The sequence below is a fragment of the Nelusetta ayraudi genome, unplaced genomic scaffold (genome assembly GCF_046127955.1).
Source record: "Nelusetta ayraudi isolate G7.1 ecotype Tasmania unplaced genomic scaffold, CSIRO-AGI_Nayr_v1 ptg000011l, whole genome shotgun sequence".
NCBI lineage: Eukaryota > Metazoa > Chordata > Actinopteri > Tetraodontiformes > Monacanthidae > Nelusetta > Nelusetta ayraudi.
The window spans coordinates 6,641,867-6,770,000 of record NW_027466061.1 but is presented as its reverse complement, the minus strand read 5'-3'; the positions used below and the strand labels follow the sequence as shown (position 1 = coordinate 6,770,000).

The window sequence follows — 128,134 nt, the reverse complement described above, 5'->3', positions numbered from 1 at the left end:
GAGGAAACTCTTACGAACTCTCTGTGTCTCTCACCAATGTGATCCAGGGTCATGTGATCCGGTACCAGCTGGAGTCGAAGAGCTTTTGGCAGGAGTGCATTACCACACAGGATACAAGCTCCTTTCTTCTCTGTTGCACTGGCTTCGTCAGGCAGAAATCTATCAAGGCAACACATCAGAAGTATTCTTCCTGCCCACAGCCTTCCAGGAGTTGGAGTAAAAAGTTAGTTCTCATTTTACCGTTCAACAGGGTTAGGGTTAGGGTTCAAGGTCTCACACTCTTTTGTTTGCGTCGGTAAAAACAGTCATCCAGTTGCCTCTCCCTCCTATAACCACATGTTAATTGGAAGGACTTTTGATGAGATTGGATAGAAACTGATCTGCAAACAAGGTCAGTTATAAATGCTTAAAATGGATCATTCCTGCTGTGTGATTTCAAGCTCCAATAATATTTATATTCTGGCATTCAACAAAAATCAGAACGCTCCTATTTCTTCACAGCCACCTGCACACCAGTGTTTCTGTATTATTTCTGTAAAAAGTAAATCAAAAGGAGAGAGGCCACAGCTACACTCTCTAGGGTCTTTATGCCACCTAGAGGAGCACAGGGGTGATTCATTTTATGCTGTTGGTACAATTTTCTTCGTTGCACAGGGTTAGTCCTTTGTGCAAAGTCTCATCTTTTCATTAGTAGATTGGGGAAAAACTCACAATCTCAATGTTTTATTTTTTTGTGTCACAGCTGATATCCCTTCAGATTATGCTTTTTATTCAATCCTGCAAATTCCCCTAGAGAACAAGGCATCTTCAGATTTCTTGATAATCCAATTCCCATTTTTCACCCTTGAATGCAATTTTGAAAAGGCCTAGATAGAAAATTATAGCGTTAAAATTGAATCTGGCTGAAAACTGGAATGGGGCCACTTCAGAGACACAGGAGGTTGCTGCCACTTCTCACCTGGGGCGCCAGACATCAAACCTCAAAGCAATAAATAAATAAATGGGCCACCTTCATCCCTTCACCTGTGTGCTCAGCGGCATGCATTAAATGCAGAGGCTTCACCGCTGTGTGACTCGCATTTAAGTCGGGAAAGGCTCTATTGGGGAGTGAGAAGGTATAGTGTAACTAATATAACAAAATAAGAGGGGAAAAATGAAAATATGAAGTGTCGATGTTTTTTCATAACGAAAGTAAACTGATGGCACAAATGAATAAATCAGCTAAAAAAAGAAAAAGAAATACAAAACACTGGCATATGAAGGCTTACCTGTGAACCTTGAGGGCTCTGACACTTTCTTGGTTCTAAACCTGTGGGTCATTAAACTTTACACAAATCACGTGGAAGGCATCACACTGTGGTACAGTCAAGTCGTGTTGAATGACAGCTCAGTCTGTATTCATGGAGCTCTTTAACTCCCAGTGTGCCCTTTTAAGTTTTCCCTATCAATTTATAATGTAATCCAACTGCAGACACATGTAAACTGATCTATATATATATATATATATATATTTGTTTCTATCTGGAAACACACACACACACACACACACACACACACACACACACACACATATTTATAAAGCGCAGGACCCATTAAAAGAGAAAAGTTGAGGGACGTTGGACAAACTGTCAATCATATTCAAAGGAGACAATTAGAATGAGATAAATTAGATTAGATGACTAAATTAGATTTGGATTTCTGCCACTGCTGATTAAGCCTGTGAGTAACAGCACATAACCACAATTCACCCCTGCATTTAGATCACCTTGCGCAGAGCACAAAGGTCTTCTCTGCCAAGGAATCCTTTGGAGTCATAACATGTTCTTCTCTTTAGGCAACGCTCATCCATATGGATCTCTATAAACGCAATAAAGTCTTGCGGCATTTCCTATTCTGTGGTGTTAAATGTTAAACAGCAGCTTGTATCAGTGGCTTCCAGCTACCGAGATTGACCGTAAACACACCAGACTGGAGCTCGGCAACGTGGACGTGCAGAAGTGAAAGTCTGCAACTGCGTCTTTGGTTTAGCACGACCAGGAAGTGAAGCAGCAGCGTGACCAGTATTGTTACATGACAAGCCTCATTTTTATTGTCTTCCTTGGATGAAAACAGAAACCGTGTGTACAGAATGGTAATCACATGCAATACAAAAATATGAATTTTTACAGTAACATAAAAAACATGTATTGGCCCGTTCTTTAAAAAAATGTACAACTTCTTTTTTTTAGTTATGTTACATGAAAATATATAAATATATATATTTACACATCTGTAATAGCCATAGCAGTACCTCATCAAAAAAAAAGAAAAAAAAAAGACGTATTTTACATAGAAAATGTTTATACAAATAGAATCAGGGGATCATCTGCTGTACATTAAATAATGTGTATTCACAACAAACCATCGGCATCGCAACACAACATTTACTGCAGTCTTTCACAAAAATACACACAACGCTACAATGTTTCCTACAAGGTACACTCACTTGGGTGGACACACACACACGCACGCACACACACACACGCACACACACAGACACACACACACACAGGACAGGTAGACTCGTGGCTTCCAGCACATCGATCGCACACGAGAGGTAATGTTTTCAGGATGATGTAGGACACTTTTGCACCAAGTTCCTGATGCGGAAGTTTTTTGTTTTTCTTTTTTTTTTCTTGATTTTTCCTCTTTTTTTTGCGCCAAGAATGATATTGCTCGGCTTGGTGAAAGGAGGATCTCTCCGGGATTCATTGTCATAAGGTGCACTTTACTCTGTAAAAGTTGGATGTTGTCAACAAAAAATAAAAAGAGCAAAAAAAAAAAAGTTGTATCATACATCGACAGCATCTCCCCACCCCCCCAAACGGATTAAGACTGATGAAAAGGAGCCTTCCACTTCAGTCTCCTTTTCTTCAACTTCCACTTAACACAGGTTACTCTCCTTCTATGCCCCCCCCGCCCTTTTTTTATTGAAACGGGTCCCTTCAGCTGTAAATCAGTGAGTATCCTCAGAGTAAACATATGAGACTGTATCATGCTGTCCAAGTTTCCTGAGGAGGGGGAGAAAAAACAACAAAAAAAACACAGCAAATACGACTGAGTGAACGATCACTTCCTGTTGTCGGAGTGCGCGTTTTGTCTTGACACGGCGCCACCTGCCACCCGCGGGAACATTACAGCGTAACGGAGGGCGGTGGCGGCGGGGAGGCAGCAGCAGCAGCAGCAGCCGCAGCAGCAGCTTGTCAGAACGTGAGTCGACCCCACGGGCCAGGACACAGACAAATGAAGCCCAGCGCTTGATAGCCGGCCGGGGTCCGTTTTTTTTTCCGGTTCAGCGGTGAGGTTGAGAGAAAGTGTGTGCGTGTGTGTGTGTGTGTGTAGCGAAAAAAATAAAGAAAAGAGAAAAATAAAAACACACACAGACCTCACACACAGCAGCAGGCTGAGGAGAGGTCAGCCAGTCAGAGTCGGAACAAAACGCCGCGAGCCGCTAGCTCCGAAAAACACTCTCTGAATCCCGACAAAAACATTTTTTGAAAAATATTTGAAAAAAAAGACAGGAGAAGAGGAAGGCGAGGAGATTGGAGACTGACAGGAAGGGAGGAAGGACATCCTCGCCACCTCCCCCCCGAGGGTCCGCCGTCCTCAGTCAGAGCGAGGGTCAACACAAAAAATAAAAGTAAAAGAGCGGAAGATCAGACGGTGGATTAGTGGAAGCGGCGTCTGTTTCAGGCAATGCTTTGATCGGTCCTGCAAGAGTTAAAAGACACAGGAGCATGCAAAGGCAGACCCAGGCTTTGTGTTTTTGTTTTGCATTGCTTTGCGTTTTCAGAGAGGCTGCTACAACCTAGATTAGGAGAGACAAAGAGGGAAGGAGGGACGGAGGGAGAGAGGGAGGGAGGGAGGAGAGCAGAAAGAAGAGCACAAATGTTAGACACGTTAGTGGCGCAGGAAGCAAACAGCAGACGAGCAGCAGAAGCAGATTTTTTTTTATTTGTTATGCTTGGTGAAAGGTCCTGTTGCATTCACTGTTGATTGTTTGTAAGCCTGGACTCCACTGGAGCAGCTTTCCTCAAAACTGCATATTTAGCCCTGTGTTTACAGCCGCCCGCAGAAAGCGATGCTCTGCCGGGCCTTCAAACGTGTTTGGAATGCGGCACACCTGGCTGGGCGGTCGCTAATCTGTGAGAGCTTTCAGTGCCCTTTGTGACATCACAAACTTTGTTCAGCACTCAGGCAGATTAAATAAAAGATGGACTTTTCTCTTTCCGACTACAGACTGGAAACACTTTACTGCTGGTGTAGGACCTTGAAGAATCCAGGAGGCCTTGTTTGAACTGAAAATACAACTAGCAGTCTAGCTGAGTTACGGAGTGGTTAGAGCGAGAGAGCAGAAAGCCAGGAAGGCAAATTCTACTGATGTGATGTCAGCAGCTGTTAACTGGCAGCAGGAAGCAGAGAAACGGAAGTGAAAGTGATGTCTGACGGTCAGACGCAAAGAGAGAATAAGAATCAGAGAAGACAAACAGCTTGAGAGCACTTCCTGCTACTGAAGCCGTGAGGTCATCTGCCCACATTCCCCGCAGGAACTTGACTTTCACACTTCATGAACTTCTACTGAGGGTGGAGCAGCAAAAAAAACCAAAGCAAATAACAAAAAAACACTCAAAAGATATTCTCGATATCTAGCAGAAACATTTAAAGGCAGAGTCTGGAACATTCAACTAGCATCTAATAGGTAGAAAACATTGCAAATAATGTCAAAATGAATTTCTCCAGCAGCGGTGATGTCAGGGTCAAATGAAGACACCATGAGCAGAGCCACATTCTGGGCTACTGTGGATACACGCTGACCCAGTGTGTCTGCCTGCTTGAAGTGAACCTGCTCTTGAGGTCAATAGAAATGATTATCATGGATAACAAGTGACCTCAACCGAAAGAATGTGTAAACTCAAAACATATTTTGTTTCTTTTCCCTTTAAAAGTCACACAGTGGGCCTTTCAACGAGGACTTTTTAAACGCTGCCTGCGTGACAAGAAAGTGTGTCCAAAAGCAGCATTTATCAGTGTCGTGGACTGAGAGACTTCTTCTAAACAAACAAAATAAAAACAAAAAAATAAAAATAAAACTTTACTTCACATTTTCAAATGTAAACTTTCAGTTCACACTTTTTGGAATTAGTTTGAGCGATGACACACCGTGACGGATGATGTGCAGTGGAAAAATGACATCTTAACGGTGAAAAACAAAGACAAAGCAACCGTGACCCTCGAGCTGAACGTGAAGCCAGGACCAGAACCAGAGCCGCTGCACCTGAGTCAACACAGTGCACACCAGCACTGGCCCGTCTGTTTCTGCCCCGGACCTTCGTGTCTTGGGCCCGTCCTGGATACCTACTCTGCAGACTTCCAGAAGTGTCCCGGGTGGGAGAGCCTGCGGTTCAGCTTGGGCAGCTTCTCCAGCATGTCGGCCAGCTGAGTGAAGGTGGGCCGGTCCCTCAGGTCGTACGACCAGCAGGCCGAGAGGATTTCCTGCGAGCACAGGCAGCAGCAGTGAGCGAACCCTGCGGCCGACCCCGACCCCGACCCCGACCCCGACGCGTTGGCTCTTTATCAGCGGACTCGTCAACTCACAGTGACCTCCTTGCCGAGGCTGATCTCTGCCAGGACCTTCCTGATGCCCTCCCCGCTGCCCACCTGCCAGATAGTGGCCTCCACAGGCTGGTTGGTGATTGGCCAGTCCCTCGCTTGGAGCTCATACCAGATAGTGCTTTAAAAAAAAAGAGAAAAAAAGCGGCTCATTGTTCAACCTGCTTAGTTAAGCGACAAGTTTATTTATTTATTTGATTCGGACAATGCACATCAATTGACATGTCAGCAAAAGCATCAATGTAAATATGTCGGAGTTAGCATAAATGCTCATTTTAACCCGTTGTCCTAAGGCAGATTTTTAGAAACATAGAAACAATACATTATACATACACAATACAAAATGACAAATAGATAAAACATGCAACGATCTTACAAACAGAATTAGTTCCAATTCACATAGAAAAGATAAGAAGATTAGTCGCGAGAGCAGGTCTAATTTATTGTTAACCACTGCTTAAGGCTCTTTTTAAAGGTGGTGTAGTTGCGACAGCTTCTGTTGTTGCAAAGTGAGCTTGCATTTGACAGCACTTCAAGATTCTCTGACGATACACTGATTGTTATAAAAGTCAATGGGGCTGTGATTTTTGCTGGCGTGACGCAGTTATAAAACTTAGTTTTAAGTCTCTCTCTCATTCTACTGTTTCAATAACACCAGACATGTTTAACATCGTCCTCCTCGGTCGAATGGACCCATGAGAAGGTTGACCACAGCCAGTCATTGCACTCTCACGAACACCGCTAACAACAGGAAGCTGAGATATTTACGAACCCTGGGTTCCCTGCCTGATGCGGTGAAACATGTTTATTTTTTCTGCTTTTAATACTGAGTTTAAAAGTTAAGAAGAGAATGACAAGACAGTGTTCACTCACTCTCAGAAAGACACAACTCTAGTTGTGGCCTTCTAAGTGAAACAGCAAGGTCCTGGTTTTATAAAGCATGCAAAGTCTTTGTATTATTATTATTATTATTATTATTAGTAGTAGTAGTAGTAGTAGTAGTAGTAGTAGTAGTAGTAGTAATAATAGTAGTTGAAGTAGTAGAATTATTATTATTATTGTTATTATTATTATTATTCTTATGAGTTGAGATGAGATGAGTTAATGAAGAGTTTTATGAGCACGATCCAGGAAGCAGGGTTGCGAAACTAAAGATCTTTATCACATGTTGTCTCTCAGCAGGAGATGGTGTGTGAGACATCTCACAACAATGAGCCGCAAAGTCAGTTTTCAGTCTCAGACCAAACCCTTGAGAGCGATGCTGTGTTCAATCTGCTAACAACCGTAATACAACAACCCACCCAAATCACCCTGCCCATAATTGCCCATAGAGGGAGCGGCTTCATTACGACGCTAACGACAATATTCGCACTGAAGCCGCTGCCGATTGCCTGTAACTGTGAGTGTGAGGGAGTGGGCGGGGCCTACCCAAAGGCGTAAACGTCGGCCGAGGTGGAGAACGGGAGGTTGTCCTCGTTGTTGCCGGGGCTCATCCTGCGCACGATCTCTGGCGCCAGGTAGCAAATCCAGCCGTGCGGCAGCTTCAATTGGTTCTCCCTCCTGGAAACAAGACAATAAAATAAAAATCCTGTGCACTATAAGCAATCTGACCTCTTTCAGACAGAGGAGAACTAACCCCCCAAAAATGAAAAGTTGTTAAAGGCTGACGTGAGCGGAATGTGCTGGAGCAGCAAGTTTGCACGAGCGCTGCAACGGAAGAGAGGCGGACAAGGACAAGGTGCCTGCAGGCCTGCAGCCAAAGTGCAGCTCGGCCATTATTCCCAATCACGGAGCTCCCAGAGGAAACAGCAGCGCAGCAGCGTGCGTTGCTGAGGTCTCTCCCCGGGTGCCGCTTCCTCACCTGTCCTCCTGAACGACTCCGGAGATCCCGAAGAGGCCGAAGTCTGTGATCACCACTTTATTGGTGTCGTGGAAAACGTTCTTCGACTTCAAGTCCTTGTGCACGATGCCTTTGGCGTGCAGGTATCCCATTCCCTGGAAGACAAACAGCAGCGGTTCACAGAGTGCACGCTGACCAGCGTCGCTCTGTGGCTTTCCTCTGTCGTTGACGCATCGTGCGGCTGCCGGGCACGTTTCAAATTAGAGCGGACCTGCCTTCAAGCTCCGCAGCAAATAAAAATGAAACATATTCCAAAGCCTGTAATAAACCGAGTTATTTCCAACGTCGGAGTTCCTTTTAATAGAAAAAAACTAAACAGCAAAACATTTCCTGCTCGCGGTTGGAACGAGTCACTTTGGGTTTTCAGTGATGAAATTTTGAAAATATATTAAAAATAAATTACCTTGACAATCTCCTGAGCGATTTGTCTGGTCTTATTGATATCCAGTATACTTTTGCTGTCTCTGACAACTGAATACAGTGTTCTCCCTTTGCAGAAACTGCAGAAAGAGCGGAGAAAACGACAACACGCCGGGGTTATTGCTATGATTATCAACAGAAGAATGAGAATAATATTAATACTACATGTTGTACAGGCAAGACAGTTCAAAGTGCTTAAAAATGAGACATGAATCGAACCATCTTTCAATCAGTGAAATCATTTGACTAAATTAAACAAGAATGATAGAATCTGGAAACAAATAGAATTGGATTTAATGAAAGACGACAACAACTTTGATGAATAAAAGTATTTTATCAGCATATTAAGATGGAATGAATTGAGCCTAATTGCTGTATCTGGCATTTAGGGTAAAGACCTTCCTGATATCTATGAGCAGCTTGTTTCATCATTTACGATTTACTGGCAAAAGCCGTCTCACCAAGACTCACTTGGCTGTGACGAGGAGCCTTTAACAAAAAACAAAAAAAACAGCTGCAAATGACCACAGTGTTCTTGAGGCTGAGTGGCTAACAAGGCAGTACAGCTTAGTCATTGCCCATTAAGTCCTGTGCGCGTGTCTGTGTGTGTCCGTGTGTGTGTGTGTGTGTGTGTGTGTGTGTGTGTGTGTGTGTGTGTGTGTGTGTGTGGGGGGGGGGGGGTTAGGGTTAGGGTGGGGGGGGGCGTGCTAAAGGAGGATGTCTTTACTGACAGTGTCACAGTGCTCCAGGAAGCAGAGCCACTCAAACTGGACTGATGTCTTTTCTGCACTTTTCAGCTTTTTAAATACACATAAACTCATATTAGTCATTGATCTTTAGTTGACTTTGAAGTGAAAATTATTTGTGGAAAATGTAAAATGTGTGTGCAGTTATGAAAATTCACAGAAAAATTCAATTCTCCATCTCAATGCATCTGAATGCACTGAAGCTGACAGCAGTGGTCAGCAGGAGGGACTTCAGAAATTCACCAGTCAACATTTAGCGCACATTTCCGGTGCATTCTTAAGCTTCCACGCCGAAGCCGAACGTCGCTGCTCTGCGCTCCCTCACCTGGTGATGATGGCCAGGTGCGGCGGTGCCATGCAGGCTCCCATGAAAAGCACCACATTCTCGTGCCGGGTCTGTCGGTAGTTCATCACCTCCTTCTTGAAGAGCTTCAGGTGGTCCTGGTTGTTGCCGTCGATCTCCAGCAGCCGGATGGCCACCTCGCCGTGCCAGCGGCCCTTGTGCACCCGGCCCCAGCGACCCTGCGTGCACAAAGCGGGTTCAGCCAAGGACGAAGCAACATTTTTTTTTTTTTAGAGCCGTCAGTGTTAACGTGTTAACCGCGATTAGTTGAATGCAATCCATAACGTGTGAATTTTTTTTTTAATGGAATTTCAAACGTGAGGCCGGGTTCACACCGGAAGCTGAAGCGCCGCGGAACGGAGCCCATTTCCTTTCAGCGCCCCTTGTTAACCGATGGTGTCGGTAAGACCAGACAAACGCACACAAACACACATGAAAGAGAGCAACAGAGTGGGCTGGCTACGGCGCCTGCTGTGAACCCGGCGTATGCCTTTTTGTCCCTTTTACTAAGCCGTAGTCGGCCCCTCTGGCCGATCTCTGTTAAGAAATACTTTACATTATGGGGTTAAAACTGCCGCGAAATGCAAAATAACAGAATTTTACAAATGCAATTCAAACTGTGATTAATCGCAGTTAACTATGAAGATTCTGTGATTAATCATGATTAAAAAATTATTCGTTTGACAGCCCTAATTTTTTCTTCTTTGTTTGTTTTTGAAGGGACCTCACCTTTCCGATGAGTTCTCCTAGATCCAGCTGCTCGAAGGGGATGTCCCACTCCTGCAGGTAGACGCTGGTCTGACTGGCCTTGCGCGATATGGGGCCCTTCCACTGGTTTCCCCGGGAGTTGGGCAGGTCGTCCAGCTCGTCGCACTCGCCGTCCGAGCCCACGTTGATCCTGTAGTCGCCCCGGTCGTCATCGTCCTCGTCGTACGGCTCCTCGTCCTCGTTCTCCTCCTCGTCCTCGTCGTTCTCCTCCTCCGCGTCTGGCTCCTCGTCTTCCACCTCCAGCTCCTCCTCCCCTTCCTGATGGGGCACATGGCGGACAGTGAATGGGTGAGGAGGGGACGATGTGTAACATTAAAGAAAGACTTAAAGATGGGGAATCTCACTTTTTTTATTTTTTTAGTACTGTTTAAGTAATGTTTGGTTTTTTGACTTCAGTTCATTTCATCAAAAAAAATATACATATTATTCATCTCGGCCAGCATAAATTGTCAACTACTGATTATCTCACCCCGACAGGCAGCCTGAAGCTGTGGAGTCAATGTAGTAGAACCACAGATTATTGACACTCAGAGTAGTTGGGCCAGTCAAGCAAGTTTTACATCATTATTAATTCTGCACCAAACCATCCATCACCCCGGTGATCTGGGGTCACCATTGGTTGGCCTCATCCTTGCAGCCCCGCCTCCCGCGTCTGTTTGCACTGCTTATTACTCATCGGGCTCCGTACTGACCTCCCAGTCTGCAAGTCTGGCGGCTAATTTTATTGCTTTTGACTTTGACTTCACTGGATGGCAATTTCATCCACAAAAATGGACAGAATGTGGGATCCAAAATGAATTTTAGGCAATAACAAAATAAAAGACAACACAATACAAATTTTTACTGTATTTTGTTTTCTCCCCTCTCACCACGACCACCATCGCCACCACAGTTTGCAATGTTACCTCTTCATCTTCGTCCTCCACCAGATCAGCATGGATGTCGTCCGCGGACGGCTCGATCTCACTGCTGGGACACAGAGGACCGAGATCAGGGAGGGTTGAATGAAATGAAGGCAGCCTGAACAGTTTTTTGCTTCCATTATTTCGACAGTCTTACACAGTGTCTTGGAGGACATCGGGGTGCAAATGAGCAGGACTGGAGACGTCTGAGGAGAAAAAGAAAATAGGTTAGCCAATAATTGGGACCCCCTTGAAAATGAGATGGCGCATCTCAAGAGGCTATCCCATAATAAATTCAAATTCAAATTAATAAAAGATTTATTTTCTTTTATTCTAACTTTCTTATAAATGGGCGCAGAAAACAAAACATTAAAAAATACAATCTAGTTTCAGGCAGAAATTATTCAATTCCAAACCAACCAATGAATGGCAGCTGCAGGTATCCCAGTCACCCATCATGATAAAACAAGAAGCTAGTGTTTACGATGATTAGCAGAAGCCTATGTTTATAAAGATCATTTTGTTGTGAAGTGCATTTTAAAGTAATTTGGTGTCATCTTGTAGAAAAAAAAAAAAAATCAAAGAAAATTTGGATCTATCCCTTTAAATAAGAAACTACTGGGGTCCTTTTCGTTTATCAACTGTTTTGCACCGGCCATGCACTTGCAGCTTCCACCAGCAGATGGAGCCACAAAGCCGAGCAGGCTCGTCACGCTACACGACCCTTGCAGGCACACTGAGGGACAGTCTGACCCAGAGAGCGCGCATGCAGAGGACGGAGGGAGCTGCAGGGGACAAGCGCGTGGAGGGTGAAACGGTGGTGGGAGGATTATGGCGCCGCGGCGCGACGCTCATGAGCCGTCAAACTCACCGGGGAAGATAAACTGCTGTCTGTGCTGAAAGTAACAGGCGGCTTTGTGCAGGCAAGAGAGGAAGAAGAGCGGCGGCCAGCGTGGTAGGGGAGAGAGCATCAGTTAGTGGAAGCTTTGCATTTAAAGAGTTGAAGGGCAAACAAACAGAAGGCATGTAAGCGTTTCAATGTTAATATTAAACAGTAAAAGAGAGGAACGACGACACGGCGCTAATAATTCAGTGAGGTTTAAAGGACGACTCTGCTTGCTGCAGCTCACCGGGGAAGTTGAAGCGGCTGTCCCGGTGGCCTTTGGGCGAAGGGTTGGGTGGTGGGGTGGCGCTGGGCGGGTTGCTCTGCTGGAAGGGCGCTGGAGAGGAAGGTGTGGACGAGGTGGTGGAGGACGGGTTGCTGCTGGAGTCCAGCTGGTTCAGCACCGGAGGGTGATCCTGGCGGAAGAAGGACGCACGCTAGAGTGAGGTGTCTGCTCTGATTGACTTTTAGTTTGCATCACAACGGTTTGACTTGAGTCATAACTGGACTGAGACTAGGTTGGCAATGACAAAGCAGCTAATGTCTTAACCATGCATACAGGACTGATCTGGTAGGGATGTTTTGATCTTACTGGCTATATACAGAATACAGTTTATATACAGAGAGCAGAGCTTCATTTAGGGGCCGTTTACAGAGAGTCAGATTACTAATGTTTTTTTGAAACCGCACATTTTTGAAACCGCACTCGAAAAAAAAAAAACGCGTTTACACGAAGCCGTAATAAAACATTTAAAAAATCCAGTTTACACGGATAAGCTGGAAACAACTGAAGACTATGTAGTACCTATGCCCGGCCTGGTATGGTACCGCCAGTTTACTTTCTGAAGGCGGAACAAGAAGAAGAAGAAGAAGAAGAAGAAGAATACCTGAAGAACGCCGTGTTTAAAGAAGCAGCAGCTCGCTAAAAACAGCGCAACAGAAAGAAAGATCGCTTGTGAAAGGACGGTATGACTAAACGACATAGTTGAACTTCTGCTTCGAGTTATTTTAGAACACAAAGCCTTGAAAAGTCCATGTTAAGATTGACGGGACTCGTGCCAGTAAAAGTTCGATAACTTTTTGTAATTTAGGTTTCCTGCCTCAACATCCCAGTCCGCCAACCCAAAATAAAATCAATAAAAAGTAAAACAGGAGGTTTGCAAATGGCTTTTTTGTGTTTATTTTCACTTTGCACACAATCCACGATGGATCCACGAGCACCGTGTTATTGTTCACTATTGTTTGCGACGTGGTTGTTGTTGTGAGTGGTCTGTACCTCACCGCCACTCAGGTTGCAGGGTGGGGGAGGGGTTTAGAGCTGTGAGCGTTTCCAAAAAATATTGTTTTCGGCGTTCACGCGAATCCGGGCAGGTGGCGTTTAAAGAACAAAAACAACCTGAGGAGCGTTTCGAAAAAGTCCAGTTTCAGTGAAAAAGCCGGCTTCAGTGTAAACGCAAGGCCGAGCCGCAAAAATATTTGTGCGGTTTCAGAGAAACCCGTAGTCGTGTAAACGGCCCCTTAGTTCTGCAGCCATTTGCCATGATCTGTGCAAGGAAGGGAACCCTTGTAGGCACGTGCACTTTTCATTCAGGACATCTCAACCCTTCCCAAACCCCTTTATTTACCTTTTTCGTAATGGCCTTTGGTAGCGTGCCAAACTGCGGCGCTTCAGCCGGCCGGTCAACAGGGTTGTTTATATCGGACGGAACTGATTCCGTCCTCCTGATTTTGGCGACTGGGGAAGAACATTGCGCATGTAAACACAGTGTCCGTGAAGCACGAGTGCATCCGTTAACTCCTCGCTGGCGGCCGAGACTGAGATCTTACTGGGTAGAAAGGAGATCCTGCAGGACGGGGCCTCCTTCGTACACTTGTTGTGGCACTTTAACCTGCACACACAGAGTTGCGTGGAGAGTTACGGGACTTGAACCACTCGATGAGTCTGATTCTGAGGGATCAAAGCTCTCGACTTACCGACAGTGTTTGCACTTCACCCCGAACATCATGTTCTTCTGGCACACTTGGCAAGTCTGGGACAGCCAGGACTTGGTGGAAAACCTTTGACACAGCAGAAAAAATATCAGTCTCTTAATTCATCAAAAGATATTTGCAGCTCTGCAGAAATCACTCCGTGCAGGAGAACGACGACGTACCTGTGCGTGACGGCCAGACCGATGTCCCTCCTCACTGCCTGCGGGGAGCTACGATGCACCGCGATATTATCTGGCCAGGGGAGGCGAGGGAGACGAAAGAAGGGGGAATTATTGTCTTGTTTTAAAGAGAGAACGGTGTAGGAAGCAATATGGACAAAAAACAGGGTCAAAGCAACAGCTGTGATGTCATTCCCTCCAGGCAGAAATGTTTTTTTAAGATGTTACAGAACAACTTGTTCAGTCAACAAACACAGAAAGCAGCGAGTTGTTCAGGGTAAAGTCTCGCTGCCGAGCTTCGCCTGGTCACGTCGGCAGCCTCGTCTTTGCTAGAACTCAGCTGAGTATTTCTCCCCCACTGGGGAGCACTCACTTTTCATGGTGCCGTGCTCCTCCAGGAGGGTGGGCGTGCCCGGCAGGTTGTAGGGCGTGGCCGTAGCGGCAGGGGTCACTCCGGGGGTGCGGGCAGACAGGACGGGGTAGCGGGAGGGCGAGTCCTCGCACCCGTTCCCGTTGACTTGCATATTTAGGAGCATCTTGTTCTTTTTAACACACCTGGAGGGACAGACAAGGGAGGAGAGCGAGTTTGCTGATGCTGCTTTGCAAGGCCGCAGGGTGAAAGTCTGAAAAATCTGCCCGTTAAAAGCCTTTTCAATCGGCCATTTGCTCCACGTGGCCAATGGGTGCGCTTTGAGTAGTGGGGGGAAAGCAGGAAAAGCTCACCGCCCTTTATGACCTCAGAGGAAGATGGTGAGCAGCTGTAAGTGCGGTGAGAGTGGATGTAGCTGCGGCGGCTGTGGTAGTTTTCACATTAAAAGAGGACGCCATGCCACTTCCAGCCGGCCCATAATGGCCATCTAATGTTGCTCCTCATAATAATAATAATAATAATAATAACAAATATACCGAAAATAATGATGAACGGCGACACGGTGGCGCAGTGGTTAGCGCTGCCGCCTCACAGCAAGAAGGTTGTGGGTTTGATTCCGGGGCCTGGACATGGGACCTTTCTGTGTGGAGTTTGCATGTTCTCCCTGTGTCTGCGTGGGTTCTCTCCGGGTTCTCCGGCTTCCTCCCACACTCCAAAAACATGCATGTGAGGTCAATTGAACATTCTAAATTGTCCGTAGGTGTGCATGTGAGTGTGAATGGTTGTTTGTCTCTATGTGGCCCTGTGATGACCTGCTGACTTGTCCAGGGTGTCACCCTGCCTTCCTATGACAGCTGGGAGAGGCTCCAGCAGACCCCCGAATAAGCGGGTATAGAAGATGAATGAATGAATGACAGAAAACCTTTCAGTTAGTACCACCTGGCCGGACCGAAATCTGAATGGCCTGCTGTAACAGAGGACTTGGGACACTTTCCAATGTTTTTGCTTTGTTTTTGTTTTTTTGTCTCCCCTTCAAAACATTTTCCATGTTTTTTTTCTTTTTTTTTCAATCTTCTGGGTTTGTTCGGCGTGCAACCAGACGTGCTTAAAAACAAGGCAAGAAGCTTTTTGCACGTTATTGAAGTGCTGCTTCTGGGACAGAAATAGCAGCGAGACGGGACGACCTGGCTGACGTCTTTCACACCCAGACTACAGTCACAAGAACCAATGCGCACGCACACACGCACATGGCTGCACGTGACATACAGTGAGGGAGGGAAGAGACAAAAAAAATGAAAGAACGTGTTTTATGTTGGCTCGGCAGCTGGAGCAGCGACCTGCTTCCGGTGGCTGCAGTTTGATCGGGTCGTCCGGGTGAGCCGCATCTGTGTCGGACGTATTTACTCATACCACGCCCCCCCTACCCCCCTGAGGTTTTACACAAACAGACAGGATATTATGGATAAACATGTGGCTTGTTTGTGCATGTGCGTCTAATCACAGTGCAGAGGGAGATGGGGAGGGGCTGGGGGGGGGGGGGGGGGGGGGAGAGAGAGAGAGAGAGAGAAAGAGAGAGAGAGAGAGAGAGAGAGAGAGAGAGGGCGGAAAGGAGGAGCGAGTGAAGGGTTTGGTCTCTGTCTGTGTGCGTGTGTGTGTCCTGCCACCTCTGAGCATTAGGCCGAGGAAATACTTCCTGTTTTGACATGAGTCATAATCTCTGGGAATCTGTGCCGGGATTAGCTCCGCTCACACGGGCAAAGCGAAGGGGCAGCAGGAAGCGAGTGAGGGAGGGAGAGAAGAAGAAAGACACTCTGCCTCTGCAGCAGCGGTGGCCTCCTGGCGGCGCTGCTGCGACTGGAGGCCTCATGTCTGTCAAACAACTGCGATCAAACCAGGGTTGTTTTTTTTTTAATTACTTCTTCGCTTGGCGCCAGCGCCCACTGGAGCCCATCCCTGTTCCTCCGCTGTCTGTGGGCATTTGACAGGATGTCTAATTTTAGTCCTTATGGCCATGTTGGCTTTGGGATCACTCAGCCACTAAAAGTTGCTGACTTCACACCAGTGGTTGCTTGTTGTTCCATGTCGAACATCTTGATAGTTGTGTGGTTAACTAGCGATGATATTTTTTAAAAGATCCTCATTTTCATTACTGACCCCAGAGGAGCAGCCGAAAAATATTCTTTCTGAAGACAACAAATAAACAGAAAGCAGCAGGTTTAGCCCTCTGTTTACAGCCTCCTGCTTAGACATTCAGTTTACCTCAATAAAACCGATGCTTTAGAAGGGCATAAAAACAAGGCTGCTGTGAGGCGACCTCAGAGGAACTAGGTGTTATCACTTAGCTTTTGGAGAGAGCAGTGCCCTTTGTGACATCACAAAGAGTTGATTTCCTTAACTGTGTCTGGCAGCTTGAACTTCCTGAGGCAGACCAAGTGGCAGAGGCCAGACTTTCATCTATTTCTGGAAGGATCTCAAGTGAATCCTGCATTATGTGGGAGCAGTTTGTTCCACTCAGAAGTGCATTTTAAAGTCATCGGATTCTTGGAATGAGATTCTTGGAGATCTGCTGAACACAACAAGGCCGAGGAGAAGAAGAGCGGATTTATCTTAAGACCCTCTGAGGGAGACGCGCATAGACCAGATTCGTCGAAACACGCATCCGCTAAAGAGCCGAGGCGACGCCTGCACGGCATCTTTTTATCTTGAATCTGTTTGTATAATAGGGTAAGAAAGAGAGGTGGGAGAGAGAGAGGGAGAGAGAGAGAGAGAGAGAGAGAGAGAGAGAGAGAGAGAGAGAGGGAGAGAGAGAGAGAGAGAAGGAGAATCAGGTGGCAGCCAACCAAAATATCACCACGGCTCTCCTCTCACGCCGCCCTCCCCCGCACTCCCCCGACGCCTCCCGACCAGCGCTGGGATCTCTTACGACCGCAAAGCAATCTGAGGATTTCCATTTAGTTCTCATCCGTCCCACTTGCAGTGTGACAGAGCGACAGACAGAACGGAACGCCGCTCACCTCTCCTCAAAGGGAAAAAGAAAAGAGAAGAGAGCTGCGAGGTTCCTACTTGTTGGTGGGCGGCTCCTCGATGCGGTTGCCCAGCTGGGACTCGTGGCTCTTGCTGCGCGTCAGGGTGATGTTGGGCAGCAGGTGCAGCACCTTGCGGGACGGCGGCGGAGGCGTGCACGGCGGCTTCAGCCGGTGGCGCCGCTTGGAGGGCGGCGTGACGGGAGGCGTGGAGGTGCGGCCGTGCAGTCGGGCGGCCCGCGACAGCGGCGGCGGGAAGGGGTCGGCCAGGGGGCTCTCGCCGTGCACGAAGGACGCCAGGGCCTCGGGCGTGGGTGCCGCCGACACGGAGCCCGAGCGCGGGTGGGGGAAGGTGGCGCAGGGGGTGGAGGGCATGGAGTGGACGGCGGCGGGGCGGGCCAGCGGCGAGGGGCTGTGCGGCCGCAGGGGCGTGGCCAGGCCGGCCAGCTGGTCGGCCGTCGGCAGAGAGCCGCTGTCCCGCCTGGAGGGAGGCTCGGACAGCCAGGAGCCGTCGTCCCTCAGCTCACCACCTGGGGGCAGAGGAGTGGAGGAGAGTAGAGGACAGGACAGGAGAATAAAATTGAAATAGAAATAGAAATAGAAACAGAAATTGAAATAGAAATAGAAATAGAAATAGAGTAGGATGACTTTATTAATCCCACATTGGGGAAATTTGTATAATTACAGCTATGGTATAGTACATAGAGAAGGAAAATTATATTAATTAAAAAGACATAGAACAAAAAATATTTATAGAGAAAGAAAGTAAAAAAACGACATTTACATATTGAACACTTGGATTAGAAGGAAAAAAGAAAAAAAACAGGACAAATGTGATTTCAAAAGGCCCCAATTCTACTCCTTAAGGCATAGGTGTCAAACTCTGGCCCAAATGCAAGGTAGCTTTGACTGTATTTGGCGCGTCAATGAGCACAGGACCCATTAACATGCTCTCCTCTGTTGTCAATAGTAAAGTAAGCAACCTCATGCGACCACCAGCACCGTGCTACCCATCCCGAAAAAGTCGAAAAGAAAGGCAGAAAACAGGAGGTTTTAGACAGGCGGGAGGCAGAATATCTGTAAAAAAAAAAAAACATTTGTAAAAGACAGACCTGTTTGTCTTGTACGTGGAGCCAACGTGGCTCTAACCAAAGAGTACAACATTCGACAACACTATGAAACCAAACACCACGACAAGCACAAGGACCTGAGCATGACTCACAGGCAAGAGAAAGTAGAGGAGATGAAAAGAAGTTTGGTTTCACAACGTTTTCTTTATGTACTTTCTCTTGCTACTGCGTCTAGTGCCCATGGAAAAAAAGATACTGTTGAAATTCAAATCAGATGGCTGCAAATAATAAGAGGCATATGACTTTTTATTTACAATATATCTTTGATGTATTCTTTGATGTATATTTTGATGTGTTTTTTTATTTGAATTTGAATTTAGCACGTGTGTGATATTAAGTTATTTATTGTGTAGTATGGCCCGAAATCTAGTCCATGGTTTAAATTTTGGCCTCGCTGTGTGTTTGAGTTTGACACCCCTGACCTTCAGGCAGTGTTTCTCAAAGTGGGTGGCGCGCCCCCCAGGGGAACTTATATTTGACGTCAGAACATTTTTCACGGTGGAACAATTGACAAAAAGTGTTCCGCCAGTGTGTAGCTAATAAAAAATGACAAAGCCTGTGTTGCTCTTGGGTTCACAGTGAATGTGGCAGGAGATGGGGAGCGACCTGTGTGTATGTAATGTCTGAAAACTCTGGCAGCTGACAGTATGAGACCCAACCAATTCAAAAGAGACTTGGGGTCAGATCCACAGAGCGACTGCCCGGCTTTTGCTGCAGAAAATCCAAGCAAACAGGACAAAAACAGTGCGTCCTACCCACAGAACGCACGCAAAGGTGAAAAGCAGCAGAAAATGCGCCGGGACACAGGTAGCGGCAGGGCTGCGCCACTCATTTGAATATATTTAAATGGGTCATTTCGCACAATACGACACCCCCTTCTATGCAAATATGTTTCATTCAAAACACTTGATCCACAAAGACTTTGCCCTCACGTCCGCATGTACTTTGACAGACGTAAACAGCGGCAGCCAAAACCAGGCGCAGTTTTCGTCTCTTAGTGTTTCTGGCATCAGAACTACTCTCTCTGAGAGCTGATGATGAGGTGCATCTATATATAAAAAATATTATTTACACACACACACACACACACACACACACACACACACACACACACACACACACACTTGACCATATATAAAATAAGATCAAATTTATTAAGGCCGATGTGTTAAGAACGCGAAACATTGATAAGTTAGAAGCTCACTTACACTTGAAACCTGAATTTACTCAATCAGATCCGCCACTAAACAGCTACAACTCGCACGCAGGTGGTGGTGACTGTAAAATATACATTATAATAAACGCTATATATTTCTAAATATACTGACACACCTTGACTGCTTTCCATCTGGCCCTTGGAGACATCACAATCCAGCCACGTTAACAATCCACTCGAGTTTTTCCAGAGAAAACTCGCCAAATACCGCCAGCAGGAATATAGCTTTGTAAAAGCTTCATCAGTGAACAGCAAAACACTTTAGGCATGATACAAAGTCACATACAGAACTGCACAGTGCAAGAAACCAAACACGACAGCGGAGGAGCTCACACTCCCTTCAGAAAAGCACAGAAAAATTGAAGGCAGTCCCTCTCTCCAATGACACAGTTGCAAGAAAAATATCTGACATTTCAAATGACCTTGAAATACAACTTATTCGGAAAAAATGAAAGACAAAGTAAAAAAAAAAACTATTAAGTCAGGATTGGGGGAGAGGGCATGACAGAGAAAGTTTGAGAACCACTGCCTGAAGGTGAGCGTTGACGTACCGGATTCAGCTGCGTTTTTCAGACAGGAGAGGGCAGCGATGAGCCGGGCGCACTCCTCCGAGCTGGAGCCGAGTCGTCGCATGGTGTCTCTCACCTGAGCACCGGTCATCTGCAGCAAGGCATCCAGAGACAACTTGGCTTGCAGCGCCTGCACATGGTGGGAGGGGGAGTGAGGGTGGGGGGAGGGGAGACAGACAGTCAGAGGTTTAACAGCTGCGCAACAATCACAAACTTCAACAATCGTGACGGGAAGCGCTGAAAGGGGAAACAAACCAAACAACAACAACAACAACAGCAGCAGCAGTCAGCCGGTACGGCGGCAAAGAGAAAATCCATTGCAGAGTCTTTCTGGTGGGAACGTTGTCTTGTTTGGGAACAAGACGTGAATTTGTTGCGTCCTGCATGTAAAGCGGCACAAGCGGGCCTGTTAAAAAGGCTGCTGCGCTTTAAAAAGAAGGAAACAGAAAGGAGCTCTGTTGTACTATTTTTAAAATCAAGAAATGATGGAGGCGGAGAGGCGGCGTTTAAAGGGCAGCACGGGTGGCTGTTAAATGGGTCACGTAACCTCTGACTCTCCCTGTTCCTGGAAATCAGTTTAATCCTGTTTGTTTGGGACATTTCACATACCACTTCTGCCGTCCGTGCGGGAGATGAGAGCAGATTACACAGTCGTACGGACACGGTTTTATTGCGTGGAGCTGCCACGGGTGGTCAAAAGAGAAACAAAGAGGAACAACCCTCAGGACAGGGCCCAGGGCCAGGCCGCATGAAAGCCATCAAAAGGCCACTTCTGGTCGAGGAGGAGACTCTTAACATCAGGTTATAAAATCAGCCCAGGCATTAGCTCTGCTCCTGAAACGCACTCGGGAACTTCTAATCACAGCGTAAGAGCATAAAAACATAAAAGGCGGATTAAAGAATAACAGGCATTTGGACAGCTGCTGCTGGAGGTGTAGGATGCAGTCTGGGTAGGACGCAACGCAGCGGTGCGCAGGCTGAGTGGGCGGCAGACCGGCTCACACTGGTGGGCTACAGACGGCCGGAAAGAAAAGAAACACCGGGCGGCTGCCATCAAACGCTGCCTGCTAGTGTGCAAAAGTGCAAGTGCACCCGTTTTAATCGGGTAACAGCCCAGATAGGATCCAACATGATTAGAGAGCACAGGGCAGTGCGTCTCCACACTGGGCTCGCTTGACAGTCCCATGCGCTCGGACCTGCTGCGATCGTGACGATATCCACCCACAGATAGAAGAATGGATTTCACTTTTCTGCCCATTTCCATCACAGACTGGTTAGTCAAGCAACTTTAAATGTCTCAACCACTTCTACACGGAGTCGGGTCCCGAGACCTGCGCTGAGAAAGAGAGGCAGAGAGAAGGACAGTGCTCCGTTTGAACTAGATGTTATCATCTGGTCTAAATCAGCTGAATTTACACTAATGTTGCCTTTTAAGGAAGGAATGCTTCTCCAGCCCAGGGCCTGTTCACTGTCCACGTGGGCATTATCATCGCTACTCAATTTGTCCTAGACAAAAACAGTTTTTCCCGCAATATTTTCCGACAACAGATGATCCCTTTCATTACGACACAAAGCCGTCCTCTAATTGATGGAACAAATCCAAGCTTTAGTGAAGCGCAGACATATCAGTCATTACTTCACTGTGTGAACTGTGTTTCTACACAACTAAAGTACATAACAATTGCGCAACACGTACGTACAACATATAGAACGACCCCCTCTGGGAATTCTTTCACAGAATGACGGGAAACAGAGAGCTAAATATTAACCAAAGCTCTGTGTGCTCGCACAGCTGCAATATATTTATTGTTTTCATTTACATCCAGCACAAATACATGGATCACAGAAAGGAAACTGGAGAAAGTCCAGCAGTTTTTTTTTCTCTCTTCTTTTCCACCCTCAGGATGTTTTTTTTTTGGCAGGGGAAGTACGCGGTGGCTTATCAGTCAGGTTAAAAACCTTGCTCCGAGAAAGCAAACACTGATCAGAGAAACTGGGGCAGCGTCCGGCATTGATGTGCACTGCGTAAGCAAACAGACAAGTGCGCTGACTCGGGCACAGGGTCGAGCGACGTGACATCCACGCTGCCGCGCCTCCGCCATGACGACGCCAGAATTTCTGCAGAGCTCGCACACACGACTGTGTAGCTGCACTCAGAGCTGCGGGTCGGCTGCCGGTTGATAGCATTTTATTTTCAAATGATAAAAAAAATATTATCATCATTCATGGGGGACACGGTGATGCAGTGGTTAGCACTGTCGCCTCACAGCAAGAAGGCTGCAGGTTTGATTCCGGGCCTGGGACCTTTCGGTGTGGAGTTTGCATGTTCTCTCTGTGTGTGTGTGTGGGTTCTCTCCGGGGTCACAGGCCTCCTCCCACACTCCAAAACCATGCATGTGAGGTCAATTAGGAACCGTAGGCCTGTGTGAGAGCCAATGGTTGTTTGTCTTTTTTTTATGTGGCCCTGTGATAAATATAAATGAGTTGCAGCTATAGATTACTTTTCTAATGGATTAATCTATCGATTCATTTCTTTATTTGATTAAACAACTATTTGAACATGCAAATATGTACTGTAAAAATGCATACATACAATGCCTTGTCCTTCTTTATTATTATTATTATTATTATCATTATTATTATTATTATTATTATGATCATGATAATAATAATGATCATGATAACAATATGTTGCAAGTATTATTATTATTTAGAGATATTTCAGTTAGAATTGTGTAATATTGGGCAACAACAACCTTTGAATTCTTTCAAACGTTTTCACAGTTGCCGAGTTTAAGAATTAAAATTCCATTTGATGGAAATGCTTCTTCCACTTGTGCCGTGCAGTACCCAGTTAGCATTAAACTCGATCAACTCATTATGTCCGTACGCTTTTAGTTTGCCTGTGCCACACACACAACAACTACTGGGTGTGAAGTAATAATATAATATTGTGTACACATCCCGTGGCTGGACGGGAGCGAATGCCTCACTAAGTGTTACCAAACACACAGGGACAAACTTGGAGGTGAATAAGTGTGCAAAGATCCAGCGTGTGCCTGCTGAACCTGCCGCCGCGCTCACGTTGCGGCAGCACGAGCCGCCCTGGCAGCCTCTGGCAAGGTGCGCTGCGGCTTAATTGAGACAAAGCCACTCGAAGGAGCAGCGGACAAGATTAATTGGTTTACAGGGCGGGCAGCGTGGTTGGCGACGTGCTAATACGCAGTTACGTAGTCTGCTACGGGACGTCTGGGGTGAGGAGACAGAGCAGGGCGCACAGGCAGTTCGGACAGCAGAGCGCTGCTGCTCAACGTGGCTGTGATGTTTTAAGGGACGGCCCGTTACATAACCAGAGGCCTCGCAGGCCTCGCTGAGGAGCTGCGCTGTAGGTCCGACGTCACATGGTTCCACGTCGTGTTGTTTTGGGGGAGGAAAAATGTTCCTTTGTTTGTTGCTTTGTTGGACGTCATCGAGGCCCCTCTCTATCAGAGGGGAAGCAGACGACTGAAAATGTTAACGCAAGACAAATAATCTGATGTGATCGCACGGAAAGCACATATTAAAGCATCCATAATATGGGACCTTTAAGAATAACAAGTGGCGAAGGGGGCGAAATGAGCAAATCCCACCACAATGAGACAAACACACAGCAGCCAAGAGGGGTAGGAAGAGTTTCCAGCAGCACGGGGAAGGAAGCTGGCTGACGGAGAGGAAATTACACAACTGTGTAGAGGAAGAAAGAAATCATGGGAATCAAGGAAACGAACGCGTCTGATTCAACTGTGTCAGGTGTGGACAAGCAGTCGGATGTTGGCTTCTGGTTTGGTGCATTAACTTGACTTTGCCGTTGCTTTTGGCGAGCAAGAAAACTTTCTTTTTGAAACATTATTTAAGCCACTAGAAAAGTTAGTTTACTGCAAGTATTATCTCAGCTCCCTGTCTTTATGAGGAACGGCCGGATCATTTGTGTTGTGTCCGGCAGGGTTTCTGCAGGTTGCAACAAGTCAAAGTCTTGAGGTCCCTCGTGCACGGCAGTCATCACCTGCTGCTGCGTGCTCGTACCAGAAATGAAGAAAAAGGCTGCAGGAGTCCAGTTGTAATCTAAACAATGTCCGACTCAAAATGCAAGAAAAAGAATCTGTAGAACCTTTATCGCTCTTTTAAGTTGCCCTATTTATTCTATTTTAAAAACACAAGGTCTACCAAAGCTCGTACTCGGGGTTGGGTAATTGTCGTGAAATTCTGCATGGCTGTGTTCAGCATCTGTCTCTGTCACACTGTAACACACATTCCGATGTCATTGAAACAAAAATTGTGTGACATGGGATGATGAGTGAGCCGAAACACATCGGCAAAGCTTTCCTCCATGGGGGAAGATTGAATATTAAATATAATGAAATTGTTAATACCAGTGCCTGAGTGAAATCTTGTAATGAGTTCTTTGTACTTGTACAAGGACTGCATGACAGCAAGATAAATAAACCTTACTTATTACTTTTAGTACTTTTAAGATTTTTTTTTGCAATAAGCCCTCATGTTGTCTTGTTTCGACAGCAGACAACAACATGATGGTGTTCTTGACCAGAACGCTTGAATTTCTTTTTCGAGAACAAATAAAGGTTGCCATCAATTTTATTCTATTTGTTTTGTTTGATTTGTTTGCATACAATGTAAAACTATTGTTTTCACTTTTATTTGCACTAGAGAGGGCCTGGCTCAAGAACCACAAAAAATGCTAAACACAATTTTTGTACAATCTTACCTCTTATTTTATGTCTAATTTTTTATTTTTTGCATAATTCAATAGTTTTTTTATCTGTTGGATCAGAAGATATTTGGCCTTAATCTCCATGACAGAAATGAACGTTACAGAAAAACATGCAGTTAAATTTCTGTGTGTGTGTGAGAGAGAGAGAGAAAGAAGGAGAGAGAGAGAGAGAAAGAGAGAGAGAGAAAGGGCGAGAGAAAGAGAGAGAGCTGCCTGCAAATGGTAATGTAGGAAGACTGTAAATGAAAAACGAGAATGCACACAAAAATGGGAGCAAAAATAACTCGGAGTTCTCACAGTGTTATATAAAAAGGCTCTCTCCACTTTGACAAACTTGGCCCAGGGAGCAAACAGAAGTAGGCTGGGAACCACATTTTTAGACCACCAGGAGGAATTTGTCTACTGAAGAGCACTTTATTTTTGCCAGAGTAATGGAGCAGAGTGACTTTCCTCACTAAATGAGTCTGCTGAAGCTCCACTGGTCCGAGGTCCTTGACATTACGACGGTGAAAAAAAACTCTTTGCCACCGTTTGCTTCGAAACCAGCGGCTCCTGTTCAAAACATTTTCTCAGCTTAAAGCTCGCCATCACCAGACGGAGCCACCCAAACGGAGGGGCGGGGGTCGGTCGAGGATTTGTCGTGCAGACGAGACAGAGGTCTGCGGGTGACGTGGCGGCGAGCACGGAGGCCTACCTGGATGAGCTCCGGCCGCAGGTTGATGGTGCGAAGCCAGTCCCGGAGGTGTGGGTAGCTGTCCAGGGCCTCGGGCCGCTCCGTCTCGGGCACTTTCTGCTTGCACTGCAGCTGCTTACAGATGTATTTCATCAGCTTTACCTGCAGGGAGCAACAGAGGCAAAGAGGCAAAGCTGAGAGGCAGGAGAGGAGACCCGCAACACGACACGACACGACACGACACAACAAACGACACAACACGACTGCAGCTTGTTACCACATCGACAAATACACACGCTCAGTTCATCCTGAGCAGTGGAAAACAGCTGCTTCTACACAAGTGAACTCAAAAGGTCCTAGATAGATAGATAGATAGATAGATAGATAGATAGATAGATACTGAAAAGAACTAGATAGATATAGGATAGACAGACAGCTATGTATATACAATAGAACGATAAGTACAACAGAGATAGCCAATAGATATAGAAAAGAGACAGATAGACAGCAACATAACATTAACAAAAACGCATCTACGTCGAGATCAAGGCCCTGCGTGCAATGACTAACCAGCTGTTGTGAACGTGCATGTCGCCGCATTTCCATTTACACAACAAAATGACGCAGTCAACAGAAAAAGACCCACATCCTTTAATGTGGCACGAGGTGTTTTTTTTCCCACCCTCCGTTCTGTGTACCTGAAGTAACCGCTCTTGCCTTGTTTGTTTGACCCGATTTTCTCGGTATCCGCAGTGCACAAGACGGTTAATTAAGTAGGAAGGGCTGTTATCATAGTGAGGGACAACGAGCTGGTCATCTGCTGAGAGCATCTGTGGTGTCACCGCGGCAAACAAGTGTGTTTGGAGCGAGTGGGCAGCCTGGTGACACAGAACAGTGCCATATGAGCAGAGAGTTCAGAGGCGCCGCTCTCTGCTCCTCGCCGTCACTCAGAGATGATGGCAATGTACCGTTTCCCAGGTCAGCAACAGCCAACTGATCCAAATCTCATCAAACTGGTTTCCAACTGTGAAATTCTTGAGATGACAAAGCACGAGAATTTAATTCTGTCTCTGTAGCTGCAATGCTCATGTACGTCATGTGTGGACCAGTGGACTGCAAAGAACATTTCCACACTGGCGCAGGGAAGTAAATCCAAATGCAGAATTTGTTTCTTGCTCTGTCTGGCGGCAAAATATAAATTAGAGTTGCAGCTATCGATTCTTTTCATAATGGATTAATCTATCGATCAATTTCTTTGATTTGACATATGCAGGGAATATGCACTCTAAAAAGGCAAAAATAAAACGCCTTGTCCGTCTTTCCAGAACCAGCTTGAACAGCAACTGCAAATAGTGAAAGGATGTGTAAAAAATCTCTATACTAGTGTCATGTCACAATAAGCGTCCGTGGAACACATGTTGAGAGGCAGTGAACTTGGCGAAAGGAAGCCTTGATCCAGGAAAATTTTAATCAAATAAAAGTTTTAATCGATTTGAGTCAATGAATCGTTTCAGCTCTAACAAAACCTTCTCAATCTTTTTGTAATCATTCCAACCATATCAGTTTCAAAAGTGACTTACTTGTGAGTTAGACTAATGAGCTGGCGTTACAAGAAAATTTAGACCTTCATTTCACAAATCCGACATGAAAACCGTCCAAGATACATGAAGTTGGTTGGGGTCTGTGATGGTTGGGGTGAAGTCCAACTGGAAGTACTGGCAGTACACAAGTGAATACTTTGGTGTTAGTTTGCAGCTCATCAGGGCCCGTCTAGTGTGTCTCCTTATCTCGCCGTCGATCTGCGAGAGTCCATTACAGCGAGGCGGCGCCTTCAGATGAGTCGCGCGACACCAGCGAGCACTCGACCTGCCCCGCAACCTCTCAAGTGCCTGAGCCACAAAAGGAGCCGGCGTCTTTCTCCGCTCATTCAGCCTTCCTCCCTAACACATGCACTGGCGCTACGCAGACAGTGAAGAGAGAGAGCGCGCTGCTCTCAGAAAAGTGTGGCCTTGGGACGGTAAAAAGGCAGCTGAACAAAAGCCTCGTCGCTGTGGGCCGCCGAGATGAAAGAGGAGCGAGTGGAGAGGCTGCCGTGGAATTAAATGCTCTCCGTGTCGACTCCAGCTGCTGCTCTTTACTTGTCAGTTATCCGCGGCACAAGGAGCATTGTGGACTTTTGTCAGGTGCCGCATTTCAAAACTTCCAGCTACCACGACACGAGCCTGGTGTCTGAGTGAGCCGCCGTACGAGTCCAGGAAGTGTGAGGGATCCCCGTCAGTTAACGGTTAGTTATGTAGGTAACAACAATGTCTGGGAAGCTTCTCAGTCAATGACAAAAGTAATTGTAACGCTTGAAGATTCATTTGAGGCAACTAGACTGCTTTTGCTATCTTGGAGATGTTTTGCCTCTCATTCGAAAGTTTTCTTCAGTTCGAGTACAAAAAAAACGAAAACTGGTTGGGGAGTCCCAGGTGTTTGACTTGGATGAGGGCCTGAAGGCTGCTGGCCCACCGAGTCAACAAACGTGTTTTATTATCCTAATAGGGTGACATTCAATTTCAAAAGTGCTTGATGAGATCATCGAGAAAATAAGAAGAACAGGACATCCAGTAACAATGCATGATGTTACTACTGCAAGATACCAAAATGAAATCATGAAATGATGCATTTTAGAACACTAATAACAAACTGATGACAACAAATACATCAAGACTTAAATTGTTCTTAAAGTGGGTCGATCTGACACAGGTATAAAACTCAGAGTCTAAATTTGGTTCAGGTAAAACTCATCAACACCCACTTGAGCTTTGACACTCAAAACCTCAAGGACCCCTTCAGGTCCACTTTTAGAAGAACCTCCTCCCACTCCGTAGTTGATTGCATCCAGCTCATCGTGGTTGATGCAATCGACCTTGTTTACTTCAGCATACAGAGATGCCGCACACAAAAAAACAACATGGCAGCAGATGAGCATGTATATTAACTAGAACAAACTGAGCAATGCGTGGCTGCGGCTAATCGATGACGAGCCGTAGCTGAGAGCAGCCGAGCTTCACAGAACGTTCGCTGTTCTTCACAGAGTGTGTGTGTGTGTGTGTGTGTGTGTGTGTGTGTGTGTGTGTGTGTGTGTGAGTGTGTGTGTGTGTGCACGCGCGCGCGACTTGTGTTGCTCGGGAGCCCGAGCGCTAGCATGGCCTTTCGCTCAGTGTGGCTAATGAGCTAGCTGCTTCAGCTCCCTGCACAGACAGCAGAGCGGCGCAGTGCCGTGACGTCAGGTTGCCCGGCAACGCCGCTTGTGAGTCGTCGGCAACATTTCAGTGGGATTTTCCCATACATGTGAAACACGGGGCCACGCATGCAAAAAGAAAGCAGAAAAAAAAACATCCCAAATGTCACCATGACCTCCAAAGGCCACACTCGGTGTCCTTTGGAAAAGCCAACTTTTTTGATATATTTATATTTTTCCAGTCTATTTCAGCAACGTGACAACGTTGGCTCTTGCCGTGATCGCCGTCACCCTTCTGGGCAAACAAGGCAGGTGAGAAATCACACGAGCGAGCAAGTGTGCCAGAGTCCCCAAATCCCTCCACTGATATCCGTGTGTTATGTGTGCGCTCGTCTGCCGGGGTGCAAGCAGGCTCACGTCAACAAAGCGGCAGATAATGACAGGGAGACGCACGCACGCGTTATTTTGGGCACGACGCAGAGCGAGGGAGAGGGGAGGGGGGAGACAGAGGGGGGGGGGGAGAGAGAGAGAGAGTGAGAGAGAGAGGGGGGAGAGAGAGAGGGGGGGAGAGGGAGAGAGAGAGGGGAGAGAGAGAGTGAGAGAGAGAGGGGAGAGAGCGGAGAGGGAGAGAGAGGGGAGAGACATAGAGAGAGGGGGGGGGAGAGGAGAGAGAGAGAGAGAGAGGGGAGAGACAAAGAGAGAGAGAGAGAGAGGGGGGGTGAGAGAGAGATAGAGAGAGAGAGAGGGGGGAGAGGGAGAGAGAGAGAGGGGGAGAGACAGAGAGAGAGAGGGGAGAGGGAGAGCAGTGTTTGATGTGCGGTGGGAGGGGGGAGGGGGGAGGGGGGGCGTGGCGTCAGAGCCCACCTGTCAGCAGGGCTAAACGACGCCATGGCAACGGCCTAATGCCGTGAGTGACAGGAGGCGCGGTGCAGTGAGGGGAGGAGGTGGGGGAGGGTGAGGAAGGTGAGGAGGGAGGGGGGGGGGGGGGGGGAGTCTCAGCAGCGTGCGCCTGCCTGACACAGCAGACGCAGGCTCCGCTCCTTTCCTGCAGCGTCTCGCTGACACAGGAGCTCCGCTGCACCTGCGAGGGAGCGCTGCAGCCCTGCAGCCCTGCAGCCCTGCAGCCCGGGTGGCTCCATCCTTCCAACACCCCCCCCCCATCGTTCTCACAGGCGGCCCAGTTTGCGTCCTCAAGTCCCGGAGACGGTGAAACGCCGGCCGCGGTGTCCACTGTGTCAAAGCGAGCGGAGATTGAAATGTTGTCCCCCCCCCCCCCGGGGCCAATGCAAACTCTGAATCCCATTTTAATGATGCAGGTGCAAACAGAATGTGCTGTTTGGTGCACAGCACCACAGCAAGGACACAATGAAAAGAAGTGTCCCACAACAACAACAACAATAACAAGAAGAACCAGAGCAAAGGCCCAGTGGCCAGCGGAGGAGGCTCCTCCTTCATCAGCTATCAGGGCAGCCAGGCAGGGTTAACCTGGGCCAAGAACCTTGGCCTAGTCAAGGCTTAGCTGCCTGCCCTTTCACTGAACCAGTTAGCCATTTGCAATCACCCCCCCCCCGCCCACCCACCCCCCCAAGCCCAGCCTTTCTTTCTAAAATAAGAAGCTAAAACAGACCAAGAAATGACAGAAGGTATCGCAACTCATCCCGAATCAGCTCAAGAAGAGCTCCAGGCTGCCTACGCCTGTTTCCACAGGCCGCTGTGACTGACTGCAGCGAGAGGGGGTGGGGGGTGGTGGGGTGAAGGGGTGGGGGGGGGAGGAAACAGATACAGGGTCAGCATTGCTTCAGTCGCTAAACTTGTGTTTCCTCTCCACACACTGGCGAGCAACGTTTTCTATTGTCTTCTCCTTGGGCCTCACACACACACACACACACACACACACACACACACACACACACACACACACACACACACACACACACACACACACACACAGTCGTTGTGGTGTCACCAGGAGCAGCGCCGCTGATTGGCTCCCCCCGCCCTCCCCCGCCTCACGCAGTCTCTCTGCGCGTCATTTGATTTTCTTATTTAACAACCAACCCTGAAAATGCGTAGGAAGAAAGGCGGCTAAATATAGACGCAGTCACAACAGCTCGCAACCACGAGTGCACGGCAAACTCTGCCCTCCACCCCCACCGCCACCGCCGCCGCCCGCGACACAATGAGGAGACAAAACAGAGCGACGCTCGGCCTTGTTTGCTGATCGTTACTGGGAGCAGCGATTAGGAAAGATAGATAGAGGCAGCGGACGGCTCGTTGGGTGTAAAAAAAAAAAAGACTCAAATGATATCTCGCAACACTTGGCACTTCTTCGGGTGTTACGTAAAGGAAGGTGCGTGGCCGCAAGCAAACACACTCTGTTTTTTTTTAAACGCTCGCAGGGTTGATTTCTGAACCTTTGCGGTTTTATTCACGATCAAATGAAAAAGAAAGAAAGGAAAGTGGAAAAGTGGACGACAAAAGCTAACAATTCATGGAGAGCGGCGCGGAGGCCGAGTTGAGAGGGATTAACACAACCAAAAGTGAAGTGGCAGTTAGCGCTGCGTCTGAGAGGCGAGTATCATTATCCTATCACTAGCAAGGCGGGAGGAAGTGCACGGTTCAAGTGGAATAATAAAGCTCTCTCGACGAGCACGCAACGCCGGCTCAAGCCTCTCTGGATGGCACTTCAGCGTGACACATGCGGAGGCCGCAGCCGTTTAGGCCACGAGTTGAACCTGATTTATGGCTCCGCGTCTGAACCTGCGAGTCGATGGAGCGGATGCTGCGAAGCGCGGCGGGGCCTTGGAGGCGCCGCAGCTGGAAACGCAGCTCTGACTTGTAGCTAGCTGGCTAGTTAGCTAGCTAGCAGGAGCCTGAGGGCCGAAGAAGAAGCTCTGCTTCCGTTGGTCTGAGTTGTAGCGATACACCATTTATTTTTGTACATGTACATGTTAATATTTATATACTATATTTTTCAAGATTTGAATTCTATATTTACATCTATCTATATCTATATTATTAGAGCTCTCTATGTAATTGGTTGTTCACCCTGCAACGCACTCTGGCCTGTCTGCCACTCTGACTTTTTCTGTCTCGGTCTCTCTCTCTGCATTTTCTGTATTTCCTTTTCGCCCACACCGGAAGCAGATATCTACCCTCTGGACTCCAGATCTGCTCTTAGGGGAGCTTTTCCTGGCCATTGCTGCACCTTGCTTGATCTGGGTGCGTTCATTTGGTTTTCTTCTGATTGTACAAAGTGCTTTGAGACGCCTTTGGATGTTATTTAGCGCTGTACAAATAAAAGTTCATTGATTGATTGATTGATTTGAATTGGGTAAAACAACTGCCCTCGTCAACGAGTAGTGTACACGAAATTTACAGGTGTTACTGCGACTTGCATGGAGCTTCACCTGGAGCCTTCATGAGTCTTGATCAGGAGTTAATTTGACCCCAGATGGCTTCAGTTGTTCTCAAACCTGGAGCTCCGGTAGCCCGGACACACCAACCCAGGAAGCTTGCCAATGTGCACGCCAGAACTGCGAGACTGTCTAACGCCCTCGCATGGAGTCAGGGGTCAAGTATCAGACAACACAGAGGCGTTCGGAGGCGGCGTTCAGGGACACGCCAGGTCTGCAGTGTCTGACACGGCCGGCTGAAATCCGCTCCGATCGCTTAGCAAAACACCGCAACAACCGATGTTCGCAGACAGCGGGGATTCGTTCGGAGGCCTGCGAGCGGGTGAAACCTCAACACGAGGCCAAAAGCGAGAAGTGAAAGTGCGCGCTTGCGGCAAGGTGTTGTTTCAAAACAGCGTGCCAGTAAAAACAAAGGAAGTCAGACTGCTGATGGAGACACTATCCCTCGGTGCATGCCAGCTTTATTTTGAAGAGTGGAGGAACTCTAACAGCAGGCCTCAGCCCTGTGGCGGCTGCTATTTGTTTGGTCCTCCGAAGATCGAGGCCCGAGACACTGGTAGTCTGGCAACTACTGATCAATTTCATGACCCAACATCTACACGTGCTGTCACTAAAAATACACAGAAATAAAAAATCGACACAATATCCACAATTTAAAAGTGAAATATTTACAAGAATTCTTCTGCCCAAGCAACTTTCAGACCAGAGATTCTATCTATTCAGATAAATGGCAGTAAACATCGTGGCAAATTCAGCTGCGCTTTTATATTTTTCTGTCTGAAAATGTGTCATTTTTGGCAGTGACATTCTGAATTGATCTGAAACCATCGGCGGACGTCCCGTTTTATTAAGCTAGCCGAGTAAAATCTGAAGGACGACGTTTGTACTTGAAGTCTGTCACATTGTTTGGGTTATAAACGGCCCCAACCCACTGCAGTCCCATTGTTGCCAGTTCATCGTGGATAAGGGTTGCATTTCAGCTGCCGTCTCTCTTATCTGTAGGAGGTAGCTGAAACTTTTGCTTCGAGGAGGGAAATTGTTTCTTCCGCGAGTTTGCTTGATGACTGCATGAAGGAAATAGCGAGGGGAACCATCTCCACTGTATGAATGCCGCACAGGAAAAGTAAAGAAAGATAAGTACGACTGAAGCTGCACAACGGTGCTGGAGGCACCAGAACTCATTCAAAAAAATAAGGAGACGCAGCTACAACGGAAAAGAGCAGTTCAGAGTCCCGCTGGAGGAACTACTGGCAACTCACCAGTTTAAAGGTACTTTACAATCATCGGTATTATCGTATTGCATTTTATGTACAAACGGTAAATACTGAAACTTAGATAAAAATCAAACAAAACAAAAAAATCAAACAAACTTTTTGTTTGCATTTCTTGACCTTTACAATGGCCTCTAAACTCAGGGAGGTTTGCAATAGCCTTTAAGAAACACGTGAGGCCAGCCCGGCCTTCACATTGTCGTGAAGAACAATGCCAGAGACGACGTACCTCAGGAAGTACTCTGCCAGATCGCATCCTGTTCCGCAAAGCGCCAGGGTTAGCATGACAGCGGATGAAGACGCCTTCTCGCTGCATTTGGACAAGAGTGTCTGAAAGCCGCCTCACCCAAGTCACATATATATATATATACATATATATATATATATATATATATATATACATACATATACACATATACACATACTGGATTGTGCAGTGAAATTGAAATGGGATAAGGAGCAAGTTCATAACACTGCCCTGCTGTCTAGTTTGTACTCTAAGGTGCACCTTCATTCCAAAAACAGCATAGTTGAGCAGAGGATATGGCTTCACCGAGACAAACAGTCTGACGGTAACAAGACTGCCTTAAGGAGCTACTTCTTCCTTTCTTTTTTCATCGGCCACAACTCTTGACCACTCTGAAGGTCACTTGCGAACCAGTTCGTCGGGGCTACGGCGTCTCCCTCCGCCTGGCTGAAACTGAATGCCTGGAGCTTTCTGGAACGCCGCTTTATCAGAGCGACAGCGCAATTGTTGTACGGAAATAAAACAGACATGGATAATTGATAGGCTCAAACCAATTAGGACTGAGTATTCCTTTTATCCAAGGTACACCGCCTAAATAAACAATGAGCCAGGAGGCAAAAAAAACACAACATTTATCATCTATCATATCCTCAGTGTTGTGCGTCTGTCCTTTTGCAACGATACACAATCTGCCACTATGTGGCGTTGTTTGTTGCGGTTTAATACTGTTGTCGGACTTTGCACGTGTCTGGAAAGAGGCATAAACAGGGCAGCAGTGAGAAGGACTGAGAGGATGGGCCCATGACCAGGCTGGGGGGGGTGGCCAGTTAACCGAAAGACACAATGTTGTGGGCCCTCTGTGACATCATAAAGAACAGCTTATATCTTGACTGGGGAACTTCCCTGGAATTCTAATGACCGGTCAGTGGATTTTGCAAAAATACTGAAAAAAACAAACAAAACAAACACAAAGCCTCCAATGAGTTGCAGGTCCTGCTGTCCCTTTATGGCATTTAACACAAGAAACAAGATGGTCTTTCCTAGGTGAATTTTCCTGTCAGATTTCCTCATCTAGATCTGAACACATAGGAATCCCATCTAAATACATTACAAGAACAAAATGTGCCTTGGTTGGGGACGGTTGAGAAAGGGGTTAATATAAAAATGAGAAGTACATTTTGAAAATGAAAAAAAATCAGGGGTGGGAGAGGGGGGGGGGTCTTCTGCTGATTATGCTTTATGTAGTTCCGTAAAAAAAATAAAATAAAAAAAAAAAAGGGGCATTCGAGGCCCCGCATTCTTCCACAGCATCGATTAATTGAAAGAATGCAAGGCGATCAACACTGGGTGCATCCTCCGCTGCATGCTACCAGCCATGCCTACTACACAGCCAGGACACGCCGAGGCCCGACAAGCCGCGGCTGCGGCTGCTGCTGCTGCTGCTGCTGCTGCTTTTTCCCCCTCCTTTCTTTTCATTGCGCAAAGCAATGTCAAGTGATTGCCAGCACAGCCGAGCTGAATCTCAATCCAGATGCAGATTTGGGGAGAAAAGAAGCGCATCAACGAGAATAAAATAATCAACGGGCCGACGAGTGAATTTAGCAAAAACAATATGCTTGTGTATGCGGGCACACAAGGCATAGTGCATTCGCTGCACCGACATAGACAGGGTCGTGCGCGCACCGAGCGAAGGCAAATAAGGAGCAGCATGTAGATGATAGAATGTGTGCCATTAGGCCAGGCTGCATTCAGCAGCGCTGCACGGTGCTTGTGATAAACATCCACCTCGAGAAGGAGGTCATGCACACAGTGGGATGGGGGAGCGCTCGTCTTTCCACCATCATCGTGGAAGAATAACTCAGGTCCCCGCGAAAATTACACACATATATATATATATATATATATATATATATATATATATATATATATATATATATATATATATATATATATATATATAAAATAAAAGCCACCTCCATCTCGATCCATCCACCCAGAAGTGAAGCTCACGGGCGACAAAACGCGTCGCTTGATATCCGCGAACAGGGCGACGTTCGAGGCTGACATGGGGGGGCTTCATGACTCCGCATTTTGACTCGTCTGCTTTCGGCCAGCGGGACGAGGCTGGGGGCACGTTTGACGAAGCGACGGACAACAAAGTGGTGTGCTTGTGTGTATGTGTATGTGTGTGTATGGGGGGGGGGGGTCTCTTCTTACCTCCAAAGTGCGTATCTCCTGCTGCGTGAGGTCGTTCGACGCGGCGCATTTGGTCCGTAGTCCCTGTAAACTCGAGATGGAGATTTCAATCATGTTCTGGATGAGTTCGCACTGATGTAGTGCGGCCATCGCTGCGCCACCGCCACCGCCGCCGCCACTACTACTACTGTCCCTCTTCGGCTGCTCATCGCTCTCGACCATCTTCCCACCGTTAGCAGACACACTATCCATTCCTCAGCATCGGGCACGGCTGGAAAGGGCTGGAGTCAAACGCCTGAGCTCGAATAGAACATATGCAGCGGTCCACCGCGACGCAGCGACCTGATGTGGAAGTTGGCTAACTGGAAATGTCACCAGGTCCCGCTCTAGTTCGTATGTAGATTTTTTTTTCCTTCTTTTTTTTTTTAAAGAAAGAAAGAAAAGGAAAGAAAAGAAAAAAAAAAGTCGAGGTGCAAAGCAATTTTTCGATCAAAACAAAGATGCTCGACGACAACGCAGGAGGGGAAGCGGCTGCGCGTCCGGTGAGCGGCTTGGTTTAGACGGCGTAGCCTCCAGACGAGAGGCTATACTCTCTTTACCCCGGCAGAGCGAAAGCTTTCGCCGTCTGTCAGCTGTTGGGAATATCACGGGGCGCGGTGCAATGTGGGAAATGAAGTCACGCGGTTTACGGCTCCGCTTCTCCACGCTACACATCCCTCCCCTCATCTCATCCCCACCCTGTTTTCCGCATGCACACACGCATTACGAGCAAACGCAGCGACACGAAGCAGTGACAGCAGAGCGCTTGGAATGACTTTGTTACTGTAAAGGTGGGTGGTGGGGGGTTGGAATAATCGCCGTAAAGAAAAGAAAGAGTGTGTTATACAGTGTCGGTATACACACGTATCGGTGACAGGTGCAGAGACACATGTCGGTAGTAGTACACAAAATCATACACGAAAATAAATCATACACGAAATACATTTATGGGGCAGAGTATAATTGAATTTAGATTAAAGCAGGAATGACTATAATTGTGAATCTTATTTGGTAAATTATCTCTTTTTTTTATTTGTTTGTATAGTATTCTATCACATGGAAAGGAATCAGGTTAAAAGGCAAGCTGGCTATTTTTTCAATTGTCTGGAGTCAGTCGCAGCCAATACAAAAAAAAATGGTTGGACGTAATGTTCACGTTTGATCAAATTTTGAGATGAAAATTCACAAATAAACACTGAAATAATGTAGAAAGTGTGTAAGGAGTTTGTCAGTGCTGAATGCAGAGTCTGAGAGGGACACTTCCACCTCACAGCAGGAAAGGTGTAAATCTTCAATATGTCAGTGGATGTCAAATCAGGGCCCGTCAACACTGAACAGCCCAATGTGGTGCTACCAAAATGTTTCAACATTTTCTCTTGTCTTCCTGTTGCAGCTTGCCCAACGTCTCGCTTTGTACAGGGCCAATATACAATCCATTTACTGTGAAGTACACACAACATAAAGACCACACAGTCAATACCATTTATGCTTGCATTACATGCGCTATTTAAGCGACTCAGCAACAGTATACGGCACCGCTGCACAGAAGCAAGGGGAGGCTGATCCGGTAACAAGGAATGATGAGCCTCAAGTATAATCACCACCTTTCACCCCGACTCGGCATCATGCGCCGTGTCTGTGCACACTGTTTTAGGGGGGCGGGGGCAAAACAAATGCACCGTGTGGCCTATCATGAAGTCGTTTTAGGGACGAGATTATAAAGTCCCGGCTCCTGAATCGGTTCATCCACTCATGCCACCGGTCCTCACAGCCAACGTTCTTCTTCCATTCAAAAGCAGACCGTGCACTTTCCACAATAATGGGATGTTTGCTGTGAAAAAGGGTGCTGTGTGACCACAGTGCCACGCCTTAAACAGTTTAGGCCGAGGCTGGTTATTTACTAACCATGGTCTTGAAAAGTTCTGTTCGAGAAGACTAAGACCAAACCAATAACCTTCCTGAGTCCACATTCAGTATCAAAAGAAAAAGCGTGAAGAACTAAGATCTTTCTCTTAATCTTTGACAGCAGTGGCACACCCTACATCTCACATTAGTTTAGTACATTCCTTATGGACGGTGGTGCGAAGAGATTGCAGGTTTCCATCACCACGAGGCAACAGTCCACATGGCTCATTGCTGCAACGAGGGTGTGATGTTCCTTCCTTTAATATACCCTGATTATACAATAAAACGTGACTCACGTCTCATGGAACCTTGCGTCCCTGCTCTCCATCTGCCCATCTGTCTCTTCTCATATTTGAATTTCTGGAGGACTCGTGCTGTATCCTACAGCGGATGGACGAGCTCTGGGTCAAACGGCAGCACCGGGCATCAGAGTAAACAAACACAACTAAAACCACGCTTGAAACGGTGACGTGACCTTGAATATGAAATCCTTTGCGATGCAGTTTTAGCAGTGATTTAACGTGGAACTGTGACCTGAAGTAACAGATCAGCAGAGAAACCAAACAGACGTGAGGGCGACTTTGAATTACAATCCATTTATCGCACTGGTGGAGTACTTCTGTTCGGATGCATTAGCAGCACAGATTTGACGTTGGCGAGCCAGCAGGACGGCACTGGCGCTATGAAAGTAGCTCTCAGAATCAAGTTGCAACAGTGTGGTGTTAGATTAAAACCGCCATGTACTCTAGTGGCAGGGGCTCTCCTTTCAAACAGCACATCACAGCATAATCCATGCACATGCATTATATACATATATGTGTATATATATGTGTGTGTATATATGCATATTTGGATATATATGTACATATATACACTTACATATATGTTAATATATGTTATACAGTATGTACATACTTCTATATGACATTCAGCGGGAGGTATGTCTGTTTTTCCTTGAAAGTCTCTCACCTCTGTTTCCTTTTCCTCTTCCTTAGAGTTAAATTTCCTCTTCAAAGATGTTCAAAAAATTGCCCTCTTCCAAACTGGCTCTGGTAATGATTTTTGAAAAATAAATAAACAAACAAGCAAACAAAAATTGCACAGGCACTTGACAACTGTTTTGACACCGACCGCTCGGCTGAGGGTGACAGCATCCCTTTCACCGGTCCGGCGCTCCCTCTAAGCCCTTTAAAACTTTCGCACTATTGGATGGCAGAGGCGCTGCAGCGTGCGCACACGTACATTGGCTTCAGATTAAATCAGATTGTGGACGGTCTGATTCCACCGTCTTTGCTGGACGGGATTTTCAGGAGCAAACCTCTTAAAGTCTGCAGTGGTTAAGCCCGGGACAGGATGATCTAACCTTTGCACCGCGGTGCAGGTGACTGGATGTCACGTCACGTGAAACGCCTGTCGTCTTTCAGATTTGATCCGTTTAACTTCTGATTCTTCTGTGAAAAACGTGGCAAGAGGGAAACATATGTGACACTGAAGGCCATGCAGGGACAGACAGCAGTGTTTCAGTGTTTGGGAGGACACCGCCCCCCCGCTCTGCAGTGAATTAAAGGATGCTGCCAGTGTTTTCCTGCGCAGGGTAAACTCACTGGCCGCCTCGGTCTGGATTAGAGGACTAAAACGGGAACGATGGCGTCTTTTAAACCTAAGCTCCACGTGGAAACATAGCGAGTTGTAAGTGACTCAGACACTGCAGGATTGTGGGACCTGCTCCAGTAAATCGCTGATAACCGTGCTGCTTCGCCCTGAGCGGCGACTCGTGTGAAGTTTTCTCCAGAGTCTGTTCCTGTCATTTTCAAGAAAGGACAATAAAACATTTTTATGTATTTTTTTTTTTATTGTTTTTTTTTAAGGATCGAACTGCAGTTGCGCTCAATGTTAGTTACTTTGGCTCGACCGGAAGCACAGCTTTCATCCGAGCAGAAATCTCGCTCTGACATCTGTTGGGGGTGTGACTTGTTGCTGTTGGAAGATGATTGTAGAGATGTGAGAGAAAGATCGAGGGGTGGAGGAAGCACTTTGCAGCCTATTTTGTTTCCGAAGGCATGGCTGAAGATGTAGCTGATTCCAAGCGGCGAAATGAGCCCCGAACACAAGAGCTCTCCAGAACAACTACTGACCTTCTTCTAAGAACTAGCGGTGTTTCTTTTAGAGTCTCATAATGTGTTTTCATAAAAGCTTGGCGAGCGCGTGTGACGACACACTGGTTTCTTTCTAAAGTCTCATGGTGTATAAATAATGACACACCCTACTAGATAAACATGTGACACAGGAAGACACCAGAATTCCCCTTCGAGTGCTGCGCCAAGGAGCCGTTCAAGTGGCTCTTGTCATGTGTTGGCCAAAGAACAATCACACCTGTGTCACAGCATTATTGGTGCCACAGAATATCTGTTTTGCTTGTTACCACACACCGCGCTGCCTCTAAGGTCACCTCGTCAATCAAACACAAACACGGCGAGTCCAAGATGCCGCATGGAGTCGGATGTCAGATTTACGCTAAATGCTGTCCATTGTTTGTTTGAGATTATTCAACAGGAAGTAGTGCGGAGCAGGCGTCCTGTGAACGCCAGTTGAACTCTCCAGCCCGCAGAGCAGAGCGGCTGTGAGACGGGTCCGTCCCCCAACCTGTTAGGCAGAGGCAGTCGTGGTCGGAGGGGAGCTGAGCAGCCTGCAGTCAGCATTCAAAGTGACACTGTCGAGATCCTCTGCCTTTGAAAGATGCTTTCAAAATCCTGAAAAAAAAAAAACAGACATCATCGGGATCTCAAGCGAGCTTCTCGTGATCTCTTCGCTTATTCCCCCTCCAAATGTATCTGGCTGATGGTGGAGACACTTCATCAATGGCCTATCTTCTGAAAGAATAGCAAGGCCAAGAAATCATCTCTGTAATGTTTCTATTATGCAAAACGCTCCCCTTAACCGTTTCATTATTTCATGAAAACATCCTGTAGTGATTCTGTTGCGATTGAATAAAGGGATCGTTCCAATCAGGGGATACGTTTTGACGCGATGAGGAAGAAAGAGAACGCGACGCGTGCTCTTGACACCCAACAGTAAAATATCCATCAACAGCACCATCTGCTGGACAACTCTGGCGCCAAAATGTTAAATTGCATTAACCTCGACGACAAAAAACGACAAATTCGCCACAGATCTCCAACTAAAAGTATTTAGCCCGCTGTTTCTAACATCCATGTAAAAACTTCCGGTTTTAGCTTTTGGTCAATTTGATGCATTGCAAAAACATCTTCTCAATTTCAACTCAACACAAGGCTGTAACATGTCAAATGTATTTTGCAGGCTCAGACATTTTCTAATAGTGATAAAAAAAAAAAAAAAAGAGAGACTCCTTTTCAAATCTGTTTTTTCCGACCATAGTCAACCCTCGTGCACTACTTGATCCTGTGGTCTGCTTGGAAGTTGTGCTTGAATTCAGTTTGGCCTATTAAAGCAAAATGTCAATCCATCCAGTTGACCACCACAGATCTACAGAGTGTGGGAGAAGCTGGCTTGGCAAAAATCAACACAACAGAATGACAAAACACATTTAGATTATGCCATAAATTCTGCATTTTGGGGTGATAGAATGATACCTCAATACAATAAAAAAAACAACCTTCTTCTTCTACTACTTTAAGCTGGATTCTTCACAGGGTCTGCAGAGGTCAAGGCTCTGCAAGGAGCACTCCTTTGCCGGTACCGCTTAAGAAATGATGTTGCAGTTGGTGAAACTGACGTTTTCGGGAGCAAGGTTGAAAGCTGAGCATTAATCACTTGTGAGCTGGAAGTGCACCTGTGGTATAATGTCAACGTTGGTACTGCAGAGAAGGCGGGACGGAGCCGCTGATTGAGCCACTGAGGAAGTGAAGCTGAGCAGATCGAAGATGACTGGCCAAACCAGCACCAGTGCAACACAGTCAGGACTTGGGCAAGAAAGAGACAGAGGACAGCAAAGAGCACCTGGAGGCCCACCGCTGAGGAAGAATGACAAGGACCCAACCTCAGAATGTGGAACATAACTTAATACATTAAGCACGTTGGATAGTTTTCTTTTATTTAGACAACCCAAATAAAAGGCACATAACGTTGCGCATGTTTATGTAATAATTTGACAAACATACATTTAAAAAAAATGTAGGAATGTTTGACCTTTCTGCTAATCAGAAAGCCTAGCCTCTCATATATACAAAATTACCATTGTTAATGATCTAATACAAAAGATTTATAAAAAAAGGTTATCTTATCTTTCACATCTATTGTAACTACCATATCCTTGGAACTAAAATAGTTTTGTACAAAGATATACATTCAACTGCTTTCACAAGGGTACTGGAATTTCCAATTATCAGTTTTCCTTAAAAATAAGAGATGTTCAATTCCACAAATGAAATGTTCAATTTTAACACATTGCTGTATCAAATTTGGCAAACAGGCTATCATAGAGTATCTACGTAAATGCATAAGAACAAAAATAAAGCTACACTAAGTTTCTTTTGAACAAAAAAAAAGGGGAAAAAAAACATGCATTCTGCGCTTTTTCTTTTTTTTTTAAACGTAGAAACCGAAATGAGTTTAAGAGCTGCAACACTGTTGAGATCACATGGCATTCATTTAAAAAATAGTTAATGTTCAGGGAGTACAGTGTTCAGGCGGGGGGAGGTCATGCAACATCAACTTTTTTCCCATTATTTTAATGGACACAAACTTGCATTTTATCAAACATATCCAGATCTCAGCGTCACACCTCTGCAGCCGGAGCTGAACTCAAAAGGCAATGTAGGGAAAAAATAAAATCAGGAAACTTAAAAAAAGAAAAAGAAAAAAAAGAAAAGAAAAGAAAAGGTACAGCATGTATGCCATTGCACAGTAAACAATTATTTTTAATGGACGGTTAGGGTTAAAAATTTATTCCTACTCAAACAGTTTTTTTTTCTTTCTCTATTTTGTAGCAACGCAACGCTTAAGGAAATCTAAAAAGAAAGTTCATGGAGTTTAAGAATCAAGATACTTGACATTACCAATTTTAAAAGGAACCAAATTCATGAGTATGTGTGTTCCCTGAGAAAGGGGTTCTTAGTGTCATCTTGGGGCTATGACAGAATTCCATAAAAAAATAATAATTAAAAAATATATATTTAAAAAAAAAATGAACAGTGTACAGAAGAGTCAGGCAAAACTAATTTGTCACCATTAAGATGGCAATAAGCCTGAAGAACGCGTCACTACAAGGCCGGGCCTTCCCATGGTTGGCCACTAGATGGCCCTTAAGTGCAGGCTGGTTTACCAAAAACACTTAAGACTCGGAAAAAAAATGAAAATAAAAGAAATTTGATCTTTGATAATACTGCTGTTCACCTGTACGTAGGATATGCTTTCAGTGCAAGACTCGTTCCATTCTGACATCATGAAAAAAAAAAAAAAAAAAAAGAACAATAGGCAACGAAAGACAAAAACCTTTGTGTTTCCATACAAACAGAAAACAAAAGTACAAATGGTAACTCGTCAAGGGGACGATGCCGAGACGGTCCGCTCGAGCGAATAAAGCAAAAACAAGTAAAATGCTGACATGAAAAATACATTACTATGTCAACTGTACAAGTTAGTCACTGTACCTCGAGAGCATACCTACAATCTGAGGGGAGGAAAACAAAAAAGCTATAGCACTGTGAAAAAATATTCTTCCATGCGAGTGGAAGCTGCTGTCCCTTTTACTAGACTCATTTCCTATAACATTAAATAGATAGTGATTAGCAGGCTATAGTTAAAAAAAACAAAAAACAAAACTACATACAATGAAACACCCAGAGGCTTCGGGGAGAGATTTCGTAAAAACATTGAAAAACAGCAATTTGTGGTTATTGCTTCAGTCCGTTTCTCATCTCCCTTTTACAAGAGCACAGGTGTGTGTGTGTGTGTGTGTGTGTGTGTGTGTGTGTGTGTGTGAGAGAGAGTGAGTGAGTGAGTGAGTGCGTGTGTATGTGTGCGCATGTGTGTTTTTCTTCCTACAGGGCTCCTCAACAAGGTGCTTGAGGGATATCCTCTCCTCTCACTCTGTCGTCTCACAAATCACAGTTTCATCTTTCTAACCGACTACGCTAAGTCTTACAGTTGTCCTGCTTTTTTTTTTCTTTGCTTTTTTTTTTTTTAATTTTTAAAGATCGATCCTACTTGTTATCTAATCGTGTCGCCAGCCGCTCGGCTCGGCGACTCTGGGACCTCCTACCGGCTCGCGCAACGGTTTTCAAGTCAGGCCTTGAAGAAGAGGGTTAAGGGACGTGGTTGGGTAGGTTTGGGGCGGGGGAGGGGCTTTGGGGGCGGGTTGCCAGACTGATAGGATAGTACCGGCGGGCAGGAGTCTCTTGGTTTACTTCATTTTCCCTTTCTTTCTGGCCAGTCCCCAGCTTTCTCTCCCTCCTCACTGCTGTTCCTCTGCTCTGCTCTGCTCTACCACGGCGGGGAGGAGGGCAGGACTTGGGACAGGAAGGACATGCTGTCCACCGGCCTCATGGCGATGTTGAGCGGGCCCGCCATGTTCATCGGCATGGGGGTCGTGAGGGCCACCGGGTGGGCGATATTCATGGGCCCCGAGGAGGGGATGTTGACCGAGGCGATGTTGACGGGTCCGGTGATGGTGACCGGGTGCTGCAGGCTCACCGGAGACGTGATGTTGACCGTGTTGGTGCTAATGTTCATTTGCGCCGCGATGGTGACCGGGTGGTTGTTGATGCCCCGGTTCATCGTCGTGGTGATGGGAGCGGATATGCTCACGGGCGTGGCTGCGGCCGAGTTGCACACGCCGTTGCCGTCTGGTGGGGGGGGGGAAAGAAACGCGGGTCAGGTGGCAAATGACAAAACGCGTGTGCGTGGAATTATTGCAATTACTGGCAGGGAGAGAACACACAATACCACGTGTTTAGGTCACAGCATAATATCTCAATACTGCGCTATGGTAATCCTGCTAATGACAGTTCATTGAATTAGCCCCCAAATGTAGATACTAGCAGTCACTGCCCTGCTAGGCCAACACTGCACCACTGGCACTGCAAAGTGACTATTGGACATTATTAATGTCATAAAAAGGAACAGCAAAAATCACTTGTGAAATATGCATCCAACACATCATCAATGCAATCAATCAATAATGCACTGAAGGTTATTGCACTGCCCTGCAATATTGGTCAGTGTTAAAACAAAAGAAGAGGGTGCCCACTTAATGCACACATCCTGCCTGGTGAGTTGGAAAACTATAAGAGAAGCAAAATAAATAAAATAAAATTGGAAAACGTCGTAAAAACAAATGAGGGCATTAAAAGTGTGTTAGTGTGAAACACTATAAGACATCTAGTAGAAGTGAATCAAATCATACTGTCCAACGTACTGTCATACATGTGCACGTTTGTGTGAACGTCCTTCACAAATATAAAACGTCTCATTGATTATTCAGGTAATTTCTTTTTTTTTTTTTTTTTTACAGTGACACCAGGCCACAGTATCAGTCCACCTGAAGTGAATATGTATCATTTTGCCCCAACATCACAAATTTCATGAGAAAAATGTGAAATCACGCGGGGTGTGAACCTTCGTCAAAGACATGGTGGATGGATGAAGGCGAGGGCAACATGGGGCCCTACAAATCTTGCTAGCATGGGATGTGGCTAAACGGCCAGCAGTGGGACTACGATACAATGTGCGGATCACAGTCGGTGACCTCAGATCTCTTTGGGACGTTCGGAGGCGGCAGGAGAAGCCGCTACCGAGGTGGGACTGGCGGTACCTTTGTTACAGGAGTTGAAGTTGGTCTGGCCGTGAGTCTTCAGGTGGCTGGTGATGTAGGCGGCGCTCAGCATCTTCCCACAGATGCTGCAGGTCACTTTGCCTTCGTGTCTGATCATGTGTGAACGGAGTCTGTCTTTGGTGGCAAAAGCAGAGGTGCAGGCCTGCGGGGGAGGAGGGGGAGAGTGGGAAAAAAGAAAAAGGGAAAAGGATGAGAACGCTGAGGAGGAAATGCAGCGCAGAGGAATGCAGCGAGGGGGAGAGAAGAGTTTCAGGCCTCACCGTGACTTGACATTTAAACGGTCTTTCTGAGGAGTGGACATGCTTCACATGACAGCTCAGGTGATCTGGCCTGAGGAGGAGAGACAGAGCAGAGCAGCAGCGGTCAGGTCAACACTCTGAGAATCAAACGTCTCCTCTATACCTTGCCTGTGCAGGGACGTGGAGGCATATGGATGTGCTCTGTTTGCTCTGATAATGAGGGGGAGCGAGGGGAGAGGGTAGGGGGTGGGCGGAGGGGGGTGGGGGGTGGGGCTCCAAGTCTCAGTCAATGGCAGTTAATTCTTCGTGATCAATCGGGCATGAATTAGTTTGACCTAGTTTCGCGTCACACTCAGACGGTAAATTAGTTTGTTTTCCACTTGTTTTTTTTCCGGGGTTGTGATGACGGTTTGATTTTAAAGAGGCGGTTGTAAGAAAAGAAAAAAAAGAAAAAAGAGACGGAGACAAAACAAGCTCCCTTCAGACAGACAGAGATTTTCAGATGTTCCGACTGAGTTTTATGTCAGTGAAGATTATTTTATAGGCTGTATTTGTGTGCTTATATCAACTACTGTGTTTTTAATCAACTTTCAAGGTTTTATGTAAATCCCTTTTGATTTAATTACCACAGTGCCATTACAGCTTATTACACCGCTCGCCTGTTTTGATATAAATCTGAGAAATCATCTCGACAAACGAGGTCCAACATGAAATTTACGTTGCAATTCTCAAAGACAATTAAAAAACACATTCACGCATTATTATTTCGCATCAAACTTTTCTTCTTTCACCTTAAACTTAAACTCGAGTCGCCAAACACAGAAAAAAAGAGCAGGGGACAGGAACGGCTTGAGTCACACAGCGATCGATACGGGACCCAATGGTGATGTGACACACACACAAGCCAACAGTTCTTTGCAATCGTCCCTCCAGTGGCTGCTGGTGTAGGTACAAAATCTGTCCTGTCTAGGAGATCTGTCCGGGGTCCATGATTTCAATGACGTGGCAAACTGTCATTGGCTAGGTGGCGTCTGTCAGGCTACCGGATCTGTCCGGGGGTCCAGCGACTGCCCACCACGTCACATACGGCAAGTCTATTACGACAAACAATAGACAGATTATATCCATCTATAATATATATAATATCTATCCATCTATCTATCCATTCATCCATCCATCTATGATGCAGTTTGTCCTAATAGAGTTGCCGTCAGGCCCCGGACAGATTGTGTACCTACACCGGGAGCTTCACCTCTCAGCCTGTAGGAGAGCAGCAGCGATGTCACGAGGCTCCGGCAGCTGCTTCCAAAAGCTTAACTTTCATGCTGCACCCCCCCCCCCCAACCCCCCAACCTCCTTTTTTTTTGGGGTTCTTTCTAATACAAACAATAGGAAGTCAAACAGAGTTCTCCAAGTGGTGCCTTGAACCGGAATCAAGTTTTTTCCCCCCACTCTCCTCTCCTCTCCTGGCTGGCTGGCTGGCTGGGGGGAGCAGAGACAGCGGCTGCCTACATATCCGACAGAGTGGCTGTGACTCAGTGGCCTGTTATTCAGATCCCATTCTCACTTTCCAGTATGCAGATGAATCCCGGCCGTGGCGTCACAGCGTTTGGAGGCCTGCCTGAAACTGCTCCCCCCCCCCCCAGCAACCCCTGCTGATATTGCAGCCTCGGCTGAGAAGCTGCTTGGCTGATGCGCCTGATAAAGTTGTGCGTCTCTCGGGAGCTCCTCCAGATGCTGCTGCGGGTGAACGTCACCCCCGCGCCGAGCCATCGCAATACTTATCGGCGGCGTGGTAGACGTGTTGACCCGAGCGCGGACGCACGGTTCACTGGATTCCCAGGGGGCCAAGACACTCTGTGACACGCTGGCGGGAACTGCAAAGTGACAAGCGACGCCCCCCCCCCCTCCCCTTCCCAAACCACTGCTGCTCTCCCATGTGCGACTGTTTAAACATGTGGTTACGACGACGGCAGGCAGGGGAGAGGGAGTGGGGGGGGGGTCAGCGGAGGCACAAGTCTTAACTTCAGCCAGACTATAAATACAGGGAAAACAGCCATGGCGACAGTGAGGGGGTCACAGAATCAGGCCTGGCGAGGGAGCTGAATCATTCACATTCATGTCATGCAATGAGCAAGAGGGTCGCCATTCACTGATCTGGTGGAGGGAGAAGGGGGTGGGGGGGTAATCTGGTAATTGCATTCCTTGTCCAGTTGTATCTTCTCCCTGCACTCACGCTCAAGACTCGTTTCTGTCAACAATTGCAAGCATCAAAGCCGAGGGAAAGAGTGCACACACACACACACACACACACACACACGCACACACACGCACACACGCACGCACGCACGCCCCCGGAAGTTTTCTTTCATTTTTTTTTTTTTTGCCGTGACTATTTTTTCCCAAACCGCACGCAGGCAAGTCGAGACTTTGCTCGGCGATGCCGGAACGCCACAATTAGAGAGTGAAATGATTTCCTGGCGCGGCAGCGAGCGGCGCAGGGAGATTACGGGAGCTCGCTGCTGTTGACAGCGGCCTTGTAAACCCGTTGATACTTGTTGATCGAGAGCTTTATGCATAAACAGGAGCGGTTGGGGAATCCTGCCGAATCTGTCCGCGCTTTCTCACCGCTGCCGCGCTCGCCCGGCTCTGTGATGTGGCTGCGCACCAGGTGCAGAAAAAACAAAAACACAAGTACAGTACAAGGACAACACTGTCTCGGCACAGACAGAAAAAGTCCACTTAAACTTTAAAGATGCCGTATAAATCTGTTTTTAGTCTGGTTGTCTAGCAGCAGTGGTGAAGAACAGCCTCGTGATTGATCAATAAACTTCCCTTGATCTGAACCAGAAAAAATAAACTTCCCCTGACCACTGAGAAACAACTTGTTTAGCCCCGTGTTTACGCCCTCCTGCTAAAATGCCTTTCTTTCTGTGCCTCACACAGGTTTGGTAGGTGACAAAAACAAGGGCGGCTGGGTGAACCACACCCTGCCAGGAGGGGGCGCCGTCACTAACCTGACTGAGGTATCAATGCCCCTTGTGACATCACAAATGGCCCATTCCCACATCAGAGAGGGACTTTTCTCATTTCCGGGGAGTTGAGCGACAGACAAACGCTGGTGTTCTTGCTAGAAAACACAAAAGGTCCAGTACATGTACATGGGACCAACCCAAACCCACCTCAGGCTGCTGCTACTCTGGCTGGACATAAACCACGCTCGCCCCGCGCTGAGTGACGTGCTGAGTTATTTTTATGGGAGTCCCAGGCTGCTCGGGACTAAAAGGCAGGTTTCATGCACTAAGTGAGTATCTGCTGTAAATGATTCCTAAAATAGATCCCGCAGGATGTGCCCGGCGACGGGGGAATTTATGGGATTCCACGTTTTCACCTCGGGAGAGCCGACGGTGAAGTGACTGATCCTGCTTTGTATGATGAAATCTGTGGGCAAGCAGAAAACCATAAAACACACACACACACAAAAAAAAGGCAAAGTGCTCACGAGCCTTTGGGAAGGCCGAGTCTGATTTTACAGCCACTTCACTTGTCGGTTAGCGCATGAAGGATGACGTGCGTTTTTCCGCCATTATGCTATTCTAGTCGGGAACATGACTTATTTCTACACCTCGCCGGCTATAAAAAGAATGCAGAAAGACATTTGAAACGGGTAATATTACACTCCCATGAAATCCGCTGCCGGCTCCCAGCAGCCAATCATAGCTGTGTGTCTTTGCCAGTCTGGCTTCATCCTGACAGACGTAACCGTCTGGCACCGCCAAGGAAACGTCTCAGCTAGATAAACAAAGGGGTCAAAATGCCTTTGGCCCTTTTCCGCACTTTTTGGGAAGTGTTTTGCAGATGCAATCAAGCTAGATGATGACTAAGCCAGGGCTCCAGACTAACTTTTTTTTTTTTTTTTATCTCCACTAGGAGCACATTGGCACATAACTTAGAATTTAAGGGCCGCAAGGAGAAATGCAGAAAATCCAGGGGCTGATAAATACTTTGACAACATATACAGAAACAACGCTGTTTTAAATTAGCAAACTTCTGATCTGCAAACAGATTAGAAGCTTGTCAGCAACATTCCAGTGATAAACATATAAATATATATTTTGGGGGGACAAATCTACAGGGCACACATGCACAGGGAGATAGAAAATGTACTTCTAATAAGAGTTGCAGCCTCTGAGCGACCTTTCGGGACATTTGAATCCACACGTTTACTTTTCTTATCTCTGAGGTGTGTAATACATAGATAAAAAAAGCAGTCAGGGGCGATTACCTGGAAAATCCTTTCCCGCACACAGAACACACGTAGGGCTTGTGCACTCCGCCGTCGTGGGAGCGGACGTGGTAAGTCATGCGGTCCTTCCGCTTGAAGCGCTGCTGGCAGATGGGGCACTCGAAGGGCTTCTCGTCCGAGTGGGAGAGCTTGTGGCGGTTCAGGTGGTAGACATCGCGGAAGGCCTTTCCGCACATCTCGCAGCCATGGTTCTTCTTGACGGGCTTGGGCGGCTTCTTGGGGATGTTCTGCTGCGGCAAGTTGCCCATGGCCGACGACGTCATGATGCTGGAGGAGACGGAGGTGGTGGCCGTGGAGAGGATGCCCGCCACCGTGGAGATGTAGGAGGGGTTGCCGTTGTTCTCCCGCTGCATGGAGGAGATCATGGGCACCATGGTGGGCGCCGACTGCGCCGTCTTCTTGGGCCGCGACACCATCTTGATGCCGGTGTGGCTGGACTCGTGGCGCCGCAGGTGGTAGCTGTCACGGAAGGCCTTGTTGCAGTAGCCGCACACGAAGGGCGTCTTGCCCTTGTGCTCCTTCTTGATGACGGGCATCGGCGGCCGCCCGCCACCCCCGCTGCCCATATTGTCCTTGAGCAGGTCGGCGGCGCTGGTCGGGGGCTTCTGGTCTAACTGGATGGGCAGGATGGGCTTCTGGTCGATGGGTTCGGCCCCAGCGTTGAGGAGTGGCAGCAGGCTGTTCTGGGCCACTTGGTGCTGGTGGTGCAGGGCTTCATTCGCCTGCTGTGGAATCAACACACACACACAAAAAAAACAACAACAATCAGGCCGAGCTGAGCGGTAACTTCAAATGTGTGGAGTCGGGTGCGAGGTACGTGGCGATACTGCTGGGTTGAAAAGCCCATTTTGGGTTTTCAGAACAAATGGCTTTACTGTCTTTCTCCAGCAGCAGTCCCTGTTATCATGAAGCGGGGGGGATGCAATGCAGCTGTCATTACGAATGGTGACACAGCACGGCCCCGGTCCAAAAGTACCCAGACACTGCACGCTAAATGGCAAATGATCATATTGCCACGGTGCTGAGTCAAGGAGCCAGAGAAGAAAAAACAGGAGGCCTGCAGACTGCGGTGCCGCAGACTGTCAGCTCCAACACACGACGTAGACCCACAATCCAACACTTCCTACAGCAAAGCTGACACAAAGTAACGACTCCGCTGCAAACACGCATATGGCTTTCATTGTGGGAGCGCTGCGAGCCATTTGGAGGTGTCTGGGTTCTGCAGAGACCTTGGAATGTCACCAAAAGCTGCATTTTGACCGTCGCACGGTTCAGAAGTCGGTGAAACAAATTAGTTTCTAAGCCGATGAGATGCCTTGCGTTCCCCAAACCGATGTGATTCTTTGCCGACACCAGCATTAAGAATTTAATTAAGGCAAGACAGAATAGCAAAATTTACAAAAAAAATGCACATCAACATGCAAATAGTTCCATTTGTGTTTTAAACGGGAAAGAAAAAAATCGGTTGCTGCTGTTGTTTGGGCAAACGGACGCAGTCAAGACAACTGTGTAGTCGGCTACGGGCAAGAAAAGGGAAAGGTGAAATGCTTGACCTTTCCCTTTGAGGTTCAATCATCCATCGACGCAGGCCGGCCCAGAAAGGAGTGGCAACAGAGGAGGCGGCTCGGAGAAAAGAAAAATGAGCCGCACAATGTCCTCCTTATGTCATCCAGCCCATTGTGGGAGACACAAATCTGAGCAGTGATGCCTCAGCGGGGGATCTTTGTATGCTCATCTTCATTGATTTGGCTCATCTATTCATGAGACGGGGACATTGTTTACCGACACACCACTCCACCAAACTAGCCGTCCTTCTCCTCGTACGCAGGAGGAGGAGAAGAAGGGGCAAAAAAACCCTGCGACCTGGGAACTGGCGGCAAACGCCAGCGAAAAAACCCACACGTCCGTTTGTCTCAGCACCTGCTCACACTTGCCACCTTCCTCCAGGATTAGTCATCGTCGTGCCAGTCCACTGGCACGGGGGGGGGGGGGGGGGGGGGGGGTGTTGGTGGTGGGGCTTTATGTTTGGGTGGATGAACCCTCTTTGTGAAGCTGGCGGGCGGCAGACACAGCCGCCGCAGACGGCCTGCCGCTCCACAGAGGTGCAGGGCCTGTAAGCTGCTGTGCCTTCATGCAGCTCTGACCATTTTGACACAAATGCGCTCTGACAACTGGGGCTGCTCCCTCATAAATAACATCAAAATGGAGGGAGTGTCCTGATGGCTCCACGGGCCACTGTAGACTCGAGCTGAGCTCATGGTCTGAGTCAGATTATGCGCTGTCTCTCTCAAATCTTTTGTTGCTCACTCTACAGCTGCTTGCCGTGATCTCAGCTTAAAAAAGAGCCCAACTAATACTACAATACAGACACAGATTTTTTGGGGGGAATTTGGGAAAAACATGACAACTCTTCACCAACACACACATGCACAGACCAAGCACTTGCTTTATTAATTTACTTTATACTACTACTCTATATACAACTTTTGTTTTGGTTGATCTTTTCCACAGTGTGATATTTCTGGGACAGGACCTTTACAGATGCCACAAGTTAAAAAAAAAAAAAAAAGAAAAAAAGAAAAACACTACTTACAGTTTGGAAACTTTGGATTTTTCCAACTTGGGCTCGTTTGTAAGAAAAACTTGCAAGCAGGGAAGAAACGGACAGCTTTATAATACCTAAGTGGCACCCTAGAGGGTCTGGCATCAGGCCTTTTGTCTTGACTTGATATCTGGATTTTGTGACTAAAACCAGGATGCATCCATCCAAAATGGCCAATTGTTGCAGCGCTGTGTTTTTTTGGGACTGAATAAAACCCTGAAGCCAAAGGCTACTGGCCTGATATGGACACTGGCACTTTCTCTGCAATTTAAAATTGCTTCAAAGTTGCAAAAAAATCAAAACAGAGCAGATTTCTGCAGCAATCAACGGAACCATTTTGACCGGACAAAATTCAAAACAGAGTTACATAAAGTAATAATGACGCCAATTATATTGTCATGACTACAGCTGCTATGAACACTACACCACTTCACAATACATTTGTCTTGTCTACCCCACAAAGGGCACAGGTGTAGTTACAAACATTGAAAAGAGCAGCATTCCATTTATGTGAGCCATCTTCAGGTCTCCGTAATTTCACATGTGGCCTCAACTGGGAGGCTTTTCTGACCGACGCTGAAACACGGCACTTTGTCGTCCGTTAAAAACCTGCTGAGGTTGAAGGAAGACAAAGGGTTTGAGGCTGGGCATAAAGGTTGTATGCCTAGCCTGAAACTTCCACTGAAGTCTCAAATCGCCCTTCTTCTGCTTCGGAAAACTAATCTTTGCAAAAATGTATTGGAAAAAATGCATAAGCCAGCACAGGAATGTCAGAGATGTCCCCTTTTCAGCCTATTAAGCTGCAGTATGTGAAGCCCTTTGAACATTTAAAGGCATAATGTCTGCCACGATGTGACTGGCTTGCAAACAAGTGCAATGAGCGATGCCCGAAATAAGAGGTGATCTATAGAAAAGAAACTATGGAGGGAAACTTCAGATACAGGGTCACAGGTGGGGGCAGGTTCATTCATGAAAGTTGTTCAGCGGCGCATGAAGCCAAAACCAGTTGACTTTCTTGTATAAAATTACCTGACCCCTCCACAATGTGGAGCTACTGGAGCATGTGCCCACCGATTCAGACTGCTTGAGTGGCTTTTCATTTAGAATGAGCAACGTGCGCTGCTCAACCAACCTCTGACAAACACCCAGGTACGAGTACAAGTAGGCTGAAGTGGATTTTTGGAAAACTATTGAGGGACGTTAAACCAAAGCAAGGTCACAAATCATTATGTGTGTGTGCGCTGCTGTGAAAGCCTCAGGAGGGGAGTGCAAGCAGTTATGAAACATTTTACTAGTCAAAAACCACTTTCTGCAGGAGTATAACCACAATGCCAAAGACATGTCAGGCAGACAGCTACATGTTCCCTCAGCATTTAGCTACTGGTTGCCATGTAAAAGGTTTAATGAGTGCCTTTCTGTCCACATTGCCCATATCAATTCCAGCCATTTGTTTATTGTAAACAAAAAAGCATTTTGACTGCACAACAAATCAATAACAGCTTCTTTTCTTCTTCTTTTTTTTAACTTTTAAAAGCTAAAAAGGTATCTAAATTATATATTGTGCTTTACTTAAGAAATCTATTGAAGAGCAAAGACTTTATTTGGTGAAATTGACAGAATAACTTAAACTGGGTCAAAAAGATCAGGGGGACTCTGATAACCTAATCAATCAAAAACTTTCTCTAGCCTTACAATTGCAGAGGAAGCTGAAGTTGAGTTTAAGTTATAAAGAAAAACAAAACATCAGGACTTCTAAAAAATAAAATAAAAAAGATCCTTCTTCTAACTTATCTCCATATATTGTATAGAACTGCGAGCCAAAGTCTGTGCATCGTGACCCACAAAGATCTAAACATGAATCACAAGAGATCTTCACTGTAGCCTTAAGGATGTTGGATTATTAATATGTTGCACATTAATCAACAAAGGCATAGAAAGAAATGTACTTATGGTAATTCTCAAGCTCATTTACACAACAATGTGGATAATGTATAAAGGGGCTGACAAAGTGTCCAAACAAGTATATGACAATCATCTTTTAATATGGCTTTGTTTAAAAAAAGAGAAAAAAAAGAAAAAAAACTTTTCTATGTAAAAAAAGTAGTGCTGTAAAGGACTAAAGCACTAAAAATAATTGACGGCTGGGCAGCTGAATGAATTATTGCTACACTTGCGCCCTGCTCCTGAATGCTAACCGTGCTCAGATTTACATGAGACTGACACAGTAACAGCACAAGGTACATAATACATGCAGAGCTTCTGGCGAGACGCCAGATACAGCCGCACCATCCAGCTGCCTTCTTCCACCCCAAAGAAAGTGCTTAAAGAGATGTGATGATATGATAAATCTTAAGGCAGTTAAAGCACACGCTCCAAAGGAAGGGGGGGGGGGGGGGGTTGGTGCAACCCAAGAACTGTGAGAAACAAAATACAAAATAAACTTCACTGCACGACCATAAATTGTACAGTGCATTTTCATAGTTATTGTTTGCAACACTAGGCGAGGAAATGTAGTCTTTTGTACCAACTTGTTCTTTTTGAGAACAGAGCATCTGCTCCCTGACTAAAGGGCGGCATGCGAGTGCAACTTTCCTAGATGTCACACATGACCTACTCCAGTCAGACATCAGCCCCACGCCTCGTTTGACACAACCGTGCAGTAATTGCCTCACTTCTTATCACACTAGTCGGCAATACATGCAGTTTCATAAAACAGACTAAAAGTAGAACTAATGGCCAACACAGGAATTTATTTTACACCGGCTATCAGTTTTTTTTTTTTTTTTTTTTTTTTAATAACTAGGACTTAATACATCAAGAATGTCTGATACGAAACCGATGACTATGCGGATCTGACACACTTTCCCCAACTTCTGTTCTTCCCAAATATTAAAGGGATGAACTGATTAGGAAAGCGAGTGAAAGCGAAGTTCTAAGCGGTCTTCTACACACACTTAAACCATACACCGGATCATCGTGCACGATAATAATAATAAAAAATAAATTAAATTAAATAAAACAACGCTAGTGGATGTAGTACATGAACAGGACTACAAATCACGACGGGGTTTCAGGCAAACACACGTCCAAATTGAGCTAAACCGCGTCGGAATAAAACAAAAGATTTCGCGCCAAACATTTAATCTTTTGAATGGTGCCCTCTCCTCAAAAACTTGAGCTCTTACATTTCCATGCGCGCACCGGGCTCGTTTCTTTGATGCTAACTAAGGCCACGGGAATAAAACATTTCATTCATTTCATTGAACAATAGACGTCCATCTTAGTACACGGCGAAAAGCACTAAACCGTGGCACCTAGCACTCAACAGTCGCACACGCTCGGCCACGGCGACGGAAAAAAAAAATGGATTTACAAATTGCGTAATGTTGTTGCTAATTTCAAATGCGCCTTTTCGTTGCTAGTGTTAGCTTCGCATAGTTTAAATTCCTTCCCACCGCGTCTGCGACAATAAATAGCTGGTTAATAAACAGAGGCATGTAAAGATACGGCGCTGGTTGCGTGAACGTGTTAACGTCTGTTTTGCGACCTTGCTACGACAAGCCTCGCCCAAATTAGGCTGAATTAGCCAGGAGTTTGGAGAGGGCAGCCTAAACATCGGTAGCTAACTTGGCTAGTTACGGCTAAACCGGCTGAGGCAAGCGGAAAGTTCACCGCGGACTTGCAAATATATGTCCGAAGACTAAATCTCAGTAGCTGAAAGTCCATCGTTGAACTTATCCAACCATGCCGATCTTGTGAGGTTTCACATTATTTTAAAAATGCCATTTTACTTTATGCTGATAAAACATATTGTTCAAAATCTCATTAAACACACGGCGTCCGATCACAGTCGTCAACCGGAGGAAAAAAAACAGCTCTGTCTCGATTGTAACGGTGCAGTGGCGTCTCCAGCCTTTACTTCAAATGATCCCACATGTTTTGCTGGCTTCGACATGGGAAACAAACTTTAAAGGATCGCGAATGCTGTCGAGCGGATGGACGTTCGCCACCTAAGCACACGCACAAAGGGACGATGGAGCACATTTTTCGAACACTCGAGTGGGAGAAGTGATTTTTTGTTCTAGCGTCATTCCCAAGCCTCACAGCTGGAAGCCTGGATTCATATACCATTGTTTTGCTCGGTTACTTCAGCTTGGTATTACTTGCTCAAAAACTGTGTTTGCCGCCAAAATATCCCGTGCGCGCATTTTTAAGTCGTCGCTCTACGAAATACGCCAGTTTTCTTCCACGAGAGTGAACTTACTTGAAAAAGAAACGTACTCCAGCTCGGCTCCATTTCCACACTCACTAATTCTGTAGGAAACCAAGTAGAAGCCTACAACAAAGCAACCAAACATGGCAGCTGAAACAACTTCCGGTAACCTCGAGGGCTGAACCACTTTTTAGGGGGTGGTGTTAAATTTAGTCCGTTGAAAATTAAGAAATGTACTACTTTACGTCATCAATTCGAGAGAGTCAATGTCATAGGGAACGTTTTTATTCGTTCTATAAAGAAATAAAGTCGACACGAATTCATTACGGTGTGTTTCCTCAACAAAGGACCTATTTTATGAAGTTGATGTTCTAAAACACCCCTAGAAATGGTTTTCCGCTGATTTTGCGAGGGGCATTGGTTGTAATCGAGCACTGTCGCATGTGGCTGAGATTGAATTTCAGCAACCATCCGTTTCTTGAAAAAAAAAAAAAAAAAAAAAAGAGAGAGAAGGAAATGTTAAATTTTGTTAATATTTTATTTTTGCACAACGCGAGAAACGGCGGTAATAGCAAGTGTTTCGGTTCAAACGCAGAGAGAAACCCATCCGCTCATTTTGCTGTTGATGTTCATTCACCGCGTGGGGATGAATGAAAATCTCCGAAACCGAGAAACATTCATTCAGCCTCCTTCATGAGGGTGAATGTAGGGCAAATGTGGAAGGTGTATGAGTAACCTGAAAATAAAAACAATCAAAAGCTTTACCGAGCCACTGTTTTTACGGACAAAAGAGGAAAGTTTATGACTGGAAGTCGCACTATTGGCATGCAAAAATGTAAATGTCTAAATTTAACATGTGCATCCGGTCATTTTTTCTTCTTCTTCTTTAACCCTTTGAGTTAAGCAGTTAACAATCTCATGACATTTCATCGCATTGAAGAACAGGCGATATGTCAATAAATCATTATCTAAAACCTGGTGCAGCCCTATGTTTACATCAGCAAATATCTAAATGGTTATGGACTAATGAGATGAAAAGTGTACTATGAACGGTCAAATCCGTTCTGTGAGTGGTGTTTTAATTATCACAAGGCATCATGATTGTTTTAGATGCAAGCAAGACACGTAAATGTTTTGGTTTTATCTGTACACATATTTATTTACACATTTTACATATAAAACAAATATTTTGGACATCTGGTTTCACGAGTGTAAAACGATGCAAGGTAACAACAACAGTGGAACAGCTACAGCATATGCTCAGATATGGTGAATTAATACATAATTTCCCTATGTTGTATAATACAGCTCAGCATGTACACTGCCTGACCTGAGGTCTGTATTTCCCCCATATAATATTTCAATAACTATATATATATATATATATATATATATATATATATATATATATATATATATATATATATATATATATATATATATATATATATATATATATATATATACATTAAAAAAAAAAGGCTTATTTCAATATTGGCTATTGTTTGTTTTTCTCTTGCAAAAGGAGAAAAACAAACAAACAAAACATTTGTTACATAAACCAACACAAATAACAGGTGGAAAATTGCATGTGCATTGTTACATTGTTACATATGACAGTCTGAGTTAAGTTAATATTGTCTTTCCAGTCAAAAAAAATCAAGAGCAACCAACATCTCAAATAATGAAGGAAAGGTTGATGAAATGATTTTTTTCTATTAACAGTGAATTGGAAATCCCTCACTATACTGACACCCAATAATATCATAGACCAAAGAAAAAGACAGAATTGCATCCTTTTGGAAAAAAACAGACTTGTGTTTCAGCTCTGAAATTAAAGTGGACACAGATCCATGCTGGAATCAGTATTGTCCACACTCTTTCCAGTATGTTCTTTGAACTCTGCTCGCCCATGAATGGCTGTTCAGTAAAGGTGCCCCCATTGTACTTTTCAATCTTTGTCCCACTGTATATTGAAAGCCTTTATTCACATACAGTGCAATGAACGTTTCAGTTAGAGTTGGGGAATATGTGTGGTCAGCCCATTCTCCCCCCATCCAGCTCAAAAGACACGATAACATCCCGCAACGGGCTCCACTTGAAAATACAGTTATGCAGATTGCTTCCTCTGATACATTTCCAGCTGTGAATAAGGAAGGCTCTCCAAAGGTAAGCACCTTCAGGAGACAAAAACACCAGGAAAATCATTGAGTCAGATGACTTTTGATCTACCCGCACCATTTTGTCATATGACGCGGATTGTTATCATATGAAAAATGATTTTATGTATTGAATGTATTGCAATGCTACCATCACTCATTGTCGTAAAAAAACTAAAAAAAGTTTTTGGGGTATTTTTGTTGTTGGTGTTTTGGTATCTTTGATATTTGCTTCGAAGCTTCATTCATTGCAACATCTTCTCCTTAAGAGAAGATGTTGGAGATATTTGAACAACCTTTTGGTTGAGTTACTTAAAAACATATTTATCAATCTAACTTTGGAACCATTGTATTTTTTACAGAAATGGGAGACTGGTCCATTCTTGGCCGCTTCCTAACGGAGGTTCAGAACCATTCCACCGTCATCGGCAAGATATGGCTGACGATGCTCCTCATCTTCCGCATCCTGTTGGTGGCCTTGGTGGGGGATGCCGTGTACAGCGACGAGCAGTCAAAGTTTACCTGCAACACCCTGCAGCCTGGATGTAATAACGTCTGCTACGACACCTTTGCTCCGGTCTCACACTTGCGCTTCTGGGTCTTCCAGATTGTGCTCGTCTCAACGCCCTCCATCTTCTACATTGTCTACGTCCTGCAGAAAATCACAAAGAATGAAAACTTGGACGTCAAGAAGGTTGTTGTCGTGCCCAGGGCTGCCACTTCACTTGAGAGGGAGAAACGCGTGGGAGGAGATAAGGAAGCGACGCTTGAATCTGGTGGACCTTACAACAGAGTGTATACCAACGAGGAGTGGAGCTCCCAGGAGGATGAGTGTGAGGAGAGGAGCCAGCTGGACGAGGAAATGAGAGAGGTGGGGAAGGACCCAACGCAGCTCTCCAGCCAGGTGCTGCTCATCTACATCATCCACGTTCTGCTGCGCTCCATCATGGAGATAATCTTTCTCATTGGCCAGTATTACCTGTTTGGATTTGAAGTCCCCCACCTTTTCCGCTGTGAGACCTACCCCTGCCCAACCAAAACGGACTGCTTCGTGTCTCGCGCTACGGAGAAAACCATTTTCCTCAACTTCATGTTCAGTGTCAGTCTCGGCTGCTTCATCTTGAACATTGTGGAGCTGCACTATCTCGGCTGGATTTATATTTTCAGGGTGTTGTTCTCAGCGTGCTGCACGTGCTGTAGGTCGGATCAAGACCCTGTGCGTCAGGTGGAACTATATTCGGACAGCAATCCGCTGCTGCTCGAGCTCAAACACTCCTTACGTGGCAGGGTTGTTCTGCAGGCCACCTCTGCAATGTCCCGGGACAAGAGCAGCACTGTCCCCAGTCAGGCACCGGCCATCTCCTTCGAGACAGACTCTACACTGGAGTGCACTTCCAAGAGAAATCCAGACGAGAAGGAACGCACTAAGACAAGACTGCATAACATGGCCAAAATGGGACGAGGCAAAAAGTCATGGCTATAGATGATTTGGACCTTTTCTCTACTGGGTTGGTTTTCATTTTTTTCAAGGATGGATGAGTTGAGGAAAACTGTTAAAGTTAGTGATTGTGGAAATGATGCACAGGATTTCACAGTATTTGATGTACTTGGTGTATTTGATTTAAAGGTGCCATATTATGCCAAATTCAAACTTTTTAACAGTTCTATACATCTCTAGCCTGTCAATGAACATCCCTCAAGACACATCACTAACACCTTCCCCAGGTAATGACAACACTCACAGTCAACTGTCTGCCCTACGCTCTGCCTCTCATGCAAAACATGTGAGAGGTTAAACAATCATCAGTTTTAGGAGGAAGCTATAACTGGAAAATTTGGCAGGAGGCTGTAAACAGGTGGCTGAAGACACTGCTTTTTGGAGATCTGTGTTTTTTTGCAGGATAATTGATCATCCCCACTGGAATCTGGGATAAAGAATAGAAAAAGATCTGACAATGGATATAATGTGGGACCTTTAAATCTCACAAATGAATGCAAGCTTTCTTATCATTAGGATACGCACATTTTATGAAATTATTTGATTTTGCATCCAGTGAAATTTTACATTTGCTCAGTGTATTGTGAAGCGGAATTGCTAATATTAATGTAGCACAGCATTTTATGAAAATGTCTGTGTAAATACACTCAAATCAACGTGTTTGCTGTGATTATTTGAACACCTATTTACTTGTGAAGTTACAATACTAAAACAATGTCACTGTAAACATGTAACATGTATACATGTTTCGTCATACTGAAAGTCTTTCACTGATGTGTTTTCAAATTTTGTGTAATTTGTAAGACTGTCAAAGCGTGTAAAATGACTGAATTATGGCAGTACATAGATTTACATAAACATTGATGTAATACGCTGCTTTAAGTTCTTTAAAGACTATGTCACATCTCTAAATAAAGGCACGGTGTGTGTTGCTGAGCTCTTTAAAAAATAAACAGGCAGCAGTACTTATTAACTGTGTTATATTCTGTCATGTACCTGCACATTTAACGTCTCAGGAAGCTGTCGTACCAGGAGGGGTCACTGCTGTCCAGGTTACAATAATGCTACCTTCGAGGACTGTAGGAATTAATACTTGCGGCAATAGCAAAGCGTCGCTAACGTCCTGTGGACGCATCGGACAGGTCAAATATATCTTCAAGAGCTTTAAAGACTATCACACATGATGTTCAAGATGCGTGAACATAAAAACAAAAAAAAGAAAGAAAAAGTTTATGATATGCCTATAAACAGGTTTATCTATTGCAAAATTAGATTAAAATGACTTAACAGAGATAAAGACTTGTGATATACTAAAGCAGTCAAATACCAATTCTTTACCATTTCTAAGATTGAAACAAATTAGAAATAACAACGCGTGCATCATCTGCGTAGTTTCTAAAGTCGGACTTTACCGGTGAGCATTTGAAGGCAACACAAGTAATACCTCGCACCTAGTGTCAATACCAGGGAAGGAAATGATGAAAACTTGGCAAAAGACGACGACGCTGCAAACGCAGGTAAGTTATTGTCATGTCTAACTCGCATCAATCCAGCACAGGGTTTCATATCAGTGACGTGTTTACAATTTACCAAAAGTGTCTCCAAAGGCCGTCGGTTCTAAAGAATGAGGGCAAAGCAGCTTAAAGGGGATATTGCGGCCGATCTCTGGTCCACCCGTCGAGCAAACATAGCTGCACCATGCGTGCGTCCCAGATAACGTACGATTGTTTTCTTCTGATTTATTAAAAGACAATTTCCAAACGTGCTGTATTCAAAATTGACTGACAATGACAGCTTATAAGCCACCAAGCCTCTGACCTCTGATTTGTTAAAAAAAAAAACAAAAAAAAAAAACAAAACCCAAAAAACAAACATCATGGGCTAATAACCTTTTTTCTCGTGTCGAAACTAATTCACGCGTAAAACATATGACTTTGACAGAGACTGGCAATGCCACAGCTGTCTAAGTGTCTGTAAATGGGACAACTTAACTCAGGCTCAGATGAACACTCATAGAAAAGAGAAGTTAAATACTTAATCTATTTTATATTAGGGTGAAATATTTAGTGTCATTTTTATAGCTTTACGTTGACAACAGAGAAAGATGACATGCAATATATAATTACTTCTGTGTGTTTTATTTGTGTAATTTAGTTGGATGAATATGGCATTGTTTTTGCCACATGACATCTCAGACAGGCCTTTTTAAACCAGTATAAACCCACATTATAAAACAGCTGACAGTAAATTCATTTGGTTTGAATTTCAAAAAGAGGGCCAAATATGGATTAGGGTGGATCTTGAAGGATTTACTGTATCTGTTGTGTTTTTGGCACATCTGTCATCATCCTGCAAGTGCAAATCTGCATAGTGCCACTCAAGTGGTTAAAAAAAGGCCTTTGAACCAAGTTAAGTCAATAAATCTTTATTTTCCAATGACCTGCAACTTTGTTGTAATGAACAGAGGTATATAAAAACACAAAGACCAAACACTCCATACTGACAAATGTTATATAAACAGTAAAGTCAGTGAACAAATTACAGTAATCAGTTATTGTTGATACATTCTTTGATTAATAATGGTGAATGTCATAAGTCATTTGCCATTGACTATAGCAGCAGGGACAAATTAATTCTTCAATCTGTTTGTCCAGCATTTTGTGCATTTTATTATTAATTTATAACCTTTGGCTTAATTGAAGCAGCGAAAACCACCTAAACAATGAATGGTTTGACTATTAAAATAGTTTTAGCTTTTTTCAAAGATCCTCTTTGTTTGTCAGTAACAATGACCATACTGGCAAACTACAGAAAGGGAAATTTTTGCATTTTTTGCAGCTTTCATCAACATGGAATTCAAAGATGAAACAACCACACATGCTTGGAAAGTGAGCAAAAATGTTGCCAATTGTTCTTTTTTCTTCACATCTTTTACAGGTTGTGTGATCGCGGCACATGTAGAATAGATGCTCTCACCAGGAGTTCCTCTCACCATCCTTTTCTCTAAAAGTTGGCAAAAGGCCTCTGAAAAGCTCAAGCATGTTCCACCTCATGAAGAAAGATAAGGAGAAGGAAAAGGAAAAGGAATTAGGCAAGAAGGAAAAGAAAGACAAGAAGGAAAAGAAAGAGCGAATGTCGCAGGCTGAGCTCAAGAGCTTGGAGGAGATGAGCATCCGCAGGGGCTTCTTCCATCTCAACCGAGGAAGCTCCAAGAGAGATCCCAGGTGCAGGCTGGAGATCTCCAGTCCAATCCCAATCAAGGTGGCCAGCAACACGGAACTCAACCTTACAGATCTGGACGCTGAGCGCCTTTCCAACACCCTCGAGCATGACAATGACCAAGGCGATGGTGGCACCTCTGGTGAAAACCTAAGAGGATCTGAGGTAGGGCTTCATCGCAGCTCCGTAAAAGAGAGAGCGGCTAAGTTTGGGGAGCTGGCTAAGGTCAGTTCGGGGGTGTCCTTTTCGCTCAAGATCAAAGAAGAAGATGGTCCAGCCACTTACGATCTTCCTGGACGCATCCGCACCACGTCCTCTGTCAAGGACCACCTAAGCCTGAAAGGAACGGACGTGGCCCACGTTCCTGAGATGGTGGAGAAGACCTTCCCAGGTGCTGATTTACAGCTACCGCTAGTTGTTCCTCCCCCAATACCAGATCCAAGAGAGCTTGATCTCCAACGCCGCCCCACTGGGGATTTTGGCTTCTCTCTGCGACGGACCACCATGCTGGACAGGCAGCCCGACGGGGAGGTGTGCCGCCGGGTCGTGCACTTTGCGGAACCAGGTGCCGGGGCGAAGGACCGGGTGGCCGGTTTGGTCCCTGGGGACAGGTTGGTGGAAATCAACGGCGTCAACGTGGAGAACAAGAGCAGGGACGAGATCGTGGAGATGATCCGTCAGTCGGGGGAGATGGTCCGGCTGAAGGTGCAAACAATTTTGGAGCTGAGCGAGCTGAACCGCAGCTGGCTGAGGGCTGCAGAAGGCCAGCGCAGAAGCACTTCACACGTAAGTCCTGCCCTGTTGTTACTGCAAGCAACCCCCGGCACGCACAGGGCTCGAAAGGCTTCAGTTGCCAGAGCTACAGAGCTGTTTACGAAAACATCTATTCATCTCTTTCAAAGAGAAGAGGAAATCTTAAGACCACTCAGGCACTCAAGTTGTTTTAAAAAGCGGTCCAATATTTGATTCATTTTCAAATTTTTATTTTTCGTCCAAACCTTCACTGAAGTTGCCCTGCATGATGGATAATTAAAAAAACTCACACAAAAAGAACATATCTAGAATGAGTAATTAAAAGCTCCATCAAAATGCCCAGTTAATGTACAGCTGGTCAAGATTGTGTTGAATTCAAATCTTAAGGTCAATGGTCACACGACTACAGGTTATCATGCTTCTTGTAATAAGCTGTTGAACCAAAAGTTACAGTCATCTGGCAGACCTCAATTGAAACGTTAACTGCAGCACTTTTTTCTTTTTAACCATATTGAACAACTATTGTCACTACTAACTTTTTGTCAGTATTAAACAACAACAACAACAACAACAACAACAACAACAACAACAACAACAACACACGTATTTGCACTGAACAGAAATATTTTATCTAAAACAAAATACGCTTTGGGTCAAGGTTGACATCTCCACCAGTGCCAGCGTCTTTTTTTACGTCTCACTCTGGCACTTGTCTCATCTGAATGTGAGATCTGGCGCCCACGTAAAGTGGATTAAAAACATCTTGATGGTGGGTGGAACGGCAATGATACTGGTGATGTGCTATTGTGCTCGGGGGAGTCTGTTGGTGTGTGTTTTGAGAGCGCGAATGTGTTCTGGTGTACATATAATCCCCCTTTCCCTCCCCCCCGGCTCCTTTGACACCAAACAATGGGACGCTGACGGAAACAACGGCCCCAAACACACCACCGCAGACCATGGCCATATGGTCTTGGAAGACTTGGCCAGCAGCCCATTCAGGTTTTTCCTACAGATAATCATGTGCAACACGTAGAGAGGCATCAAGTTAAACTACTTATTCGCCAGAATTTGGTCTGTTGTAAGGGTTTTAGTCTAACGAGGTTTGAGCTTTGGACTGGAAGTGTGCAATGCCACGTCTTGTTTAACTGCTGGATGGGGGACAAATCAGATGTGGGAGGAGGTTTTTTACGCTAACCCTCATTCCAATTTTCTTTGGGTGGGCGCAGTGCGTTTGTATGATTCTGCCTGTCCACAGTGAATTTACTACACTGCAAAGAAACACATGCATGAAAATAAAATCAATAGAAACAGTTGTCCTGGTGGGTCTATATAGTACATCTGCAATACCGTGCCTCAATTGTAATACATTTTAATACATTAATTCAAATCATATTCAAGCTTTCAATATTGTGGGTTGAAAGGTTGTATATTATGCACAATTCACTTAACCAATGTCTTCTAGCAATAATAGATGTTTCTTGTGTCTCTATGGAATCTGCACAAAGGCTAAAGCACATCTCACGTTCTTCTAAGTGCCCCCTTTTTGATGTCACTAAAGAGAAGTGACACCACACTGATAGCCCTAGTGAGAAAGCTCCCATCTAGGTTTTTGTTAGGTCCTATGAGACTACCTTGTTTCTGTCTATGTAACAGTTTCAGCAGGAATCTAAACACCAAGCTGTCGACAGAGGGCTAGTCTGTCTTTGAAGGTTTTTTTGTTTGACTAATGTTGCAGGCCCCTCCTCGGGAGTCTGGGATGAAAAATAAAGACACGGTAATGGTTAAAACGTGGGACTTTTAAGTCAGTAACATCATTTTCCTCTGTAAACCCTGACACTGGCCTGGTTGTGAGACACAGATCTATTTCGCAAAGCGGCGCATGAACGGTGACCTGATAAGTCATTAACAGGCTGGGCAGCTAATTAAGTAGCTGAGAATCCTTTCTTTTAAAGCACGTGGGGGCGGGGTTGGGGGGTTGTGACCGGGGTCAAGGCAGACATAGGATGCAAAATGTGTTCTGCACAGGGGGGCTGTTTTACAACCGGAGAGTGGAGACTATAGACAGCAGAGACTTAAGGCAGTGGCAGTTAGAATGATAATGATGCCAATGTTACAAGTGTGATTCTGTGGGGCTGACTTCTTGTTAGAAACATATGTCTCCTCTGACCTAAAAACACCACTGAAACAGGCCCACCAATGATTTGACAATACATCGGACATTGTCCACATCACTTTGATTTTAAAGTGTGCCCATAAATTGGAAACAGAGACCCGTTTCTTTACTTTGTCCTACATTCTGCTCCTGATCGTCACAAGACAGGCCACTTTGGTTAAAAAAGAAAAAGAGAGAAAATGTGCATGTGAGCGTGACCTAAAACCAACTGGACTATTTATAGGTGGTTTATAATAAGAGATCTACACTCTGGATCTAGACCTCAGCAACACAGTTTGATTTGTAGCGTGGTGTATCTAAGCCACATGCATGTTGTCTGAATTTTGAGGGTGATCTAAAATACTTTGACGAGTTGGTGATTTAAATCACTCCTATGTATATTGTGCGCGAGACTCTAAGCTTAATTCTACTACTACTACTACTGCTACTACTATGACTAACAGTAATTATAATGATTACTATTATTATTAGAATGACTATTATATTACTATTAGCATGATTCCATCTTTCTTTTTGCACGTTTTATTGTAATACCTATTGGTGGTCAGAGGGTTAGAGGGATTTTTGTTTTGTATTACTGTTTGGGAGGGTGAAATTCTCAGAGCTTAACTAACTACTGGCAGGATTTTTCTCAGAAACAAGCAATTGGCTGTGTAAGTGGAGCACTGCAGTGTGAATAAAGGGTCTGTTACTGCCGAAAAATACATACACTGTAATCTTCCCCTGCCTCTGCGACTGTCCGCCCTCCTGTGCCAAATAGTTTCCAATCGCGAGACAAAACAGGCAAATTACTATCCGTTGAAACCCCTCGCCAAGTCCAGTTCTCCAAGTAAATATTATCCTGGGAATTCAACTTTCAGGAAAACTGAATATTATTAATTAAGAGTGACAAAAAGCATCAATTGCATGTTCAGAGGAATAACAGGTGAGCAGATGAAGAGTTTGTCCATTGGGTGGCAGTCATTGCCCACATTTCCCAAGAACAGTACGCCACTATAACCAGACACCCCACTGTCCTGCTATTATGCAACTCTTATTTGTTGTTAAAGTTCTGCTGCAGTTGATTGATTTTTGTGGAGTTTGTATTCATACATTTTCATATTATTTCAGTCACAGTCTAATCTAATCTACTTGACACATCCATCTTTCATTCATGTGCTTCCTTCCTTCCTATTGCAGTCCAGACTCATTTTCTCATTAGGAAATTAGCGAATGGTTTAATCTTCTCCCCGGGTTGCCTGATAAAATCACGTCACTGCCTTTTCAGCTTGGGTGACTTGACAGTTGCAGACAGTATTAGCGAGGGCGTGGATTAGGAAGAGGCAGGACTAGTGCAGATACGGTTCACTAAAGGGGCACGACTTAAAGTGCCATTCCCTGTTTTTATTTTTGTAACATTTTTATATTTTAGAATTTCTGATCTTCATCACAAATTTGACTACAAGTCACATTCTGAATCAAAATGATTTATTGATCCTGTTAAGGATGAAAGCACAGGTAAGGGCTACCTGACGCACCTGAGACGTTGCCAGTGGGGTAGTTGCAAGGTCATCAGCTGGGAGCCACCCTTCATTGATGTTTTGCTCCATTATTCCCGGAACATCTCACGGTGGTGGAGCAACAGCAGGGACGTCTCCCTGCCGTCCCCTGCAGCTATCCCCTTATTTTCCCCTCGACATGTCCTTCCTTCTCAGCCAGAAACTGACTCTTTCCGCCTCCTCTGCCAAGTCCTTGGATGCCTTCTTCAACTTTGGCCCGGTCACTCCTATGTTCCTCAGGAGGCGCTGGATAGACGTACCAATAAACTGCCTACCTCCACAGTGCAGAAAACTATTGACCACCCTGCCTCTCGACACACAGCTGCCTGCTTGGCGTATTTCTCCTTCTTCTTTTCAAAAGCTGCCTCCACTCCTCCCTCCTAAGGGACTGTGAGCTCTGCCAGGATCATTGCTTTGAGGGGGACCTCAGGATGCTGTCTGGTCTCAGAGAGGTCGTGGTTATCTCTGGAGGGAACTTGAGCTGCCAATCAAGACCCACTCTTGAGTTCCAGTCACCTTCAGGTGTTGATCTTCTCTCCCTCTGGGTGAAGTTCTGAGCCTGTGCGTCTTGTCCAACAAAATGGATCAGCTTCTGTGCTGTTGAAGGATGGTCTTTGGCCGCTTCCAGCCTTCGTGCCTCAAGGACTTCTGCCAGCTTCAGCAGGACCTGGTCGTGCTGCCACCTGTACCAACCCTGAGCCAAAGCTGTCTTGCAACTGGACAGGATGTGCTGTAGACTTGGGTTTGAAGCGTTGTACAGATGACAAATTTCCTCAGAGCCGGACCACCGACTCATATTGCTGGGGGTGAGAAGGGTGTCGTAGGTGGCCCGAATGAGGAAACTTAACCTTGCTTGAGGCATGTCCGACCACTTGATGGTCCTGTTGACCACTCCCTCCCAGGTTGTCCAACATCCTTGCTGCCGCTGGCTGAGCGTTCTGTCCTTGTACTGCTCCTACCCACTCCTGACCACCCCTTCAATCACCCGGTCTCCCTGATTGTGTCCTGCCAACAATTTCTGTGTGCATCAGCCTGCTGATGGCCTGGTCGACAGCCTCTTCGGCCCTCCACTTGCGTCCCGTTTGAACCAGTGCCTCATTGTTTTTTTTTACAAAAGGGTCAGTTGAGTCTCTAAGTTCTAACGAGGGCCTCACCTGCTGTGGCTGGACTTCACAGCATTATGTTGTTTTTATTTCAAACCAAACGGTGGTGATTTGCTCCTAGTTAAGCAATGAACTGTTATTTTATTATATGATCCAACCACAGCGGACTCCCCTGAGCTCCTGCTCGGTGCAGGAAGTGCAGTCATGTTATGAGTGATGTCTTCAAGTCAGATTTTCCCAGAATTTCTCCAAAGGCTACAATTAACTGTGGTTATGGTGTAGAGCCCTTTGTCTTTGTTCTGCAATGGCCAAATATAGGCCGACAGCCAGCACAATGTTCTGTCCTAGTAAGTTTCTCACGGGATTCAAAAAGCGTGGCTCTTTTTGAATCTGAGTGATAATATGTGAAATATGTTTTATTTAACATTAAGCTAAACTAAATTACTTAGTATGAGTGCATATTTTTTTCTTGCACTGCAGTAACTAATCGTCACCCTATTAAAATAAAAATAATTTTTTTGACGAAAATGAGTTTTCTTATCTCTATCTCTTTATTATCTCTTGGTAATGCTGCCCATCTCTTTTTGTGTTTTCCCAAAAACTTGAAAAAAAAATGACTTAGGCCATTGTTTTAATCGGGTGATGTAATGTGAGTGTATTTTAGAATAAGAAAAGACTCACTGCATCACTGTATCAAATACTAAAGTCTAGATGTCTCAACATTAGTTTGTTGTTTCAATTAATTCTCTGTGTGGCACTTTCTGTCTTCAAATTACGCTATGAATGTTTTTTTTTTTTTAATCAATATTTAATTTGATGTTAAATACTGGACAGTGCACTCTCTCAGACCACGTGCGTTAAGAAATGCAAGTACAGCTAGTTCCTTCCAATTTTATTGACCTTGTTTATCAATGAACAAACGAGAACATTAAATGTAGGTCAGAGGTGCGCTTTAGTCGATCATTGATTAATGGCTCCCTCTTGTGGCGTAGCGGGTGCAATGACACATGGGCCGAAAAACACCGCTAAGATTCATGGAGTCATGGAGCGGCAGAGCCTCAACAAACTGTTCAAAAAATAAGTTGGTAACCTGCCATGACGTCCTAATGTCATCTTTGAATATTTTTTTTAATAGTGGAGCTGCAGTATAATTTACCTTCAATGAAAACGAGACATCATGTGAAATTAAAGCCATCTGAAATCAAAGGCCACCATAGTCAATTAATTATGGCTTAGCTTCTGGGTGTAATGGATCAGTTCACAGTCCCACTGCTACCAGCCCCTTAAACCTCTTTTTCCCAGTGTAACGTTGTTTAATTAACAGGTCTGACTACAACATGTCTGACCCGCTGCATCCTTTGGGCTGTGTGTACAACACAGCCATATTTAGAATTTGCTTAGAAATAAATGAAGTGAAGTGCTTGTGCTTACTGTAGCAATAATATGATAATAGTAATATTGCCATTGAATGCAGGATGTGGTCAGTTCGACATTAACTAGAAGTTACTGCAATCTTGGACATCATAATTTCTTCATGAAAAGAAGAAGACAGAGTTCTCAGTGCTACGCCTGAGTGGCTCCGGCAAGAGTTCAGGTACATCCTGCCGACACCTCCTGGCACACTGTCGCATGCTGGGGTGACTGCTAGTTAGTTGCTCAACAGCCGATGAAAAAAAGACATTTGTAAGCTCTGTGGTGGAAAGAAAGTTGTTCTGATGCTATTCTTGTTTTGAAAAGGCCGCTGCTCTCTCTCTAAATGTGATTCTCTTCACATACGGATCGGTGAAACAGACCCAACACATTTGGGATCTGTTTTCCACATTTCAAACCCAGCTTGTAGTGCGGAGACCAATGGGCAGCCCAGGCTATTAGATGGTGATAGATGAAATTGCTTTCTTAGGTTTCTGGATCTCTTAATTGCATAGTTGGCCTTCGAGGCCCTCTGCAAGGTGCAAAGGTTAGGTTTAAAGTGTTTTGCGCGCCGCCGGGTTACAGACTCCCTGTCTGGAGCAGACCTGGGCTGGGGGTTGGGGTTGGGGTGGGCGGAGTGTGCGACTCAACTGACGTGGTTGCGCAGCTTCTATTTAAAGGCTGCCAGTGTCCCCAGCAGCTGTCCCCCTTCGATCTCCCTGCCCGCCTCCTCTCACATTCCCCACTCTCCACTCCCTGGGCTGCGGAGAGTGGCCCCCCGAAGCAGCGCCCAACTGACTTGTGACCCCGCCCACCGGGGGTGTCCTCCCGCTCGCCCAGTAGGGTTGAGTAGTGTGCTCCTCGCAGACCCCTGGTTCTCACCCTGCCTCCACCCAGGCCGCACTGCTCCAGCAACCAAAGCTAAATACTGGAAGTTTAACCAAGCTTAGAGAGAAGGTAAATGGGCTTTGAGTGTATGTGTGTGTGTTTGGTGGGCAGTGTGATCTGTTGGGGGTACTCACATGCCAAGTGCAGCAGTTCCAGCTGGGATCTCATGGCGCCTGAGAATGGCCTCTTTTTCCTGCTGAAACTATTTATAGTAGTTGACTGATGAAAGCGGCGATGGCGAAACATGTTGCTGCGCAGCAGTTTGAATGCAGCTCCTCAGGAAGAACCACGTTCACGTTTCAAAAACAGCCATAAAGAGTTATACAAGCCGTGTCTGCCTGTTCATGAAGGGAGCCGATGCATGACTATTACACTTTGGATCATTTTGATCATAGGCATCGCTGGCTTTAATAGTTTGAATGTTTCTTGCTGGCAAGATGCTTGGTTTACTTTGTGTTGTTTTGTTGTTTGTCTGTGCGACCATTTCAGTGTACTGCCTGAAAATAAGGCCCTCATGTTTCAAAGCTTTATTCTAACTCCCACTGTGTTGGTCCTGCAATGTCTACATATAAGAAGATTTGTATTTTTTTATGACCTGGACTCCAGTATTAAATAATGGACAACACAGCCATATAATAGAAAACTCTATTAATGCCTATAAAATAGCATATTTAGCCCACTGTTTGCAGCCTCCTGCCAAAATGCAGGGGTTTAGACTCCTGCTTTGTAGCGCCGTCGTCCATATTTGGAATGGGACAAAAACACGGGATGTTGTCAGAAGGGGGAACAATAACCTGGATGGGGGTGTTTGTCACTAAGCTGAGAGAGGTATTCCATGCTCTTTGTGATGTCACAAAGGGCGCTGATTTCCAGATCTATGTGTTTTTAGCACAGGCTTTCATATAGTTAGTGCAAAGAAAAGACCTAGAAGATGGACTTTCCTGATTAGTGGGAAGTTCAATAACAATATAGGGACTCCTTTCATGCTTTCCACTGTGTGCACCATTTCATGATGTCTTTCATGTGTCCTGTCTGTCCTCAGTGCTGCATGGTCTCACTGCCCTGTCGCGTGCAGAACAGCTCAAGTTCCCACTGCTTCTCCCATCACACTTTGCAGAACGCCGCTGCTTTTACTCTCATTCCCTCATTATTCCCAACACTTGTACTCGGCACCCGCCAGCTCGTCCCATGACTCCTGGCCCTTCACCATGGCGTACAAATCTCGCTTTTCATTCTGGGAGCAAAAGGGAAGTCTCTTCCTTTTCACAGTTTTTCTTTTGTTTTTTTTGCTCCCTCTTCATACCTGCATGATCTTATTAAACATTTTTTAGTCAAATTTATATAGTGTTTCCTCGTTAGGATGGTAAAACTTTGGCACTGAATGCTTTGGTTTGATTCCTCTGTGTTGTTGCTCTCTCTTTTATAGGTTAACGTTAAGAATAAGCCAGATGTAAGTTTCATCTTATGCTTGTCTGCTTTTGGGGAGCTAATTAAACTAACCAGCTGGTGTGTTGTGAGACTGGACAAGATCTGGACTTCCAACCAGGCTACTAATCATGCCGACAATGTTTTACAAGCTAAAGGCTGAAGATGTTTAGACCAGAGAGCATGGACATGAGGAAAATAATCATTTCTATCCTCCAAGCAAACTTACAAGCACTACAATGAGTGGCCCTGTTTTGCAGTTTGTTGATGATGGAACCTTGCTTAAGGTGGTAAGATAATGCCTGTAGTGATTTTTATCATCTTCTAGATTAAACAGCATAACAGGACTGCAATCACCTGATTGTAAACACTTAGCATCATCTGTCTCACCATTTATGGCCTATAAATCATGTTTAATTATAAACATGATGAAGTACTCCTCATTTCCACGCCAGGGAGTTGTAAACCTACATTTATAGTGATGTTAAACAAGCTCCATTCTTGGAGCTGAAGAAAGACATTGAATGATCAGGTCTGATTGAATGCACCATAGTGAGTTTTCAAGACTTGAAATTCTCCCATTTCTATCAATCTATTCTTTGAACGGAGGACCTGCTGTGGCGTTCTTTGCCTGTCTATTCACACACGGTGTTGTTTGTATCCAGCCTGATGTAGATACCAGCTCAGCTCAGGCAGTTGCTAATCCCAGTGTGGAAACTGCAGTCGTTGCCCAGTCGTCTGCATCATCAGCAGCTGAGGAGCTCGACAGCAACGGCGACATGCTCAATCCGGACTCATCCAGGGAGGAGCAGGTTTCTGGCGGTAAGAAGGTGGTGAGGGTCGTGAGGAGGGTCGTTCGGCGAGTGATCCCCGCAGGGACGGAACCACCGAGCCAGCCTGTTGTCCCAGAGGCCACGAAAGCCGCAGAGTCCGGGATGAAGGCAGCCAGACCTGGAAACGTGGACAAGGACGACATCTCCGTGGGCCTGACCAGCCTGATGGGCAGAGGTCGAACCAAAGAGCACAGGCCTCGCACCAGAACCCAAGACCGCAAGGAGGAGGTGAAAGAAGAGGCAAAGCAGGAGGAGGCTGAGAAAGTAGAGGAGGAAGAGGAGGAAGAGGAGGACGAGGCAAAAAAATCCACTGAGGTCACATCAGCCAACCTTCCACCAGCAAAGTCAAACCCCATCGCACCTTCAGCACCCAAACCAGATCCTCTGGCCCCACCTGCTGGATTCATACCTGCACCCAAGCAGAGTCTGTTGACTCCTCCGCCAGGTTTCATCCCCAGGAGATCCAGCCCGGTGAATCCACTAGCGAGACCTCCGGGATTCATTCCTGTCACCAAGACAGACCCTCTGGCTCCCCCAGCAGGGTTCATCCCCAAGCCTCGTCCAGTCGCCGTGAAGAAACCAGAGGTACTGCCGAGTGTGAAAAGTTTATGCTTGCCCCTAAAACTCTAATTGGAGCATGTTGACAAACAGAGTGCAAGGTTAACCTAAAGGAACTCTTCTGAGATATACTTCCTGACACAACTGCAGGCCTCAAATGGACTTTTACTCCCTTTCAGAAAATAATAAGTCAAACTCTTGGCTCCTGAACAAAAAACTGGCCCTGAAATAATGAAGGCCGTCCGAATGAGTGGAGCAGGGAAGGGTGCACGGACCAGCTCATGATCACACCTCATCAGTGTGTGTGAGAGTGCACTCGCTGCCTGCACCCTGCGAGCCTGCTCGGATTGAGTTGCCCATGAGCACTGAGCCGTCCCCTCATTACTGTCACTTTGTGCAGGTCCGCCTGCTGCAGATACCGAGATGGACATTGGCACTGGAGAGCATTTCCAGGGAAAAAGTCTTGGTGTTGAATTCATAATTCAGTGGACCAAAGTAGTGATTTGTTCATGATTTCCCCTTAAAAGAAAACCAGAAGTAGAGTGAACGAGAGAGGCAAGGTGATCTTTTACAAATAGCATAACAGAGTGATTAAATGTATAATTTGATTTAGCACAGGCTAATATGTGCTGAAAAGATCAACCTTTCAATGCTGCTGGATTCCCTCATTATTAATTCAGAGACATTGTGCCTTCATGTTGTCAGCCCCCTGGTGGAAGCCAGCTATAATATCCAACATCTAATAATTAGCTTCCTTTTTGACAAAACCAGAAGGTGACTGTTGCTCGCTGACCTTCGATGTTTAGTGTTACTGGCATTTGGAATGTCAAAACACGATTCGCTGTTGTCTGCAGTTTGCCGGTCAGTTGGGTGTTCGGCAAAAGACTGGAACATCTTTCTCTTGGAGACACACTTGTTTTGTTGATTGCTGTAAAGAGAGATTTAGCGCTCCAAAGCTGAATGCTGCAATTTCACATTTCTATTTTAATTGGAGAGTCAAATAAACAAAATAAAGAGGTAAACAATTTCTTGGTGTGAGACGTTAGCCATTCTGAGATACAATCAGGCTATCTCCTAACTATATTTTGAAAAATAGTTTCTACACACAGCCGATACTACGACTATAATTTAGATTCCAACTGCAGCAGATATGAAGCTGGCGAATATCGATCCTGTGTGCGATGCCTGCATACAAATAGGAAGCAAAAAGTGACAGAGTCTGATGATTACATTTCAGATGCTGCTCCCACTCTGCCTGAATGCAGCTGTGTTCTGAATTCAGCTGGGGCGAGGCTCAATGATTTCATTACTTGCAGCAGATTGTTGCTTAAGAAACCAGTGACAAACAGCAGCCTTGAACCATTATTCTTCTGCCACGGTGCTTAATGATCTGTTTTCTCTTATGGTTGTTTTCTCCTTACTCATTTCCTGGTTGAATTAATTGGAAAATTGGATTGGACGGCAGGAATCCCCCTGCGAAGTTGTGTCGCATGTGTGCACCCAGAGTTAAAAGGAAAATACATTGAGACGGAACCTCAGTCTCATTGGCTTTGTTGTTTCTGTTTATGTGCTTGAAAGCCTGTACTAAAATGTTTCTATACATATAATGTTAAGGTGAAGGAGAACCCCTGCCCCCCTGCTGCCCCTAGTGGTAAGCCGTCCCTTGTTGCACAGTCCCAGGCCCAACCTGCAGCAAATCAAGAGGTGTGTGGCATTAAAACAGGCATGATTGGATTGTGTGAGTGTGTGCGACCTGCATAGTTGACAGTTTTTTCAGCGTTTTTGGCAAATAACTCTGGATCCTTGAGATTGTTTTTGGCAACTTATAACCCACTGTCCATCATGCAATCCAAAAATAGGCAGCCAAACTGATCCCGAGCGAGGAAGACCACAAGCGTGTGATGAGGATCTTCACCATTGATGGCAAAGATGTAACTCAACCCCGCTACTGTCACCCCTCCGTGCGATTCTGTTTCGTTTGCACATGTCAGGTGTAGCCAAAGCTATGGCATTACAGCTGGCAGCTCTTATTTCAAACACAAAACAACGACAAAAAAGCAATAACATGACAGGTCACCGGAGAAAACAGCAGCAGCAGAGTAGCATGCTAATCTATCACATCAGCGTCAATGAGCAGTGTCAGTAGTTAGTAGGCTATTTGGCAGGTTAATCAATATCACGTCACTTGAATCAATGTTGTCAGCCTCAGTGACTATTTATTACTTTGTGGAAGTTGTGAGTTGACAGTACAATATTTGTTTGATGGTGGGATTATCTGAGCTAGCAGCTACTAGCTTAAATAAATTTTGTATTACTTTCTTCTCTCTCTCTCTCTCTCTCTCTCTCCCTCTCTCTCTCTCTCTCTCTCTCTCTCTCTCTCTCTTACTTTGGTTTAATTGTCAACCGCACAAACCTGAATGTCTCTGACGCTAATACACTGATATAGTGGGGCCACCCTCAAAGTGGATTGACATAAAGAAATTGGTGAAATGAAATGCTAGCGTCCACCCTAACAACGCCATTGGAGGCACTTCTTTCAATGCTGTTGTCATGCTTGGTTCCCATGTGTCTCATGCCTCTACTTCTGCCCCTCTGCGGGTCGCTGGATGCTAACTCGCTGCTGCCCTGTTTGCTGTTTTTGCTGCCAGAGCGCCAGGGCCCACAAATCCTCTCAGGTACACAGCCTTCCTTTGCCCACCTGCTGCGTTCCCTCGCCTGCGGCGTGTTGGTTGGTTTGATCCCCTCTACTGACCTTGAGCCTGCAGTGCTTTGCTTTGTCTTCCCACTTTGTCCCCCTCCGTCTGTTCTCAGCGGTTCATTGTGGGTTCGCGCGCCTGGAATGATAATGCAAAGTGACATACACCAGCAGTCCCTAAAGTTGGGTCAGGGATTCTTGAGCAGGCACAGGGAGATTTCATAATAGCTTCACTGTGGCACTGCATGCAGTGTTGAGGTCCTTTTCTTGTTTGTCTTTGATTCTTGTGCTGTATGATTTGTAAGAGGCATTTCTCATGGACAGGACAATGTTTTGCATTTTTATTATTATATAAAACACAATATGGTTGTAATCTTGTCTTATGGCTCGCTGCATTGCACCCTGCATTTATGCCTCCGCTTGTAATCGTATTCTTGCTGTGTGAAGCGAAAAACTACATTAAGAAGTTCTTGCAGCTTTGTGCATTAATATTGCCACTTCTAAACTGACTGTCATTACGACTTGTTTTGTGAGGATTTTTCTTTTGCATTGTTATGCTGCTGTTTAAAACAAATCTTGTGAACTGTTGCAACTCAAATGAACTTTTCCTCCTGACCAACTCTCTGATATGCAACAGAATTTTCAAGACACAATCAAGTTTGAATCAACACTGTTTAAAGGACCCATTGCTTCTCAACTAAAATAACTGCTGCTTGGCTCACTGTTGTGTGTTTATTTGTGACCTGCATGGTGAACTTCAGACCCACAGTTGGACGTTGAATTATTCACTTTACGTCATTAAAAACACTGATGCCTATGTTGACTTGTGCTCCTCTCTGATATGATTCCAGCCAGTTGAAGACCCTGTGGCCATCCTTCAGGCAGCGCACAAGGCTGCGGCTAAGGTCTGACCGCAGTCTGATTGTAGCTCTGGTTGCCTCCCCGCTGCCCATCAGAGTGACGTGTGTCTGTGTTTTTTGCTGTGTGATGAGCTAGTAAAAGTGGTGCTGGGCAGTGGTTGAGTAGCTAGAGAGCCACATGCACCCACCCACAGGTTCTGTATACCTTGTAGCCATAGGTGTTGTGGTGTGACTTACAGTAGACCCATGCCTTTGACTTCCTGTGGCCCCTGACGTTTGGATGAGATGAATCCAAACAGACCTTTGTAAATTCACTGATGCTCAGCACTGCTGCACTCACAATGACTGACTAGCGGCCAACTGGCACTGGTGCACGTTGACTCGGGACACAGATAATCGGTGGGTATACAGTATGTATCACGTGGGACATGGCCGCCACCTGATTCATACATGAAATAAGACCAGCAGTTGTGATTCAGCTCTGTTTGAAAAAAACTGTTTAAACAGAAGCTGCCACCAATGCAGAATATTTAGTTGTCAGCAATCACAGATCAGACTGAAAGACAATTGTGATTGTTGCCGTTGACAACCTCGTTAGACAGCAGCATGTTCTGCAATATGTTCGGAAACACTGAACAGGTAAATATGCACTCAAAATCTTAGGGAAGGTCAAATTAAAGATGATCATAAAGGAATGGAACGCATTTCAGGTGCGCTTTTCAGAGTTTTGTCAAACATCTTTGAGGTGTTTCTCCATGTTTATCTCCCTTAAATCAATAACATAGCGTGGATATGCCTGTAAAATATATTTTCTTAAAATATAATCATTAATAAAGCAGATTCTTTGTGGCCTCCAAAAGTGGCGTTAAAGTAGATCTCTAACTTTATTCTAAGACTCGTTGTTCCCTGGTCAATAATTATATTACTCCTGTTGTGCCTTAGTGTGTCTCATTGCTCTGAACTTCATAACAACCTTTTCTTGTGGTCGTGTCATTTACATGGGATCCTTGCAGAAGACAGACAGTGGGACAACTTGAATTTGTGACTGCGCGTTTTTCTCTTCCAGGGCAAGACCGAGGAGCAGATAAAAGCCGAGAAAGCCTGGTATCACACGGAGAAAGTATGGCTTGTGCACAAGGATGGATTCTCCATGGGTGAGAACAAACCTATGCTCTTAAATCTCAGCATCAAAGCCTTGTGCCTGCACATCTGTGAAGTCAACTCAACTGCCTGCGCTGCCAGCGCTGCTCTGTTTGTTTCTGGGAAGCGCTTTTCAGATTCTTAAAGCGCGGCAGGGCCCCAAGGAGAGGGCGGCTAAAAAGAACTGCTTTGGATTCCAGGCAGCACCTGACTAGACTGCCTAACGCATCCGGGAGACTGATTCCGATGCTGCTTGTTTAGTTTTTATTGAAGCTTATTACTCGCGGTACAACCGCCGCTCATTATCATGCGCGCAAGATAAGAAAAGCGTTTGCTCCCAGGATCGAGATCACGTGTCGTGATAAATTAACTCCGCGCACTCGGTGTGTTTGTGATGCAGCGACCCTCCTGAAGACGGAGCCAGGCGGCATGCCAGATGGGAAGGTGAAAATCCGCCTGGAGAGTGACGGATCTTTATTGGATGTGGACGAGGATGATGTGGAGAAGGTATTTAATCATCAGATCAGCTCCGGTGCCTCATCAATTACGGATGAGGCAGACGTGTGTGTGTGTGTGTGTGTGTGTGTATGCGTGCGCGTGTGTGTGTGTGTGAGTGAGTGAGTGACCGCTCCTGACTTCCCAACTCCAGGCAAACCCGCCCGCCTTCGACCGCGTGGAGGACCTGGCCTCGCTGCAGTATCTCAACGAGTCGAGCGTGATGCACTCCCTGAGGCAGCGCTATGGCGGTAACCTGGTGCACACCCACGCCGGGCCCAACATGGTGGTCATTAACCCCATTAGCGCCCCCTCCATGTACTCTGAAAAGGTATCGTGGCAGCCTGGGCATGCAAATCACCCAGTCCGAGTCAATTCAGGGAGCGAGAACGCCTGTTTAACCTCCTCCTCCTGATTCCGCTCCCCTCGCCTCTTGAAATTCCCCTCAGGTGATGCAGATGTTCAAAGGATGCAGAAGGGAGGACACGGCCCCTCACATTTACAGCATGGCCCAGGCCGCCTACAGGAACCTTCTGACCACTCGTCAAGACCAGTCCATCGTCCTGCTGGGCAAAAGCGGAAGCGGCAAGACCACCAACTGCCAGCACATCATCCAGTACCTGCTGACCGTCGCTGGCAGCGCCAACAAAACCTTCTCAGGTATGTTTTGAAGCAGGCCCAGGATACGAGGTGAAAGGCTCTCAGGGGCGTTTTCTTTCTAGCTTGACGCTCTCCATGTTGTGTGCAGTGGAGAAATGGCAGGCAGTCTACACCATTCTGGAGGCTTTTGGGAACTCCTCCACCTGCATGAACGGCAATGCCAGTCGCTTCTCCCATGTTGTTTCTTTGGACTTTGACCAGACTGGGATGGTGACCTCAGCTTCCATCCAGGTAAACACAAGGCTTTTTTGTATTAATACCATTGGTGCGAGACTCCCAAAGCCATACGTGAGGTTGATTATGTTTTTCAAGGCCCCTTATCATACACACTTTCAGATTGTTTTTTTTTTTAACCCCTCCAAAAGCTTGTTATAAAAAAAAACAACTAAATCAGCAGAAAAAAGATTTAGCCCCCCGTTTAATTGCTAGGTTTTAGCTTCCTGCTAAAACTGCTTTGTTGTACCTTCCGCAAGTTTGGAAGGAAACAAAAACAATGCAGGCATGAGTGAGTTACAGAGGGTGGACCATCGGACACCTAGCAGAGTGTTGTCGCTACCAGGGGAAAGGTAACATGCCCTTTGTGACATCACAAAGAGCAGATTTCCAGACTGGTGCATTTCACTTCTCAGAAAGTGCGTGAAGTAAGCAACAGAAATGGTAGGATAATATACACACACACCATAGATTGAAATCATTGGTAAATGGTCTTTGTGCATTAATGTGGGACCGTTAGTAAAAATACTGGCTGTGCTGGAAATACATGTAAATCCTGCTAACATCCTGCTCTGCTGTGGCCTGGCAGACAATGCTCCTGGAGAAAATGAGGGTGAGCAGAAGGCCGGAGGGAGAGACCACCTTCAATGTCTTTTACTACCTGGTAGCAGGAGTGGAAAGTTCCCTCAGGTTTGGAACACATCACTATTGTCACTAACACTGAGTACCAGCGAATTGAAAAAAAGAAAAGAAAAAAAAAGAAAGATGATTTGTTGTAATGAAACATCACTGCTTCCCTGCACATTTGATTTGACAGCCTGTAGTGGACATGACAGTTGTTTTGTCCTCCGCATCCTCGACTCTCTTTCAGGAATGAGCTGCACCTGAACCACTTTGCTGAAAACAACGCATTCAGAATTGCACCTCAGACAAAGGCAGGTCCCTGTTTGTTTGTGTCCTGTTTTTGCGCCACCACAATGGAGAAAAACAAGCAAGGTTGTTTGCATTTTAATGCAGATGTAGATGCTGTTATTGCCAGAGCACATGCTGGAATAATGGAGCAGTAGCAACAGCAATTCCAGATCTCGCGCTGAAATAATTTATCCCACATTCAATTTACACAACACAATAAAGGCCAACTGACATTTATAACTGCTCAGCTCATTTAACTTTGTACTGCGCGCTCAACATATTCTAATTATTGGCATCTTTGTTGCCTCCACCCATTTGCCAAATTAACATTTTAACAGATATGTCATTAAATCAGACTAATGTTTGGTTCCTAGCAAGCACTTAAAGGCCCAGCGTGTAACATTTAAAGGGTTCTATTGGGATGAAAATGGAAATGAACAGAACGGAAGAAAGGAAAATGGGAGACAACAGGGATTAGCATTACAATTCCTTGCATTACAATTTCTGCACACTAGATGATGGTAAATTTCACTCATTTGGCCTTTAAATTGCTATTAGAACACGAGTATTAAAAGGTGGCGGAACCTCTTTTGCCACTCAACATAATGAACGGTGCAAATCAGACAAGGTCAGCGATGGTGACTGTGAGTGTTTGTGCCACCTGCCAGCCGGAGGACAAGCAGCGGGCCACTCAGCAGTTCTCCAAGCTGCAGGCAGCCATGAAGGTCCTGGGGATCAGCGGCGACGAGCAGAGGGCCCTCTGGCTTGTCCTCGGGGCCATCTACCATCTTGGAGCTGCGGGAGCCACCAAAGGTAAGCTTGAAAAAATAACAACAAACAGTTATTTTTTCCTGTTGAACAGATTCCTGAGTTCTTAACATTTGCCTGTGATATAACCATGAGAAAGGGTGCGTTGGATCGGCCCTCACCCGCGCAACGCGGCGGCAAGAGCGATTGCAGCTGTTGCAGCCAGAATCGTTCCGACATCAACTGATGCTATCTGCAACATATCAGGCATGCAATAATCGCGCCAGAGCATTGTCGGGGTGATGCAAGACGGCTGTAATCCAGTATCTGAATTATTCATTTACACCTTTAATGGCTGCTGCTGCTCCACTGTGATGATTTACAGCTGATATTTATTTAAAATAAAGATATTGGATATGTGTAGTGGAGGTCAGTTGGGAACAGTTTTTTAGAACTGAGTGGATGCTCACGAGGCCTACACTCATTTAAGATGACTTCCACTGATTCAACGTCGCAATGCAGGCTGCTCTGAACGCTCATACGGATATTAGACAAACTGATCTTGGCCCCTCGCTTTCTTTGTCATGATGATGTATCTTTTTTACCACCAGCAGCTCACCTAACAAACGTGGTCTTTAAGTGCTATTTATGGGTTGACACTTAATAAGGGGCCTTTGTGAAACTCAGTCTTTCGCCCTTGTAATTACAATTTTTTTTTTTAATTAATGATAATTCTTTGTTGTTTATATTGTTGTATGATTGGCTTGAAAAAAAAATACACTTAAAGTGTATGGATGGATTCCGCTGTGGTTGAGCAATCAGTGAGTGTTGGGTGACTAAAGACGGATAAACAGTAGCGGATCCAATCCTTGAGAGGCAAGGCTCCAATTGTACACCATTATACATATATATCTATAAATATATATATATATATATATACATATATGTATATGTTTTTTTAATACTGCCAAGACTTGCGCAGATTCTGAAATGAATAAAACAACGATGCGTTGTTTGCTCACAGGACAAAGTGTCAGTTCACGGCGCAACACAAGAGGGCAGCACTGATCCCTAGTTTAGGAAGAGGAAGTTTAAATTATGCCAGGAAATAGACAGGGATGTGTCTGTGTAATGTCATGTCAATAGTTCTATGAAACAGCATATGCAGTAATGATAATCTGCAGGCATTTGCTCCATGATTTTACATATGTGTATGAATCTCCGGGAGTCCATACTGGCAAATTAAGTGGTCCCCATTTCCTGTGTTTATTTAAATAATTGCAGCGGCAAATATGCATTGAACGTAGACGGAGCCAGTAGCCAGTATTTGAATTAGTTTTCTTCCCCTTTCATCCGTGCTGCCGAGACACACGAGACACCAAGCTGGGGTCTCTGCTGATCTGATCAAACAGATAGAGCCCTGTTACTGTTTGCCATTCCCCAGTTTCTCCCCCAGGTCTTGGAAGATAGCTCTTCATGGTGGATTAAAACTCATGTTGATCTCAGATCAGAATATTTCAGTCAGAAAACAGCTTCTCAACCACTGATCTGATGGGAAACATAGTTTCCTCTTCCTTTCTCGTCACTGACCTCTTCAAAATGATGACTGGAAGTTAATGCTTTATTCAGATTAAGATTTGTTGCTTAAAGGTCCCGTGTCATGCAGAATTTACAGATGTTTTCCGACATTATCGTGTTTTCGACTGCTTGATGAACCTCCCACAGAAATTGGAAAGGCTTTACTTCTTCTCCCACCTCCACTTCTCTGAAAATGTTGACTGTGAAAATCTTCCCCTTGTGATGTCACAGAGGGCAATGATACCTCTCCGTCAGGTTAGCGAGACATCATTCCAGTCTCTCCCTTTAAAACTATTTCAGGGCTGCCTTGTTTTTTGTTTGTTTGTTTTTCCTTCCAAACATGGCTTATCCAACAAAGTGTCACTTTTACAAGGAAGCTCCATAAAAGTAGCTATTTCAGCCAATTCCTGAATAAAAGAAAAAAATCTGTAATCGTGGCACCTTTAAGGTAGGACATGTGCTCTTATTCGTACACCTCCAACATTTTGAAACCCTTTCAGCGTTTTTCGACATGCTTTCAGTCGACTGCTCCCTCCAGCACCATCGCCTGGACTCCAGCCTGTCAGAGACACAACGTCCACCTGGCTGGCTCCGTGCCTGGGCTGAGCTTTGGGGAAGTCACAAGGGCTAATGGCGTTTTTTTTTTGTTTTTTTTCATGCATGCGTCTCAGCTGGCAGAAAACAATTTGCACGCCACGAGTGGGCCCAGAAGGCGGCCTACCTGCTGGGCTGCACCCTGGAGGAGCTCTCCTCCTGCATCTTTAAGCACCAGGCCAAGGGCACGCTGCCCAGAGCCAGCTCGGTCCGCCAGGCGCCTGACGAGAACGGCACAGCCGACGCAGGTATTCCAAACATTACCCTTGTGCCGCACTCGCCTCTGGTCCCTCACACACACACACACACACACACACACACACACACACGCACGCACACACACACACACACACACACACACACACACACACACACACACACACACGTACATGCACACACAAGCGTCTGCTCATCACCTAAGGGAAATTGCATGCTGCGGAAGAAGTAAAGCTTATCTTCGCAGTGAATAGCGCAGCTTTACACAATGGCTGTTGACAGATAAGTACACGCGCACCAGTCTGGGACAAACAACTTTGGATCCACTTTTCATTCAATGTCCTTGAAATCATAATTGCCTCGCATCGATTTTTCTCCCCTCCCCGGCACTCACACACACACCCTACACGTGTGCTGGTCTCTCCTGACTTTGGTCCGGCCTGCTACTCAATTTGAAGGTCATGAGGATACGGCTAAAGAAAAGTCCCTCGCAGTAGGAAGGTCGACACTGATGCACGGTCAGACATGAGAGCGGGATGTTTGATCCCAATACTTCAGAATCATAAATGACAAAGGCTTCAATACCGTATTTCATTCTGCAGGAAAATGATTCTGACCAGAGCTTTTACGCTGCCATCCACCTGCATATTATTGCTGGAAATCATGATTGTCTGATTTATTGTTTGTATTTGCTCACTCTCTGCAGCAGGATCCAAAGCCACAGCCATGGAGTGTTTAGAGGCCATGGCTTCGGCCCTCTACTCTGAGCTCTTCACCACCCTTGTTTCTTTTATAAACCGGTGAGTGTTTGCGATCAGGCCCTGAACCTGGGTCGCGTTGAATTGAGGAGGTTATGGCTTGCTGAAATGCTCAGGAGAGTAGTCTGTGTTTAATGCAGCTCGATGCGTGTAAAACTGATTGTCATGTTTTCTCTCTGGCCTCAAGGGTGCACTCCTTGGGTGTCCTCCCAGTGCTGGTCCCAAGGCTCGGATAAATTCAAATGTTGTGTGAGGAGGGGCCATTGCAGTAAAAACCTGTTTGCTTTGGCAACCCCTGAGGGGAGCAGTCAGTATAGATTTACTTATATAATCTTTATTAAAAAACATACATTACAGCATCATACTGAAAAAACCCTTTGGATTTGTCATGCATCAGAGCCCATAGGAAGCTTTTGGTTAGGGCAAGCTTAAGCTACTGGTGCTCACAGTGACATTAGCAGCACCACACGCTAACAGTGATGTTTAATTTTTTCGTACCCTGTCATGAGTAAGGTGATGAATCACTTTAGTGCCTTTCTGTCTTTTTCTAATAATATGAAAACACCATCCAATGACAGAACTACTGCAACGGAAGCGAATGGCTTGGCTCGCCGTCACTTCCCATGTTTCTGCTTCACCATCTACTGTGAAAAAATTCCCTAAAAGAAAATTTGACTAAAAGGACACTATTTGGTTATAAAAATTCAGCGCAAGCAGGACAGGACCATCGCAAAGTCTTGTCTCTTCGAGGTTGAGCTTATATTTCACAGCTGGAATCTGTGCGATCCAGCTGCTGCTCGAGGTCATGCCAGAGAGGTAAGAGTGCGTGTCATGGTTGCAACCTAAAGTGGCAAGATTCAGTTTCAGAAAGAGCCGAGTGCTGGCATTTAATGTTAGGGGGTGAGGAGCAGCACGGAGCTGAGGTTAAGGCTAATGTTTTCTCGCTGCGAATGCAATCGATGGAATCTTGCCTGGAGTGCCGCGGTGCCAGTGTGTTTTGTGTGCTCCGCTCTTACACGTTTGGCCTGGTGTGGCTGCAGGGCCTTGAAATCCAGCCAACATCCCCTGTGCTCCCTGCTCATCGTGGACACCCCGGGCTTCCAGAACCCTCGGCTGGCGAAACGCGAGTGCGGCGCAACCTTTGAGGACCTATGCCACAACTACACGCAGGAGCGCCTGCACAGCCTCTTCTACCAGCGGACCTTCGTGCAGGAGTTGGAGAGATACAAAGAGGTCCCCTTTTTTTTTTCTCCCTGCCTCCCACCTCTTTTCCAATCTCTCTCCCTCCCCCCCAACATTATTTTACCCGCCGCACTCTCTCAGATGTATCGGCCCCCATTGCGCTTGCTCATCAGTCTCGCTGTCCCGCCCACCTGTCATCAGCCGCGACAAGCCGGGTTCAAGCGTCCGGCCCGCTCATTAGCGATGCCAGTCTTCACCTCTTCCATCCAGATCAAAGTAGAGTTACTCACCACCGACGGCCACTGGGAGCAACGCACCCAGCTGCACCGCCGGCTGCGTTGCTCCCAGAAAGAAGGAGCTATTTTTCTTCTGCCCACTTTTTAATTTCTCTCTGGCAGTGCTGGAACGCACCCCTCAAGCGCTCACCCTGACCAATATTTAAAGTTTGAGGGGGACGGCTTCTGTAAATACTCTGCAAAGAACCCCTAGGAAGCCTTTTGAAAAAGGGAGCACCAAGTTGCAAGGTGATTGGGCCAACCTCTTTATTGCTTTCAAATGGGACAATATTTAGTTTTTTACTGCTAGCTAAGCTAAGGTTGCTACAGCTGGAGGTGTCCAACCAGTGTTAGGGCTGACATTAGCCACATTTTTATCACCTTAAGCAAGCTGCCATAGTGTTTTGGTGATTTACTGAACTCTTCAATACTCTCATATCTAGCTGGGAACAATGTCACGTGTGCTTTTGTAAAGAAGTAAGAATGCCATTACGTTCTAGTTAAACGGCGACTATTTACAATTCACTGCACCTAACAGTAGCGTCAGCTGCACTCGCTTTCTGTTTATCTTCAACTGCTGTTGCTGTTAAAGGCAGCTAGCAGGAAGTTCTTCCATCTTTTGCCAGAACTGAAAGGAACTGAATCTGCTGATATTTTTCAAAATAGATGAGCGAGACTGCTGAATCAAAATCTTTGCCATCCTACTAGAGTGCCAAGTTATACCACGCACTTGTCGTGTGCTGCTGTACCTGTATTTAAAAGTTTGCTGAATGCACACCAAAGTTAAACAGAAAAATTTCCTCATATTACTTTTAAGACCGAGCAGAAGAACCTTGGGATTTCTCACCCACGGTCCCGCCCACACCTCCTGCCTGGAACAAAGGAGAACTGTAGCGGTGTGAAGCACTGCATAAATTTCTATAGTGTAATTCTTGCCGGTGCAGCTTGGAAGTAAACTTGTGAAGAGCTGTCGTTGAAAACTTGGTCGCTCTCGTTTGAGCAGGAATGTAATGTCAACGGTGGAGAGCCACAGAAAGGGCACGAGCTTTCAATCTTCGAATTAAGCACTTCCAGTGCTGAAAGGATGTGCAACACTTTTGTGTTTACCCCTGTACACCGACTCGTCATGGCAGACAAAAAAGAAAAAAAACTTGCTCCGGATGATTCAAATCCACAGCTGTCTTAAGCACTGGCTCCCGTCACGGCTGCACCATTAGCACCACCTCCTTTCCCGCCTTTACGTTTGCACGCCTGTTTTGCTCGAGTGATTGTAATTGACCGTCTACAATTCCGCTCAGAAATGCCATTCCCTGCTACGGTAATGAAACCTTTTCGGGTTTCCATTTACTTGGAGGAAAAACAGTCTTGGTAAATGCCAGGGTCTTGTTATCATTTTAGATGTGTTGTTTTTTCATCGAATACGTCTTTGACTTCCTGAATAGAAGATTTCAGATTTAGAAAGCAGTTGACTGTCGGTAATAATTACAGATACTGGAGGACCGAGTGCCTAGAGCGTCACATGTTGCTTTTGCTTTAATTGCTTGAATGTTCTAAAAGCTCGATTTCATAGTCGGGACTGTAAAACATTAATGTTAAAATGGAAATGAATGCTGTCATACACAAATCAGTGCGCAACATTAGCGTTAGTTGAACTGATAACGTAGTGACGTAGAAGACTTACCCACTGGATCAGATTGTAGGCCCATCCTGTGTTCGAATATCCCAACTCAGTTAATTCATCGGTCAATACCTGTTTGTTAAAGTTTCATTGAGGGTTCAGCCTCGAGACCTTTCGATAAGCCCCTTGAGCCTCTTACGTTTCCTTTTTTTGCTTTACTTCTACAGTAAAATCCCCTATTTTTTCAAAAACATAGAGGGAACAACCTGAAGCGCCTCGGCTGCTCAAACCACAGACTGGACTAGTTCTAAAAGTCACTCTGAAATTTAACCCAAGCACATTTATTTTTCCACTCCACCTCAAACACAATTTCCAAGTAGAAACTGAGCTCTGTGCGTCACCACGGGGCCTTAAAGAGCCTGTCGATTTGCCCTTCTTCCCACAGGAGAACATCGAGCTGGCTTTAGATGACACCGAGCCCAGCTCCTCTCGGTCTGTTGACATGGTGGATCAAGCCTCCAGTCAAGCGCTGGTAAGTCTGCCGCCGTCATTCCAGACTTGGTCCCATGGATGTTTTCCATGCAAACGTCTGGAGCCGCTACGACTCCTTGCTTCCTTGTGCCTCCCAGATCACCAGTGGAACGGCAAGCTCTTTTATGGTCTATTTTCCGATGGTCTCCAGCCGCAACAACGATTATTATCTCAAGGCATCAGAAGGATCTGGATTTTAATATTAAAGAGGTTGTTTGTTGGAGGCCGACAGGGGGGTGGGGGTGGGGGGGCGGTGGAGGAAAGGTTAGAGAATTGACTTGAAGAAAGAAAATCGATGCTTGGCCTTTGCAGCCTGTGATGTGCACCATGGAAACAGAGGCTGGCAGAGCTTAACGAGTCATAGATCACATTGTGATAATTCGAGTGCGTTTGGTCTGAGCGCCGCACTTTGTAATGGGCCCACGCTCTAATGGGAATGTCATCGGAGGCATCGGACTGGAGTCGACAAAATCCGAAGGGGGAATAAAAAAAAACCCTGCTCCGCCTCATCCAAGCAGTTTTCTTTTTTCCCTCCATGGAGCGGAGCGACGGGAAACTTCTCGAGCACCGTTCCTTCGGGGGCGGCGCACAGATTTCTTTCCTCACGTTCACCCGTTATCGCAGACAGTGTTAGCAGCCGTCGTTCTCGCTCATCTCCACTGCGCTGATACTCGTCTCTGTGCTGCTTTTGAAGTCGGTGCCATGTGCTCTGCTGATAAGGACGTCTCCAGCGTTGTCGCCGCAAAGCTGCTGGGACATGTTTTGCTAACACGAGCGCTCCTCACGGAGGTGGCTACCTCATGGGCGGATCTCACTGTTATCCTATAAACAATAGCGGCTCACTCTCATTGTCCTCAGACAGAATACTAATCTTTCAAACTTGCAAGAGCAGTGTGCAAAAGCAAATCTCTTTGAAGTCACAATCACCTGTTCGCAACCATCACAGAATTTAAAGGGTTATATATTATTTTGTGGTTGTGGTAATTGTAATAAGAATGAAATTTTTAATCCCTTGCTAGCCTTTGTTTTCCCATAAGCCTCTGTTCTTGAAATTCCAATTAATTGAAAATGCTAACTTGATCCCCAAAACTGCTGGATAACAAAGCAACAGGAAATGTTTCTTGTTTATACTTTCAATGTGAAAATAATACGAGCAATAAGAGCATGCTAGCACTAAAGTTGTGTCAATTTGCCAACTATCCCAATTCCCTGCCAACTCAGAAGGTAACTATGAGCATCCACATAATTTTTTTTTTATTTAATTCACATGAAATATCCTTATTCACAATGCAGCTTGTGTGCTCACATTAGCAGCTTCAGCCTTTTTTAAAAACAGATTTGCTGACTTAACTTTGATGTAGCAAACCCTGAGCTCAGAATCAGAATCAGAATAGCTCATGTGACCTGTCGGGGGTTGTTTACCCCTGCTTCTTTCTTGTTTGCGGTGTCTCTTACTAAGCTTTACGAAGTCTCGTTAATTCGCTTGAATATTTTCATCTTGTAAGCCAATTTTTTAAAAGCTTAAACTATAAATTCACTGAGCGTCGTATGCAACGCACCAAATGACACGGACAAGGACTTGGAGTCAAACAGAGCCTGGTTTGCCCCGAGAGCTTGTGACATGATTGCCTTTGTGCGCACAGGTGCGGACGGGGCGGACGGACGAGGCGCGGGGCTTGCTGTGGCTGATGGAGGAGGAGGCGCTGCAGCCAGCGGGATGTGAGGAGACTCTGCTGGGACGTCTGTTCAGCTACTACGGACCCGCTGAAGGCGAGAGCAAAGGCAAGGCGAGGGCGTGCATACTAAAAAGACACGTAGCTCGCGTCTTTGTTTTAGCTCGCAAAGACTTGGATTACATGAAAGAGCTCCACAAAGTCACAGGTCCGGACCGTCAACCTCAAAGTGGTCTACCCGAATGTTATCTGGTAGTCATGCAGCAAATCCTTTCATTTAAGACCTCTAGCTGAAAAAAAACCCACAACAAGTTTTAGCTTTCTGCTGAAACCGATGCTCTGCTCTGTTGCTTGAGGGAGAACAAAAACAAGCAGGCCCAAGAAGGCAGAATGTACACCGAGCTGGGGAGGTTGTCCCTAACCTGGTAAAGGGAATGGTGCCCTTTGTGATGTCACAAATGGTTCTTTTGGAAAACTGCACATCTTAGGAGCAAATAAATTCAGTGAAGGACAGACTTTTTCTCGTTTCTTGAGCGGCTCACTGACCACACACACACAGGAAGTCTGTCCTTCACGCTTGTTTCTCTTTGTCTTTTTCAATCTCCTCTGCAACAACATCCATATTCAACGCTCTGCAATCCGTTGGAAGTCCTTCGACTGAGTTCCTATTAAGTATGATGTGTTTGTTGTTGTGCCAAGTGACCAAGCCTTTAACCATCCATCCATACTGTATATTATATTAGTCAGGGGAGATGTGATGAAAAAATGAAAAAGAAACTGCGACCTCACTGTTTCGCAGGCGCACAAACCTTGAGGCGCTAATTACACTTCGGATAAAAGACCTTCAATGAGCTACATCTGACAAACACAATGCAGATGAGTCATGATGCGCATTCTGTTTACGCAGTGGTGAAACTCATCTAATGTTGTGTGGCAAAGTTACCACTTACCCTGAACATTTTAAACACCCCGCGCTGCCTGGTGGGGATGTGATGGTATCAACGTCCCAGTGCACACAGCACAACAGCATATCAGGAGCAAGTTTATGTTATGACACATGATTGCAGTGTTAAAAAAGGGAAATAAAGTCTTGGGGAAAGGGCAGTAGTTGGTGTTTGTGAAACATTCAATTTACCTTGGAATGCTACACCACCAGTATAAAGTGCTGTTGGTGCTTAATGACACCAAAATGATTCCAAACATCAAATTTAAAACTTGGTGCACTGATACGCCCCACCAAAAATAAAAGTCACTTTGCGCACTGTTTTCTGGGCGTGATTAAGTAGTGCAAAGTATGATGGAAAACCACGGGGCTGCTCTGCTTTGCTGAAGGTGAAAGAAAAAGAAAAACAAGGGGTCGTATCTAACCACCACATGTCTATCAAAATGTTGATGATGCCGTCACGTCCCAACAGCCGAGTCGACATTTCATCCTCACATTTGCTGTGCACCAAGGCCGATCCACAGCACCTCATGCATCCTACTCAATTTATACCAGGTCACACTTTCCTCCTGAAGAGCGAAAAGCCTGACCATTTCCTGCTGGGCCACAGTCACGGCACAGACTGGGTGGAGTACAACACCAGCGGCTGGCTTAACTACGCCAGGCAGAACCCCGCCTCCGTCAACGCCGTGAGCCTCCTGCAGGACTCTCAAAAGTTAGTACCGGCGCAGGACATGACTTTTTGGCATGTTCGATTCATGTTTTCTGCAGCGCTGCTGCGTCTCTTTCAGGAAAATCATCAGCTCCCTCTTCATGAACCGACCCGGCGGAGCCGCGGTCCTGGCCAGTTCCATCGCTGGCCTGGAGGGCGTTTCTCAGCTGTCCCTGCGACGAGCTACCAGCATGAGGAAGACCTTCACCACGGGCGTGGCGGCCATCAAGAAGAAATCCCTGTGCATCCAGATAAAGCTTCAAGTGGTGAGAGGACGGGGGAGGGGGGGGGGGGGGGGGGGGGGGGGGGCTCGGTGCAGATCGCACTGCTTTGAGCCGACGTCCTTGTTTGCACCTTCAGTTGCTTCCTGTTTAATTTGCTCAGTGGCTTCCAGGGAAACGCAGCAGGTTTATACAACAGACACATCACTGCAACCTGCCGCGAATCTGTAATGCAGTGCAATTTGCACCTCAGCGCGGCCTCTAAACTGTTTAATTTAGCTTTAAAGAAATTGGATGCGTGGAAAGGGCAGTAATTGGCTAACCCCAGACACAGATCTGAGCCGCGGCGGTCGTGTCTGGGAAGCCGCTACGCAGCTGTTGTTTTGCAACAACTCTTATCACACGAAAGAAGGGCTTTTATCACTGAATTAGCCTGCAAACCAGCCGGTTATCACAGGTGGCTTTCATAATGTGCACATTTGCAATCTCGAGGACGTTCATTGTGGGTTCTGCACTTAAATATCTATTCCTAAACGTTCCACTTCCCTCTCAAGCCTCCACTTTGAGAGCGTCTTTTCTTTACAAACTTGGAGGCGATGTCATCCGCAATACTGACACGAAAAGGTGAAAGATAAATAGATTTAAAAAAACAAACTTGATTCGCAATTTCAAAGAGCGACATACAGGTCTTGAAACACACTTTCTTAGTGGGCCTGAGACTGGGAGTTTGTGGGTTTGATACCTGGCTGGGTCATACCAAATACTATAAAAATCGTTTGCATTGACTCCTTGCTTGGCAGTCAGTATTTTTGTTTGGCCATTGGGGGGTTAGATCACCCAATGATCCCCGAGCGCTGCCCACTGCTCCTTCAGGGGATGTGTATGACAAATTTCACATCCTTTGGGATCAGTGGGGCTTTAACCTTAACCAATAATTTAAAAAAAATCACTCAGCAATGAATGAATAGAGTTGAAAATTCTAAAAAGAAATGGTGGCTGAAAGTTCCCAAATTTGCCCAATGTTCCTCTTAAATGTTGTATTTTGTGTGTAGTTTGTGTGCTTGCAGCTCAAGAGGTTAAGCCACTAATTGCTTGATGCCGCCAGTGTCGGCCCTCACCCTGCGCCCTCTCTCTTCCAGGATGCTCTCCTTGATATGTTGCGGAGGTCCAGGATTCACTTTGTTCACTGCGTGTTGCCCAAGGCGGACGCCCTCAAGGCTCTGAGCGGATCCCTGTTCAAAGGCGGGGAAGGCGAGGCGCAAGGGGAGCCTGGAGATTTGGGCCTGATGCAGCTGGATGCAGCTTTGCTCCGCGCTCAGCTGCGGGGCTCCAAGCTGCTCAACGCGCTGCGGATCTATAGGCAAGGTGAGTGAGCTGCTCAAATCCCACGCTGAGGACGGGGCTAGAATGGCAAAATATAACAGAAAATGTACTCATTTTGGAAATCATGCTTCCCAAACGCGTAGGTTACCCCGATCACATGGTGTTCTCTGAGTTCCGGCGGCGGTTCGACGTGCTGGCGCCGCACCTCACCAAGAAGCACGGCAGGAACTACATTGTGAAGGACGAGAAGCGAGTAAGTCAATCACACAGAGAGGAGTCAACCTGCCGAGCCGAGACTGACGTGGCGGAGGAGGAGGAGGAGGAGGCGGCTTCATTACGCCTGCTGCTGATCTGTCAGCAGCCAAACTGACAGAGAAATAAAGCCTCATTCATCAGAGCCGTTGCGATGATCTCATCCACTCAACCTGATCAGCATTGCGCCTGGTAAAAAGGCAATGCTGCGTTTTGGCTTTGAAACTTTCCCCTTCCCACCGCCTCCAACCTTAAGTTAACAGTACGAGCAGGTGTACTTGTGGATGTCAAGGTTATTCCCAGGGTCTTTTATAATAAGCATGTGTTTGTTTTTTTGTATATTTTAGATTGTTTTAAATGTTGCCCTGTGGCAAATTGGCGTTTTATCCAGGTCAGGATCCCGTCTTTGCCCTTAGATAGCTGAAAGAAAAAGACCTGATTGCAGGATAAGCAGTGACAGAAGATGGATGGATGGATGGAAACTCAATGGTATAAATATTCTCAAGAGGGAAACATGAAAAATACTGCCTTAACACACTGATGTGTGATGGAACACAAAAGTGTGAAAGCTTTTGCTGCAAAGATCCAAATTACTCAGTGACGCAAGCAAGAAACACAAAATAGCCAAGGTATTGTCCTCAACATACTCTGGGTCCATCCACTCCTTCAAGGCATTCATCAGATAATATAGTTTAGATAACATATCCCTCTTTTGCACTTATTTTCACACAAGTGTTCTATTTAGCAAATTGGCAATAAATAAGAAGAAAAAAGTACATTACAACCAATAAAAATAAAGATATAAAAAGTAAAAAGTATAACAGTGTATATCTACCAGTTATAATGTGTAGTGGAAGTGGAGTATTGTCCATGTAATGGAGTTGTATTGCACATATCAGAATCAGAATCAGAATGAGAAACACATTTATTGCCAGGTAGGTTTATAAACGTGTTTCTGATTCTGATTCTGATTCTGATATGTGCAATACAACTCCATTACATGGACAATACTCCACTTCCACTACACATTATATATGTTGTTGTTGGTCTACTGGGAGCAGACGTGATTGTGAAGCCTGACAGCAGAGGGGACGAAGGACTGGCGGTACCTCTCTGTACCTCTCTGCATAAACATTGTCCGTGACCACAGGATGAGGACTTCAGCTATGAGACTTCAGCCACAGGACAGACAGGGCTCTCTTCACCAGTTTGTTGAGTCTCTTCCTCTCTTCTGCTCCAGCTGACCAAATCAGAAAAAAATACCAAAAAATGATAAGAAAGTTTCCCCCCCATGTAAATCTAAGCCATTTTCCAGGTTGTCTGAGGCAAACCTGATTGATGGTTAGTTCCTCGTGTAAAAGTTCGACCAAAAAAAAAAAATTCTTCATCCTGAAAAATGAAAATGCTTTCTTTTTGGCAGTGTGCAAGGGCAAAAAAGATATTTTCTCCCAATCAGCAATCCCCAAGGAAAAAAATGCATCCAGTGTGTAAAAAGCCATAAGAGTTATTGATCAGCCAGGATGCAACCACACACTGTAGGTAAAGAGAAAAAATACAAAATGTTTTTTTTGTGCAGAGAAATTAGAGATGGGGAGAAATAAAAGAATGGAGTCAAGAAAAAGAAAAGCTCTTTTCCCATGTGCCGGCGCTGAGTTTCTGTGGAAACGCTGGCAAAACAAAAGCCCCTCAGTGCTTGTGGCAAATCTGTCCTGGGGAAACTTAGACGTGAGGTCTTTCAGGCAGGAATCTCAAGTGGAGAGAAGAGAGGGCGAGGCAACAATACGACTACAGTGCAGGCAGAGGAGCTCCAGCTCGGTCTGTGGAACGTTTCTAGACAGGCTTCCAAAGCTGCACCAGGGCCGGCGCGATTAAGCAGGTGGATTCTTAGTGAAGTGTTGTAATTGGTTCGTGGTTGGTTTGGGAGGGTGGGGATGGGGTGGTGGTGGTGTCGGGGAGTTTAGAGAAGCCCTTTTTGTTTTTCTTTTCCTCACATACTGGCTGACTCACTTTGAAATCAGAAATTCAGCTGGGACTGGATTGTGACAGAGAGAAGGAAGGCTGCACTGTGCCATTAGTTCACAAGTGTGAGGCTGTCAGTTCAAGTTCCCACCAGAACCAGAAGTTGTTTAAAGATTCTCTCTCTCTCTCTCTCTCTCTCTCTCTGTCTCTCTCTCACACTCTGTGTACGTGCACCCTAGGCCGTGGAGGAGCTCCTGGAGTCGCTGGATTTGGAGAAGAGCAGCTACCACATGGGTCTGAGCAGGGTGAGTAAAATAAAACAAGGTCGTATTAGGCAAATGTCTATCCCCTCCTGGGAAGTTATTCCCACTTCCCAGGAAGAGAGTATGTTATTCCAAAGGTTGAGTTCGTTTGACAAAGTAAAGCGCTCCTCGTCAAAAGAGGAGAGTGTTTTGCGTCAGTTCACACCTGTAAAGAGTTGATTAAAGAGGGACTTTCACAGAATAATATAAGAGCTGACGGCGTAACACAAGTTCTTGGCAGTCTGAGGCGAATGTTATTGGTTGATGGGGTAATTCTCAGTGTGAAATTTTGACAAATTGACTGCACTTATATAGCACTTTTCAGCAACTTCGTGGTACCCCAAAGCGCTTTACAAAGCCTCTCAGTTCACCCATTCACACACACACTCACACACCACCGAGTAGCTGCTGCCATGCGAGGCGCTGCCAGGCCCATTGGGAGCAATTTAGGGTTCAGGGTCTTGCCAAAGGACGCTTTGACATGTGGACAGTTGCAGCCATTGTAGCCAACTCTTCGCCAACCACTCTACCAACCAACTGAGCCACAGCCACCCAGTAGAAATGAGAAATCCAAAAGATGAAGAGTGTGACAGTAAAATGAACATGACTCTCACCCAGTCAGCAGTCTAGCAGTTTATAAAACAACAAACAGTCATCCAGTGAGCAAAAGGTTGTGAGAGTTATCAGTCAGAGTTCAGAGAGCATGTTCCAAAGAACTGTTTTGTTCCCACAATCCTGTTGTGACATCACAAAGGGCACCTCTCCATGGTAACTAATGTGTTCCTCTCATCAGCTGAGACCACCTCGGGCCTGTATCTCTGTCGATTCCATGCTGCTATGTGGAAATCACAATGAAGCAACAGCTTCAGCAGGATGCTAAAGGCAAACATTTTGCTGAAGGCTGTAAACAGATGGCTAAATGGGCTGTTTTCTAGAGATAAAGAGGGCGTTTTTTTATTACATGGTTGCTGTAGTGTCTTGGATTCAATATGAAGATCTGCTATATGATAAATAAATAAATAAATCAGGGACCTCAAAAAAAATCTGCAGCTAGATTTATTCCTTTTGAAAGTCAGAACACGTCTTTGGGGCAAGACACTCGCTGCGGGGGGGCGGGGGGGAGTGTCAGTCATTAAGTCCCCTTGCTCATCGTTGTGTGCTTCACTTTCCTTTTGGAGAGATGCCCAACCAACACCCCCCCCCCCCCCACGCCAACGCAACCTCCCCTCACTCCCCAGCTCTCTTTTTCAGCTCTTTAGAGCAAATTCTCACAAGCGCTCGTCTTATTTGCTTTTCGCCACGACCGTTGCGGAGGCATCGTGGGAAACAATGCCTGGCGCTGGGGTCTAATCTTGTCAGCTGGAAAAGTGGCCATCGGCCCAAGGAGGAAATCAGCGGGAACTGAAATGTACAAAATGGAGGCACTTGTGCTCCCACATATGCTGCACTCGCTGCACTCGGCTCACCTCGCTTTTTTAAAAAGAGGCAAAAAAGGAGAGCGAAGAAATAGACAGGAGTGGGCCTGGGTGAGCGGCGGCACACGGCGTCACACTTTGGAGTGTGAAATGGACTCAGTTGCGCAGTCGGCCTTTCACAAAGCATTCTTCCCCGCGGCTCCCTAGCAACCTCCGCCACTCGCATGCCAATTACACCGACCCCGAATAACCCCTCAGTGCAGCGGACGTGGCAGAACTCACCCGAGGGTGCAAGTCTGCCACCGGTGACGGCCACCTGCGATAAAACCTGCCGCACGCATGAGAGCGGCACGTGGCGCTTTTGGTGAGGCAGAAACCACCTCCGGTGAAAGCGCGATAAGAAACGCGACTGATGTCATTGTCCCGACTTCTTTGCATCACTCCGCCCCGAAGGTACGACGCTCTGCGGCTACTGCTTAGTTATCTGGCCGCACGTCTGTCGTCTGTACGCGAACGCAGAGTTCGAATCCGCCAATCACATGACAGCAAGTGAAAGGGTTCAGCCAGCGTCAGGATGGCGAAGGAAGGGGATTAAAGTGACCGTGAACCTGCGTCATGGTTGTTGTTGCCAGTCGGGCTGCGGGTCTGAGTGTCTCACGGGTTTACAGACAATACCACAAAGCGCAAATAACATCCAATGGGCTGCATTTGTGTGGAGGAAAGTGCCTTGTTTACGTCAGGGGTCAGAGGTCTATATAGGCATGCTGGTGGGAGACCATGAAACACAAAAAAACCCGCAATTGTTACAACCGAGTTCTGTAGAAAACCTGTTCGGAACGTCTTGTCCCACTGTAGCTGAGGAAGACCACTGTGGCTGCACTTCCTGTCTGGCAAGAACACGTAATTTCAGCTTCCTTTTTCGCCCGCTAACCTAATTTTTTGGCCCTGATCAGATGCAGCCAAGACAAATTGTCCCAGATAAAAACTGAAACAAGTTTCTGACTACTGTTCACAGATTACATTGCATCGCTTTGCTAATGGAAGGATTTTTTTTCCTCCACCCACTAAAAAATATTGTAATAATAATAATAATAATAATAATAATAATAATGATAATAATGATAATAATAATAATAATAATAATAATAATTATAATAATAATAATAATAATAATATTTATAATGATACATTTAAGATTTTTTAAGATTTAATTAAAACATGTTTTTGAAGCATCCCCCTATGCAAGGATCAGAAGACCAATAAAGTCATCCAAACATCGTGACAATGTTTGAATTGGCCCTTCACTCACATAGATTGACTGATCTCACCACTGAAAGAACAACAAGCTTTGACACTGCTGCCTGTTTCTCAAGCAGGTCAGCGTGTTGCATGTAACAGGATTACAAACAGGTAAGAAGCTAAATAGGATTAGCCAATAAAATATGTCCTGTCATGAAGGATGGGAGGTTTTCCCACAGCAACTACATATTTGCAATTTATGAAGTGTGGGTTTGCTCTCTCAGCTGGGATTATTGTTCTGTTTGTTATTTCCCAAATTAGGGTAATGCAATCTAAAACAAAGCCCGAGAGTGAAAGTCAATGTGTCAGGGAAGATTTGCTTCTAACAGTTTCTCAAAAAACGCATAAAAAAAAACGATATAACAGTGGTCATTTTATGTGCTATGTTGATGTTTTCATGTTCAATTTCAAGTGCGAGTTATCAATCATTTATAGAACATAAAAAAATGAACTGATGCAGACTTTCATCTCAGATGAATCACATCTGTCCTAAAGCAGTTCCAATATAGATGCTGCCATTTGGAAATTGTTATTATATATATAAAAAATAGTGCCTTGAAGTTGTAGTAAGTCACAAAGCAAATGTGTGTGTGTGTGTGTGTGTGTTTGTGTTGAACTGCAGCTGTTTTTCCGGGCCGGCACCTTGGCTAAGCTGGAGGAGCAGAGGGATGATCAGACCAGGAAGAATCTAACCATGTTCCAGGCTTCCTGCCGGGGCTACGTGGCTCGGCAGGCCTTCAAGAAGAGGAAGGTGAGCAACACGCCACGAGGGAGAGATAAATCGATTCTCGCCCTGAAGAACACAAGGACAAACACCTCGTTTCCACCACAACATCCGTAATTCTTCTGAACTTTGAAGGAGTGGACCCGGTCGACACGGTTCGTCGCGAGAAACAAACCGATAATGCAACGCAAATCACACACCGGTCGCAAAGGCAAATCATTAATATTCATGGCTCTGATTGGGCCTCCCTGCTTTGAGCTTGTGTTGTTGCTTGTGATATAAATATTAACTAGCTGTGCGGTAAATCTCCTCCTCATTATAAAGGCGTTTCTCAAATCCTCCTCCAGACGAGATCCTGCGCTGGGACGTGTGACATCGACTCGTCCATGCACATGTGCAGCCTTTTTATTGATCCTCCCCCACCCCCCAACCCTTCTCCCCTCCGGCCACACACACTCGGCTTCACCCCGATGTGCCGCTGACTCACACTTCCCTTTTACTCCGCCCGCCTTCCGTTTTTCTCCCAGCGAGTGAGGGCTACATCTCTGTCCACCTCAGAGGCCCCCCGCCCCCACCTCCGCCCCCACCTCCTGGTGATGTATGGAGCGCTGCGCTACCTCTCTGCGATTACTGTTTAAGTGAATGTGCCGTTGCGGGCCGGTCGACCGGCCCGGCCGGCGGTGACAAAGAATCACGCGTGCTCGGCAGCAGCACTATGCTATGCTCCCAGTGAGTAAATACCTCTTCCGCTGGGACGCTGGGCTGTGCGGAGGAACTATTAAATTGTCATTGCTGAAATAAGGGGAATCGATACGGCCGTTGATGTCGCGGGGCTTCCGTCCCTCATCCCTTATTAGCATTTTACAGACGGACTAATGGGCCTTGGGGATATGAAACTGGGGTTGGGGGGGAGGGGGGGGGGCATTTTATTCCCTTATTAGGTCCAAAGGGCATCACTCACGCAGCACAGTTCCTGCAGCCTGCTGCTTGCACTGCCCAAACCTGAAAGTACATCAGGAACTGGGAAACCATTCAGCTTTGCCATAGCAACCGTGCAATTAGGAAATCCATTAGCAATGAGACCCCCCCCCCCCCCTCCCCCCATAAGCCTCAAGCAGTCCCGATCTCATGCAAATGCATCTCCTACAGAACGATAAGAATTTATTTTTGTCATGCGACTTTATTGCTCTTAAGCTCAGCTTAGGCTGGAATTGAAACACAATTACAAACGTAACAGGTGTCACCGGAGATTCTATTGTTTGGTGGGTGATGTCGTGAGTAACAATAAAATGACTTCAAGTCACGTGCGTCCGTCCACGGCAGGGTAGAATGAATGCAGCGAATCAGAAACTCACCTCAGGAAGAGATGTGTTTCCAAAATCTGAAAAAGAGCCTGTAAAAACCATTATGGGGCCTAATGGAAAGAAAATCTTTTGAAGAACTGGATGACGCTTGTGTTTGTTGTGTTTAAAATGGACCAATCAAATTTTGAAGAAATTTGATTTTTTTTTTTGTCAGCGGTCTCAGCAGACATTGATATTGTTTTTAGTTTTTCAGCTTCTTCCACTCGCACATTGTTTAATGGTATGTGGCTTCATAGCCTCTGCAACAAGACTGCTCATCTTAAATGATGCTTCAGTGGTTTCTAACTGACCGCCTTTTTGAAATACACTCGCTGTTTATTCAGTTTGGCACATTTCCATTAGAAAAAAAAAATCTTTTTGTTTGCCAACGTGTTCTTTGTGTTGGTTTGGTTCTAATTTAAAGGTCACTGAATGACTGTTGAGGACCAGCTAAAATGTTGAGCCTCAGTCGGGAGCTTGGCAAGGTGAACGTGCGAAATTTCAGCGTTCACATGTGACAAATCCCGGCTGCCTGCCCAGGTTGGGGATGACTGAACCGAGGCCAACAGAGCGGATAAAGTCCATAAAAAAAAAGAGTATGCAAAAGTTTGCACATCAGCAAAATCAGGTCTTGGAATCAATTCATCACGGTTTAATTAAAAAAAGTAAAGATAACATCAGCGAGTGAGGTTGCTGATAAGATAGTAGATTTAAAAAAAAAAAAGGACATTTTTGTTGGAAACGCACAGTAAACAAGACTTCCCTACGCTGTCAAACGCCACATTTTTTCCATTAAAGCATGACAATGATTTGACAGGCTGTGACCTTCAATTATCAAGAGCATGTCAATAATAAGAATACAACAGTATTTGCAAGTTAAGTTATGACTGAAGCTGAATTTCCTCTCTGGCGGAATCCTTTCAGTGTTCCACCTGAGATAATTATTGATGGGAGGAGGCGGTGGAATGATTTTCATCTCCCCACGTGCGGATTGTCGAGTGCGTCGTCGGCTCAGTCTTCCAATAATCATTGTGCGATAGCATCCAATTGGGTCCTCGCTGCTCTCCTGTCATCCCTCCAGTGGAAATTGATTGAGCTCCAGTGTCTCTTGGCCTGCGTGAAGTATCCACTCCACGCAGCCACAGTGGCTGATAATTTGCCAGTGGAAGAGCGCCGGATGAGCGCCGCCGCCGCTGCAGGCGTCTCCTGGACACTTGCAGGAATGTATGCGGCTTTTGACAGAAAGTCACAAGTTGCCTGGATTGATATTTCCTGGCGCGTTACCCTTGTGGAGCTTTAGCCCGAGTCGAGTGTGTGACATTAAATCAAAAGCAGACTTTCTCTTGCGCGCCTCCCTCTTCCCTCACTCCTCCCTCAGCTGTCTCCTCAAAGGGACAGCCTGACATTTAGAAAAAAAGTCTGTTATTTTGCCTCAGCAGACACTCACCACTTTGGGAGTTTTGTCCTTGAGGTCCCCAGTGAATGTTGCTTTCTTTTATTATTTCAAACGAAAAGGAGAAGTTATTTGCACTGAAATCATTTTAAAGGAGCGCATGTAAAGATAGCAACGCCCCGGATCCGTTTGAACATTTTTCCTTTGGTTGCAGCAGCGCGCTCCCAATGTGGAGACAGAGGGATTCCGCATATTTCATCCTTAAAAACATTCTCTCCTGAAGTTTCACCTCAGAAACAAACCTACAGTGGCGTAGCAGTGGACTGGCCTCTACATCTCTTAGTAATTCTCCAGTACAAGCGCAGCTGATTTTAAAACTGTGATTGACAACTTGGGAGGCATGTAAATGACCACACAGTAAGATAACTATCTAGAGCTAACTGCAGTCACTGAAGTTATTTATTTATTTTAGATATTTTCTATAAGTCTGTTGTTGTAGTTTAAACATAGTGAACAAAAATTTGAACACTAAACTGAGGACAGATTTATTCGGATATTCAGACTGTGACTAACATCTTAAGACTGGGCCTCACATCGCACACTGTGTATTGACAAGGAGTGTATTAGTATAAATTGATTACCATCATTAATTACTGCCTGGCTGGGAGCAGGATCAGGCTGATTTGGTCACAGGTTGTTTTTTTTTCTTACTTTCTTTTTTAATCGGGTATTGCTTCATGCTATTTGTTATTTTAAAAAAACAGATCTAGCCACCAAGAGACCACAATTTTAGAATTATATGTTTTTAGTGACTACGTTATTCTTAAATATACTGGTGATGTTTTCAAAAAGCCTGAGTAGCACATTTCATTCACCGTTTTCAAGAGATCATTTCTTTTCACATTTCTGCACACTGGCATCTTGAAAATGTGTCTTTTTCTAATTTTACAATAATATGAAAAGGTTTCTCTATTTACTCGCGGCGATGGCTTGCGAGCTTGAACCCCGTCTCTTCACATCTCACAGCTCTGATAGCTGTCACAACCTTCCACTGTGTCACCGGTGCCAAAAGGCTCATCCACGGTGCACACTGAATATAATCTTCTCTTTGTTTTTCTATTTCTTTTAGACGCGGCTTGACAAGCGAAACCTGCCTAAACATTCTGCCACATATTTACCACATTTTGTTCCACGTTGTGGATTCCCCTGCGTGACGAATTGTAATTGGTCATAGCGACTACCTTGCGGGCAAAGTGAACCTGATGCTGAGAATTGTGTTGCTCTAATTGGGTTTCGCACTGTAATCTGCCTCCGCGGCCCTGAGAGCCTCATGCATAAGCAGCATGGAAAAATGCGTAATACTTGAAATTAGCTGCCGACGTGTTTGATTTAATTAATCCTACAAAAAAAAGAAAAAAAAAAGAGCTCCCAGCCTTTGGAAAGCGCTCTGCAGAAACAGTCTCCAGTCCTGGGAAGCTGCTAGCGCATCCAGATGCAATAAAAGACAAGAATGAGGAGATAAATGCTTTTCAAATATTGTTTGTCGGCAGCGAGGACGACCAGCAGAAGAGAAGTTCTGTTTTTTAATTTTTACTGTAATGGGTTTGTGCTCTCTGAGACATTTGCTGCCGCATCATTTCTCTGCTTCTTAACCATTTGTACTGTAATATGGTTGGAATCTCCCAACATTTCAAGGATCATAATTGCCTTTGCTCTTTTTTGAAGGCCCGATGGCAAACATTTGCAGGCATCTATTGGCAGAATGCAACTAGAAAGCTTCTGTGATTGTAAGTAGGTAGATAAATTGTTGTGGATTCAATTTCTGATAACATGCATTTAAATTCACATACAAATTTAATCTGCAAAGAAGTGAGGCTGCCAAATTGTGCCTCTAAGTTGCAAAGCTGGAGTGGTAGAAGTGAGTTTAGAAAACCAGAGCATTAACACAGCACTTCACTTACCACTGCCACTAGGCACCACTCGATCGTCCACACTGGGCCTTTAATGCATCGATTTGTGCCATGTCGTCCTGTTTGACGACTGCCGTCTTTCATGTGTGCCTTTAGATTCAAGATCTGGCGATCCGCTGCATCCAGAAGAACATCAACAAGAACCGCGGCGTGAAGGACTGGCCATGGTGGAAGCTCTTCACTACGGTGCAGCCACTCATAAAGGTCCAGCTCAGCGAGGAGCAGATGAAGAGCAAAGACGTGAGGAAACTTTTCTTTGTCATGTGTCAAAGTACAGTGGTTACTTTTGGTTTTTTTTTCCATACCAACTCCTAGGAGTGGCTCTGGAACTTCATTGCAATAGTATTTTACCTGTAACATCCCATGAAGTAGCTACATGCTGTGTTCTAGGAGGAGATCCAGCAGCACAAGCTGAAGCTGGAGAGGATGGAGAAGGAGCGGAACGAGTTCAGACTCACCACCGATCGACTGGAGAGCAGGGTGGGTCGCCACTCTCCTCTTGCCGTAGAGTTGATTTTTTTTTTCCAGTTTGGCCAAGATGCTCCGTGCCAGCCCCCTTCCTTCCATCACGACGCCTGTCGTTTTGTCCAGATTGCAGACTTGTTGGCAGAACTGGCCGACGAGAGAAGCACCAGTGAGTCAGCTTCGCAGCTGCTGGAGACGGAGACGTCGGAGAGACTCCGCCTGGAGAAGGACCTCAAAGACCTGCAGGCACGCACGCGCACGCACGCCAAAGTCAAAAAAGCTTGTCGTTTAAAAGAAACCGTTTGAAGTGACAAACATCTCCTTCTGACTGATTCGGGTGCAGGCGAAGTTTGACGGCGCGAAGAAGCAGCTGGAGTCGCAGGAGATGGAGGTGATGGAGGCGCGACTCATGAAAACGTCCGAGCTCAACGGAGAACTGGACGACGACGATGATGACGCCGGTCAGTACGAGTGGGTGGGAATATAAAAACAAAGGAGTAACAAACAAGCAAAGCATTATATTTGCAGTCCTCTGCGCTGTCATACTGTATGAATGAAAATACAAAAACAAGTTGGGGTTGTTGTGGACCACTACAACAAGCTCAAACCTTTTTAGAGCAAAGTTGTGAGATTTAAGGGGTGGGAAGAGGTGATGAAAGGAATCGCAATTCACATCGCAATACTCACGGTGACACTTTGACGAGCTTGAAACTGCAGGCTCACTTTAATTAACTCCACAGACACATCAAAAGCAGATGCAGAAATGGAGAAAAATGTCTGGTTTCTCATGTGAGACGCAAAATCTATCTTGTGTCTGGTTGAATTCCGCATCACAACAGTCATTTTTTAAAATAATCTAGTGAGGCCTCCAGTCCCTGGAGGCTGTCACACAATATCACAATATCAGCCTGCAAACATAGGCTAGAAAACTCCGCGTTTCAACAACAGGGGCCGCTGATTTGACCACAACTGTAAATATTTGTCTTCAAATCCCCCATAAACGGTCGACTTTGCAACTCGCTTAATGGGGTGTCAGCTCAGGTCAAAAGCATTGTTTTCAACAACATTACGAGCACAGTTTGAGAAAAACCCCTCAGACTAATTGTAGCAGCGGGAATGTTGCGTGCGGTTATAGTTCCACGGCTCCGGCGGGAGACTCCTTCAGTAAATGCCATTAGTACACGCGCACCCTCAAACTTTGGGCGTTTGCCGCTGAGGGATTAAGATGCTCCCCTCCCGGGCAGCAGCTAATGCCTGTTGCTGATTGGTCTCCACCTGCTGGGTTAGAGAGTTCCCACTGAGAGCGTCTTGCCTCTCCTCCTCCTCATCCTCCCCCACCTTCTCCTCTGCAGACAAGCCATTACGGCGCATATCAGAATTCTTAGATGAATGGGAAAATAATCGGCCAGATCGGCGCCGGTGGCCCTGCGACTTGTCATTATGCTATATATATGCTAATGAGCGGCGCTGATGGAGGGGGCCGCTTGTTGCTGAGCCGAGCGAGGGAGGAGCGGATGATAAGGCCTGGAAATGAACCCCAACCTGAAGGTCTGGCCGGCTGCTGTGATCCCTCCGAGAGCCCCTGACAGCTCCAGAATTAGGGGTCGGCTGAGAGCCACTCAGACGTGTCCCCCTCTAACGACCGTTGCGCCGCGTTCTGAATTCTACCCTTCAGGTTGATCCAAGATTAGAGCTGTGACACAAGCAGCCGCTTTGTGTTTTTTTTCTCCCCTCCCCCGGCGCGGCTGCCTTCAGTTTCAGAATCTTCCGACAGTATCTGTGCGAACCCTCGTGAAGGAGCCTGAATCCCTGAGCGTCCTGGCGGCAGCATTTTCACGAGCTGAAACACTTTTGTCCTCATCGCCCCCCCCCCCCCAGGAGGCGAGTGGCGGATAAAGTACAACCGAGCCGTCCGCGAGACGGACTTCGTCAAAAAGAAGCTGCAGCAGGAGTTTGACGACAAGCTGGAGACGGAGCAGCAGGCCAAGAGGCACCTGGAGAGGAGGGTAGGGACGCACAAACACGGCCTCCGACGCTGCTCCTCCATCCAGCGGCGTCGATATGAAAGTGAAAGTGGGTGGAACTGACACGTGTGTGTGTGTGTGTTTGTGTGTATGTGTGCCGCAGTTGGCCGAGCTGCAGGCCGACGGCGAGGACGTGCAGCGCTCAGTGCAGCAGCTGAAGAAGAAGTGCCAGAAGATGACGGCCGAGCTGCAGGACACCAAGCTGCACCTGGAGGGTCTGCAGAACCGCAACCATGAGCTGGAGAAGAAGCAGAGGAAGTCAGTCCCAGTCTCAAGTCCCCCTCCCCTCCCCTTCCCCTACCCTACCATTGCATCATCACACATTTTTGCACTGCACACCCCTCCCCTCCCACCGCCTCTCTCTCTTGCCGGCGCAGACACTCGGACCCACTCAGCAGAACGCTAATGTTTTCCTTTCATCTGAACGGCGACTCAAATGTTCCTGTAATCTGCCGAATTGCATTAGAGGGAAAATGAGTCGGACTCGGAGCACTCGAGAGGCCACCGCCGCGGCGGAATGCGATCTCTCCCTCGTGGCTAATTGAAGACGCTCCATGGGTGAAATTATTTTTGGGAGCGAGAGAGAGAGAGAGAGAGAGAGAGAGAGGGAATTGCAACGAGCTGATGGCACGAAACACTGGGCTGTTAAGTTCACCAACCCTGAGTGTTTTCTGCGAGAGACAATTGAAGAGAACATTCCGCCGCGTTATTGCGAGCCAATTGACTGCAAATGGGCGGTTGGGGTGGGGTGGCTGTGGGGGTGGTGGTAGGAGGGGGGAAGGGGGGGGGGGTCGTTGATATACAGAGCAACCCCTCCGCCTCCCTCCCAGTGTGCTCAGCTCTGCCTGTGCAGCACGAGCTCCGAAGCGTCTTTGTTAGTGTGTGCGATGGGTTTGTTGTGCCGCCGTCTGCATCACCTCATTAAACCCTGAGGACTGACACTGATGATCAGCGAAAACCGCCTCGCGAATCAACGACACCAGGACGGCAAAATGTTTTCAATGTGAAATCATCTCTAATGGCTGAAGCCCAAATTTGAGACAGTAGGAAACAATTTTACGCGACGCTCCAGAGACCGAGGAGGTGAAGCTGCACCAGGTTTGGTTTTGGAGGCATTTCGGCATCTCGGCGGGACAATCTGAGGCACTTTCACAGACGTCATCTCCTCCTCTCAGAAGGCAGAGCAGCAGCTGCTTTACTAACTGACCACTACCTATTTTGTGAAGTGAAATGTTGTAACCTCTTGTTAACACACATTGCTGCCAACGTACAAAGCATCAGGGGGAGGATGTAAGTGACTTTGAACATGGCACAACATGGTTTTTGGTTGCCAGACAGGTCTGATTTGACTGCTGATCTACTGGGATGTTCACACTGGCACAACCACGTCTAGGAGTTACAAAGAATGGAAAAGAAAAGAGAAAATAACATCTAGTGAGCGGCAGTTGTGTGGATTAAAATCAAAATACAAAGTTACAACCAGGGTCGGCACAATAACATCATTGAAGACACAGGACCTCCTGCCTTGAAGTGATGTACACATATACTCTCACCAGACACTTGATTAGGTACCTGGACTAGCGCAGTGAACCTAATAAAGAGGCCGATGAGTGTAAGGCGCAGAGCATCAGCTTGACAGCATCATTAGAGGCCGACGTGATTCCTCCGTGTGCAACGCGTTTGTTCGCGGTGCAGAAAGAAAAGCTGCTACCTGAAAAACGTAAAGGGTTGCTTCAGGACAGTGTGATACTCGCAGCCGTTTGCCCCGGCAAAAAAAAAGAAGAAAAAAAGCCTCATCTGGTGCGTAAAGGTTTTAATACTTAAATACATCTTTAACCTTTGACCTTTAAAAGAGGCTTAACGGCGTTCCCTTAATTACACAATCATTTTGAAGCGGCAGTGATCGGGTGGTTAGTGAGACCATCGCCGTGCGAGGCCTCTCAGTGTGCACTCTGTGTGTCGGCGCTGAAGGTTCGACATGGAGCAGAACCAGGCTCAAGCCGAGGTCCAGCGAGAGAGGAGCCAGAGGGAGAAGCTGGCCCGCGAGAAAGACATGTTCGCCGGCGAGCTCTTCAACCTCCGCCAGCAGCTGCAGGTGAGAGCCCCTCTGCTCCGTCGCAGCGGGAACCCCCCCGCCCTCCTCCCGCAGTCCAGATGTGCACTCTCAGCTGTGCTTCTCCCCCCTGCAGGACAAGGACATGGAAGTTAGCACGGCGAACCTGAAGCTGCAGCAGCTGGAGGCCGAGGTGCAGGACCTCTCGTCCCAGGAGTCCAAGGACGAGGCCTCGCTGGCCAAGGTTAAGAAGCAGCTCCGCGACCTGGAGGCCAAGGTCAAAGACCAGGAGGAGGAGCTGGACGAACAGGCTGGAAGCATCCAGATGCTGGAGCAGGTGCTGCCGTCTTATAGCGCAACAGAGAAGCATCCCCCCCCACCGCCCCGCGAAGCTGCTTACACTCTGAATTTTTTTGTGTATCATTCATGTGTCGACCATCTGCAAAGTCATTTTGACAGATTGTTCATATCTAATTTTAAACCAAAAGATCCTTGTTGGATACGGCCCCGTATGCTGAGTGCCTCTGCGTGTGGGTGTGTGCGTGTGTGTGCTTGTGCGCGTGCCATCGTGCACTCAGGCGAAGCTGCGGCTGGAGATGGAGATGGAAAGGCAGCGGCAGAGCCACTCCAAGGAGATTGAGAGCAAGGATGAGGAGGTCGACGAGATCAGGCACTCCTGCAGTAAGAAGGTAGGCGTTGCCCGTTTCCGCTCTCAAATCCGCGGAAAGGTTCTCTGAACACACATGGCCGCGCAGCCAAGACGTGCGTTCATGGTGTGTGCTGAGGGTGAAGATGTGCCAGTTTGTTAGAGACGGCTTCACATCCCGATTGCTTTCGCTCTTGTCCGTTTTCGGTATTTGTTTGTCGCGCTACGCAATGGAAAAAAAAAAAAAAACAGTTGTGAATTGCGAGTTGACGAGGAACCGCGAGCGGGCGAGGTGATTCACTGCAGCCCTGACCTGGTTCCTCCTCGTCTCATCGCTTTGCCGTTGGTGTCGTGCAGCTGAAGCAGATGGAGGTGCAGCTGGAGGAGGAGTACGAAGACAAGCAGAAGGTGCTGCGTGACAAAAGAGAGCTGGAGTGCAAATTGCTCAATGCCCAGGAACAGGTACCCACCTCCACGCCCCCCACACACACACCCACACACTCACACACACACACCCACACACTCACACACACACAACCACTCACTCACTCACTCACTCACACACACACACACACACACACACACACTCACACTCACACACACACACACACACACACACACACTCTCACACACACTCACACACACACACACACACACACACACACACACACACACACACCGGCCTTTTGATCCAGGGGCGCCTTCTGACTTCAGAGAGGTGCGACGGGCTTTGAAGGAGATGCGGCAACGGCTGCTCTTTGTCGCTCAGGTGGGCCAGAGGGACGTGGAGACAGAGAGGAGGCTGAGGAAAGATCTGAAGAGAACCAAGGTCCTCCTGGCAGATGCACAGATTATGCTTGACCACCTGAAGAGCAACGCCCCCAGCAAGAGGGAGATCGCCCAGCTCAAAAATCAAGTAAGTCGCCCAATTAAATATAATGGTGTGATGCCTGGAGGTTGACACGTGGCCAAATAAACACGTTTTCCCCTACAAACCCTCAGAGGAGTCCAAAATCTGATCCATTTCCTGAAGCATTTGTCCTACTTCTCCCTGTTTCTGTTTTTGTTCCAGCTCGAGGAGTCGGAGTTCACCTGCGGTGCCGCAGTGAAGGCCCGAAAAAGCATGGAGATTGAAATAGAGGACCTGCACATTCAAATGGAGGACGTGGTCAAGAACAAGTTGTCGGTGAGTTCCGACTCAGACGTCGTTGTGCGACGTCTTCTTTCAATTCAGTGGAATGAAAAAGAGTGGGGGAAAAATGTTGCCTTTTGTCTCAAGCTGAGGTTGTGTTAACGTCATTGGAATCAGTTGATCTACGTTCTACAAACTGTGTTCTCTTTTGATGAGGATGATGATGATGATGATGATGATGAGGATGAGGATGTACCGTGTGATGAGGATGATATAGTTTTTGAAACAAAATTGAATTGTGAGCCCAAGAATGGGAATCAAATTGAATCGTGAGTCAGCCAGAGATTCACATCACCAGTAAGTAGAATTAAAATGCGGGACCCCGTGTCAGGAGCAGCAAAAAGTCCCAAGTGATGTCCCTCTGTCTCTGCTTTTAATGTGAAAAACCCCTGCTACTGTTGGAGGCGCCATGCTAGTCTGATGAGCAGCAGCTCGGTGTCGTCCTCTGCGCATGTGTTAGTTTCCTCTCCTAAACAGAGAGCTGCTGCCAATGCAGCTTCCTGATTTCATCACAACGCCAAGGACACTAATTGTTTACTCAATAGTAAGATCGATTGAACGTGCTTTGGACTGGAACACGGTGAGACACACGTCTCAGCCGAGGCACAGGGTGAAGTTCCATGAAGTTCTGGACATGTGTGAAATGCAATATAATTTTCGTGTTCCACTGCATTTTGCATTTTGTGTGTTCAAATTGCGTTTTAATGCTGGTATGGAAAAATGTTTTCTTTTCAAACCCACCTCTCCTGCGAACAAAAAAAAATAAACAAGTTTAATTAATGCAGTCCATTTGCAAAATGGCACTCTTCGAAGTGCAGCGGAGCTCTACAAATTAACATGCACACATTGCAAGTCATGGAGAGATATTAAAATAATAAATGCCCTTTGGCATATATCTGATTTCAACATTTTGCTCTAATGGATGAGTACGCTTTGTCGGATGCCCCCCCCACAACCAGTCACCTCGTTAATGGGCCTCTCATGAGAGCGCTGTCTGCGTTTCAGGCTCGCAGCCCAGGATGTTTGTGTCTTTTGGGGATTGCACACAGGCAGTGTCGCGCGCCTCCGCCCGTTAATTGCCTCAGCTATGGCAGGGGAAGTTCTCGTGAATGTCGCAGATTAGAGAGCGCGCAAACACGCAGGACGAACTCTAAATAGGACCCCGCCGGTGCGCCGCACTGGCCCGCGCAGTTTCCCACTCAAATGAGTCAATTGATTATCTGCAATTGGTCTCATCCTGCAGCCAGAACCTCCATCTGGGTTGTGCTCCGGCGCTGTTAGACTAGATTCCAGAACTACGGCAACCTAGCTCGCTAATGGCCATTTATCATATTCAATAGCTCATGAATAAATCCTGCTGAAGCTTGCATGCCCTTGTGTGTGTGTGTGTGTGTGTGTGTGTGTGTGTGTGTGTGTGTGTGCGTGCGTGCGTGTGTGCATGTCTGTGTGTGTGTGTGTGTGTGTGTGTGTGTGTGCGTGTCTTTCTCCTGATGCTCCAGCTGGAGGAGCAGGTCAGCCGTCTGCAGAGGGAGAAGAATGACCTGCAGTCTCGTATGGAGGAGGACCAGGAGGACATGAATGAGCTGATGAAGAAACATAAAGCTGCAGTTGCCCAGGTAACACAACCTGTCGAAAAACCTCACTGAGCTGTTCCAAAGCCCTGGAAATACTCCTGGCTGAATCCTCAAGTAAATCGATGCTCAGGCCTACACTACGCTGGTGAAACAGTGGACCAGCATCATAAAGGAGCATGGTGCTCCTGTCTTGCCGTTAAATCAGCTGTTACTTCCAGTTATAGTGTATTGGAGGCAAATGATGTTCAAATAATTGGTATTTATGTTTAAAATACAGATACTACATGGTACTACACAACAATAATTTTGATTCATTTTTAAGCATATATATATATATATTAGGAAATACGATAACTGTCTAATCCTATAAACCCAATTAGTTTAAGTAAGTTAGGGTTAGATAAGTTTGAACAAGTCTAGAATGACTTATAACTGAAGGTCTAATGTGATTGTGCTCACCAGTCTGCACGGGACCTGAACCAAATCAGTGACCTGCAGGCTCAGCTGGAAGATGCCACCAAGGAGAAACAGGAGATCCAAGAAAAGGTATAGAACTGTACATGTTGAACCACCTGCTGCAAACTTTCCACACTTCATCCTGATTAGACCCTCTGATTGTTGCTGCTTATCTCCCAGCATGGCAATACAATTTGCATTAGAAACAGCAGGAATCAGATGACAACTGAAAGCCGAGCAGCGAAAAATCGTTCACTGGCGTGTTTAAAGGATGGTAATACGTGAGGCTATCAACTTGCCTTTTGTACCGGCCCTAAACATGGTCACCTATCACAGGGATCTATCCTAACTGTGGTCTTGGTTGCCGTTCCCATGTCTGCAACTTTCTTTTATTTGGACGTTTTTCAGTCAGATCCAAGTGTGAGAATAGAGCCAGATGACAGGCTCTGCACACTGGACCATTTAGCTGTTCTGTGCTAAAATGTGGTAATTACACATATTAGCATAACCTTGCTACGCTACATTGTTATGCGTGACTAATATGATTATGAGCAACTGCAAAAAAACAACAACAAAAACTGTTATTTTGGTCACGGACATGAAAAGGCGCCTCAGAACAAACACTCACAGCTGAATCACAAGCCAAATGTCAAACTAGTTTGGTCCTTGAGATGCACTATTGTAATAACCCAGGGCTCATTGTTATTGCAGTGCAGACGTTTTAGCCCCTGCATGACCCTCAACTTTTTTTTTTTATCTGAAATGCAAATTTTAAGAATAGATCACTAAAAAACAAAGATGATCAGAATTTGAAAGCACTGTAAAAATGTGTGTTAGACAGCAATCCGCTCCACTGTTTGAGAGATCACAACAGCAGGTAGTTGGAAGGCACCGCTACACCAACTTTACCATCGTTATTTTGCATCATGGATTGCAGCGACGTAGCTTCACAAGATTAATTAACCCCCCAAAAAACTTGATGTCTCTCCAGAAAACAGCACATTCAGCCCTCCTGCAAAAAAGAGTGTAGCTCTTTGTTATGGCACAAAGGGCCAATTTCTAAAATGTTGGTCAGCACAGCCAAAAGACTTAAGTGAGTGGGAAAAAGAGTTGAAAAATTGAGTTTTCTCATTTGTGGAGAGTTCACTGACTCCTTAGAAGCATGTTGTTGTTAAAGAAAACAGTTAGATATAGTTAAGATTGAACAAAGATGAGTTACTGAAACATCTGCACTCAGGGTCACGAGGTTCTGCTGGAGCCTATTCCAGCTGTCATAGTGCAAAGGCAGTGTACAGCTGTCCCAGTTTACAGTTCATGGCAGGGCCACACAGAAAGACAAACAACCATTCGCTCTAACACACACCCCTACGGTCAATTCAAAATTCCCAATTCACCTCACATGCATGTTTTTGGACTGTGGGAGGAAGCCAGAGAACCTGAAGAGAACCCACGCAGACACAGGGATCGGAATCGAACCCACAACCTTCTTGCTGTGAAGCGGCAGCGCTAACCACTAACCACTGTGCCACTGTGTCGCCCTGTTACTGAAACATTCTTCATTGAAAGCAAATACCAGTGACTTTGTTTTAACATGTCTGGTGCTGATCAAAGTGTCGAGAAAACTTCCACTGGCTGGACTGCCATGGCTGGAACAATCATGTTACGCTTTCCTCAGAATACAAAACTTTAAATTGCTCTGATGTGAGTCTGTACTGTAAGTAACCCTTCAGAAAAAATACCTTTCTCAAATCTAAGTGTTAGCGATTCAATCATGAGCCCGTTGACATGAGCGCGCTGCACAGCGTTTTAATTAATCTGACAGCCGCACAGCTACACCTACACGCTGTAATTTATCCCGCTTGTGCGCTGATCAGCTCAGGTTTTGCACTAAGTGCTTGAGCTGTCAAGCAAAATGATTGAGGCTGAGCGCTGATGCGGTACGAAGGTCAAAGCGTTAAAATTAGCGCCCCATGCCGTCGGGGCTTTTAGAATAATGGTGTTTTTCTGTTTAAAGCGCGACCTCTGATGTGTCAGGTGTGACTTTTTATTTACAAATGCACACCCATTTAAATTGTTGTGTTGGCTGCGTTGCTCAATCTGCACACAACACAGACTCGGGCTTATGTAACCAGACCACCTTTTTTCAGGGACAACACAAAGAAAGAGTGAAAGGAAAACCATCTGCTCTGAGCGGAATTAGACTCAAATATGATTTCACCAAAGGACACGATTGAGTCCTAGCCGCCCTCCAGCAGCGCATCCTGTTTCCCATTAAATAAAGCTACATTTGTGCTAAGCCATCGATAGGCCCGACACAGGCGCGGCCGGCCCCACTGGAGTATTTTGGGCTCGGCTTAGAGATGCGCAGCAGGCAGCGAGGCATTGTTAAAGTCTGCCAGAGAATCGTGGGCGATAGCCATCAAAAGCGTCTGACCTTGAAGTGGTTATCTCATCTCCCAGTAGGAGGGCGAGGCTGCCTGCTTCTAGTCCCATCAAAGGAGGCCTCCAAATCCTCCTTGTCTCAGATGCAAAGTCCCTCATTAGGTGCCACGTTACCCTTCGGGCCACTTTTTCTTTGTCACGTTTCTTTTTTCCCCTCCCTTTCTTTCTTTTTTTCCCCATTTCCTCCTCCTTTTATCGCCCATGAGAAAAACGAGTCGGACGGCACACCAACGTGCTCCGCATGGAGCTTGGCTCTCCCCCAGAGCCTGTGAAGCTACGCCGGCGAGGCGCAGCCCCACCCCCGTCCTCCTCTGACCCCGGGTGGTAGACTGACTGGGCTCTTATCTCCAGCTTATTATTCTCTCTGGATGCAACATGTTTACAAGTTTGTGCCTAATAATAAAAAAACTACAACAAACAGCTTTAAGGCAATGCTGTAGTTTCAACAAGCACACGATTGCAGCAAGTTTATGTGCTTTGTGTATGTGTGTGTGCGCGTGCGCGGCAGCTCCATTCGCTGCAGAGCCAGCTGGACTTCCAGGAGCAGTCCATGGTGGAGAAGTCTCTCGTGTGCCGACAGGAGGCCAAGATCCGCGAGCTGGAGACCAAGCTGGAGTACGAGAGGACGCAGATCAAACGGCTGGAGGTGAGAAAGAGCAGCCGACGCTCTCGCTAGCAGGGGGGCGGGGGAGCAGGGGTGTCCCTGGGGCCGAGGCTGCTGTCGGTCTCCAGTGGAGAAAAAAATGATCCGCTGGGGAGTTTGAGTCGTTTGAGTTAAAATTAGCGTCGGGTCCCAAAAATAAAATCCTTCTATTTTTTGTTTGTTTGGTTTGTTGGCAAAGGTTTTGCCTTTGAGAGGCGCCACATGGAGAAGGTAAAAAGAATCCGACAGCTGCCGGCTTTGGCCTGGATTTATGGCAGAGTGGAGCTCTTTCAGATTCTAAATACGCTAGTCGCAAACCGTAAAGGGCTTATACGACTTTCTGTCAGGTGAAATTTCTGGAAAAGGATCCAGTGATCATGACAGCAGGGCACACGGAGGCAACTTCTTTATCTGCAACAACTGCATGGAAAGACAGCTAACAACAGCGGTGGGTAGAGCGAGTCACTTGTCTCGCCGTGTGACCTTCGTCAGATGTCATGTTGGTCTCATGATGCCAGAAGGATGAGTCTTATGTGCCATAGGCAACGAAACAGTCGGATGTTTTCGTTCAGATGTTTCGAGAAGGTCAAATTCAGTGAAAAAGGATGGCGGTGCATTTTTAGCTCCGAGAGCCACCGAGCAGTTTCCCCTCTGGGAGTTAAAATGCCGACTCCCCTGCCGTCCTCAGGCTCTGGTCGGCCGCCTCAAGGAGAACCTGGAGAAGATGACCGAGGAGAGGAACCAGCGCGTGGCGGCGGAGAACCGGGAGAAGGAGCAGAGCAAGCGCATGCAGCGGCAGATGAGGGACATGAAGGAGGAGATGGGCGAGCTGTCCAAGAAGGAGGGCGAGGCCAGCCGCAAGAAGCACGAGCTGGTGAGTGTTTCCAACGAGGGCCCCGGGGGTCGGCGTTGGATTGGCTGGCTTCGTGATCTGTGAACTGTGAACCGCTGCCACTTCACCAGGAAATGGACATCGAGAGCCTGGAGGCGGCCAATCAGAGCCTGCAAGTGGACCTGAAGCTGGCCTTCAAAAGGATTGGCGACCTGCAGGCGGCCATCGAGGACGAGATGGAGAGCGACGACAACGACGACTTAATCAACAGGTACGCCGGCGTTTTTCTTCCTTTTCTTTTCTTTTTCCTCCAGAGCCCATTTGTTTTACCCTGCCAGACTTGCTCGTCCAAATTCACTCACTCGTTTTAATTTGACTCTACGCTTGTAATGTTTTTTTTCCCATCCCCCGGTGGGGTAACGGCAGCACTGAGTTCAGCAAGGTAAACACACGGCAGACCTCCGTGGCGGCGAACAGCTCGCGCTTTAAAGAACGAAGAGGACGGTTTACTTGCTTCTCAAAAAAATAGATCTTTTTTGCTGTCATACATCATTTTCCCTTCCGAATCGCCCTTGTTTCTGAGTCTCTCGTTATTTGTGTGCAAATGTTTTCTTTCTCTCTCTCTCCTTCTCTTCCTGGTCTCTTCCACACCTCTGGCAGTTTGCAAGACATGGTGACAAAGTATCAGAAACGGAAGAACAAAACGTGAGAACGTATAAAATCTTCTGCATCCTTCGTCTCCCCTCGCTGTGCTCGCTCTCGTTTTTCCATCTTCTCCCCTGTTTTGCAACCGCTGGAGAGAATCGTGCAGTATTCTTTATCCAGGCAGGTTTATGTCTGTCTGAAAAACACGGCGAGCAAAAAAAGTTCCTTTTGATAAACATCTGTAACCTTAACTTTAAGAAAAACAGGTTATGACGTGACAACTTGCAAACTATGAAGTGAATCACTATTACTGCTGCAGTGGTGATACTGCATCATTGTCTCCATTCTCTATTTCTGCCTCGTATGCTCCAACATCATACTGTATGTCGCCGTGACAATTCTATTTTTCAATTTAATTTTTTTTCGAACTAGCGTCGAAGCTGCCGCCTCCCTCTGCAGATGCAAACAAGCTCAGTGAGTTTACACAAGGGTTTTCTGTCGCAGATCATTATATTTGAGCATGCCTCCCTGCGAAATTGAAATATCAAAAACAAGCATGGACACACAGAGGGAAATCCCTGAAAAGGAGGCAAAGTGTTTTCTAAGACCCTGTAAATTGTTTGGTTTTATTTGCTTGAAAAATGAGAAGATGTAAATTGAAATGGAGAGTTGAATGAACAAAAAAGTCTCTAAAATTGTAAAATTACAGCAAAAAAAACGTTCCATTTCAGAAATATTGACCTGCTGGGCTGATGCGCGGTGACGAATAGAAGGTTATGATTCATACAGTAAATTCTTCAAATGTAATCGATCTCCTTTTGGAGGCTTTGAATGAAGAAATAACCTCCATTTTGCCCTTTACACACACTGAGCAGAAACACAGCAGACAGAGGCGTCGGCGCGCCGTGCGCTAATGAAATGTTCCCCCCATCTTTGAAAATCTGTTCATTTACATGCATGCAAATGCTCTCGCTAATCTAATCTCATCACACGGCGCTGCGGAACATTAAGCAGGAAGACGAAGAAACCTCGTCTGAGCTGCTCCATCACCGACTGTGAACGTTGAACACTTTAAATGATTGAGCCCCGATTTCTCAGAGTGCTTTTTGTTTTTTCCTTTTTTTTCCGTACACAGCGAACAAAATGTCTGCTCGGCCTGTTAAATAATTTCAACCTCTGCCAGAGCATGTGAATGACATTAATGTATACCGCCGAGGTGAATATATCCATATATCCAACCACAATTACACAATTTCCTGCTTGACCTCAGGTTTGCCTGATGCGTTGCCTTTGTTTGTCGTGCATTTTTTCATCAGTCTGCCCCGTCGTCTCGCCGCTCTCTCTCTCCCTCTCATTTTTTTTTTTTTTTTTTTAGGACTGGGGCTTTTCAGCAAAAGCCCGCTGATTTCCCACAGTTTCCATGATTGAATTCCTCTCTCTCTTTAAGGCGCCAGCAGGCCTGATGAACAATAATGGATGGTATAATTTTTCTGTAAATCCGGAAGTGATTGAAGAGCTTTCAGCTGTACGTTAGAGGAAAAAATGATGTCTAACAACACTTAAACTTCGGCTTTTTGTTGTTTTTTTTGTGATATGTGACATTTAGCACCCTTTTTTATAGTTAATAGAAGGTCTTTGAATACAGAATGAGCGTATTTATTCAATTGAAAGCCTGTATTGTCGTCGTATTTTGTAGAACAACGAAATTCAGATTTATGTGGTTTATTTTACGTTTCGCATGCAACTTTGCTCTTTCCCGTCAATACGTTTATTAGCCTACAGCGTGAAAAATACGCAGTGCTGGACCCACCAGGGCCAAAGTGGTGGAACCAAGCCGCCATACGAGACTTTGATGCTGAGTCTAAGCTTTTGTGACAAAGATTTACAACCAGTGCGGGCCAATTGTCAGAAGCTATTAGCGTTCACCTCTGAATTCTTGGGGCTTGTTTATGTCTGCGAGCCTCGGGACCGGTTAGCTTGCGGTAGGCGGCCAAGGACAAATTGCTTGTGACACCGTTTGCGTGGCGCTCAATTGCAAAGCCACCTTCTATTACACACATGTGTACGTACGTGTGCGCACGTGCGCGCTTGTCTGCCGCAGCGTGGCTTGGACTCTGTTTTGTTGCGTGATACATCACGCTTAGAGTCAAAGGTGTCAAAGAGATGACAAATAGGCAACATGTGTAATCAACTCTCTGGTGTTAATGAACCTCTGAGTGTTTTTTTTCCTCTCTCCACTGTGGCTTCTATTCGCTGCGTTCACCACGGAGGACACTGGAGGGAAAAATTGCAGCTGATCCCTGAACATTTCCCTTTCGTGGCCACATGAAGCAGCTCTCAGGTTTAGGAAGGCGTCGCACTAAATCATATAATCAGGCCATTTAGTCTCTATGAAAGCATCATTTCTTTCCCCTTTGCCCGCCAGCTGAAGGGTTCCCTGATGAGTAAATATGTTAATGTCCTCACTCCATCACTGCAGTAGTTTAGCAACCAAGATCAGGACAAAAATGTGACCCGACAACAGAATTTAGGTCATATTTTGGTCTAAATAAGCAATATATTAAAAAAAACATTCTCTGTGAAATAATAACAGTTTACACCAACCTTTCATACCTAATAAAGTATCTACTTGCATAAGAGCGTCTATCAGTGCTAAGATATTTTATGAACTTATGTACTGTAAATACTAAGATATATTGTGACCAACTTCTTGTTTTCATTTGTTGTCAAGAAATAGGAATCAAGTTATGTAAAATTTGTTGGATTAACACAAAAGAAAAAAGAAACCTGTTTACCATTCAACCAAAGCAGACAAACTACCAAACAAAACTGCTGAAGTTTGGCAAAACAGATGAGTGAGACTTCAGAGCTGGAATCACTCTGCAAGAAAATCATAGCATAAAATAGACTGTTACTTTTATGCCACCACCACAGCAAAAGCAGGAAGTAGATAGGACAATTTGTCCTCGGAGACAAACATGATTGACTGCTCGTGCCGCAAAGCCTGTTGACAAAGTGAACACTCTTCGCCGAGACACCCGCGTAGATGGATGTGTGTGTTGTTCAGCCAAATGACGGACCACCCATCATATTGCACCGCTTTAAATATCACATATCGTGTCTCACAAAGCGTTTTTCTGCAACGCAACTTATCTGTTCCGAGGCTCAGATGGATTAGCTCGTCCGGGAATCGATATCTGCAACCTGCATCGCTGTTTCTCATTTGTAATCAGTCAGCTGTCTGCTGATTCTGGGAGAAATATACTCTGATTTTTTTGTGTGTGTGTGGGGGGGGGTTGGGGGGCAAAAATGATGCGCAGGCAATGTGGTAAATAATAACGATGCAGAGGCTGTTGTGAAATCAAAAGGAATTAAAAGTGCACTCTTCTCCGGCTACGCTGTCAGCTCTGTCAGGACTGGATTGTGTTCGACTCAACAAACAAAATGGAATATCGAGAAATGTTGTTTTCCCTGACAGCAGCTCACTGAGCAGACGCAAATCAGATCTGGTTCACGTTTGTAGAACAGATGAATGCTGGTGCAAAGTACAATTTGTTTTCCTTAAATGTCAGGCAGAAGGGTTCGGCTCGTGTTGCAAAGGGAGCCCAGGTTTCTGAATGCGCTGTTGGACGAACACAAGCAGAGGATTATTCACCTAACACATGTCCCAAATGTTTCCTTGAGGCTTTGCATGTGATGTAACAGAATTACTAAAAAGTGTGATTTTGGGATCCACAGGTCAACGTTTTAGCGATTATCTTGTGAAAGGCTCGTGGTTGAGATCCAAATGACAGACGTCACAGCCCAGTGGTGTCATGACATTGGCCACATCTCCATCCTGACAACACAGTGCTCCACTCATCCATGCCTGCTTAACATTTTTCAACCTGCTTGAAGTGCTGATTTGACTGATTCAAACATTGTTTGTCTGCCGTCTCTCCGGTCCGCCGTCACTAACAGGATGTTTTGCTGTGTGAAAACTGACCTACATTTTCTCTCTGTACTTCCCGGAATTTTGAAATATTCTCACAACAAGCCATTAAGCAAAGTCCTTGTTTGAATAACTCAAAGACGATTCTGACTCGTCCCAGCAGGCAGTTGGTGTTTCAAGTACAAGGAAAAAAAAGAAGAAAGGCAGGCGAGAAGAGAGAGTGGGGATTTAGGAAAAATGTTAGAAGAAGTTCATTAGCATTTAAAAAAAAGAAGAATGGTTCGTCCTTCTTGATGAAATGATTTGTCAAGAATTTAAAGCTGTAAAAATGTCTTGCTAAAGTAAGTATTCCAAATTTTTTCGGGCCTTTTAGTACCAAGTACTTTACTGAGTTCGAGGCAGTCAGGTTGTGAATCAGGCTGACATCGCAGGGCTCTGCCAGCAATGCAGAGGAGAAACACGGAAACATTGTTTGGAACAATATACAATGAAATGACATTACACCATAGTGTCAATAATTTAAAATGTCATCTTTTGTAAACAATATCACAATGATTCACAGTCATTCTAACATTGCCGACAAATCATTTCCGCCAATCAGCAGTGAGGTCCAAAACACCCCAGGCCCAATCAAAACTACTCCCTGTGGAAATGCACCCAGTTTTTTTGAAAGATTCTTGGTTCCAGGGGAAAAGCCCCTCTTGGAGTGAAAGTGTCTAAACTGACCCTCTGCTTTCAACAGTGGGGATGACACAGACACTGATTCTGAGGTGGAAGACCGGGTGGATGGGGTTAAGACGTGGCTCTCGAAGAACAAAACCAGCGCCAAGACGCTGCCGGAGGAGAGAAGCCCGAAGAGCACCAGGTTAGTCCTCACATCCTTTATGCATTATGACGCAAAACCATGCGGGTCCCCCGGTGGTGATGCAACAATACAGCTACACACATTCCCAGGCTGACAAGGCCCAGGACTACCTGGGGCACGATGAAACAGAGGGATTGGTATTTCATATAATTAGGTGTCATCTCTCTCCCCCTGTAATCTGTCTAATGACAGCAGGCGGAAGGGAGAGGCGGCTGCTGTCAAATTTATTGAAGTGGCCCGTGGCCAGTTGGCGCGGGCTGCTAAATGACGCCTCCGCTGCAGTGAGACGGATATTCTCACCAGTTCACTGCCTCAATCTCTATTATGCACATTGTACGTAACAAGCTGTAGCTGTGGGCATTGTGTATGTTCAGTGACTCTTGACTGGCCCCAAGGACAAAATGAAATTGACGGATGGAAAGACAGCGTTGTTTCTTTTCATGGCACAATGTCTGCTTGATCAGGCGGGGAAACATTTCATTCATTCTTTAAGCGGGTTAGAGACGGTTGTCTCTCAACATATAGGGAATTATGTCAGTACCATATTTTCCGGACAAGTCCCTTTTTTTTGTTTTGGAATACTGCTGCACTGTGGCACAGACGGAGCGAGCCACACTAGGGATTGGACGTCCGACCGTGCCATAAAAACCATAGAAATGTTAACTGGACGGCAGGCTGAAATCCCGGCGGCTTCGGCGGACGCCAAGGCGTTGTCGCTGTAGTTACGGCCCTCAAAGGCAGCTTACGGCAGCCACAGCACCGATGGCTGATGGTTGGTGTTTGAAGCTGCTGGCAGATTGCGTTAGCTACCAAATGGCTTGGCATCTGCCGCTGCTCCCATGATTTAAGCCAGCTGTCTTTCTACCAAAGAAATATGGAGGCGCTAACGCTAGCTCAGCACCATAAACAGAAGAAAAAAAGACATAACGTACACTGACTATTGACTACCGAGATGGTCATTATGACTCTATTACTCTAACCTGACACGGACCGAAGTGTCTATCTGTTGAGCGACAACTAAGACTATACTGATCACTATGGTTTCTCAGTCAGATGAACGAGGTAAATTATACAGAGTACCTGCACTGCTAATGATTAAAAATCAACACGATTCTTTTTCGTTTTCTGTTGGTTCTGATTCTCATTTCACCACATAACCCTTCAGATACTCAGCCAGTGCTGACACCAAAGAGGCGAAAGACGATAAGGAGAAAATAAACGAGGGCGGTAAAGACGCAAAGGAGGTCGAGCAAAGTAGATCGGTGTCTGTCATGAGCTCCCTGAGCTACAGGAAGCGTGCCAACCTCAAGGACTCCATAGGGGGTAAAGGCGACGAGAGCTCCCTGTTCAACACCCTCAAAGAGCAGCCCGACACGCCCGACCACGCCTCGGTCCGCAAAGCCAAGTCCAAGTCCGGAGACGTCTTGGATGACTGGAAGAAGAGCCAAGAGCAGGAGGACTTTGACGACAAAGGCTCGGTCATCTCCCTGGCCTACTCTGAGGCCACCAGCAGAGCCAGAAAGGGTTTGGAATCCCGCTGGGCCTCCCGCAGCAGTCCTGAATTTGACAAGGACTCCATGGTGTCCTCTGTCGCCCCCAGCAGGATGTCCAGCAGGCGCGGCATGATGCTGGACGTGGATGATGACACCAAATCCACCATTAGCAGCGTCAGCCACTCCTCCCCACGGGCACTGCGCCGCAGCTCTTCCTGGAAGGACGACAGACGCAGCAGCTCGCGCCTCTCCCTCGCCCGAAGCTGCGGCCTCAGTGAGTTCGGTCTGCACGTGGGTGACGAAGATGATGACGATGACGACGACGGCGGCAGGAGCGTGGCTTTCAGCGAAGGAGGCACCTCCTCATTCAGTCCCCGTTCCCTCAGCCGCAGCTTTTCCAACCCGGCTCAGCCACGCCCCTCCAATGGCAATCCAACCGACTCGTCCGACATCAAGACTGTCACACACCGCAACTACTTAGACCCCGACTTGGAGGCCGCCATCAATGAGGTGCTGAGCTTCAAACCAATCAAGTTCAAGCGCAGCAAGCTCGACGAGTCAAGCGGTGAGGACGACGATGACAAGAGGGGGCTGGGAGGCGAGGACAACCGGAGGAAAGGCGAGGACGACGCACTCGGCTGTGGCACGTCCCGCCTGCTCAGGTCCGCGTCGGGTTCTGCTCTGGACAATCGGCCATCCAGCACGCTCAGCAGCAGTAGCATCAGCTCTCGCAGCCGCAAAGATAAGAGAGGAAAAGTGTCTCTTTCTGATGACTCCTCGTCCGATAACCATCGCAGCAGGAAAAGCTCGAAAGGGAAGAAGAGCAAGAAGTCCAAGAAGAAAACCAAGAGGAAGCAGAGCGAGTCCGAGTCCGAGTCCTCAAAGACGTCGGAGTCGTCGTCCTCCGGCTCCACCATTTCCTACCGCAGCTCTAGCAGTGTTAAAAGAGCCCCGAAACAAGGGTCGGACGATGACAACGGTCCCTCGGGCAAGAAGGACGGCAAGAGGAAGCAGAAGAAAATGGATAATTTGGTGATGAAGTACCTCTACAGGGCTGACAGTGACTGACACAGCCCGAAGGTGATGCTTGGTGTGATAATAACGCCAGGAGCATGAACTAAATCAAACATGAAATCTCGGCTGACAGCATTAGTGCTCTAACCAGTTTGCTGTGTGTTTATCATTTCGGCTGACGATGCATCATTTTGGGAAACTACTAATAAAGAAAATGGCACACCGGATGCAAACAAACAAACAAAAACTGCAGCAACAAAATGAACCTTTTTAGCAATTTTTCAGGCATGCCATAATTGTACTGTTTTTATCACGGCTTTAACCCTGCAGCAGTTTACACTGTGGCACTGCGAGTGAAGGAACAGCAGGTCGACATCGATGAAGCTGACCATTAAAAACAAATTCAAAAAATCTCGTCTGAGACTGCACGCTTACGCCGTGCTACTCTGAGAACCAGGGTTCCACTTCGTAACAGCAGGATTTGTTTTAGCCCTTGGCGGGGAGCGGCCTGATACGTTGAAAGCTTCTCTTTATGTTCACATATCTAGCAGCGCTATCACACCTCGACGGTTAGCAGGATTTTATACAGCTCTGAGAAGATGGCCTGAAAACGATTAAACATTGCAAAAGGAAGAATAGTGGACCAACTTTATATGATTTACTTTTAAATCATGGTAAAATACCTTGGAAAAAGTTTTGTCTTCATTATGCTCGTGTGACAAACTTCTGAATGACATCTCTTGAGGGCGAGGAGATGACAGTCAAGCCCAGCGTTGCCATGACAACATAATCCGAGGATGTAAAGGCCAGGATTTAAATTACATGTTGCATAAATTGGTGGATGGAGGCGGGGCTGTATATGGAACCCACCATCCTTCCATCCGGAGCTTGTTGTTTGAATTAGATCCCAGCACGGTCTGTGTGGCTTGACATTGACCTCACCAGCTGCTTGCATTGCCCGCTAACACGTTAGCGTTGCCTCAGAGCGACAATACCAAGGCGCATGCGGTGTAATTGCTTACCTACTTCGAAAGCATGCGTGGGTGAATTCATCTTGTTAACATTTTCTGCAAGGGCAACAGGCGCCCTTGTTGACCCCCAGTGAGTGAGGGGGGTACCGCAACAGCGTTTCGTCGGACACAGAAGTTACCTATCAAATGAAAAACTTTGCCTGATGCGTGGCCTGAATTGCTCACAAAAAATACACAAATAAAAACACCTCCGTAATGAATGGTGCAAATGATGTGTGTGTGTGACCCCTGCAGCCCTCTGGAGCTCACCGGACATCTGGGTCGCGGCAGATTGAGTGAAGAGGACGAGGGGGACAGAGAGGCCGGCCATCCGTCGCAGAGGCAGAGCGACGGTGACAGCATGCCGGCGAAGAACACACCCTAGCACACAACATTCACACACAGGCTTTTTTTTCTGCCTACAACCCAAACCACTGCAACAATTTTTTGGACTGCCTAGGCTTTTTATTTCCTCCCGACGGCTGCCAATGTACTTTTCCCCCCACATCAAAGTCCACAAGGTAATATTTTACAAGTTTCCTCTCAACCTATTTTATAAGTAAGTTGAAAAAGTGTCAAGGCGCCGTCTTAAGAACTTCCTGCCGCGACTTTTTTTCATAATAGCTTCTTTCCAGGCAAATTTAAGCGCTCCTCTGTGCCGTTCAGATAGCTGCGCCAAGAGGATTTAGATAAGGCCGCCCTGGCAACACTTCCTTCAAGAAGGTCTGACCAACTATTAAGGCCGTCCTTATCTCTTCCCCATTAATGTGGACTAGCGCAGTGGGAGGAATTAACTCATTTTTAATTAATTATGTCGCTGGAAGGTTACACGCGTCTCTTGATTTGGCTCCAGATAGTCGCCGTTTGGTACGACGCCCCCCGACGCCATGCGGCGGTTTGCTGACATCAAAAAATATTTCAGATTAAAGAAAAAAAGAAAAGAAGAGAAAGAGACGATTGCAGTCGCAGACGCGATAGATACGTTTCAGATGCCGTGGCATTGTTGTAAAGGCTGTGCTACAAAGTGAAAGTGGAAACAGAGATGACAGCAATACATTTATCTTTACATGAAAGTGGGATTTAATTTAATTACGCGTTAAGGATGACAACCGAAGAGCTTTAATAATATAAGCGTTGTGTCAAATTTTGGATTTGTTTGTGTCTTTGATGTGTCAGCTTCCGTTTTTTTGTTAAGCTTTTATTCAGACTTTTTTTTTTGACTCAAAGGGAATTAATTCAGTTATTTTCTGCTCTTATAGTGCTTTTTTGATGTAAAGATGATAAGTAGAGGACTTGCACTGAATATGTTAAGTCAAGGCTCTCATGATGAATGACAAATAATCTTCAATGTTGTTTTACTTCCTGTAACAGCTCTGCGGTGTCCATTTCATTTATTTGTTTGTCGTCATATTGACGGACTCAGACTAAATTTTCATGTTTTGCAGTGCTGTTTTTTTCTCCATCCAGAGGTGCCAAAGACTCAATTCAGCAAAGTGTTTGTGAGACAGAGAAAAGGATTAAAGTGGGACTGTATGAAGTGACTGTGCACAGGACCATCACTGAGGCGACTTTGGCCTTGTCCACGTTTACGTGGGTATTTTTTTTATTTTTTCACTTAAAACCGGTCTTTGTATCACTAGATAGAGCTTCTTGGAACAATTTTTTTCTGAAACAACTCCACTGTGTTCCAATGTTGGACAGGAAACTGAGGTTTTCTGTCTTTACAATTTCTCTGACATATGGGACATTAGCTTCCGTGACCTCATCGCCTTAAATTATGCTTTTAAAATACCTCATGTATATGTGGACAAGGCCGCGGTATCCTGGAAGGAAAATCCAAGGATCTGAATGTGATATTTTTTGTGTTTTTCACCACTGGAAGCAATTTATTCTGCATTACCTCAGATACCACACTGCTGCCAAACACAAATACACAAAGGGACAGTTTGCACAAAATTTAAATGCCACTGACTCATTTCAAACCAATGTTGATGGAGATCCAGGTGACATTTAGACATAGAGTAGCTGTGTCATAAACCTCACATTGGATGGTGGTCCAATAAAGCTGTAGGTTAGATGTTACCAGAAATTGTAAGATGACCACAGATCCTGTATAGATCCAGATCCATGTGTACGCTGTGGGAAATTTTGAATGAACTGTCCCGTTAAATCAAAGCTAGGCTCCTCTAATTCAGGAACAGGATGTGACTGAGAAGCTAGCTGCTCACCTTTTATAGTTAAGCTCACAGAGTAATGTTTGGGTGAATTCCAATTCCTCCCTTAACCCTCAAATCTCAACCCTCAAT

General features: G+C 46.0%; 4 protein-coding genes across 7 annotated transcripts; 2 read left to right on the top strand and 2 right to left on the bottom strand.

Annotated features, from left to right (window-relative positions):
- Nucleotides 1–2,063: 2,063 nt before the first annotated feature.
- LOC142884578 (kinase suppressor of Ras 1-like) lies at nt 2,064–36,488 on the bottom strand. 4 transcript variants are annotated; one of them, XM_076020317.1, is made up of 21 exons: nt 35,888–36,488; nt 25,532–25,672; nt 20,052–20,199; nt 17,195–17,684; nt 14,135–14,316; nt 13,765–13,834; nt 13,586–13,669; nt 13,439–13,500; nt 13,237–13,346; nt 11,859–12,027; nt 11,600–11,641; nt 10,886–10,934; nt 10,732–10,795; nt 9,788–10,084; nt 9,041–9,237; nt 7,953–8,049; nt 7,511–7,644; nt 7,078–7,209; nt 5,635–5,770; nt 5,399–5,532; nt 2,064–3,847 (listed from the first exon to the last, which is right to left on the bottom strand). In XM_076020317.1, exons 1-21 carry the CDS (start codon nt 36,116–36,118, stop codon nt 3,841–3,843), a joined length of 2,976 nt encoding a protein of 991 aa, XP_075876432.1. In that variant the 5' UTR covers nt 36,119–36,488; the 3' UTR covers nt 2,064–3,840. The 4 variants fall into 4 exon arrangements, with proteins under 4 accessions (XP_075876432.1, XP_075876433.1, XP_075876435.1 ...); XM_076020318.1 differs by having other exon boundaries at nt 10,732–10,792; XM_076020320.1 differs by lacking the exon at nt 11,600–11,641 and having other exon boundaries at nt 10,732–10,792.
- A 5,373-nt stretch (nt 36,489–41,861) lies between these two features.
- On the bottom strand, nt 41,862–57,194 carry LOC142884577 (vascular endothelial zinc finger 1-like). Its single transcript, XM_076020315.1, has 5 exons — nt 57,035–57,194; nt 50,148–50,893; nt 45,884–45,953; nt 45,603–45,765; nt 41,862–44,634 (listed from the first exon to the last, which is right to left on the bottom strand). The coding sequence occupies exons 1-5, from the start codon at nt 57,065–57,067 to the stop codon at nt 44,273–44,275; spliced, it is 1,374 nt and encodes a 457-aa protein (XP_075876430.1). The 5' UTR covers nt 57,068–57,194; the 3' UTR covers nt 41,862–44,272.
- Nucleotides 57,195–59,410: 2,216 nt separating this feature from the next.
- Nucleotides 59,411–61,984, top strand: LOC142884575 (gap junction delta-2 protein). The gene has a single exon (XM_076020313.1). It carries the CDS (start codon nt 59,507–59,509, stop codon nt 60,623–60,625), a length of 1,119 nt encoding a protein of 372 aa, XP_075876428.1. The 5' UTR covers nt 59,411–59,506; the 3' UTR covers nt 60,626–61,984.
- Nucleotides 61,985–62,084: 100 nt separating this feature from the next.
- Nucleotides 62,085–124,872, top strand: LOC142884576 (unconventional myosin-XVIIIa-like). Its single transcript, XM_076020314.1, has 44 exons — nt 62,085–62,157; nt 63,578–64,645; nt 76,155–76,244; nt 76,400–76,471; nt 78,087–78,140; nt 79,162–79,249; nt 79,636–79,742; nt 79,885–80,061; nt 80,180–80,390; nt 80,479–80,621; nt 81,193–81,293; nt 81,475–81,538; nt 82,184–82,328; nt 84,512–84,682; nt 85,357–85,450; nt 86,449–86,641; nt 88,929–89,015; nt 90,658–90,796; nt 92,186–92,345; nt 92,422–92,608; nt 93,703–93,928; nt 94,030–94,139; nt 96,337–96,402; nt 99,736–99,864; nt 104,640–104,783; nt 104,934–105,023; nt 105,135–105,254; nt 105,352–105,469; nt 106,887–107,014; nt 107,136–107,290; nt 109,004–109,127; nt 109,222–109,422; nt 109,664–109,774; nt 110,089–110,193; nt 110,501–110,647; nt 110,804–110,917; nt 112,423–112,539; nt 112,960–113,043; nt 115,904–116,041; nt 116,727–116,912; nt 117,002–117,141; nt 117,531–117,575; nt 122,189–122,311; nt 123,477–124,872. Exons 2-44 carry the CDS (start codon nt 63,680–63,682, stop codon nt 124,870–124,872), a joined length of 7,566 nt encoding a protein of 2,521 aa, XP_075876429.1. The 5' UTR covers nt 62,085–62,157; nt 63,578–63,679.
- The last annotated feature ends 3,262 nt before the right edge of the window (nt 124,873–128,134 follow it).

What these genes read in the sequence shown, in the direction of transcription:
- LOC142884578 (XM_076020317.1), bottom strand. Translation starts at nt 36,118, where the DNA reads ATGGATAGTGTGTCTGCTAACGGTGGGAAGATGGTCGAGAGCGATGAG. An exon ending in CAAAGGCCATTACGAAAAAG is followed by an intron (nt 12,028 to 13,236) that starts GTAAATAAAGGG and finishes TTCTTCCGCCAG; the next exon opens with GATCACCCTCCGGTGCTGAA. An exon ending in TCGCTCAGGAGATTGTCAAG is followed by an intron (nt 7,645 to 7,952) that starts GTAATTTATTTT and finishes TTTGTCTTCCAG; the next exon opens with GGAATGGGATACCTGCACGC.
- LOC142884577 (XM_076020315.1), bottom strand. Translation starts at nt 57,067, where the DNA reads ATGGAGCCGAGCTGGAGTACGTTTCTTTTTCAA. An exon ending in GGAGTACGTTTCTTTTTCAA is followed by an intron (nt 50,894 to 57,034) that starts GTAAGTTCACTC and finishes TTGATTCCACAG; the next exon opens with CAGGCGAATGAAGCCCTGCA. An exon ending in CGTTTAAATGTCAAGTCACG is followed by an intron (nt 45,766 to 45,883) that starts GTGAGGCCTGAA and finishes CCTCCCCCGCAG; the next exon opens with GCCTGCACCTCTGCTTTTGC.
- LOC142884575 (XM_076020313.1), top strand. Translation starts at nt 59,507, where the DNA reads ATGGGAGACTGGTCCATTCTTGGCCGCTTCCTAACGGAGGTTCAGAAC.
- LOC142884576 (XM_076020314.1), top strand. Translation starts at nt 63,680, where the DNA reads ATGTTCCACCTCATGAAGAAAGATAAGGAGAAGGAAAAGGAAAAGGAA. An exon ending in TTGTGAAGGACGAGAAGCGA is followed by an intron (nt 94,140 to 96,336) that starts GTAAGTCAATCA and finishes CGTGCACCCTAG; the next exon opens with GCCGTGGAGGAGCTCCTGGA. An exon ending in ACCTCCGCCAGCAGCTGCAG is followed by an intron (nt 109,128 to 109,221) that starts GTGAGAGCCCCT and finishes TCCCCCCTGCAG; the next exon opens with GACAAGGACATGGAAGTTAG.